The 115,216-nt window shown below is 42.4% G+C and overlaps 3 protein-coding genes and 3 pseudogenes across 3 annotated transcripts; all 6 read right to left on the reverse strand.

The window, feature by feature from the left end:
* Positions 1-17,911: 17,911 nt before the first annotated feature.
* Positions 17,912-26,390, reverse strand: LOC141411383 (ubiquitin carboxyl-terminal hydrolase 17-like protein 6; annotated as a pseudogene).
* A 61-nt stretch (positions 26,391-26,451) lies between these two features.
* Positions 26,452-34,932, reverse strand: LOC141411384 (ubiquitin carboxyl-terminal hydrolase 17-like protein 6). Its single transcript, XM_074042873.1, has 3 exons — positions 34,755-34,932; positions 28,377-29,756; positions 26,452-26,507 (listed from the first exon to the last, which is right to left on the reverse strand). Exons 1-3 carry the CDS (start codon positions 34,930-34,932, stop codon positions 26,452-26,454), a joined length of 1,614 nt encoding a protein of 537 aa, XP_073898974.1.
* Positions 34,933-34,993: 61 nt separating this feature from the next.
* On the reverse strand, positions 34,994-43,474 carry LOC141411385 (ubiquitin carboxyl-terminal hydrolase 17-like protein 6; annotated as a pseudogene).
* Positions 43,475-43,535: 61 nt separating this feature from the next.
* On the reverse strand, positions 43,536-60,565 carry LOC141411386 (ubiquitin carboxyl-terminal hydrolase 17-like protein 13). The gene is made up of 5 exons (XM_074042874.1): positions 60,388-60,565; positions 54,781-55,358; positions 54,375-54,570; positions 45,461-46,840; positions 43,536-43,591 (listed from the first exon to the last, which is right to left on the reverse strand). Exons 1-5 carry the CDS (start codon positions 60,563-60,565, stop codon positions 43,536-43,538), a joined length of 2,388 nt encoding a protein of 795 aa, XP_073898975.1.
* A 61-nt stretch (positions 60,566-60,626) lies between these two features.
* LOC141411387 (ubiquitin carboxyl-terminal hydrolase 17-like protein 6) lies at positions 60,627-69,125 on the reverse strand (annotated as a pseudogene).
* Positions 69,126-97,045: 27,920 nt separating this feature from the next.
* Positions 97,046-109,937, reverse strand: LOC141411388 (ubiquitin carboxyl-terminal hydrolase 17-like protein 13). The gene is made up of 4 exons (XM_074042875.1): positions 109,760-109,937; positions 105,307-106,686; positions 97,547-98,124; positions 97,046-97,144 (listed from the first exon to the last, which is right to left on the reverse strand). The coding sequence occupies exons 1-4, from the start codon at positions 109,935-109,937 to the stop codon at positions 97,046-97,048; spliced, it is 2,235 nt and encodes a 744-aa protein (XP_073898976.1).
* Between the last annotated feature and the right edge of the window lie 5,279 nt (positions 109,938-115,216).

Genomic DNA, 115,216 nt, shown 5'->3' on the forward strand with positions numbered 1-115,216 from the left:
GTCCCTTCTCTGTTCCCATGTTTGTCTTCCCTCATGTTCTCACTGTGGCAATAAATTAGAAGTGACTTTGCCTCTTTAACGTGTACTGGGTGTAGGCAGTAGATACGAGACAGTTACCATTTCCCATATGATCTTCTTTTTCTCCTTGACCCACAAAATATATACACTGTACTCAAAATCTTCTCTTTGGTGTTGTGTGCTGATTAATGTCCCTACAAATTCATAAAAGGCAGCCCTATGTTAAAAGGTAGACTGGAGTGTTAATATCAAAGGGTAGGAAAGCTTGAATGACTTCATAAAACTTGGACTCATCCATCACATCCATCAGTGTATGTCTTCCTAGGGGAAGGAGATTCACACACTAGGGCATAGAGTGCTCACTTTCATATTCATTCCTTCCTTCTTTTATTCCTCTCTAAATATACCTCTCTTGTCTACTCTCTCGTCTCCTCTTTTTCTCTTCTCATTTATCTCTCTTGCTCTCTTTCTCTCTCTGTCACTCTCTCTTTCTCTCTCTGTCACTCTCTCTTTCTCTCTCTGTCACTCTCTCTGTCTCTCTCTATCACCTTCCATGACAAACTCTCTCACTTTCAATCTCCGTGTTTCTTAGGACACAAAGGATTTGGAACAGTGACATGCCATCTCGGAACGTGTTCGCTGTTATGTATTGTGAGGAATGATTTTTTCCAACCACCACCAAACACAGTTTAGGACTGAATACTGCCACCAGGTCCTCTTCATGCAGATATGTGAACACCTCACCCATGTGGGTAGCCTTACCTCACACTGTGGCTGAGCTCCTTTGGCATCCTGTGTTAATGAACTTGTCATCCACATGCAAACTCTTGTCTTTGATGGTCAGGTTTGCCCTTTTTCTTCATTCCTCATGCACAAAAAACAGGGTGTAACACTTCCCATAAAGCAGGTCAGAAGAGAAACATGGAGATCAATACCCTTAACATTCTTGCTGGCCATGTATTTGCATGGGTTGTGAAAGGTTGTGGTGATAACGACCCCAGTTGGATGGAGCGCCCCTTCCCACCAACTCTGCGGTATCCCCACTATCTCTTCTAACCTCATCCTAGAGAAACTTCTGTTTTCTATCCCTGAATTTAGTGTAAATCTGTCCTGATCCCCTAAGATGCATGAGTCAAAGCTGTTCTCCCTTCCACTCATTATTCCCCCAAATCCATACACATAAAGGGATTCAACGAAATAATTTTTATAAATATTGTAGTAAGATATATACATTGTCCAGGAGGCGATTCCTACTAACGATTCCTATTAATTTCATACTGTGCACAATTTACACGACACCCATAATAGCTACTCATCAGGATTCTCCCCAGGACACTGGAAGCAATTGAAGGACTTTTTTTTACTTCTGCATCATATATAAATATGAAGCCCATGTACCATATATGGTCCCCTTAATCTCCTAGGATGCCTTCACACCTCCAACTAGCGAAGCAGCCCAAAACACCTGCTACCCAATTACTTTCCTCCTTGTATAAAATTAATATTCATGTTTATGTTCAAAGTGGTAACTCCCTGTATTCCCTCTGTGGGAGTGCCTTACTTTTGTCTGTTCATCCCTTTCCCTTATTATCCCTTCCCCCTGTACCTCCCACGACCCTCTTTTGAACAGCTGTCAGGACACATTCTACTTTCCTCCACCTTGCCATGTTATGGTACGCAACTTGGCTGATGGTCTATCATTGTCTTTTCTGTTCCCTCCCTCCCTGAGCTCCATACACTTGTTCCACTGGTTCCAAAGTGCTCTACATCTCACTGAGTATACAGTCATAACTCTTTTTGTTCATTAGCTGCTCTTTGCACTCATCTTCTTCTTATGAGACAAAAGATGCCCATCAATGCAGAAACCAAGATTCATTGGCAAAAACACATTTCCTGTGTACATCACTGCATGGATAAGCCAGAGCATTTCCCTCACACCCGTCAGTGCCTGTGATCCTTCATACATATGATTGCAGTCCACACAGGATCACTGCAGGCAGCACTGCATCCTGTGTGTCCCTGGCAAATGCTGACCACAGGGCACTTCTCTCAGCTCACCTGCAACTGCTCAGTGGATATCCAGATGTTGCTGTCAGCATCTCATGTTGGCAAAGCAGAGTGGGTGTGCACATGGGTCTCAGTATTTAGGCAAGTACACAGGAAGGATTATCTTTTTGTAATCTTTATTTGGTGAGACAAAAAGAAAAGGAAGAACTTAAAACTGCAATACAAAAAATGAAAACATCCTACAAATTAGTAAGTTTTCTGAACCCAAATACCTTTTATGTAAATCTGCTGCACTCCTATCAGCTTCTTAAACTTTAATCGATTTATGTTGAGTGAACTCATCCAATGCAAGGCTCTCACTGACCAGTATCTTTTGACAATTTTATAGCATTCAAAGACATATACTAAAAATGGGCCGTTTCTCAGGGCCTATTCTCTACAGAAAATTACACACCACGGGATATTGAAAAAGAAACCCGAGACATCAAACCAAAAGGTCTATTTTCTGAAACAATTGGTAATGTGTTTTCACATGATCTTTACATAAATGCTTCTCCTTTACAGAGATCATGCTCACAAATCCCACTTGCCCTCTCTGGAGCACTCTGACCCTGTTCAGTTGTCTCTTCCCCTGAAGGAGAGCAGTTCATGAAGTGAAATCATGAGAATACAAGGAGAGACTTCTTGCGCTGCTTGTTCTTCCTCTTGTTAGCTCTGGGGCACACACCCACACAAGGAAGGTGGCCAGTGTCCTTGGAACACTGGGCAGGCAGGTAAATTTGCTTTTCAGTGTGATTTTTTCTCATGCCCACCCTGTACTTTGACGGGTGAATCATGATTCCATTGGAAGGCAGGGTGCCTTCTATTTTCCGGATGTTGAATTCAGACTTTGGCCAGTTTTGTTGTTGGAGGATTTTCCACTGGTCTAAGGTGATTTCTTTTGTTGCTGAATCTTCCTTGTGCCCGCAGGATTCTCCAACTTGCATGTTGGACGGTCTGTGAAGCTCTCTTGGTTGCGCTCCCATGTCCTGGTCTGCCACCTCCAGGAGACTTTGTTCCTCACAATGAGAGAAACCAATACTGTGTCCATTGAGCTCACTCTTCTGAACATAAAAGAGAACATAAGCTTGCCTATTCCGCACAGATGTAATGCCACAGGGAGTTACCTTGGCATCATCCATTTCATATCAGTGTCCGTTGCCAGCTTTTATGTAACACAAGTAGTGCCCGCTGTGGCAGCTCAACCCAGCATGGACCAGTACAGCATACAGGACATACACAAGTGGTTCTGTGTTCTGGTGAGACATATACGGTTGCATATCAATACACTCTGGGTATTGCACGACCCTGCCGATTTTAACACCCGTGAAATCACAGAACCTTTTCAACACAAGGATAAGAACCTTGGGGACCGTTTTCAAAGTCAGTGTCTTGGTAGCAGGCACTCTACTTAAACAAGTAGCACAATCATAGGCCTCTTCCCCATCCAGATTTTCAGGCTTTACTAAACATTTTAATGCTTCCTGGACACTCTGAGCTGCCTTGATATCCAGACTTATATCCAGATAGGGGTCAAAGGTATCAGAAATGCCATGGCACCGGAGGCACTTGATTTGAGACCTCCAGTATCCTCCAAAGAGCTGACAGACTAGGCTGGTGTTCTCAGCCTGAGGATCCAAATCCTTGTGCCCAGGCAGGCATGAATTCTGCATTGCACCCAAAACGAACATCAGAAACTCATGGGCATCTTCCTGCTTATATTTATGGAAACCAGTCACCAGGGCCCTCAAAGGCTGGATCACCTTCCCAGAGTGCTGGAGAGCTCTTATCATGTGAGCTTGCAAAATACAAATCATGCAGGTGTTCAGTGGACAACAGGTCTGGGAGTGCTCCTGGGACAGCATATAGTTGGCAAGAGGGGCTGTGTATGTCAGACACTGCAGTGTGGCATTCATGTAGCAGGTGTTCCCCAGGTTCTGCAGCCCAGCACCAACCACATAAGGTTGCTTCCAAGTCACACAGAATTTCTCCTTGGGAGCTTTGTCTGTTGCCAACACACTCTCATGCTTATTAACATCTGCATCTTCCCAAGAGGGCACCCCCTGGGCTAAAGGTCAAAAACACACCAAAGGACTTTTAGCAACAGGACAATTGAAAGTAGAGAATCTGTTTTGGAAACACATAAGACTCAGACTTACCTCTCCAGTGGTGTTGAGCAGCCTCCATTTCTGCAGGAGCAAGAATCCCCAATTTTTCTAGCTGGAACTTCCAGTAACTGAGGAGTCCTTTTTCCCTCTGAGGAAGTCTCCAATGACTGACCTTTGGAGCGCTTGGCCTTTTTCTATCCCCATTTGCCACGCCCCATCAGTTCACACAAGTTCCACCAATCACCTTCCAGAACTCAATGTCATCTGCTTTAAAGGGCTTGGTCTTTCCTTATCCCTGAGACTTCAAGGTTGTCCCTTCCCCAATTTCTATATCAACAAACACGATCAAGGGGAGACACAATGGTTTACGGACCTCACGCCCAGATCACAATGAGAAAAACCAATCAGTTGCATTTCCTTCTACTGGAAAGAGTATGGGGCAAATTATGGAATTTACAAAGGAAGCCCATAGAGTTGGCAAACCCAATGCCACACAGTAAACAAAAATAGTACAATAAAGAAAGGAAAAAATGCAAAGACGAAATAAACCATTAAATAAGCTGGTGGAACTGTGACATTGCCATACTCATATAGGTTTGTGTTAATTATGGGAAATCTAAGTCTGGGAATATTGTGAAGCAGCTGCAGAAAAATGAAAAGGTCTTGATATAAAGCCCCAATACCATCAAAGAGAAAATGTACAATACTTTTTGACTATTGAATACACAAAAGAAAAAGTCTTATTGAAACACAGAAAGAGTTATTTTTCAAAAAGCAGTCAAAATTTGAAGCAGATTTTAGTTGGGTTGTGTAAAGTGAGACAGAGGAAGCAAAGTACATTATATGCATGTATGCAGATATCATAATGAAACCACTCATATTGTACAATTAATGGGCACTAGTAAAAAATACTATGAATGATATGAGAAAGAAAGAAATTCTAAGGCTGGGCACATGGCCAAGCCTCTGCATATTCAGCTCAAGGCCTTGACTTCAAACCCCAAACCATCAAACACATATAGACAAGCTTTTATGAGTTTCTGAGATATTTCTGAACCCATTGTTAAGGGGTTCTTTTCACTTAGTTGTTTCTCTATCTCCGTATTTAATGAACATAAATTCTTCAAGATGGGAAGTACTTTTAAATTGGTCCAAGTAAACCTGTGAAGAAACTTGTCACACAAACTTTCCATCTCAGAGATTATGAGATTCTATCTGATAGGATTAGGATGATTGCATTAAAGACTTCAGAGAAACTTGTAATGGCATAGGTAGACTGTCTCTAAAAGAAATAACCCCCCACAAAATCACTGGAAAAAACACCCACAAGACAGTACATGTAGATTAGTTAGAACGTTTTCCTTTCTTCTTGGACATCTGGAGTTCCACCATAGCATTGAAAAGAAAGCAACTCTTATTTGCATTTCCTTCCAGGATACTGGAGAAAATTCACGTGGGCAAAGTCATCTCCCCAGGGACTTTGAAGAGGCCCAGCAGTGTCACATGATCACCATTACGCATCCCACCTAAGGGAAACATCGTCAATCTCCTAATCTTTCAGCTGCAAATGGTAATGTGGTGTTGTGGCAGTTCTATCATTTCAAGGCTTGGGTGTCTACCTCCCTTCTCTACTCATATGGATTTAGTAAGACAAAACAAAAATAGAAAAAAAAAAGCACAAAATGAACAGTTCTGAATCTGAACAGGGAAAACACCAACGCAAAGAAATACCTGAATATTTGCTCTCTTTCGTGTTTTTGAGGCTACTGGACTGAGAACTTTTGCTTTCTTGGCAAGAGGACTACAAGATTCCCAACGGAAATATTCTAGACAGGAATCTTCAGCACGCATATGACGATTTCAATTTCCCCCCAAACCATTTATTTACTTACTTATTGATTGATTTATTTGTTTGTTGGTTTATGTTTAAATTAGGATACATTCCTTGGACACAGGGTATTCATTTTGACAGTTCCATGCATGTTTTCATTTTGCCTCTTACATTACCCCAGGTTTTGTCTAGCTCAACTCCTTCCTAGTCAACTTGGGGCAATTGCAGCATGTTTCCTTCTTATCGTTCCTAATGCTTTTTAATTCCACGGACCACATTCTCTTGCTTGAATCCCCTCCTTTACCATACCTTGTCCCACACTTACACCCTACCACATGCATTATCTATTTTACAGTTATGTAGTTTATACTGAATTTCTAAGTTGAAGTATCCTGCTGGGTTGTAGTTAACTTTTGTCAGTTCCACAGCATTTATTTCTCTTCCTTTAGCCATAACCCAAGCCCTATCCTTCAAGACCTTTGATACATGTTTCAGAAATGTCACGAGTACAGTTGAAAAGACATTTGACAATAATGTGCAATCCAAACCATAACTTCTACAACTGAGCAAAGAAAAGCAAAAAGCAAAGTATGTAAGGCTTAGTGTGAATTCTTTGTGGCCTGTGAAATGCTATCTTAGTTTCAATAAACCATTTCATTTCTTGTTTTACACATTGTGATGGAACTCAGGACTTTGTCTACTTTACAAAATGACTCCATAACTGAGTTACTTATGATAACTGGGGCTTTTAATGCTGTTGTAGTGGGTTTCTTACCAAAGGTCTAACTCTGTCCCCCAAGGTTTTCTTGCTGTCTCTTGGTAGCCCACGAAGGTCTCTACTTCCAATCGATCTGCCTCAAACTCCAAAGAGCTGGGGTTTCAGCCGTGCCCCACCATGCCTAGGTCAGACAAAATAATATTCCACTTAGAACCTACACAGACATATCCCCATACTCCTCCCACTCTACTCCAGTCTGAGCCATGTTTTTGAAAACAAACTGGAAAAAGTACTGAATATGAATTCATGTGGCTTCATTGTGTCTGCCAGCATGATTTCAACCTGACAAATTGTAGACACACAGTTTCACACAGGATGCAGATTCCTGGTTGCCTGTGGAAAGGTAAGTGAGAATGGTGACTCCCCAAAACTTTTATGTAGCTTCACCTGACTCCTGTGATTGGAGACATCACCCAATCCACTCATCTTCATCCATAAACCTCACGTAACATAATGTCTCACATCAAAACTTGTGTGACTTCTCTTTACCAACTCTAACCACTAGAAGAAACTTAAATCTATTTTCACTCTTACTAATATGTCTTTATTAAAAAAAAACCCAAACGAATCAATAAACAACCAATGGTTAAAGGACAGTCAATGAAATACACAAAGCTGTGCAGAATGAGTTGCACCTTTTTCAGTGGTACTGGGGACACAACTCAGGGTCTCATGGTCATGAGGATTTTATGCCATATACTTGAGACATATTTCCAGCCCTAGATTTCAACTACAGAAAATTAACCTAGGAGTTATGACCCCTTCACTCTGCCCAACTGTTTAAAACGTGTATGTGTTTGTATGTGGGTATACATTTGATTGTGTTTCTCTGTATTACAATGTGTATATGGTTTTGTTTTGTGCCTGTCGGGCTGTATGCTCATGTCCTTAAGTGCACTTCCTTCCTAGCAGATCACGACCATGGCTATGGTACAGCTGGAAGGAGAGATAGGGCTGAGCTCTCCAAAGAGCAGCCACCAGCCTCTTCCCAAAGGAGACAGGTAACAGGAAACAGTGCACTCCTTCCTGTGTACTCATATGCGGGGTACATCACCCCTTCAAATAGCCAAATACATCAGCAGAGAAGCTGCCCAAAAATTTCGGTTCCGACTCTTTTACACTTTGGGAATTTTCTGGGAGAGTTTCGACGGCATCCATAGGAACTTGACACACTTGAGTGTCCTTGTTTCCTGCTGCTGGCTTGTAAATATGAAAGCCTCAGGGATTCAGGCTCGATGACATGGGGAACATGCATGTGAACTCACTACTGACTGGGGCTCTCTGTCCCCAGAAGCCCTCTCTGAAGTGCAGATGTAGTTATCAGATCCTGGCCTGGTGAAGCCCTCCTACACCCTGTCCTTCTGTTGTGCATTCTCTGGGGACTCCGTCAAAAGTGCTAGATGATCTGCCATCAGTTGTATCTTCCATAATTCAGGGTAGGAGCTGCACTTTATAGGACATGCCTACAGAGGGGGAACTTTGAATACAACCCATCCCTGACGAGTTGATACTCCACGAGTTAGTCATCCACGCAACACATCTTCCCACAGCTGAGCTCTGTGACTACAGTGGAAAAACAGGTGTTTAGGTGTGTGAGGGACACAGTGAGGGCACTTCATTGATGCAGGGAACACGGGCCTGGACTCTAAGAGGCTCACAAGACTCACAGAGTCCTGAATATCAGACAAGAAGCAATGGAAGGATGGAAAACCTACACACTTCCTGTTTGACTTAATAGATTCTCTCTCCTCTCCTACATCGCAGCTGCACCAGTGATGTCCCTTCTCTGTTCCCATGTTTGTCTTCCCTCATGTTCTCACTGTGGCAATAAATTAGAAGTGACTTTGCCTCTTTAACGTGTACTGGGTGTAGGCAGTAGATACGAGACAGTTACCATTTCTCATATGATCTTCTTTTTCTCCTTGACCCCCAAAATATATACACTGTACTCAAAATCTTCTCTTTGGTGTTGTGTGCTGATTAATGTCCCTACAAATTCATAAAAGGCAGCCCTATGTTAAAAGGTAGACTAATTGGAGTGTTAATATCAAAGGGTAGGAAAGCTTGAATGACTTCATAAAACTTGGACTCATCCATCACATCCATCAGTGTATGTCTTCCTAGGGGAAGGAGATTCACACACTAGGGCATAGAGTGCTCACTTTCATATTCATTCCTTCATTCCTTCCTTCTTTTATTCCTCTCTAAATATACCTCTCTTGTCTACTCTCTCGTCTCCTCTTTTTCTCTTCTCATTCATCTCTCTTGCTCTCTTTCTCTCTCTCTTTCTCTCTCTGTCACTCTCTCTGTCTCTCTCTGTCTCTCTCTATCACCTTCCATGACAAACTCTCTCACTTTCAATCTCCGTGTTTCTTAGGACACAAATGATTTGGAACAGTGACATGCCATCTCGGAACGTGTTCGCTGTTATGTATTGTGAGGAATGATTTTTTCCAAGCACCACCAAACACAGTTTAGGACTGAATACTGCCACCAGGTCCTCTTCACGCAGATATGTGAACACCTCACCCATGTGGGTAGCCTTACCTCACACTGTGGCTGAGCTCCTTTGGCATCCTGTGTTAATGAACTTGTCATCCACATGCAAACTCTTGTCTTTGATGGTCAGGTTTGCCCTTTTTCTTCATTCCTCATGCACAAAAAACAGGGTGTAACACTTCCCATAAAGCAGGTCAGAAGAGAAACATGGAGATCAATACCCTTAACATTCTTGCTGGCCATGTATTTGCATGGGTTGTGAAAGGTTGTGGTGATAACGACCCCAGTTGGATGGAGCGCCCCTTCCCACCAACTCTGCGTTATCAACACTATCTCTTCTAACATCACCCTAGAGAAACTTCTGTTTTCTATCCCTGAATTTAGTGTAAATCTGTCCTGATCCCCTAAGATTCATGAGTCAAAGCTGTTCTCCCTTCCACTCATTATTCCCCCAAATCCATGCACATAAAGAGATTCAACGAAATAATTTTTATAAATATTGTAGTAAGATATATACATTGTCCAGGAGGCGATTCCTACTAACGATTCCTATTAATTTCATACTGGGCACAATTTACACGGCACCCATATTAGCTACTCATCAGGATTCTCCCCAGGACACTGGAAGCAATTGAAGGACTTTTTTTTACTTCTGCATCATATATAAATATGAAGCCCATGTACCATATATGGTCCCCTTAATCTCCTAGGATGCCTTCACACCTCCAACTAGCGAAGCAGCCCAAAACACCTGCTACCCAATTACTTTCCTATTGTATAAAATTAATATTCGTGTTTATGTTCAAAGTGGTAACTCCCGGTATTCCCTCTGTGGGAGTGCCTTACTTTTGTCTGTTCATCCCTTTCCCTTATTATCCCTTACCCCTGTACCTCCCACGACCCTCTTTTGAACAGCTGTCAGGACACATTCTACTTTCCTCCACCTTGCCATGTTATGCTACGCAACTTTGCTGATGGTCTTTCATTGTCTTTTCTGTTCCCTCCCTCCCTGAGTTCCATACACTTGTTCCACTGGTTCCAAAGTGCTCTACATCTCACTGAGTATATAGTCATAACTCTTTTTGTTCATTAGCTGCTCTTTGCACTCATCTTCTTCTTATGAGACAAAAGATGCCCATCAATGCAGAAACCAAGATTCATTGGCAAAAACACATTTCCTGTGTACATCACTGCATGGATAAGCCAGAGCATTTCCCTCACACCCGTCAGTGCCTGTGATCCTTCATACATATGATTGCAGTCCACACAGGATCACTGCAGGCAGCACTGCATCCTGTGTGTCCCTGGCAAATGCTGACCACAGGGCACTTCTCTCAGCTCACCTGCAACTGCTCAGTGGATATCCAGATGTTGCTGTCAGCATCTCATGTTGGCAAAGCAGAGTGGGTGTGCACATGGGTCTCAGTATTTAGGCAAGTAGACAGGAAGGATTATCTTTTTGTAATCTTTATTTGGTGAGACAAAAAGAAAAGGAAGAACTTAAAACTGCAATACAAAAAATGAAAGCATCCTACAAATTAGTAAGTTTTCTGAACCCAAATACCTTTTATGTAAATCTGCTGCACTCCTATCAGCTTCTTAAACTTTAATCGATTTATGTTGAGTGAACTCATCCAATGCAAGGCTCTCACTGACCATTATCTTTTGACAATTTTATAGCATTCAAAGACATATACTAAAAATGGGCCGTTTCTCAGGGCCTATTCTCTACAGAAAATTACACAGCACAGGATATTGAAAAAGAAACCCGAGACATCAAAACAAAAGGTCTATTTTCTGAAACAATTGGTAATGTGTTTTCACATGATCTTTACATAAATGCTTCTCATTTACAGAGATCATGCTCACAAATCCCACTTGCCCTCTCTGGAGCACTCTGACCCTGTTCAGTTGTCTCTTCCCCTGAAGGAGAGCAGTTCATGAAGTGAAATCATGAGAATACAAGGAGAGACTTCTTGCGCTGCTTGTTCTTCCTCTTGTTAGCTCTGGGGCACACACCCACACAAGGAAGGTGGCCAGTGTCCTTGGAACACTGGGCAGGCAGGTAAATTTCCTTTTCAGTGTGATTTTTTCTCATGCCCACCCTGTACTTTGATGGGTGAATCATGATTCCATTGGAAGGCAGGGTGCCTTCTATTTTCCGGATGTTGAATTCAGACTTTGGCCGGTTTTGTTGTTGGAGGATTTTCCACTGGTCTAAGGTGATTTCTTTTGTTGCTGAATCTTCCTTGTGCCCGCAGGATTCTCCAACTTGCATGTTGGACGGTCTGTGAAGCTCTCTTTGTTGCGCTCCCATGTCCTGGTCTGCCACCTCCAGGAGACTTTGTTCCTCACAATGAGAGAAACCAATACTGTGTCCATTGAGCTCACTCTTCTGAACATAAAAGAGGACATAAGCTTGCCTATTCAGCACAGATGTAATGCCACAGGGAGTTACCTTGGCATCATCCATTTCATACCAGTGTCCGTTGCCAGCTTTTATGTAACACAAGTAGTGCCCACTGTGGCAGCTCAACCCAGCATGGACCAGTACAGCATACAGGACATACACAAGTGGTTCTGTGTTCTGGTGAGACATATACGGTTGCATATCAATACACTCTGGGTATTGCACGACCCTGCCGATTTTAACACCCGTGAAATCACAGAACCTTTTCAACACAAGGATAAGAACCTTGGGGACCGTTTTCAAAGTCAGTGTCTTGGTAGCAGGCACTCTACTTAAACAAGTAGCACAATCATAGGCCTCTTCCCCATCCAGATTTTCAGGCTTTACTAAACATTTTAATGCTTCCTGGACACTCTGAGCTGCCTTGATATCCAGACTTATATCCAGATAGGGGTCAAAGGTATCAGAAATGCCATGGCACCGGAGGCACTTGATTTGAGACCTCCAGTATCCTCCAAAGAGCTGACAGACTAGGCTGGTGTTCTCAGCCTGAGGATCCAAATCCTTGTGCCCAGGCAGGCATGAATTCTGCATTGCACCCAAAACGAACATCAGAAACTCATGGGCATCTTCCTGCTTATATTTATGGAAACCAGTCACCAGGGCCCTCAAAGGCTGGATCACCTTCCCAGAGTGCTGGAGAGCTCTTATCACGTGAGCTTGCAAAATACAAATCATGCAGGTGTTCAGTGGACAACAGGTCTGGGAGTGCTCCTGGGACAGCATATAGTTGGCAAGAGGGGCTGTGTATGTCAGACACTGCAGTGTGGCATTCATGTAGCAGGTGTTCCCCAGGTTCTGCAGCCCAGCACCAACCACATAAGGTTGCTTCCTAGTCACACAGAATTTCTCCTTGGGAGCTTTGTCTGTTGCCAACACACTCTCATGCTTATTAACATCTGCATCTTCCCAAGAGGGCACCACCTGGGCTAAAGGTCAAAAACACACAAAAGGACTTTTAGCAACAGGACAATTGAAAGTAGAGAATCTGTTTTGGAAACACATAAGACTCAGACTTACCTCTCCAGTGGTGTTGAGCAGCCTCCATTTCTGCAGGAGCAAGAATCCCCAATTTTTCTAGCTGGAACTTCCAGTAACTGAGGAGTCCTTTTTCCCTCTGAGGAAGTCTCCAATGACTGACCTTTGGAGCGCTTGGCCTTTTTCTATCCCCATTTGCCACGCCCCATCAGTTCACACAAGTTCCACCAATCACCTTCCAGAACTCAATGTCATCTGCTTTAAAGGGCTTGGTCTTTCCTTATCCCTGAGACTTCAAGGTTGTCCCTTCCCCAATTTCTATATCAACAAACACGATCAAGGGGAGACACAATGGTTTACGGACCTCACGCCCAGATCACAATGAGAAAAACCAATCAGTTGCATTTCCTTCTACTGGAAAGAGTATGGGGCAAATTATGGAATTTACAAAGGAAGCCCATACAGTTGGCAAACCCAATGCCACACAGTAAACAAAAATAGTACAATAAAGAAAGGAAAAAATGCAAAGACGAAATAAACCATTAAATAAGCTGGTGGAACTGTGACATTGCCATACTCATATAGGTTTGTGTTAATTATGGGAAATCTAAGTCTGGGAATATTGTGAAGCAGCTGCAGAAAAATGAAAAGGTCTTGATATAAAGCCCCAATACCATCAAAGAGAAAATGTACAATACTTTTTGACTATTGAATACACAAAAGAAAAAGTCTTATTGAAACACAGAAAGAGTTATTTTTCAAAAAGCAGTCAAAATTTGAAGCAGATTTTAGTTGGGTTTTGTAAAGAGAGACAGAGGAAGCAAAGTACATTATATGCATGTATGCAGATATCATAATGAAACCACTCATATTGTACAATTAATGGGCACTAGTAAAAAATACTATGAATGATATGAGAAAGAAAGAAATTCTAAGGCTGGGCACATGGCCAAGCCTCTGCATATTCAGCTCAAGGCCTTGACTTCAAACCCCAAACCATCAAACACATATAGACAAGCTTTTATGAGTTTCTGAGATATTTCTGAACCCATTGTTAAGGGGTTCTTTTCACTTAGTTGTTTCTCTATCTCCGTATTTAATGAACATAAATTCTTCAAGATGGGAAGTACTTTTAAATTGGTCCAAGTAAACCTGTGAAGAAACTTGTCACACAAACTTTCCATCTCAGAGATTATGAGATTCTATCTGATAGGATTAGGATGATTGCATTAAAGACTTCAGAGAAACTTGTAATGGCATAGGTAGACTGTCTCTAAAAGAAATAACCCCCCACAAAATCACTGGAAAAAACACCCACAAAACAGTACATGTAGATTAGTTAGAACGTTTTCCTTTCTTCTTGGACATCTGGAGTTCCACCATAGCATTGAAAAGAAAGCAACTCTTATTTGCATTTCCTTCCAGGATACTGGAGAAAATTCACGTGGGCAAAGTCATCTCCCCAGGGACTTTGAAGAGGCCCAGCAGTGTCACATGATCACCATTACGCATCCCACCTAAGGGAAACATCGTCAATCTCCTAATCTTTCAGCTGCAAATGGTAATGTGGTGTTGTGGCAGTTCTATCATTTCAAGGCATGGGTGTCTACCTCCCTTCTCTACTCATATGGATTTAGTAAGACAAAACAAAAATAGAAAAAAAAAACACAAAATGAACAGTTCTGAATCTGAACAGGGAAAACACCAACGCAAAGAAATACCTGAATATTTGCTCTCTTTCGTGTTTTTGAGGCCACTGGACTGAGAACTTTTGCTTTCTTGGCAAGAGGACTACAAGATTCCCAACGGAAATATTCTAGACAGGAATCTTCAGCACGCATATGACGATTTCAATTTCCCCCCAAACCATTTATTTACTTACTTATTGATTGATTTATTTGTTTGTTGGTTTATGTTTAAATTAGGATACATTCCTTGGACACAGGGTATTCATTTTGACAGTTCCATGCATGTTTTCATTTTGACTCTTACATTACCCCAGGTTTTGTGTAGCTCATCTCCTTCCTAGTCAACTTGGGGCAATTGCAGCATGTTTCCTTCTTATCGTTCCTAATGCTTTTTAATTCCACGGACCACATTCTCTTGCTTGAATCCCCTCCTTTACCATACCTTGTCCCACACTTACACCCTACCACATGCATTATCTATTTTACAGTTATGTAGTTTATACTGAATTTCTAAGTTGAAGTATCCTGCTGGGTTGTAGTTAACTTTTGTCAGTTCCACAGCATTTATTTCTCTTCCTTTAGCCATAACCCAAGCCCTATCCTTCAAGACCTTTGATACATGTTTCAGAAATGTCACGAGTACAGTTGAAAAGACATTTGACAATAATGTGCAATCCAAACCATAACTTCTACAACTGAGCAAAGAAAAGCAAAAAGCAAAGTATGTAAGGCTTAGTGTGAATTCTTTGTGGCCTGTGAAATGCTATCTTAGTTTCAATAAACCATTTCATTTCTTGTTTTACACATTGTGATGGAACTCAAGACTTTGTCTACTTTACAAAATGACTCCATAACTGAGTTACTTATGATAACTGGGGCTTTTAATGCTGTTGTAGTGGGTTTCTTACCAAAGGTCTAACTCTGTCCCCCAAGGTTTTCTTGCTGTCTCTTGGTAGCCCACGAAGGTCTCTACTTCCAATCGATCTGCCTCAAACTCCAAAGAGCTGGGGTTTCAGCCGTGCCCCACCATGCCTAGGTCAGACAAAATAATATTCCACTTAGAACCTACACATACATATCCCCATACTCCTCCCACTCTACTCCAGTCTGAGCCATGTTTTTGAAAACAAACTGGAAAAAGTACTGAATATGAATTCATGTGGCTTCATTGTGTCTGCCAGCATGATTTCAACCTGACAAATTGTAGACACACAGTTTCACACAGGATGCAGATTCCTGGTTGCCTGTGGAAAGGTAAGTGAGAATGGTGACTCCCCAAAACTTTTATGTAGCTTCACCTGACTCCTGTGATTGCAGACATCACCCAAACCACTCATCTTCATCCATAAACCTCACGTAACATAGTGTCTCACATCAAAACTTGTGTGACTTCTCTTTACCAACTCTAACCACTAGAAGAAACTTAAATCTATTTTCACTCTTACTAATATGTCTTTATTAAAAAAAAACCCAAACGAATCAGTAAACAACTAATGGTTAAAGGACGGTCAATGAAATACACAAAGCTGTGCAGAATGAGTTGCACCTTTTTCAGTGGTACTGGGGACACAACTCAGGGTCTCATGGTCATGAGGATTTTATGCCATATACTTGAGACATATTTCCAGCCCTAGATTTCAACTACAGAAAATTAACCTACGAGTTATGACCCCTTCACTCTGCCCAACTGTTTAAAACGTGTATGTGTTTGTATGTGGGTATACATTTGATTGTGTTTCTCTGTATTACAATGTGTATATGGTTTTGTTTTGTGCCTGTCGGGCTGTATGCTCATGTCCTTAAGTGCACTTCCTTCCTAGCAGATCACGACCATGGCTATGGTACAGCTGGAAGGAGAGATAGGGCTGAGCTCTCCAAAGAGCAGCCACCAGCCTCTTCCCAAAGGAGACAGGTAACAGGAAACAGTGCACTCCTTCCTGTGTACTCATATGCGGGGTACATCACCCCTTCAAATAGCCAAATACATCAGCAGAGAAGCTGCCCAAAAATTTCGGTTCCGACTCTTTTACACTTTGGGAATTTTCTGGGAGAGTCTTGACGGCATCCATAGGAACTTGACACACTTGAGTGTCCTTGTTTCCTGCTGCTGGCTTGTAAATATGAAAGCCTCAGGGATTCAGGCTCGATGACATGGGGAACATGCATGTGAACTCACTACTGACTGGGGCTCTCTGTCCCCAGAAGCCCTCTCTGAAGTGCAGATGTAGTTATCAGATCCTGGCCTGGTGAAGCCTTCCTACACCCTGTCCTTCTGTTGTGCATTCTCTGGGAACTCCGTCAAAAGTGCTAGATGATCTGCCATCAGTTGTATCTTCCATAATTCAGGGTAGGAGCTGCACTTTATAGGACATGCCTATAGAGAGGGAACTTTGAATACAACCCATCCCTGACGAGTTGATACTCCACGAGAGTTAGTCATCCACGCAACACATCTTCCCACAGCTGAGCTCTGTGACTACAGTGGAAAAACGGGTGTTTAGGTGTGTGAGGGACACAGTTAGGGCACTTCATTGATGCAGGGAACACGGGCCTGGACTCTAAGAGGCTCACAAGACTCACAGAGTCCTGAATATCAGACAAGAAGCAATGGAAGGATGGAAAACCTACACACTTCCTGTTTGACTTAATAGATTCTCTCTCCTCTCCTACATCGCAGCTGCACCAGTGATGTCCCTTCTCTGTTCCCATGTTTGTCTTCCCTCATGTTCTCACTGTGGCAATAAATTAGAAGTGACTTTGCCTCTTTAATATGTACTGGGTGTAGGCAGTAGTTACGAGACAGTTACCATTTCCCATATGATCTTCTTTTTCTCCTTGACCCACAAAATATATACACTGTACTCAAAATCTTCTCTTTGGTGTTGTGTGCTGATTAATGTCCCTACAAATTCATAAAAGGCAGCCCTATGTTAAAAGGTAGACTAATTGGAGTGTTAATATCAAAGGGTAGGAAAGCTTGAATGACTTCATAAAACTTGGACTCATCCATCACATCAATCAGTGTATGTCTTCCTAGGGGAAGGAGATTCACACACTAGGGCATAGAGTGCTCACTTTCATATTCATTCCTTCATTCCTTCCTTCTTTTATTCCTCTCTAAATATACCTCTCTTGTCTACTCTCTCGTCTCCTCTTTTTCTCTTCTCATTCATCTCTCTTGCTCTCTTTCTCTCTCTCTTTCTCTCTCTGTCACTCTCTGTCTCTCTCTATCACCTTCCATGACAAACTCTCTCACTTTCAATCTCCGTGTTTCTTAGGACACAAATGATTTGGAACAGTGACATGCCATCTCGGAACGTGTTCGCTGTTATGTATTGTGAGGAATGATTTTTTCCAACCACCACCAAACACAGTTTAGGACTGAATACTGCCACCAGGTCCTCTTCACGCAGATATGTGAACACCTCACCCATGTGGGTAGCCTTACCTCACACTGTGGCTGAGCTCCTTTGGCATCCTGTGTTAATGAACTTGTCATCCACATGCAAACTCTTGTCTTTGATGGTCAGGTTTGCCCTTTTTCTTCATTCCTCATGCACAAAAAACAGGGTGTAACACTTCCCATAAAGCAGGTCAGAAGAGAAACATGGAGATCAATACCCTTAACATTCTTGCTGGCCATGTATTTGCATGGGTTGTGAATGGTTGTGGTGATAACGAACCCAGTAGGATGGAGCGCCCCTTCCCACCAACTCTGCGGTATCCCCACTATCTCTTCTAACATCACCCTAGAGAAACTTCTGTTTTCTATCCCTGAATTTAGTGTAAATCTGTCCTGATCCCCTAAGATGCATGCGTCAAAGCTGTTCTCCCTTCCACTCATTATTCCCCCAAATCCATGCACATAAAGAGATTCAACGAAATAATTTTTATAAATATTGTAGTAAGATATATACATTGTCCAGGAGGCGATTCCTACTAATGATTCCTATTAATTTCATACTGTGCACAATTTACACGGCACCCATATTAGCTACTCATCAGGATTCTCCCCAGGACACTGGAAGCAATTGAAGGACTTTTTTTTACTTCTGCATCATATATAAATATGAAGCCCATGTACCATATATGGTCCCCTTAATCTCCTAGGATGCCTTCACACCTCCAACTAGCGAAGCAGCCCAAAACACCTGCTACCCAATTACTTTCCTCCTTGTATAAAATTAATATTCATGTTTATGTTCAAAGTGGTAACTCCCTGTATTCCCTCTGTGGGAGTGCCTTACTTTTGTCTGTTCATCCCTTTCCCTTATTATCCCTTCCCCCTGTACCTCCCACGACCCTCTTTTGAACAGCTGTCAGGACACATTCTACTTTCCTCCACCTTGCCATGTTATGGTACGCAACTTGGCTGATGGTCTATCATTGTCTTTTCTGTTCCCTCTCTCCCTGAGTTCCATACACTTGTTCCACTGGTTCCAAAGTGCTCTACATCTCACTGAGTATATAGTCATAACTCTTTTTGTTCATTAGCTGCTCTTTGCACTCATCTTCTTCTTATGAGACAAAAGATGCCCATCAATGCAGAAACCAAGATTCATTGGCAAAAACACATTTCCTGTGTACATCACTGCATGGATAAGCCAGAGCATTTCCCTCACACCCGTCAGTGCCTGTGATCCTTCATACATATGATTGCAGTCCACACAGGATCACTGCAGGCAGCACTGCATCCTGTGTGTCCCTGGCAAATGCTGACCACAGGGCACTTCTCTCAGCTCACCTGCAACTGCTCAGTGGATATCCAGATGTTGCTGTCAGCATCTCATGTTGGCAAAGCAGAGTGGGTGTGCACATGGGTCTCAGTATTTAGGCAAGTACACAGGAAGGATTATCTTTTTGTAATCTTTATTTGGTGAGACAAAAAGAAAAGGAAGAACTTAAAACTGCAATACAAAAAATGAAAACATCCTACAAATTAGTAAGTTTTCTGAACCCAAATACCTTTTATGTAAATCTGCTGCACTCCTATCAGCTTCTTAAACTTTAATCGATTTATGTTGAGTGAACTCATCCAATGCAACGCTCTCACTGACCATTATCTTTTGACAATTTTATAGCATTCAAAGACATATACTAAAAATGGGCCGTTTCTCAGGGCCTATTCTCTACAGAAAATTACACAGCACAGGATATTGAAAAAGAAACCCGAGACATCAAAACAAAAGGTCTATTTTCTGAAACAATTGGTAATGTGTTTTCACATGATCTTTACATAAATGCTTCTCATTTACAGAGATCATGCTCACAAATCCCACTTGCCCTCTCTGGAGCACTCTGACCCTGTTCAGTTGTCTCTTCCCCTGAAGGAGAGCAGTTCATGAAGTGAAATCATGAGAATACAAGGAGAGACTTCTTGCGCTGCTTGTTCTTCCTCTTGTTAGCTCTGGGGCACACACCCACACAAGGAAGGTGGCCAGTGTCCTTGGAACACTGGGCAGGCAGGTAAATTTCCTTTTCAGTGTGATTTTTTCTCATGCCCACCCTGTACTTTGATGGGTGAATCATGATTCCATTGGAAGGCAGGGTGCCTTCTATTTTCCGGATGTTGAATTCAGACTTTGGCCGGTTTTGTTGTTGGAGGATTTTCCACTGGTCTAAGGTGATTTCTTTTGTTGCTGAATCTTCCTTGTGCCCGCAGGGTTCTTCAACTTACATGTTGGACGGTCTGTGAAGCTCTCTTTGTTGCGCTCCCATGTCCTGGTCTGCCACCTCCAGGAGACTTTGTTCCTCACAATGAGAGAAACCAATACTGTGTCCATTGAGCTCACTCTTCTGAACATAAAAGAGGACATAAGCTTGCCTATTCAGCACAGATGTAATGCCACAGGGAGTTACCTTGGCATCATCCATTTCATACCAGTGTCCGTTGCCAGCTTTTATGTAACACAAGTAGTGCCCGCTGTGGCAGCTCAACCCAGCATGGACCAGTACAGCATACAGGACATACACAAGTGGTTCTGTGTTCTGGTGAGACATATACGGTTGCATATCAATACACTCTGGGTATTGCACGACCCTGCCGATTTTAACACCCGTGAAATCACAGAACCTTTTCAACACAAGGATAAGAACCTTGGGGACCGTTTTCAAAGTCAGTGTCTTGGTAGCAGGCACTCTACTTAAACAAGTAGCACAATCATAGGCCTCTTCCCCATCCAGATTTTCAGGCTTTACTAAACATTTTAATGCTTCCTGGACACTCTGAGCTGCCTTGATATCCAGACTTATATCCAGATAGGGGTCAAAGGTATCAGAAATGCCATGGCACCGGAGGCACTTGATTTGAGACCTCCAGTATCCTCCAAAGAGCTGACAGACTAGGCTGGTGTTCTCAGCCTGAGGATCCAAATCCTTGTGCCCAGGCAGGCATGAATTCTGCATTGCACCCAAAACGAACATCAGAAACTCATGGGCATCTTCCTGCTTATATTTATGGAAACCAGTCACCAGGGCCCTCAAAGGCTGGATCACCTTCCCAGAGTGCTGGAGAGCTCTTATCACGTGAGCTTGCAAAATACAAATCATGCAGGTGTTCAGTGGACAACAGGTCTGGGAGTGCTCCTGGGACAGCATATAGTTGGCAAGAGGGGCTGTGTATGTCAGACACTGCAGTGTGGCATTCATGTAGCAGGTGTTCCCCAGGTTCTGCAGCCCAGCACCAACCACATAAGGTTGCTTCCTAGTCACACAGAATTTCTCCTTGGGAGCTTTGTCTGTTGCCAACACACTCTCATGCTTATTAACATCTGCATCTTCCCAAGAGGGCACCACCTGGGCTAAAGGTCAAAAACACACAAAAGGACTTTTAGCAACAGGACAATTGAAAGTAGAGAATCTGTTTTGGAAACACATAAGACTCAGACTTACCTCTCCAGTGGTGTTGAGCAGCCTCCATTTCTGCAGGAGCAAGAATCCCCAATTTTTCTAGCTGGAACTTCCAGTAACTGAGGAGTCCTTTTTCCCTCTGAGGAAGTCTCCAATGACTGACCTTTGGAGCGCTTGGCCTTTTTCTATCCCCATTTGCCACGCCCCATCAGTTCACACAAGTTCCACCAATCACCTTCCAGAACTCAATGTCATCTGCTTTAAAGGGCTTGGTCTTTCCTTATCCCTGAGACTTCAAGGTTGTCCCTTCCCCAATTTCTATATCAACAAACACGATCAAGGGGAGACACAATGGTTTACGGACCTCACGCCCAGATCACAATGAGAAAAACCAATCAGTTGCATTTCCTTCTACTGGAAAGAGTATGGGGCAAATTATGGAATTTACAAAGGAAGCCCATACAGTTGGCAAACCCAATGCCACACAGTAAACAAAAATAGTACAATAAAGAAAGGAAAAAATGCAAAGACGAAATAAACCATTAAATAAGCTGGTGGAACTGTGACATTGCCATACTCATATAGGTTTGTGTTAATTATGGGAAATCTAAGTCTGGGAATATTGTGAAGCAGCTGCAGAAAAATGAAAAGGTCTTGATATAAAGCCCCAATACCATCAAAGAGAAAATGTACAATACTTTTTGACTATTGAATACACAAAAGAAAAAGTCTTATTGAAACACAGAAAGAGTTATTTTTCAAAAAGCAGTCAAAATTTGAAGCAGATTTTAGTTGGGTTGTGTAAAGAGAGACAGAGGAAGCAAAGTACATTATATGCATGTATGCAGATATCATAATGAAACCACTCATATTGTACAATTAATGGGCACTAGTAAAAAATACTATGAATGATATGAGAAAGAAAGAAATTCTAAGGCTGGGCACATGGCCAAGCCTCTGCATATTCAGCTCAAGGCCTTGACTTCAAACCCCAAACCATCAAACACATATAGACAAGCTTTTATGAGTTTCTGAGATATTTCTGAACCCATTGTTAAGGGGTTCTTTTCACTTAGTTGTTTCTCTATCTCCGTATTTAATGAACATAAATTCTTCAAGATGGGAAGTACTTTTAAATTGGTCCAAGTAAACCTGTGAAGAAACTTGTCACACAAACTTTCCATCTCAGAGATTATGAGATTCTATCTGATAGGATTAGGATGATTGCATTAAAGACTTCAGAGAAACTTGTAATGGCATAGGTAGACTGTCTCTAAAAGAAATAACCCCCCACAAAATCACTGGAAAAAACACCCACAAAACAGTACATGTAGATTAGTTAGAACGTTTTCCTTTCTTCTTGGACATCTGGAGTTCCACCATAGCATTGAAAAGAAAGCAACTCTTATTTGCATTTCCTTCCAGGATACTGGAGAAAATTCACGTGGGCAAAGTCATCTCCCCAGGGACTTTGAAGAGGCCCAGCAGTGTCACATGATCACCATTACGCATCCCACCTAAGGGAAACATCGTCAATCTCCTAATCTTTCAGCTGCAAATGGTAATGTGGTGTTGTGGCAGTTCTATCATTTAAAGGCATGGGTGTCTACCTCCCTTCTCTACTCATATGGATTTAGTAAGACAAAACAAAAATAGAAAAAAAAAAGCACAAAATGAACAGTTCTGAATCTGTACAGGGAAAACACCAACGCAAAGAAATACCTGAATATTTGCTCTCTTTCGTGTTTTTGAGGCTACTGGACTGAGAACTTTTGCTTTCTTGGCAAGAGGACTACAAGATTCCCAACGGAAATATTCTAGACAGGAATCTTCAGCACGCATATGACGATTTCAATTTCCCCCCAAACCATTTATTTACTTACTTATTGATTGATTTATTTGTTTGTTGGTTTATGTTTAAATTAGGATACATTCCTTGGACACAGGGTATTCATTTTGACAGTTCCATGCATGTTTTCATTTTGCCTCTTACATTACCCCAGGTTTTGTGTAGCTCATCTCCTTCCTAGTCAACTTGCGGCAATTGCAGCATGTTTCCTTCTTATCGTTCCTAATGCTTTTTAATTCCACGGACCACATTCTCTTGCTTGAATCCCCTCCTTTACCATACCTTGTCCCACACTTACACCCTACCACATGCATTATCTATTTTACAGTTATGTAGTTTATACTGAATTTCTAAGTTGAAGTATCCTGCTGGGTTGTAGTTAACTTTTGTCAGTTCCACAGCATTTATTTCTCTTCCTTTAGCCATAACCCAAGCCCTATCCTTCAAGACCTTTGATACATGTTTCAGAAATGTCACGAGTACACTTGAAAAGACATTTGACAATAATGTGCAATCCAAACCATAACTTCTACAACTGAGCAAAGAAAAGCAAAAAGCAAAGTATGTAAGGCTTAGTGTGAATTCTTTGTGGCCTGTGAAATGCTATCTTAGTTTCAATAAACCATTTCATTTCTTGTTTTACACATTGTGATGGAACTCAGGAGTTTGTCTACTTTACAAAATGACTCCATAACTGAGTTACTTATGATAACTGGGGCTTTTAATGCTGTTGTAGTGGGTTTCTTACCAAAGGTCTAACTCTGTCCCCCAAGGTTTTCTTGCTGTCTCTTGGTAGCCCATGAAGGTCTCTACTTCCAATCGATCTGCCTCAAACTCCAAAGAGCTGGGGTTTCAGCCGTGCCCCACCATGCCTAGGTCAGACAAAATAATATTCCACTTAGAACCTACACATACATATCCCCATACTCCTCCCACTCTACTCCAGTCTGAGCCATGTTTTTGAAAACAAACTGGAAAAAGTACTGAATATGAATTCATGTGGCTTCATTGTGTCTGCCAGCATGATTTCAACCTGACAAATTGTAGACACACAGTTTCACACAGGATGCAGATTCCTGGTTGCCTGTGGAAAGGTAAGTGAGAATGGTGACTCCCCAAAACTTTTATGTAGCTTCACCTGACTCCTGTGATTGCAGACATCACCCAATCCACTCATCTTCATCCATAAACCTCACGTAACATAATGTCTCACATCAAAACTTGTGTGACTTCTCTTTACCAACTCTAACCACTAGAAGAAACTTAAATCTATTTTCACTCTTACTAATATGTCTTTATTAAAAAAAAACCCAAACGAATCAATAAACAACTAATGGTTAAAGGACGGTCAATGAAATACACAAAGCTGTGCAGAATGAGTTGCACCTTTTTCAGTGGTACTGGGGACACAACTCAGGGTCTCATGGTCATGAGGATTTTATGCCATATACTTGAGACATATTTCCAGGCCTAGATTTCAACTACAGAAAATTAACCTAGGAGTTATGACCCCTTCACTCTGCCCAACTGTTTAAAACGTGTATGTGTTTGTATGTGGGTATACATTTGATTGTGTTTCTCTGTATTACAATGTGTATATGGTTTTGTTTTGTGCCTGTCGGGCTGTATGCTCATGTCCTTAAGTGCACTTCCTTCCTAGCAGATCACGACCATGGCTATGGTACAGCTGGAAGGAGAGATAGGGCTGAGCTCTCCAAAGAGTAGCCACCAGCCTCTTCCCAAAGGAGACAGGTAACAGATAACAGTGCACTCCTTCCTGTGTACTCATATGCGGGGTACATCACCCCTTCAAATAGCCAAATACATCAGCAGAGAAGCTGCCCAAAAATTTCGGTTCCGACTCTTTTACACTTTGGGAATTTTCTGGGAGAGTCTTGACGGCATCCATAGGAACTTGATACACTTGAGTGTCCTTGTTTCCTGCTGCTGGCTTGTAAATATGAAAGCCTCAGGGATTCAGGCTCGATGACATGGGGAACATGCATGTGAACTCACTACTGACTGGGGCTCTCTGTCCCCAGAAGCCCTCTCTGAAGTGCAGATGTAGTTATCAGATCCTGGCCTGGTGAAGCCTTCCTACACCCTGTCCTTCTGTTGTGCATTCTCTGGGGACTCCGTCAAAAGTGCTAGATGATCTGTCATCAGTTGTATCTTCCATAATTCAGGGTAGGAGCTGCACTTTATAGGAAATGCCTATAGAGGGGGAACTTTGAATACAACCCATCCCTGACGAGTTGATACTCCACGAGAGTTAGTCATCCACGCAACACATCTTCCCACAGCTGAGCTCTGTGACTACAGTGGAAAAACGGGTGTTTAGGTGTGTGAGGGACACAGTGAGGGCACTTCATTGATGCAGGGAACACGGGCCTGGACTCTAAGAGGCTCACAAGACTCACAGAGTCCTGAATATCAGACAAGAAGCAATGGAAGGATGGAAAACCTACACACTTCCTGTTTGACTTAATAGATTCTCTCTCCTCTCCTACATCGCAGCTGCACCAGTGATGTCCCTTCTCTGTTCCCATGTTTGTCTTCCCTCATGTTCTCACTGTGGCAATAAATTAGAAGTGACTTTGCCTCTTTAACGTGTACTGGGTGTAGGCAGTAGATATGAGACAGTTACCATTTCCCATATGATCTTCTTTTTCTCCTTGACCCACAAAATATATACACTGTACTCAAAATCTTCTCTTTGGTGTTGTGTGCTGATTAATGTCCCTACAAATTCATAAAAGGCAGCCCTATGTTAAAAGGTAGACTAATTGGAGTGTTAATATCAAAGGGTAGGAAAGCTTGAATGACTTCATAAAACTTGGACTCATCCATCACATCCATCAGTGTATGTCTTCCTAGGGGAAGGAGATTCACACACTAGGGCATAGAGTGCTCACTTTCATATTCATTCCTTCATTCCTTCCTTCTTTTATTCCTCTCTAAATATACCTCTCTTGTCTACTCTCTCGTCTCCTCTTTTTCTCTTCTCATTCATCTCTCTTGCTCTCTTTCTCTCTCTCTTTCTCTCTCTGTCACTCTCTCTGTCTCTCTCTATCACCTTCCATGACAAACTCTCTCACTTTCAATCTCCGTGTTTCTTAGGACACAAATGATTTGGAACAGTGACATGCCATCTCGGAACGTGTTCGCTGTTATGTATTGTGAGGAATGATTTTTTCCAACCACCACCAAACACAGTTTAGGACTGAATACTGCCACCAGGTCCTCTTCACGCAGATATGTGAACACCTCACCCATGTGGGTAGCCTTACCTCACACTGTGGCTGAGCTCCTTTGGCATCCTGTGTTAATGAACTTGTCATCCACATGCAAACTCTTGTCTTTGATGGTCAGGTTTGCCCTTTTTCTTCATTCCTCATGCACAAAAAACAGGGTGTAACACTTCCCATAAAGCAGGTCAGAAGAGAAACATGGAGATCAATACCCTTAACATTCTTGCTGGCCATGTATTTGCATGGGTTGTAAAACGTTGTGGTGATAACGACCCCAGTAGGATGGAGCGCCCCTTCCCACGAACTCTGCGGTATCCCCACTATCTCTTCTAACATCACCCTAGAGAAACTTCTGTTTTCTATCCCTGAATTTAGTGTAAATCTGTCCTGATCCCCTAAGATGCATGAGTCAAAGCTGTTCTCCCTTCCACTCATTATTCCCCCAAATCCATGCACATAAAGAGATTCAACGAAATAATTTTTATAAATATTGTAGTAAGATATATACATTGTCCAGGAGGCGATTCCTACTAATGATTCCTATTAATTTCATACTGTGCACAATTTACACGGCACCCATATTAGCTACTCATCAGGATTCTCCCCAGGACACTGGAAGCAATTGAAGGACTTTTTTTTACTTCTGCATCATATATAAATATGAAGCCCATGTACCATATATGGTCCCCTTAATCTCCTAGGATGCCTTCACACCTCCAACTAGCGAAGCAGCCCAAAACACCTGCTACCCAATTACTTTCCTCCTTGTATAAAATTAATATTCATGTTTATGTTCAAAGTGGTAACTCCCTGTATTCCCTCTGTGGGAGTGCCTTACTTTTGTCTGTTCATCCCTTTCCCTTATTATCCCTTCCCCCTGTACCTCCCACGACCCTATTTTGAACAGCTGTCAGGACACATTCTACTTTCCTCCACCTTGCCATGTTATGGTACGCAACTTGGCTGATGGTCTATCATTGTCTTTTCTGTTCCCTCTCTCCCTGAGTTCCATACACTTGTTCCACTGGTTCCAAAGTGCTCTACATCTCACTGAGTATATAGTCATAACTCTTTTTGTTCATTAGCTGCTCTTTGCACTCATCTTCTTCTTATGAGACAAAAGATGCCCATCAATGCAGAAACCAAGATTCATTGGCAAAAACACATTTCCTGTGTACATCACTGCATGGATAAGCCAGAGCATTTCCCTCACACCCGTCAGTGCCTGTGATCCTTCATACATATGATTGCAGTCCACACAGGATCACTGCTGGCAGCACTGCATCCTGTGTGTCCCTGGCAAATGCTGACCACAGGGCACTTCTCTCAGCTCACCTGCAACTGCTCAGTGGATATCCAGATGTTGCTGTCAGCATCTCATGTTGGCAAAGCAGAGTGGGTGTGCACATGGGTCTCAGTATTTAGGCAAGTACACAGGAAGGATTATCTTTTTGTAATCTTTATTTGGTGAGACAAAAAGAAAAGGAAGAACTTAAAACTGCAATACCAAAAATGAAAACATCCTACAAATTAGTAAGTTTTCTGAACCCAAATACCTTTTATGTAAATCTGCTGCACTCCTATCAGCTTCTTAAACTTTAATCGATTTATGTTGAGTGAACTCATCCAATGCAACGCTCTCACTGACCATTATCTTTTGACAATTTTATAGCATTCAAAGACATATACTAAAAATGGGCCGTTTCTCAGGGCCTATTCTCTACAGAAAATTACACAGCACAGGATATTGAAAAAGAAACCCGAGACATCAAAACAAAAGGTCTATTTTCTGAAACAATTGGTAATGTGTTTTCACATGATCTTTACATAAATGCTTCTCATTTACAGAGATCATGCTCACAAATCCCACTTGCCCTCTCTGGAGCACTCTGACCCTGTTCAGTTGTCTCTTCCCCTGAAGGAGAGCAGTTCATGAAGTGAAATCATGAGAATACAAGGAGAGACTTCTTGCGCTGCTTGTTCTTCCTCTTGTTAGCTCTGGGGCACACACCCACACAAGGAAGGTGGCCAGTGTCCTTGGAACACTGGGCAGGCAGGTAAATTTCCTTTTCAGTGTGATTTTTTCTCATGCCCACCCTGTACTTTGATGGGTGAATCATGATTCCATTGGAAGGCAGGGTGCCTTCTATTTTCCGGATGTTGAATTCAGACTTTGGCCGGTTTTGTTGTTGGAGGATTTTCCACTGGTCTAAGGTGATTTCTTTTGTTGCTGAATCTTCCTTGTGCCCGCAGGGTTCTCCAACTTGCATGTTGGACGGTCTGTGAAGCTCTCTTTGTTGCGCTCCCATGTCCTGGTCTGCCACCTCCAGGAGACTTTGTTCCTCACAATGAGAGAAACCAATACTGTGTCCATTGAGCTCACTCTTCTGAACATAAAAGAGGACATAAGCTTGCCTATTCAGCACAGATGTAATGCCACAGGGAGTTACCTTGGCATCATCCATTTCATACCAGTGTCCGTTGCCAGCTTTTATGTAACACAAGTAGTGCCCGCTGTGGCAGCTCAACCCAGCATGGACCAGTACAGCATACAGGACATACACAAGTGGTTCTGTGTTCTGGTGAGACATATACGGTTGCATATCAATACACTCTGGGTATTGCACGACCCTGCCGATTTTAACACCCGTGAAATCACAGAACCTTTTCAACACAAGGATAAGAACCTTGGGGACCGTTTTCAAAGTCAGTGTCTTGGTAGCAGGCACTCTACTTAAACAAGTAGCACAATCATAGGCCTCTTCCCCATCCAGATTTTCAGGCTTTACTAAACATTTTAATGCTTCCTGGACACTCTGAGCTGCCTTGATATCCAGACTTATATCCAGATAGGGGTCAAAGGTATCAGAAATGCCATGGCACCGGAGGCACTTGATTTGAGACCTCCAGTATCCTCCAAAGAGCTGACAGACTAGGCTGGTGTTCTCAGCCTGAGGATCCAAATCCTTGTGCCCAGGCAGGCATGAATTCTGCATTGCACCCAAAACGAACATCAGAAACTCATGGGCATCTTCCTGCTTATATTTATGGAAACCAGTCACCAGGGCCCTCAAAGGCTGGATCACCTTCCCAGAGTGCTGGAGAGCTCTTATCATGTGAGCTTGCAAAATACAAATCATGCAGGTGTTCAGTGGACAACAGGTCTGGGAGTGCTCCTGGGACAGCATATAGTTGGCAAGAGGGGCTGTGTATGTCAGACACTGCAGTGTGGCATTCATGTAGCAGGTGTTCCCCAGGTTCTGCAGCCCAGCACCAACCACATAAGGTTGCTTCCTAGTCACACAGAATTTCTCCTTGGGAGCTTTGTCTGTTGCCAACACACTCTCATGCTTATTAACATCTGCATCTTCCCAAGAGGGCACCCCCTGGGCTAAAGGTCAAAAACACACAAAAGGACTTTCAGCAACAGGACAATTGAAAGTAGAGAATCTGTTTTGGAAACACATAAGACTCAGACTTACCTCTCCAGTGGTGTTGAGCAACCTCCATTTCTGCAGGAGCAAGAATCCCCAATTTTTCTAGCTGGAACTTCCAGTAACTGAGGAGTCCTTTTTCCCTCTGAGGAAGTCTCCAATGACTGACCTTTGGAGCGCATGGCCTTTTTCTATCCCCATTTGCCACGCCCCATCAGTTCACACAAGTTCCACCAATCACCTTCCAGAACTCAATGTCATCTGCTTTAAAGGGCTTGGTCTTTCCTTATCCCTGAGACTTCAAGGTTGTCCCTTCCCCAATTTCTATATCAACAAACACGATCAAGGGGAGACACAATGGTTTACGGACCTCACGCCCAGATCACAATGAGAAAAACCAATCAGTTGCATTTCGTTCTACTGGAAAGAGTATGGGGCAAATTATGGAATTTACAAAGGAAGCCCATACAGTTGGCAAACCCAATGCCACACAGTAAACAAAAATAGTACAATAAAGAAAGGAAAAAATGCAAAGACGAAATAAACCATTAAATAAGCTGGTGGAACTGTGACATTGCCATACTCATATAGGTTTGTGTTAATTATGGGAAATCTAAGTCTGGGAATATTGTGAAGCAGCTGCAGAAAAATGAAAAGGTCTTGATATAAAGCCCCAATACCATCAAAGAGAAAATGTACAATACTTTTTGACTATTGAATACACAAAAGAAAAAGTCTTATTGAAACACAGAAAGAGTTATTTTTCAAAAAGCAGTCAAAATTTGAAGCAGAATTTAGTTGGGTTGTGTAAAGAGAGACAGAGGAAGCAAAGTACATTATATGCATGTATGCAGATATCATAATGAAACCACTCATATTGTACAATTAATGGGCACTAGTAAAAAATACTATGAATGATATGAGAAAGAAAGAAATTCTAAGGCTGGGCACATGGCCAAGCCTCTGCATATTCAGCTCAAGGCCTTGACTTCAAACCCCAAACCATCAAACACATATAGACAAGCTTTTATGAGTTTCTGAGATATTTCTGAACCCATTGTTAAGGGGTTCTTTTCACTTAGTTCTTTCTCTATCTCCGTTTTTAATGAACATAAATTCTTCAAGTTGGGAAGTACTTTTACATTGGTCCAAGTAAACCTGTGAAGAAACTTGTCACACAAACTTTCCATCTCAGAGATTATGAGATTCTATCTGATAGGATTAGGATGATTGCATTAAAGACTTCAGGGAAACTTGTAATGGCATAGGTAGACTGTCTCTAAAAGAAATAACCCCCCACAAAATCACTGGAAAAAACACCCACAAGACAGTACATGTAGATTAGTTAGAACGTTTTCCTTTCTTCTTGGACATCTGGAGTTCCACCATAGCATTGAAAAGAAAGCAACTCTTATTTGCATTTCCTTCCAGGATACTGGAGAAAATTCACGTGGGCAAAGTCATCTCCCCAGGGACTTTGAAGAGGCCCAGCAGTGTCACATGATCACCATTATGCATCCCACCTAAGGGAAACATCGTCAATCTCCTAATCTTTCAGCTGAAAATGGTAATGTGGTGTTGTGGCAGTTCTATCATTTCAAGGCATGGGTGTCTACCTCCCTTCTCTACTCATATGGATTTAGTAAGACAAAACAAAAATAGAAAAATAAAAGCACAAAATGAACAGTTCTGAATCTGAACAGGGAAAACACCAACGCAAAGAAATACCTGAATATTTGCTCTCTTTCGTGTTTTTGAGGCTACTGGACTGAGAACTTTTGCTTTCTTGGCAAGAGGACTACAAGATTCCCAACGGAAATATTCTAGACAGGAATCTTCAGCACGCATATGACGATTTCAATTTTCCCCCAAACCATTTATTTACTTACTTATTGATTGATTTATTTGTTTGTTGGTTTATGTTTAAATTAGGATACATTCCTTGGACACAGGGTATTCATTTTGACAGTTCCATGCATGTTTTCATTTTGCCTCTTACATTACCCCAGGTTTTGTCTAGCTCAACTCCTTCCTAGTCAACTTGGTGCAATTGCAGCATGTTTCCTTCTTATCGTTCCTAATGCTTTTTAATTCCACGGACCACATTCTCTTGCCTGAATCCCCTCCTTTACCATAACTTGTCCCACACTTACACCCTACCACATGCATTATCTATTTTACAGTTATGTAGTTTATACTGAATTTCTAAGTTGAAGTATCCTGCTGGGTTGTAGTTAACTTTTGTCAGTTCCACAGCATTTATTTCTCTTCCTTTAGCCATAACCCAAGCCCTATCCTTCAAGACCTTTGATACATGTTTCAGAAATGTCACGAGTACACTTGAAAAGACATTTGACAATAATGTGCAATCCAAACCATAACTTCTACAACTGAGCAAAGAAAAGCAAAAAGCAAAGTATGTAAGGCTTAGTGTGAATTCTTTGTGGCCTGTGAAATGCTATCTTAGTTTCAATAAACCATTTCATTTCTTGTTTTACACATTGTGATGGAACTCAGGACTTTGTCTACTTTACAAAATGACTCCATAACTGAGTTACTTATGATAACTGGGGCTTTTAATGCTGTTGTAGTGGGTTTCTTACCAAAGGTCTAACTCTGTCCCCCAAGGTTTTCTTGCTGTCTCTTGGTAGCCCACGAAGGTCTCTACTTCCAATCGATCTGCCTCAAACTCCAAAGAGCTGGGGTTTCAGCCGTGCCCCACCATGCCTAGGTCAGACAAAATAATATTCCACTTAGAACCTACACATACATATCCCCATACTCCTCCCACTCTACTCCAGTCTGAGCCATGTTTTTGAAAACAAACTGGAAAAAGTACTGAATATGAATTCATGTGGCTTCATTGTGTCTGCCAGCATGATTTCAACCTGACAGATTGTAGACACACAGTTTCACACAGGATGCAGATTCCTGGTTGCCTGTGGAAAGGTAAGTGAGAATGGTCACTCCCCAAAACTTTTATGTAGCTTCCCCTGACTCCTGTGATTGCAGACATCACCCAATCCACTCATCTTCATCCATAAGCCTCACGTAACATAATGTCTCACATCAAAACTTGTGTGACTTCTCTTTACCAACTCTAACCACTAGAAGAAACTTAAATCTATTTTCACTCTTACTAATATGTCTTTATTAAAAAAAAAAACCCAAACGAATCAATAAACAACTAATGGTTAAAGGACGGTCAATGAAATACACAAAGCTGTGCAGAATGAGTTGCACCCTTTTCAGTGGTACTGGGGACACAACTCAGGGTCTCATGGTCATGAGGATTTTATGCCATATACTTGAGACATATTTCCAGCCCTAGATTTCAACTACAGAAAATTAACCTAGGAGTTATGACCCCTTCACTCTGCCCAACTGTTTAAAACGTGTATGTGTTTGTATGTGGGTATACATTTGATTGTGTTTCTCTGTATTACAATGTGTATATGGTTTTGTTTTGTGCCTGTCGGGCTGTATGCTCATGTCCTTAAGTGCACTTCCTTCCTAGCAGATCACGACCATGGCTATGGTACAGCTGGAAGGAGAGATAGGGCTGAGCTCTCCAAAGAGTAGCCACCAGCCTCTTCCCAAAGGAGACAGGTAACAGGAAACAGTGCACTCCTTCCTGTGTACTCATATGCGGGGTACATCACCCCTTCAAATAGCCAAATACATCAGCAGAGAAGCTGCCCAAAAATTTCGGTTCCGACTCTTTTACACTTTGGGAATTTTCTGGGAGAGTCTCGACGGCATCCATAGTAACATGACACACTTGAGTGTCCTTGTTTCCTGCTGCTGGCTTGTAAATATGAAAGCCTCAGGTTTTCAGGCTCGATGACATGGGGAACATGCATGTGAACTCACTACTGACTGGGGCTCTCTGTCCCCAGAAGCCCTCTCTGAAGTGCAGATGTAGTTATCAGATCCTGGCCTGGTGAAGCCTTCCTACACCCTGTCCTTCTGTTGTGCATTCTCTGGGGACTCCGTCAAAAGTGCTAGATGATCTGCCATCAGTTGTATCTTCCATAATTCAGGGTAGGAGCTGCACTTTATAGGACATGCCTATAGAGGGGGAACTTTGAATACAACCCATCCCTGAGGAGTTGATACTCCACGAGAGTTAGTCATCCACGCAACACATCTTCCCACAACTGAGCTCTGTGACTACAGTGGAAAAACGGGTGTTTAGGTGTGTGAGGGACACAGTGAGGGCACTTCATTGATGCAGGGAACACGGGCCTGGACTCTAAGAGGCTCACAAGACTCACAGAGTCCTGAATATCAGACAAGAAGCAATGGAAGGATGGAAAACCTACACACTTCCTGTTTGACTTAATAGATTCTCTCTCCTCTCCTACATCGCAGCTGCACCAGTGATGTCCCTTCTCTGTTCCCATGTTTGTCTTCCCTCATGTTCTCACTGTGGCAATAAATTAGAAGTGACTTTGCCTCTTTAACGTGTACTGGGTGTAGGCAGTAGATATGAGACAGTTACCATTTCCCATATGATCTTCTTTTTCTCCTTGACCCACAAAATATATACACTGTACTCAAAATCTTCTCTTTGGTGTTGTGTGCTGATTAATGTCCCTACAAATTCATAAAAGGCAGCCCTATGTTAAAAGGTAGACTAATTGGAGTGTTAATATCAAAGGGTAGGAAAGCTTGAATGACTTCATAAAACTTGGACTCATCCATCACATCCATCAGTGTATGTCTTCCTAGGGGAAGGAGATTCACACACTAGGGCATAGAGTGCTCACTTTCATATTCATTCCTTCATTCCTTCCTTCTTTTATTCCTCTCTAAATATACCTCTCTTGTCTACTCTCTCGTCTCCTCTTTTTCTCTTCTCATTCATCTCTCTTGCTCTCTTTCTCTCTCTCTTTCTCTCTCTGTCACTCTCTCTGTCTCTCTCTATCACCTTCCATGACAAACTCTCTCACTTTCAATCTCCGTGTTTCTTAGGACACAAATGATTTGGAACAGTGACATGCCATCTCGAAACGTGTTCGCTGTTATGTATTGTGAGGAATGATTTTTTCCAACCACCACCAAACACAGTTTAGGACTGAATACTGCCACCAGGTCCTCTTCACGCAGATATGTGAACACCTCACCCATGTGGGTAGCCTTACCTCACACTGTGGCTGAGCTCCTTTGGCATCCTGTGTTAATGAACTTGTCATCCACATGCAAACTCTTGTCTTTGATGGTCAGGTTTGCCCTTTTTCTTCATTCCTCATGCACAAAAAACAGGGTGTAACACTTCCCATAAAGCAGGTCAGAAGAGAAACATGGAGATCAATACCCTTAACATTCTTGCTGGCCATGTATTTGCATGGGTTGTGAAAGGTTGTGGTGATAACGACCCCAGTAGGATGGAGCGCCCCTTCCCACCAACTCTGCGGTATCCCCACTATCTCTTCTAACATCACCCTAGAGAAACTTCTGTTTTCTATCCCTGAATTTAGTGTAAATCTGTCCTGATCCCCTAAGATGCATGAGTCAAAGCTGTTCTCCCTTCCACTCATTATTCCCCCAAATCCATGCACATAAAGAGATTCAACGAAATAATTTTTATAAATATTGTAGTAAGATATATACATTGTCCAGGAGGCGATTCCTACTAATGATTCCTATTAATTTCATACTGTGCACAATTTACACGGCACCCATATTAGCTACTCATCAGGGTTCTCCCCAGGACACTGGAAGCAATTGAAGGACTTTTTTTTACTTCTGCATCATATATAAATATGAAGCCCATGTACCATATATGGTCCCCTTAATCTCCTAGGATGCCTTCACACCTCCAACTAGCGAAGCAGCCCAAAACACCTGCTACCCAATTACTTTCCTCCTTGTATAAAATTAATATTCATGTTTATGTTCAAAGTGGTAACTCCCTGTATTCCCTCTGTGGGAGTGCCTTACTTTTGTCTGTTCATCCCTTTCCCTTATTATCCCTTCCCCCTGTACCTCCCACGACCCTATTTTGAACAGCTGTCAGGACACATTCTACTTTCCTCCACCTTGCCATGTTGTGGTACGCAACTTGCCTGATGGTCTATCATTGTCTTTTCTGTTCCCTCTCTCCCTGAGTTCCATACACTTGTTCCACTGGTTCCAAAGTGCTCTACATCTCACTGAGTATATAGTCATAACTCTTTTTGTTCATTAGCTGCTCTTTGCACTCATCTTCTTCTTATGAGACAAAAGATGCCCATCAATGCAGAAACCAAGATTCATTGGCAAAAACACATTTCCTGTGTACATCACTGCATGGATAAGCCAGAGCATTTCCCTCACACCCGTCAGTGCCTGTGATCCTTCATACATATGATTGCAGTCCACACAGGATCACTGCAGGCAGCACTGCATCCTGTGTGTCCCTGGCAAATGCTGACCACAGGGCACTTCTCTCAGCTCACCTGCAACTGCTCAGTGGATATCCAGATGTTGCTGTCAGCATCTCATGTTGGCAAAGCAGAGTGGGTGTGCACATGGGTCTCAGTATTTAGGCAAGTACACAGGAAGGATTATCTTTTTGTAATCTTTATTTGGTGAGACAAAAAGAAAAGGAAGAACTTAAAACTGCAATACCAAAAATGAAAACATCCTACAAATTAGTAAGTTTTCTGAACCCAAATACCTTTTATGTAAATCTGCTGCACTCCTATCAGCTTCTTAAACTTTAATCGATTTATGTTGAGTGAACTCATCCAATGCAACGCTCTCACTGACCATTATCTTTTGACAATTTTATAGCATTCAAAGACATATACTAAAAATGGGCCGTTTCTCAGGGCCTATTCTCTACAGAAAATTACACAGCACAGGATATTGAAAAAGAAACCCGAGACATCAAAACAAAAGGTCTATTTTCTGAAACAATTGGTAATGTGTTTTCACATGATCTTTACATAAATGCTTCTCATTTACAGAGATCATGCTCACAAATCCCACTTGCCCTCTCTGGAGCACTCTGACCCTGTTCAGTTGTCTCTTCCCCTGAAGGAGAGCAGTTCATGAAGTGAAATCATGAGAATACAAGGAGAGACTTCTTGCGCTGCTTGTTCTTCCTCTTGTTAGCTCTGGGGCACACACCCACACAAGGAAGGTGGCCAGTGTCCTTGGAACACTGGGCAGGCAGGTAAATTTCCTTTTCAGTGTGATTTTTTCTCATGCCCACCCTGTACTTTGATGGGTGAATCATGATTCCATTGGAAGGCAGGGTGCCTTCTATTTTCCGGATGTTGAATTCAGACTTTGGCCGGTTTTGTTGTTGGAGGATTTTCCACTGGTCTAAGGTGATTTCTTTTGTTGCTGAATCTTCCTTGTGCCCGCAGGGTTCTCCAACTTGCATGTTGGACGGTCTGTGAAGCTCTCTTTGTTGCGCTCCCATGTCCTGGTCTGCCACCTCCAGGAGACTTTGTTCCTCACAATGAGAGAAACCAATACTGTGTCCATTGAGCTCACTCTTCTGAACATAAAAGAGGACATAAGCTTGCCTATTCAGCACAGATGTAATGCCACAGGGAGTTACCTTGGCATCATCCATTTCATATCAGTGTCCGTTGCCAGCTTTTATGTAACACAAGTAGTGCCCGCTGTGGCAGCTCAACCCAGCATGGACCAGTACAGCATACAGGACATACACAAGTGGTTCTGTGTTCTGGTGAGACATATACGGTTGCATATCAATACACTCTGGGTATTGCACGACCCTGCTGATTTTAACACCCGTGAAATCAGAGAACCTTTTCAACACAAGGATAAGAACCTTGGGGACGGTTTTCAAAGTCAGTGTCTTGGTAGCAGGCACTCTACTTAAACAAGTAGCACAATCATAGGCCTCTTCCCCATCCAGATTTTCAGGCTTTACTAAACATTTTAATGCTTCCTGGACACTCTGAGCTGCCTTGATATCCAGACTTATATCCAGATAGGGGTCAAAGGTATCAGAAATGCCATGGCACCGGAGGCACTTGATTTGAGACCTCCAGTATCCTCCAAAGAGCTGACAGACTAGGCTGGTGTTCTCAGCCTGAGGATCCAAATCCTTGTGCCCAGGCAGGCATGAATTCTGCATTGCACCCAAAACGAACATCAGAAACTCATGGGCATCTTCCTGCTTATATTTATGGAAACCAGTCACCAGGGCCCTCAAAGGCTGGATCACCTTCCCAGAGTGCTGGAGAGCTCTTATCACGTGAGCTTGCAAAATACAAATCATGCAGGTGTTCAGTGGACAACAGGTCTGGGAGTGCTCCTGGGACAGCATATAGTTGGCAAGAGGGGCTGTGTATGTCAGACACTGCAGTGTGGCATTCATGTAGCAGGTGTTCCCCAGGTTCTGCAGCCCAGCACCAACCACATAAGGTTGCTTCCTAGTCACACAGAATTTCTCCTTGGGAGCTTTGTCTGTTGCCAACACACTCTCATGCTTATTAACATCTGCATCTTCCCAAGAGGGCACCCCCTGGGCTAAAGGTCAAAAACACACAAAAGGACTTTTAGCAACAGGACAATTGAAAGTAGAGAATCTGTTTTGGAAACACATAAGACTCAGACTTACCTCTCCAGTGGTGTTGAGCAGCCTCCATTTCTGCAGGAGCAAGAATCCCCAATTTTTCTAGCTGGAACTTCCAGTAACTGAGGAGTCCTTTTTCCCTCTTAGGAAGTCTCCAATGACTGACCTTTGGAGCGCTTGGCCTTTTTCTATCCCCATTTGCCACGCCCCATCAGTTCACACAAGTTCCACCAATCACCTTCCAGAACTCAATGTCATCTGCTTTAAAGGGCTTGGTCTTTCCTTATCCCTGAGACTTCAAGGTTGTCCCTTCCCCAATTTCTATATCAACAAACACGATCAAGGGGAGACACAATGGTTTACGGACCTCACGCCCAGATCACAATGAGAAAAACCAATCAGTTGCATTTCCTTCTACTGGAAAGAGTATGGGGCAAATTATGGAATTTACAAAGGAAGCCCATAGAGTTGGCAAACCCAATGCCACACAGTAAACAAAAATAGTACAATAAAGAAAGGAAAAAATGCAAAGACGAAATAAACCATTAAATAAGCTGGTGGAACTGTGACATTGCCATACTCATATAGGTTTGTGTTAATTATGGGAAATCTAAGTCTGGGAATATTGTGAAGCAGCTGCAGAAAAATGAAAAGGTCTTGATATAAAGCCCCAATACCATCAAAGAGAAAATGTACAATACTTTTTGACTATTGAATACACAAAAGAAAAAGTCTTATTGAAACACAGAAAGAGTTATTTTTCAAAAAGCAGTCAAAATTTGAAGCAGAATTTAGTTGGGTTGTGTAAAGAGAGACAGAGGAAGCAAAGTACATTATATGCATGTATGCAGATATCATAATGAAACCACTCATATTGTACAATTAATGGGCACTAGTAAAAAATACTATGAATGATATGAGAAAGAAAGAAATTCTAAGGCTGGGCACATGGCCAAGCCTCTGCATATTCAGCTCAAGGCCTTGACTTCAAACCCCAAACCATCAAACACATATAGACAAGCTTTTATGAGTTTCTGAGATATTTCTGAACCCATTGTTAAGGGGTTCTTTTCACTTAGTTCTTTCTCTATCTCCGTTTTTAATGAACATAAATTCTTCAAGTTGGGAAGTACTTTTACATTGGTCCAAGTAAACCTGTGAAGAAACTTGTCACACAAACTTTCCATCTCAGAGATTATGAGATTCTATCTGATAGGATTAGGATGATTGCATTAAAGACTTCAGGGAAACTTGTAATGGCATAGGTAGACTGTCTCTAAAAGAAATAACCCCCCACAAAATCACTGGAAAAAACACCCACAAGACAGTACATGTAGATTAGTTAGAACGTTTTCCTTTCTTCTTGGACATCTGGAGTTCCACCATAGCATTGAAAAGAAAGCAACTCTTATTTGCATTTCCTTCCAGGATACTGGAGAAAATTCACGTGGGCAAAGTCATCTCCCCAGGGACTTTGAAGAGGCCCAGCAGTGTCACATGATCACCATTATGCATCCCACCTAAGGGAAACATCGTCAATCTCCTAATCTTTCAGCTGAAAATGGTAATGTGGTGTTGTGGCAGTTCTATCATTTCAAGGCATGGGTGTCTACCTCCCTTCTCTACTCATATGGATTTAGTAAGACAAAACAAAAATAGAAAAATAAAAGCACAAAATGAACAGTTCTGAATCTGAACAGGGAAAACACCAACGCAAAGAAATACCTGAATATTTGCTCTCTTTCGTGTTTTTGAGGCTACTGGACTGAGAACTTTTGCTTTCTTGGCAAGAGGACTACAAGATTCCCAACGGAAATATTCTAGACAGGAATCTTCAGCACGCATATGACGATTTCAATTTTCCCCCAAACCATTTATTTACTTACTTATTGATTGATTTATTTGTTTGTTGGTTTATGTTTAAATTAGGATACATTCCTTGGACACAGGGTATTCATTTTGACAGTTCCATGCATGTTTTCATTTTGCCTCTTACATTACCCCAGGTTTTGTCTAGCTCAACTCCTTCCTAGTCAACTTGGTGCAATTGCAGCATGTTTCCTTCTTATCGTTCCTAATGCTTTTTAATTCCACGGACCACATTCTCTTGCCTGAATCCCCTCCTTTACCATAACTTGTCCCACACTTACACCCTACCACATGCATTATCTATTTTACAGTTATGTAGTTTATACTGAATTTCTAAGTTGAAGTATCCTGCTGGGTTGTAGTTAACTTTTGTCAGTTCCACAGCATTTATTTCTCTTCCTTTAGCCATAATCCAAGCCCTATCCTTCAAGACCTTTGATACATGTTTCAGAAATGTCACGAGTACACTTGAAAAGACATTTGACAATAATGTGCAATCCAAACCATAACTTCTACAACTGAGCAAAGAAAAGCAAAAAGCAAAGTATGTAAGGCTTAGTGTGAATTCTTTGTGGCCTGTGAAATGCTATCTTAGTTTCAATAAACCATTTCATTTCTTGTTTTACACATTGTGATGGAACTCAGGACTTTGTCTACTTTACAAAATGACTCCATAACTGAGTTACTTATGATAACTGGGGCTTTTAATGCTGTTGTAGTGGGTTTCTTACCAAAGGTCTAACTCTGTCCCCCAAGGTTTTCTTGCTGTCTCTTGGTAGCCCACGAAGGTCTCTACTTCCAATCGATCTGCCTCAAACTCCAAAGAGCTGGGGTTTCAGCCGTGCCCCACCATGCCTAGGTCAGACAAAATAATATTCCACTTAGAACCTACACATACATATCCCCATACTCCTCCCACTCTACTCCAGTCTGAGCCATGTTTTTGAAAACAAACTGGAAAAAGTACTGAATATGAATTCATGTGGCTTCATTGTGTCTGCCAGCATGATTTCAACCTGACAGATTGTAGACACACAGTTTCACACAGGATGCAGATTCCTGGTTGCCTGTGGAAAGGTAAGTGAGAATGGTCACTCCCCAAAACTTTTATGTAGCTTCCCCTGACTCCTGTGATTGCAGACATCACCCAATCCACTCATCTTCATCCATAAGCCTCACGTAACATAATGTCTCACATCAAAACTTGTGTGACTTCTCTTTACCAACTCTAACCACTAGAAGAAACTTAAATCTATTTTCACTCTTACTAATATGTCTTTATTAAAAAAAAAAACCCAAACGAATCAATAAACAACTAATGGTTAAAGGACGGTCAATGAAATACACAAAGCTGTGCAGAATGAGTTGCACCCTTTTCAGTGGTACTGGGGACACAACTCAGGGTCTCATGGTCATGAGGATTTTATGCCATATACTTGAGACATATTTCCAGCCCTAGATTTCAACTACAGAAAATTAACCTAGGAGTTATGACCCCTTCACTCTGCCCAACTGTTTAAAACGTGTATGTGTTTGTATGTGGGTATACATTTGATTGTGTTTCTCTGTATTACAATGTGTATATGGTTTTGTTTTGTGCCTGTCGGGCTGTATGCTCATGTCCTTAAGTGCACTTCCTTCCTAGCAGATCACGACCATGGCTATGGTACAGCTGGAAGGAGAGATAGGGCTGAGCTCTCCAAAGAGTAGCCACCAGCCTCTTCCCAAAGGAGACAGGTAACAGGAAACAGTGCACTCCTTCCTGTGTACTCATATGCGGGGTACATCACCCCTTCAAATAGCCAAATACATCAGCAGAGAAGCTGCCCAAAAATTTCGGTTCCGACTCTTTTACACTTTGGGAATTTTCTGGGAGAGTCTCGACGGCATCCATAGTAACATGACACACTTGAGTGTCCTTGTTTCCTGCTGCTGGCTTGTAAATATGAAAGCCTCAGGTTTTCAGGCTCGATGACATGGGGAACATGCATGTGAACTCACTACTGACTGGGGCTCTCTGTCCCCAGAAGCCCTCTCTGAAGTGCAGATGTAGTTATCAGATCCTGGCCTGGTGAAGCCTTCCTACACCCTGTCCTTCTGTTGTGCATTCTCTGGGGACTCCGTCAAAAGTGCTAGATGATCTGCCATCAGTTGTATCTTCCATAATTCAGGGTAGGAGCTGCACTTTATAGGACATGCCTATAGAGGGGGAACTTTGAATACAACCCATCCCTGAGGAGTTGATACTCCACGAGAGTTAGTCATCCACGCAACACATCTTCCCACAGCTGAGCTCTGTGACTACAGTGGAAAAACGGGTGTTTAGGTGTGTGAGGGACACAGTGAGGGCACTTCATTGATGCAGGGAACACGGGCCTGGACTCTAAGAGGCTCACAAGACTCACAGAGTCCTGAATATCAGACAAGAAGCAATGGAAGGATGGAAAACCTACACACTTCCTGTTTGACTTAATAGATTCTCTCTCCTCTCCTACATCGCAGCTGCACCAGTGATGTCCCTTCTCTGTTCCCATGTTTGTCTTCCCTCATGTTCTCACTGTGGCAATAAATTAGAAGTGACTTTGCCTCTTTAACGTGTACTGGGTGTAGGCAGTAGATATGAGACAGTTACCATTTCCCATATGATCTTCTTTTTCTCCTTGACCCACAAAATATATACACTGTACTCAAAATCTTCTCTTTGGTGTTGTGTGCTGATTAATGTCCCTACAAATTCATAAAAGGCAGCCCTATGTTAAAAGGTAGACTAATTGGAGTGTTAATATCAAAGGGTAGGAAAGCTTGAATGACTTCATAAAACTTGGACTCATCCATCACATCCATCAGTGTATGTCTTCCTAGGGGAAGGAGATTCACACACTAGGGCATAGAGTGCTCACTTTCATATTCATTCCTTCATTCCTTCCTTCTTTTATTCCTCTCTAAATATACCTCTCTTGTCTACTCTCTCGTCTCCTCTTTTTCTCTTCTCATTCATCTCTCTTGCTCTCTTTCTCTCTCTCTTTCTCTCTCTGTCACTCTCTCTGTCTCTCTCTATCACCTTCCATGACAAACTCTCTCACTTTCAATCTCCGTGTTTCTTAGGACACAAATGATTTGGAACAGTGACATGCCATCTCGAAACGTGTTCGCTGTTATGTATTGTGAGGAATGATTTTTTCCAACCACCACCAAACACAGTTTAGGACTGAATACTGCCACCAGGTCCTCTTCACGCAGATATGTGAACACCTCACCCATGTGGGTAGCCTTACCTCACACTGTGGCTGAGCTCCTTTGGCATCCTGTGTTAATGAACTTGTCATCCACATGCAAACTCTTGTCTTTGATGGTCAGGTTTGCCCTTTTTCTTCATTCCTCATGCACAAAAAACAGGGTGTAACACTTCCCATAAAGCAGGTCAGAAGAGAAACATGGAGATCAATACCCTTAACATTCTTGCTGGCCATGTATTTGCATGGGTTGTGAAAGGTTGTGGTGATAACGACCCCAGTAGGATGGAGCGCCCCTTCCCACCAACTCTGCGGTATCCCCACTATCTCTTCTAACATCACCCTAGAGAAACTTCTGTTTTCTATCCCTGAATTTAGTGTAAATCTGTCCTGATCCCCTAAGATGCATGAGTCAAAGCTGTTCTCCCTTCCACTCATTATTCCCCCAAATCCATGCACATAAAGAGATTCAACGAAATAATTTTTATAAATATTGTAGTAAGATATATACATTGTCCAGGAGGCGATTCCTACTAATGATTCCTATTAATTTCATACTGTGCACAATTTACACGGCACCCATATTAGCTACTCATCAGGGTTCTCCCCAGGACACTGGAAGCAATTGAAGGACTTTTTTTTACTTCTGCATCATATATAAATATGAAGCCCATGTACCATATATGGTCCCCTTAATCTCCTAGGATGCCTTCACACCTCCAACTAGCGAAGCAGCCCAAAACACCTGCTACCCAATTACTTTCCTCCTTGTATAAAATTAATATTCATGTTTATGTTCAAAGTGGTAACTCCCTGTATTCCCTCTGTGGGAGTGCCTTACTTTTGTCTGTTCATCCCTTTCCCTTATTATCCCTTCCCCCTGTACCTCCCACGACCCTATTTTGAACAGCTGTCAGGACACATTCTACTTTCCTCCACCTTGCCATGTTGTGGTACGCAACTTGCCTGATGGTCTATCATTGTCTTTTCTGTTCCCTCTCTCCCTGAGTTCCATACACTTGTTCCACTGGTTCCAAAGTGCTCTACATCTCACTGAGTATATAGTCATAACTCTTTTTGTTCATTAGCTGCTCTTTGCACTCATCTTCTTCTTATGAGACAAAAGATGCCCATCAATGCAGAAACCAAGATTCATTGGCAAAAACACATTTCCTGTGTACATCACTGCATGGATAAGCCAGAGCATTTCCCTCACACCCGTCAGTGCCTGTGATCCTTCATACATATGATTGCAGTCCACACAGGATCACTGCAGGCAGCACTGCATCCTGTGTGTCCCTGGCAAATGCTGACCACAGGGCACTTCTCTCAGCTCACCTGCAACTGCTCAGTGGATATCCAGATGTTGCTGTCAGCATCTCATGTTGGCAAAGCAGAGTGGGTGTGCACATGGGTCTCAGTATTTAGGCAAGTACACAGGAAGGATTATCTTTTTGTAATCTTTATTTGGTGAGACAAAAAGAAAAGGAAGAACTTAAAACTGCAATACCAAAAATGAAAACATCCTACAAATTAGTAAGTTTTCTGAACCCAAATACCTTTTATGTAAATCTGCTGCACTCCTATCAGCTTCTTAAACTTTAATCGATTTATGTTGAGTGAACTCATCCAATGCAAGGCTCTCACTGACCATTATCTTTTGACAATTTTATAGCATTCAAAGACATATACTAAAAATGGGCCGTTTCTCAGGGCCTATTCTCTACAGAAAATTACACAGCACAGGATATTGAAAAAGAAACCCGAGACATCAAAACAAAAGGTCTATTTTCTGAAACAATTGGTAATGTGTTTTCACATGATCTTTACATAAATGCTTCTCATTTACAGAGATCATGCTCACAAATCCCACTTGCCCTCTCTGGAGCACTCTGACCCTGTTCAGTTGTCTCTTCCCCTGAAGGAGAGCAGTTCATGAAGTGAAATCATGAGAATACAAGGAGAGACTTCTTGCGCTGCTTGTTCTTCCTCTTGTTAGCTCTGGGGCACACACCCACACAAGGAAGGTGGCCAGTGTCCTTGGAACACTGGGCAGGCAGGTAAATTTCCTTTTCAGTGTGATTTTTTCTCATGCCCACCCTGTACTTTGATGGGTGAATCATGATTCCATTGGAAGGCAGGGTGCCTTCTATTTTCCGGATGTTGAATTCAGACTTTGGCCGGTTTTGTTGTTGGAGGATTTTCCACTGGTCTAAGGTGATTTCTTTTGTTGCTGAATCTTCCTTGTGCCCGCAGGGTTCTCCAACTTGCATGTTGGACGGTCTGTGAAGCTCTCTTTGTTGCGCTCCCATGTCCTGGTCTGCCACCTCCAGGAGACTTTGTTCCTCACAATGAGAGAAACCAATACTGTGTCCATTGAGCTCACTCTTCTGAACATAAAAGAGGACATAAGCTTGCCTATTCAGCACAGATGTAATGCCACAGGGAGTTACCTTGGCATCATCCATTTCATACCAGTGTCCGTTGCCAGCTTTTATGTAACACAAGTAGTGCCCGCTGTGGCAGCTCAACCCAGCATGGACCAGTACAGCATACAGGACATACACAAGTGGTTCTGTGTTCTGGTGAGACATATACGGTTGCATATCAATACACTCTGGGTATTGCACGACCCTGCCGATTTTAACACCCGTGAAATCACAGAACCTTTTCAACACAAGGATAAGAACCTTGGGGACCGTTTTCAAAGTCAGTGTCTTGGTAGCAGGCACTCTACTTAAACAAGTAGCACAATCATAGGCCTCTTCCCCATCCAGATTTTCAGGCTTTACTAAACATTTTAATGCTTCCTGGACACTCTGAGCTGCCTTGATATCCAGACTTATATCCAGATAGGGGTCAAAGGTATCAGAAATGCCATGGCACCGGAGGCACTTGATTTGAGACCTCCAGTATCCTCCAAAGAGCTGACAGACTAGGCTGGTGTTCTCAGCCTGAGGATCCAAATCCTTGTGCCCAAGCAGGCATGAATTCTGCATTGCACCCAAAACAAACATCAGAAACTCATGGGCATCTTCCTGCTTATATTTATGGAAACCAGTCACCAGGGCCCTCAAAGGCTGGATCACCTTCCCAGAGTGCTGGAGAGCTCTTATCACGTGAGCTTGCAAAATACAAATCATGCAGGTGTTCAGTGGACAACAGGTCTGGGAGTGCTCCTGGGACAGCATATAGTTGGCAAGAGGGGCTGTGTATGTCAGACACTGCAGTGTGGCATTCATGTAGCAGGTGTTCCCCAGGTTCTGCAGCCCAGCACCAACCACATAAGGTTGCTTCCTAGTCACACAGAATTTCTCCTTGGGAGCTTTGTCTGTTGCCAACACACTCTCATGCTTATTAACATCTGCATCTTCCCAAGAGGGCACCCCCTGGGCTAAAGGTCAAAAACACACAAAAGGACTTTTAGCAACAGGACAATTGAAAGTAGAGAATCTGTTTTGGAAACACATAAGACTCAGACTTACCTCTCCAGTGGTGTTGAGCAGCCTCCATTTCTGCAGGAGCAAGAATCCCCAATTTTTCTAGCTGGAACTTCCAGTAACTGAGGAGTCCTTTTTCCCTCTGAGGAAGTCTCCAATGACTGACCTTTGGAGCGCTTGGCCTTTTTCTATCCCCATTTGCCACGCCCCATCAGTTCACACAAGTTCCACCAATCACCTTCCAGAACTCAATGTCATCTGCTTTAAAGGGCTTGGTCTTTCCTTATCCCTGAGACTTCAAGGTTGTCCCTTCCCCAATTTCTATATCAACAAACACGATCAAGGGGAGACACAATGGTTTACGGACCTCACGCCCAGATCACAATGAGAAAAACCAATCAGTTGCATTTCCTTCTACTGGAAAGAGTATGGGGCAAATTATGGAATTTACAAAGGAAGCCCATAGAGTTGGCAAACCCAATGCCACACAGTAAACAAAAATAGTACAATAAAGAAAGGAAAAAAATGCAAAGACGAAATAAACCATTAAATAAGCTGGTGGAACTGTGACATTGCCATACTCATATAGGTTTGTGTTAATTATGGGAAATCTAAGTCTGGGAATATTGTGAAGCAGCTGCAGAAAAATGAAAAGGTCTTGATATAAAGCCCCAATACCATCAAAGAGAAAATGTACAATACTTTTTGACTATTGAATACACAAAAGAAAAAGTCTTATTGAAACACAGAAAGAGTTATTTTTCAAAAAGCAGTCAAAATTTGAAGCAGATTTTAGTTGGGTTGTGTAAAGAGAGACAGAGGAAGCAAAGTACATTATATGCATGTATGCAGATATCATAATGAAACCACTCATATTGTACAATTAATGGGCACTAGTAAAAAATACTATGAATGATATGAGAAAGAAAGAAATTCTAAGGCTGGGCACATGGCCAAGCCTCTGCATATTCAGCTCAAGGCCTTGACTTCAAACCCCAAACCATCAAACACATATAGACAAGCTTTTATGAGTTTCTGAGATATTTCTGAACCCATTGTTAAGGGGTTCTTTTCACTTAGTTGTTTCTCTATCTCCGTATTTAATGAACATAAATTCTTCAAGATGGGAAGTACTTTTAAATTGGTCCAAGTAAACCTGTGAAGAAACTTGTCACACAAACTTTCCATCTCAGAGATTATGAGATTCTATCTGATAGGATTAGGATGATTGCATTAAAGACTTCAGAGAAACTTGTAATGGCATAGGTAGACTGTCTCTAAAAGAAATAACCCCCCACAAAATCACTGGAAAAAACACCCACAAGACAGTACATGTAGATTAGTTAGAACGTTTTCCTTTCTTCTTGGACATCTGGAGTTCCACCATAGCATTGAAAAGAAAGCAACTCTTATTTGCATTTCCTTCCAGGATACTGGAGAAAATTCACGTGGGCAAAGTCATCTCCCCAGGGACTTTGAAGAGTCCCAGCAGTGTCACATGATCACCATTACGCATCCCACCTAAGGGAAACATCGTCAATCTCCTAATCTTTCAGCTGCAAATGGTAATGTGGTGTTGTGGCAGTTCTATCATTTCAAGGCATGGGTGTCTACCTCCCTTCTCTACTCATATGGATTTAGTAAGACAAAACAAAAATAGAAAAAAAAAAAGCACAAAATGAACAGTTCTGAATCTGAACAGGGAAAACACCAACGCAAAGAAATACCTGAATATTTGCTCTCTTTCGTGTTTTTGAGGCTACTGGACTGAGAACTTTTGCTTTCTTGGCAAGAGGACTACAAGATTCCCAACGGAAATATTCTAGACAGGAATCTTCAGCACGCATATGACGATTTCAATTTCCCCCCTAACCATTTATTTACTTACTTATTGATTGATTTATTTGTTTGTTGGTTTATGTTTAAATTAGGATACATTCCTTGGACACAGGGTATTCATTTTGACAGTTCCATGCATGTTTTCATTTTGCCTCTTACATTACCCCAGGTTTTGTGTAGCTCATCTCCTTCCTAGTCAACTTGGGGCAATTGCAGCATGTTTCCTTCTTATCGTTCCTAATGCTTTTTAATTCCACGGACCACATTCTCTTGCTTGAATCCCCTCCTTTACCATACCTTGTCCCACACTTACACCCTACCACATGCATTATCTATTTTACAGTTATGTAGTTTATACTGAATTTCTAAGTTGAAGTATCCTGCTGGGTTGTAGTTAACTTTTGTCAGTTCCACAGCATTTATTTCTCTTCCTTTAGCCATAACCCAAGCCCTATCCTTCAAGACCTTTGATACATGTTTCAGAAATGTCACGAGTACAGTTGAAAAGACATTTGACAATAATGTGCAATCCAAACCATAACTTCTACAACTGAGCAAAGAAAAGCAAAAAGCAAAGTATGTAAGGCTTAGTGTGAATTCTTTGTGGCCTGTGAAATGCTATCTTAGTTTCAATAAACCATTTCATTTCTTGTTTTACACATTGTGATGGAACTCAGGACTTTGTCTACTTTACAAAATGACTCCATAACTGAGTTACTTATGATAACTGGGGCTTTTAATGCTGTTGTAGTGGGTTTCTTACCAAAGGTCTAACTCTGTCCCCCAAGGTTTTCTTGCTGTCTCTTGGTAGCCCACGAAGGTCTCTACTTCCAATCGATCTGCCTCAAACTCCAAAGAGCTGGGGTTTCAGCCGTGCCCCACCATGCCTAGGTCAGACAAAATAATATTCCACTTAGAACCTACACATACATATCCCCATACTCCTCCCACTCTACTCCAGTCTGAGCCATGTTTTTGAAAACAAACTGGAAAAAGTACTGAATATGAATTCATGTGGCTTCATTGTGTCTGCCAGCATGATTTCAACCTGACAAATTGTAGACACACAGTTTCACACAGGATGCAGATTCCTGGTTGCCTGTGGAAAGGTAAGTGAGAATGGTGACTCCCCAAAACTTTTATGTAGCTTCACCTGACTCCTGTGATTGCAGACATCACCCAATCCACTCATCTTCATCCATAAACCTCACGTAACATAATGTCTCACATCAAAACTTGTGTGACTTCTCTTTACCAACTCTAACCACTAGAAGAAACTTAAATCTATTTTCACTCTTACTAATATGTCTTTATTAAAAAAAAACCCAAACGAATCAATAAACAACTAATGGTTAAAGGACGGTCAATGATATACACAAAGCTGTGCAGAATGAGTTGCACCTTTTTCAGTGGTACTGGGGACACAACTCAGGGTCTCATGGTCATGAGGATTTTATGCCATATACTTGAGACATATTTCCAGGCCTAGATTTCAACTACAGAAAATTAACCTAGGAGTTATGACCCCTTCACTCTGCCCAACTGTTTAAAACGTGTATGTGTTTGTATGTGGGTATACTTTTGATTGTGTTTCTCTGTATTACAATGTGTATATGGTTTTGTTTTGTGCCTGTCGGGCTGTATGCTCATGTCCTTAAGTGCACTTCCTTCCTAGCAGATCACGACCATGGCTATGGTACAGCTGGAAGGAGAGATAGGGCTGAGCTCTCCAAAGAGCAGCCACCAGCCTCTTCCCAAAGGAGACAGGTAACAGGAAACAGTGCACTCCTTCCTGTGTACTCATATGCGGGGTACATCACCCCTTCAAATAGCCAAATACATCAGCAGAGAAGCTGCCCAAAAATTTCGGTTCCGACTCTTTTACACTTTGGGAATTTTCTGGGAGAGTCTTGACGGCATCCATAGGAACTTGATACACTTGAGTGTCCTTGTTTCCTGCTGCTGGCTTGTAAATATGAAAGCCTCAGGGATTCAGGCTCGATGACATGGGGAACATGCATGTGAACTCACTACTGACTGGGGCTCTCTGTCCCCAGAAGCCCTCTCTGAAGTGCAGATGTAGTTATCAGATCCTGGCCTGGTGAAGCCTTCCTACACCCTGTCCTTCTGTTGTGCATTCTCTGGGGACTCCGTCAAAAGTGCTAGATGATCTGCCATCAGTTGTATCTTCCATAATTCAGGGTAGGAGCTGCACTTTATAGGACATGCCTATAGAGGGGGAACTTTGAATACAACCCATCCCTGAGGAGTTGATACTCCACGAGAGTTAGTCATCCACGCAACACATCTTCCCACAGCTGAGCTCTGTGACTACAGTGGAAAAACGGGTGTTTAGGTGTGTGAGGGACACAGTGAGGGCACTTCATTGATGCAGGGAACACGGGCCTGGACTCTAAGAGGCTCACAAGACTCACAGAGTCCTGAATATCAGACAAGAAGCAATGGAAGGATGGAAAACCTACACACTTCCTGTTTGACTTAATAGATTCTCTCTCCTCTCCTACATCGCAGCTGCACCAGTGATGTCCCTTCTCTGTTCCCATGTTTGTCTTCCCTCATGTTCTCACTGTGGCAATAAATTAGAAGTGACTTTGCCTCTTTAACGTGTACTGGGTGTAGGCAGTAGATATGAGACAGTTACCATTTCCCATATGATCTTCTTTTTCTCCTTGACCCACAAAATATATACACTGTACTCAAAATCTTCTCTTTGGTGTTGTGTGCTGATTAATGTCCCTACAAATTCATAAAAGGCAGCCCTATGTTAAAAGGTAGACTAATTGGAGTGTTAATATCAAAGGGTAGGAAAGCTTGAATGACTTCATAAAACTTGGACTCATCCATCACATCCATCAGTGTATGTCTTCCTAGGGGAAGGAGATTCACACACTAGGGCATAGAGTGCTCACTTTCATATTCATTCCTTCATTCCTTCCTTCTTTTATTCCTCTCTAAATATACCTCTCTTGTCTACTCTCTCGTCTCCTCTTTTTCTCTTCTCATTCATCTCTCTTGCTCTCTTTCTCTCTCTCTTTCTCTCTCTGTCACTCTCTCTGTCTCTCTCTATCACCTTCCATGACAAACTCTCTCACTTTCAATCTCCGTGTTTCTTAGGACACAAATGATTTGGAACAGTGACATGCCATCTCGGAACGTGTTCGCTGTTATGTATTGTGAGGAATGATTTTTTCCAACCACCACCAAACACAGTTTAGGACTGAATACTGCCACCAGGTCCTCTTCACGCAGATATGTGAACACCTCACCCATGTGGGTAGCCTTACCTCACACTGTGGCTGAGCTCCTTTGGCATCCTGTGTTAATGAACTTGTCATCCACATGCAAACTCTTGTCTTTGATGGTCAGGTTTGCCCTTTTTCTTCATTCCTCATGCACAAAAAACAGGGTGTAACACTTCCCATAAAGCAGGTCAGAAGAGAAACATGGAGATCAATACCCTTAACATTCTTGCTGGCCATGTATTTGCATGGGTTGTGAAAGGTTGTGGTGATAACGACCCCAGTTGGATGGAGCGCCCCTTCCCACCAACTCTGCGGTATCCCCACTATCTCTTCTAACATCACCCTAGAGAAACTTCTGTTTTCTATCCCTGAATTTAGTGTAAATCTGTCCTGATCCCCTAAGGTGCATGAGTCAAAGCTGTTCTCCCTTCCACTCATTATTCCCCCAAATCCATGCACATAAAGAGATTCAACGAAATAATTTTTATAAATATTGTAGTAAGATATATACGTTGTCCAGGAGGCGATTCCTACTAATGATTCCTATTAATTTCATACTGTGCACAATTTACACGGCACCCATATTAGCTACTCATCAGGATTCTCCCCAGGACACTGGAAGCAATTGAAGGACTTTTTTTTACTTCTGCATCATATATAAATATGAAGCCCTTGTACCATATATGGTCTCCTTAATCTCCTAGGTTGACTTCACACCTCCAACTAGCGAAGCAGCCCAAAACACCTGCTACCCAATTACTTTCCTCCTTGTATAAAATTAATATTCATGTTTATGTTCAAAGTGGTAACTCCCTGTATTCCCTCTGTGGGAGTGCCTTACTTTTGTCTGTTCATCCCTTTCCCTTATTATCCCTTCCCCCTGTACCTCCCACGACCCTCTTTTGAACAGCTGTGAGGACACATTCTACTTTCCTCCACCTTGCCATGTTATGGTACGCAACTTTGCTGATGGTCTATCATTGTCTTTTCTGTTCCCTCCCTCCCTGAGTTCCATACACTTGTTCCACTGGTTCCAAAGTGCTCTACATCTCACTGAGTATATAGTCATAACTCTTTTTGTTCATTAGCTGCTCTTTGCACTCATCTTCTTCTTATGAGACAAAAGATGCCCATCAATGCAGAAACCAAGATTCATTGGCAAAAACACATTTCCTGTGTACATCACTGCATGGATAAGCCAGAGCATTTCCCTCACACCCGTCAGTGCCTGTGATCCTTCATACATATGATTGCAGTCCACACAGGATCACTGCAGGCAGCACTGCATCCTGTGTGTCCCTGGCAAATGCTGACCACAGGGCACTTCTCTCAGCTCACCTGCAACTGCTCAGTGGATATCCAGATGTTGCTGTCAGCATCTCATGTTGGCAAAGCAGAGTGGGTGTGCACATGGGTCTCAGTATTTAGGCAAGTACACAGGAAGGATTATCTTTTTGTAATCTTTATTTGGTGAGACAAAAAGAAAAGGAAGAACTTAAAACTGCAATACAAAAAATGAAAACATCCTACAAATTAGTAAGTTTTCTGAACCCAAATACCTTTTATGTAAATCTGCTGCACTCCTATCAGCTTCTTAAACTTTAATCGATTTATGTTGAGTGAACTCATCCAATGCAAGGCTCTCACTGACCATTATCTTTTGACAATTTTATAGCATTCAAAGACATATACTAAAAATGGGCCGTTTCTCAGGGCCTATTCTCTACAGAAAATTACACAGCACAGGATATTGAAAAAGAAACCCGAGACATCAAAACAAAAGGTCTATTTTCTGAAACAATTGGTAATGTGTTTTCACATGATCTTTACATAAATGCTTCTCCTTTACAGAGATCATGCTCACAAATCCCACTTGCCCTCTCTGGAGCACTCTGACCCTGTTCAGTTGTCTCTTCCCCTGAAGGAGAGCAGTTCATGAAGTGAAATCATGAGAATACAAGGAGAGACTTCTTGCGCTGCTTGTTCTTCCTCTTGTTAGCTCTGGGGCACACACCCACACAAGGAAGGTGGCCAGTGTCCTTGGAACACTGGGCAGGGAGGTAAATTTCCTTTTCAGTGTGATTTTTTCTCATGCCCACCCTGTACTTTGACGGGTGAATCATGATTCCATTGGAAGGCAGGGTGCCTTCTATTTTCCGGATGTTGAATTCAGACTTTGGCCGGTTTTGTTGTTGGAGGATTTTCCACTGGTCTAAGGTGATTTCTTTTGTTGCTGAATCTTCCTTGTGCCCGCAGGATTCTCCAACTTGCATGTTGGACGGTCTGTGAAGCTCTCTTTGTTGCGCTCCCATGTCCTGGTCTGCCACCTCCAGGAGACTTTGTTCCTCACAATGAGAGAAACCAATACTGTGTCCATTGAGCTCACTCTTCTGAACATAAAAGAGGACATAAGCTTGCCTATTCAGCACAGATGTAATGCCACAGGGAGTTACCTTGGCATCATCCATTCCATACCAGTGTCTGTTGCCAGCTTTTATGTAACACAAGTAGTGCCCGCTGTGGCAGCTCAACCCAGCATGGACCAGTACAGCATACAGGACATACACAAGTGGTTCTGTGTTCTGGTGAGACATATACGGTTGCATATCAATACACTCTGGGTATTGCACGACCCTGCCGATTTTAACACCCGTGAAATCACAGAACCTTTTCAACACAAGGATAAGAACCTTGGGGACCGTTTTCAAAGTCAGTGTCTTGGTAGCAGGCACTCTACTTAAACAAGTAGCACAATCATAGGCCTCTTCCCCATCCAGATTTTCAGGCTTTACTAAACATTTTAATGCTTCCTGGACACTCTGAGCTGCCTTGATATCCAGACTTATATCCAGATAGGGGTCAAAGGTATCAGAAATGCCATGGCACCGGAGGCACTTGATTTGAGACCTCCAGTATCCTCCAAAGAGCTGACAGACTAGGCTGGTGTTCTCAGCCTGAGGATCCAAATCCTTGTGCCCAGGCAGGCATGAATTCTGCATTGCACCCAAAACGAACATCAGAAACTCATGGGCATCTTCCTGCTTATATTTATGGAAACCAGTCACCAGGGCCCTCAAAGGCTGGATCACCTTCCCAGAGTGCTGGAGAGCTCTTATCATGTGAGCTTGCAAAATACAAATCATGCAGGTGTTCAGTGGACAACAGGTCTGGGAGTGCTCCTGGGACAGCATATAGTTGGCAAGAGGGGCTGTGTATGTCAGACACTGCAGTGTGGCATTCATGTAGCAGGTCTTCCCCAGGTTCTGCAGCCCAGCACCAACCACATAAGGTTGCTTCCAAGTCACACAGAATTTCTCCTTGGGAGCTTTGTCTGTTTCCAACACACTCTCATGCTTATTAACATCTGCATCTTCCCAAGAGGGCACCCCCTGGGCTAAAGGTCAAAAACACACAAAAGGACTTTTAGCAACAGGACAATTGAAAGTAGAGAATCTGTTTTGGAAACACATAAGACTCAGACTTACCTCTCCAGTGGTGTTGAGCAGCCTCCATTTCTGCAGGAGCAAGAATCCCCAATTTTTCTAGCTGGAACTTCCAGTAACTGAGGAGTCCTTTTTCCCTCTGAGGAAGTCTCCAATGACTGACCTTTGGAGCGCTTGGCCTTTTTCTATCCCCATTTGCCACGCCCCATCAGTTCACACAAGTTCCACCAATCACCTTCCAGAACTTAATGTCATCTGCTTTAAAGGGCTTGGTCTTTCCTTATCCCTGAGACTTCAAGGTTGTCCCTTCCCCAATTTCTATATCAACAAACACGATCAAGGGGAGACACAATGGTTTACGGACCTCACGCCCAGATCACAATGAGAAAAACCAATCAGTTGCATTTCCTTCTACTGGAAAGAGTATGGGGCAAATTATGGAATTTACAAAGGAAGCCCATACAGTTGGCAAACCCAATGCCACACAGTAAACAAAAATAGTACAATAAAGAAAGGAAAAAATGCAAAGACGAAATAAACCATTAAATAAGCTGGTGGAACTGTGACATTGCCATACTCATATAGGTTTGTGTTAATTATGGGAAATCTAAGTCTGGGAATATTGTGAAGCAGCTGCAGAAAAATGAAAAGGTCTTGATATAAAGCCCCAATACCATCAAAGAGAAAATGTACAATACTTTTTGACTATTGAATACACAAAAGAAATTGTCTTATTGAAACACAGAAAGAGTTATTTTTCAAAAAGCAGTCAAAATTTGAAGCAGATTTTAGTTGGGTTGTGTAAAGAGAGACAGAGGAAGCAAAGTACATTATATGCATGTATGCAGATATCATAATGAAACCACTCATATTGTACAATTAATGGGCACTAGTAAAAAATACTATGAATGATATGAGAAAGAAAGAAATTCTAAGGCTGGGCACATGGCCAAGCCTCTGCATATTCAGCTCAAGGCCTTGACTTCAAACCCCAAACCATCAAACACATATAGACAAGCTTTTATGAGTTTCTGAGATATTTCTGAACCCATTGTTAAGGGGTTCTTTTCACTTAGTTGTTTCTCTATCTCCATATTTAATGAACATAAATTCTTCAAGTTGGGAAGTACTTTTAAATTGGTCCAAGTAAACCTGTGAAGAAACTTGTCACACAAACTTTCCATCTCAGAGATTATGAGATTCTATCTGATAGGATTAGGATGATTGCATTAAAGACTTCAGAGAAACTTGTAATGGCATAGGTAGACTGTCTCTCAAAGAAATAACCCCCCACAAAATCACTGGAAAAAACACCCACAAGACAGTACATGTAGATTAGTTAGAACGTTTTCCTTTCTTCTTGGACATCTGGAGTTCCACCATAGCATTGAAAAGAAAGCAACTCTTATTTGCATTTCCTCCAGGATACTGGAGAAAATTCACGTGGGCAAAGTCATCTCCCCAGGGACTTTGAAGAGGCCCAGCAGTGTCACATGATCACCATTATGCATCCCACCTAAGGGAAACATTGTCAATCTCCTAATCTTTCAGCTGCAAATGGTAATGTGGTGTTGTGGCAGTTCTATCATTTCAAGGCATGGGTGTCTACCTCCCTTCTCTACTCATATATATTTAGTAAGACAAAACAAAAATAGAAAAAAAAAAGCACAAAATGAACAGTTCTGAATCTGAGCAGGGAAAACACCAACGCAAAGAAATACCTGAATATTTGCTCTCTTTCGTGTTTTTGAGGCTACTGGACTGAGAACTTTTGCTTTCTTGGAAAGAGGACTACAAGATTCCCAACGGAAATATTCTAGACAGGAATCTTCAGCACGCATATGACGATTTCAATTTCCCCCAAAATCATTTATTTACTTACTTATTGACTGATTTATTTGTTTGTTGGTTTATGTTTAAATTAGGATACATTCCTTGGACACAGGGTATTCATTTTGACAGTTCCATGCATGTTTTCATTTTGCCTCTTACATTACCCCAGGTTTTGTCTAGCTCAACTCCTTCCTAGTCAACTTGGGGCAATTGCAGCGTGTTTCCTTCTTATCGTTCCTAATGCTTTTTAATTCCACGGACCACATTCTCTTGCCTGAATCCCCTCCTTTACCATACCTTGTCCCACACTTACACCCTACCACATGCATTATCTATTTTACAGTTATGTAGTTTATACTGAATTTCTAAGTTGAAGTATCCTGCTGGGTTGTAGTTAACTTTTGTCAGTTCCACAGCATTTATTTCTCTTCCTTTAGCCATAACCCAAGCCCTATCCTTCAAGACCTTTGATACATGTTTCAGAAATGTCACGAGTACAGTTGAAAAGACATTTGACAATAATGTGCAATCCAAACCATAACTTCTACAACTGAGCAAAGAAAAGCAAAAAGCAAATTATGTAAGGCTTAGTGTGAATTCTTTGTGGCCTGTGAAATGCTATCTTAGTTTCAATAAACCATTTCATTTCTTGTTTTACACATTGTGATGGAACTCAGGACTTTGTCTACTTTACAAAATGACTGCATAACTGAGTTACTTATGATAACTGGGGCTTTTAATGCTGTTGTAGTGGGTTTCTTACCAAAGGTCTAACTCTGTCCCCCAAGGTTTTCTTGCTGTCTCTTGGTAGCCCACGAAGGTCTCTACTTCCAATCGATCTGCCTCAAACTCCAAAGAGCTGGGGTTTCAGCCGTGCCCCACCATGCCTAGGTCAGACAAAATAATATTCCACTCAGAACCTACACATACATATCCCCATACTCCTCCCACTCTACTCCAATCTGAGCCATGTTTTTGAAAACAAACTGGAAAAAGTACTGAATATGAATTCATGTGGCTTCATTGTGTCTGCCAGCATGATTTCAACCTGACAAATTGTAGACACACAGTTTCACACAGGATGCAGATTCCTGGTTGCCTGAGGAAAGGTAAGTGAGAATGGTGACTCCCCAAAACTTTTATGTAGCTTCACCTGACTCCTGTGATTGCAGACATCACCCAATCCACTCATCTTCATCCATAAACCTCACGTAACATAATGTCTCACATCAAAACTTGTGTGACTTCTCTTTACCAACTCTAACCACTAGAAGAAACTTAAATCTATTTTCACTCTTACTAATATGTCTTTATTAAAAAAAAACCCAAACGAATCAATAAACAACTAACTGTTAAAGGACGGTCAATGAAATACACAAAGCTGTGCAGAATGAGTTGCACCTTTTTCAGTGGTACTGGGGACACAACTCAGGGTCTCATGGTCATGAGGATTTTATGCCATATACTTGAGACATATTTCCAGCCCTAGATTTCAACTGCAGAAAATTAACCTACGAGTTATGACCCCTTCACTCTGCCCAACTGTTTAAAACGTGTATGTGTTTTTATGTGGGTATACATTTGATTGTGTTTCTCTGTATTACAATGTGTATATGGTTTTGTTTTGTGCCTGTCGGGCTGTATGCTCATGTCCTTAAGTGCACTTCCTTCCTAGCAGATCACGACCATGGCTATGGTACAGCTGGAAGGAGAGATAGGTCTGAGCTCTCCAAAGAGCAGCCACCAGCCTCTTCCCAAAGGAGACAGGTAACAGGAAACAGTGCACTCCTTCCTGTGTACTCATATGCGGGGTACATCACCCCTTCAAATAGCCAAATACATCAGCAGAGAAGCTGCCCAAAAATTTCGGTTCCGACTCTTTTACACTTTGGGAATTTTCTGGGAGAGTCTCAACGGCATCCATAGGAACTTCACACACTTGAGTGTCCTTGTTTCCTGCTGCTGGCTTGTAAATATGAAAGCCTCAGGGATTCAGGCTCGATGACATGGGGAACATGCATGTGAACTCACTACTGACTGGGGCTCTCTGTCCCCAGAAGCCCTCTCTGAAGTGCAGATGTAGTTATCAGATCCTGGCCTGGTGAAGCCCTCCTACACCCTGTCCTTCTGTTGTGCATTCTCTGGGGACTCCGTCAAAAGTGCTAGATGATCTGCCATCAGTTGTATCTTCCATAATTCAGGGTAGGAGCTGCACTTTATATGACATGCCTATAGAGGGGGAACTTTGAATACAACCCATCCCTGACGAGTTGATACTCCACGAGAGTTAGTCATCCACGCAACACATCTTCCCACAGCTGAGCTCTGTGACTACAGTGGAAAAACGGGTGTTTGGGTGTGTGAGGGACACAGTGAGGGCACTTCATTGATGCAGGGAACACGGGCCTGGACTCTAAGAGGCTCACAAGACTCACAGAGTCCTGAATATCAGACAAGAAGCAATGGAAGGATGGAAAACCTACACACTTCCTGTTTGACTTAATAGATTCTCTCTCCTCTCCTACATCGCAGCTGCACCAGTGATGTCCCTTCTCTGTTCCCATGTTTGTCTTCCCTCATGTTCTCACTGTGGCAATAAATTAGAAGTGACTTTGCCTCTTTAACGTGTACTGGGTGTAGGCAGTAGATACGAGACAGTTACCATTTCCCATATGATCTTCTTTTTCTCCTTGACCCACAAAATATATACAGTGTACTCAAAATCTTCTCTTTGGTGTTGTGTGCTGATTAATGTCCCTACAAATTCATAAAAGGCAGCCCTATGTTAAAAGGTAGACTAATTGGAGTGTTAATATCAAAGGGTAGGAAAGCTTGAATGACTTCATAAAACTTGGACTCATCCATCACATCCATCAGTGTATGTCTTCCTAGGGGAAGGAGATTCACACACTAGGGCATAGAGTGCTCACTTTCATATTCATTCCTTCATTCCTTCCTTCTTTTATTCCTTGCTAAATATACCTCTCTTGTCTACTCTCTCGTCTCCTCTTTTTCTCTTCTCATTCATCTCTCTTGCTCTCTTTCTCTCTCTCTTTCTCTCTCTGTCACTCTCTCTGTCTCTCTCTGTCTCTCTCTATCACCTTCCATGACAAACTCTCTCACTTTCAATCTCCGTGTTTCTTAGGACACAAATGATTTGGAACAGTGACATGCCATCTCGGAACGTGTTCGCTGTTATGTATTGTGAGGAATGATTTTTTCCAACCACCACCAAACACAGTTTAGGACTGAATACTGCCACCAGGTCCTCTTCACGCAGATATGTGAACACCTCACCCATGTGGGTAGCCTTACCTCACACTGTGGCTGAGCTCCTTTGGCATCCTGTGTTAATGAACTTGTCATCCACATGCAAACTCTTGTCTTTGATGGTCAGGTTTGCCCTTTTTCTTCATTCCTCATGCACAAAAAACAGGGTGTAACACTTCCCATAAAGCAGGTCAGAAGAGAAACATGGAGATCAATACCCTTAACATTCTTGCTGGCCATGTATTTGCATGGGTTGTGAAAGGTTGTGGTGATAACGACCCCAGTTGGATGGAGCGCCCCTTCCCACCAACTCTGCGGTATCCCCACTATCTCTTCTAACCTCACCCTAGAGAAACTTCTGTTTTCTATCCCTGAATTTAGTGTAAATCTGTCCTGATCCCCTAAGATGCATGAGTCAAAGCTGTTCTCCCTTCCACTCATTATTCCCCCAAATCCATGCACATAAAGAGATTCAACGAAATAATTGTTATAAATATTGTAGTAAGATATATACGTTGTCCAGGAGGCGATTCCTACTAATGATTCCTATTAATTTCATACTGTGCACAATTTACACGGCACCCATATTAGCTACTCATCAGGATTCTCCCCAGGACACTGGAAGCAATTGAAGGACTTTTTTTTACTTCTGCATCATATATAAATATGAAGCCCATGTACCATATATGGTCTCCTTAATCTCCTAGGTTGACTTCACACCTCCAACTAGCGAAGCAGCCCAAAACACCTGCTACCCAATTACTTTCCTCCTTGTATAAAATTAATATTCATGTTTATGTTCAAAGTGGTAACTCCCTGTATTCCCTCTGTGGGAGTGCCTTACTTTTGTCTGTTCATCCCTTTCCCTTATTATCCCTTCCCCCTGTACCTCCCACGACCCTCTTTTGAACAGCTGTCAGGACACATTCTACTTTCCTCCACCTTGCCATGTTATGGTACGCAACTTTGCTGATGGTCTATCATTGTCTTTTCTGTTCCCTCCCTCCCTGAGTTCCATACACTTGTTCCACTGGTTCCAAAGTGCTCTACATCTCACTGAGTATATAGTCATAACTCTTTTTGTTCATTAGCTGCTCTTTGCACTCATCTTCTTCTTATGAGACAAAAGATGCCCATCAAGGCAGAAACCAAGATTCATTGGCAAAAACACATTTCCTGTGTACATCACTGCATGGATAAGCCAGAGCATTTCCCTCACACCCGTCAGTGCCTGTGATCCTTCATACATATGATTGCAGTCCACACAGGATCACTGCAGGCAGCACTGCATCCTGTGTGTCCCTGGCAAACGCTGACCACAGGGCACTTCTCTCAGCTCACCTGCAACTGCTCAGTGGATATCCAGATGTTGCTGTCAGCATCTCATGTTGGCAAAGCAGAGTGGGTGTGCACATGGGTCTCAGTATTTAGGCAAGTACACAGGAAGGATTATCTTTTTGTAATCTTTATTTGGTGAGACAAAAAGAAAAGGAAGAACTTAAAACTGCAATACAAAAAATGAAAACATCCTACAAATTAGTAAGTTTTCTGAACCCAAATACCTTTTATGTAAATCTGCTGCACTCCTATCAGCTTCTTAAACTTTAATCGATTTATGTTGAGTGAACTCATCCAATGCAACGCTCTCACTGACCATTATCTTTTGACAATTTTATAGCATTCAAAGACATATACTAAAAATGGGCCGTTTCTCAGGGCCTATTCTCTACAGAAAATTACACACCACAGGATATTGAAAAAGAAACCCGAGACATCAAACCAAAAGGTCGATTTTCTGAAACAATTGGTAATGTGTTTTCACATGATCTTTACATAAATGCTTCTCCTTTACAGAGATCATGCTCACAAATCCCACTTGCCCTCTCTGGAGCACTCTGACCCTGTTCAGTTGTCTCTTCCCCTGAAGGAGAGCAGTTCATGAAGTGAAATCATGAGAAAACAAGGAGAGACTTCTTGCGCTGCTTGTTCTTCCTCTTGTTAGCTCTGGGGCACACACCCACACAAGGAAGGTGGCCAGTGTCCTTGGAACACTGGGCAGGCAGGTAAATTTCCTTTTCAGTGTGATTTTTTCTCATGCCCACCCTGTACTTTGACGGGTGAATCATGATTCCATTGGAAGGCAGGGTGCCTTCTATTTTCCGGATGTTGAATTCAGACTTTGGCCGGTTTTGTTGTTGGAGGATTTTCCACTGGTCTAAGGTGATTTCTTTTGTTGCTGAATCTTCCTTGTGCCCGCAGGATTCTCCAACTTGCATGTTGGACGGTCTGTGAAGCTCTCTTTGCTGCGCTCCCATGTCCTGGTCTGCCACCTCCAGGAGACTTTGTTCCTCACAATGAGAGAAACCAATACTGTGTCCATTGAGCTCACTCTTCTGAACATAAAAGAGGACATAAGCTTGCCTATTCAGCACAGATGTAATGCCACATTGAGTTACCTTGGCATCATCCATTTCATATCAGTGTCCGTTGCCAGCTTTTATGTAACACAAGTAGTGCCCGCTGTGGCAGCTCAACCCAGCATGGACCAGTACAGCATACAGGACATACACAAGTGGTTCTGTGTTCTGGTGAGACATATACGGTTGCATATCAATACACTCTGGGTATTGCACGACCCTGCCGATTTTAACACCCGTGAAATCACAGAACCTTTTCAACACAAGGATAAGAACCTTGGGGACCGTTTTCAAAGTCAGTGTCTTGGTAGCAGGCACTCTACTTAAACAAGTAGCACAATCATAGGCCTCTTCCCCATCCAGATTTTCAGGCTTTACTAAACATTTTAATGCTTCCTGGACACTCTGAGCTGCCTTGATATCCAGACTTATATCCAGATAGGGGTCAAAGGTATCAGAAATGCCATGGCACCGGAGGCACTTGATTTGAGACCTCCAGTATCCTCCAAAGAGCTGACAGACTAGGCTGGTGTTCTCAGCCTGAGGATCCAAATCCTTGTGCCCAGGCAGGCATGAATTCTGCATTGCACCCAAAACGAACATCAGAAACTCATGGGCATCTTCCTGCTTATATTTATGGAAACCAGTCACCAGGGCCCTCAAAGGCTGGATCACCTTCCCAGAGTGCTGGAGAGCTCTTATCATGTGAGCTTGCAAAATACAAATCATGCAGGTGTTCAGTGGACAACAGGTCTGGGAGTGCTCCTGGGACAGCATATAGTTGGCAAGAGGGGCTGTGTATGTCAGACACTGCAGTGTGGCATTCATGTAGCAGGTGTTCCCCAGGTTCTGCAGCCCAGCACCAACCACATAAGGTTGCTTCCAAGTCACACAGAATTTCTCCTTGGGAGCTTTGTCTGTTGCCAACACACTCTCATGCTTATTAACATCTGCATCTTCCCAAGAGGGCACCCCCTGGGCTAAAGGTCAAAAACACACAAAAGGACTTTTAGCAACAGGACAATTGAAAGTAGAGAATCTGTTTTGGAAACACATAAGACTCAGACTTACCTCTCCAGTGGTGTTGAGCAGCCTCCATTTCTGCAGGAGCAAGAATCCCCAATTTTTCTAGCTGGAACTTCCAGTAACTGAGGAGTCCTTTTTCCCTCTGAGGAAGTCTCCAATGACTGACCTTTGGAGCGCTTGGCCTTTTTCTATCCCCATTTGCCACGCCCCATCAGTTCACACAAGTTCCACCAATCACCTTCCAGAACTCAATGTTATCTGCTTCAAAGGGCTTGGTCTTTCCTTATCCCTGAGACTTCAAGGTTGTCCCTTCCCCAATTTCTATATCAACAAACACGATCAAGGGGAGACACAATGGTTTACGGACCTCACGCCCAGATCACAATGAGAAAAACCAATCAGTTGCATTTCCTTCTACTGGAAAGAGTATGGGGCAAATTATGGAATTTACAAAGGAAGCCCATACAGTTGGCAAACCCAATGCCACACAGTAAACAAAAATAGTACAATAAAGAAAGGAAAAAATGCAAAGATGAAATAAACCATTAAATAAGCTGGTGGAACTGTGACATTGCCATACTCATATAGGTTTGTGTTAATTATGGGAAATCTAAGTCTGGGAATATTGTGAAGCAGCTGCAGAAAAATGAAAAGGTCTTGATGTAAAGCCCCAATACCATCAAAGAGAAAATGTACAATAGTTTTTGACTATTGAATACACAAAAGAAAAAGTCTTATTGAAACACAGAAAGAGTTATTTTTCAAAAAGCAGTCAAAATTTGAAGCAGATTTTAGTTGAGTTGTGTAAAGAGAGACAGAGGAAGCAAAGTACATTATATGCATGTATGCAGATATCATAGTGAAACCACTCATATTGTACAATTAATGGGCACTAGTAAAAAATACTATGAATGATATGAGAAAGAGAGAAATTCTAAGGCTGGGCACATGGCCAAGCCTCTGCATATTCAGCTCAGGGCCCTGACTTCAAACCCCAAACCATCAAACACATATAGACAAGCTTTTATGAGTTTCTGAGATATTTCTGAACCCATTGTTAAGGGGTTCTTTTCACTTAGTTGTTTCTCTATCTCTGTATTTAATGAACATAAATTCTTCAAGTTGGTAAGTACTTTTAAATTGGTCCAAGTAAACCTGTGAAGAAACTTGTCACACAAACTTTCCATCTCAGAGATTATGAGATTCTATCTGATAGGATTAGGATGATTGCATTAAAGACTTCAGAGAAACTTGTAATGGCATAGGTAGACTGTCTCTCAAAGAAATAACCCCCCACAAAATCACTGGAAAAAACACCCACAAGACAGTACATGTAGATTAGTTAGAACGTTTTCCTTTCTTCTTGGACATCTGGAGTTCCACCATAGCATTGAAAAGAAAGCAACTCTTATTTGCATTTCCTCCAGGATACTGGAGAAAATTCACGTGGGCAAAGTCATCTCCCCAGGGACTTTGAAGAGGCCCAGCAGTGTCACATGATCACCATTATGCATCCCACCTAAGGGAAACATCGTCAATCTCCTAATCTTTCAGCTTCAAATGGTAATGTGGTGTTGTGGCAGTTCTATCATTTCAAGGCATGGGTGTCTACCTCCCTTCTCTACTCATATGGATTTAGTAAGACAAAACAAAAATAGAAAAAAAAAGCACAAAATGAACAGTTCTGAATCTGAACAGGGAAAACACCAACGCAAAGAAATACCTGAATATTTGCTCTCTTTCGTGTTTTTGAGCCTACTGGACTGAGAACTTTTGCTTTCTTGGCAAGAGGACTACAAGATTCCCAACGGAAATATTCTGGACATTAATCTTCAGCACGCATATGCCGATTTCAATTTCCCCCCAAACCATTTATTTAGTTACTTATTGATTGATTTATTTGTTTGTTGGTTTATGTTTAAATTAGGATACATTCCTTGGACACAGGGTATTCATTTTGACAGTTCCATGCATGTTTTCATTTTGCCTCTTACATTACCCCAGGTTTTGTCTAGCTCAACTCCTTCCTAGTCAACTTGGAGCAATTGCAGCATGTTTCCTTCTTATCGTTCCTAATGCTTTTTAATTCCACGGACCACATTCTCTTGCCTGAATCCCCTCCTTTACCATACCTTGTCCCACACTTACACCCTACCACATGCATTATCTATTTTACAGTTATGTAGTTTATACTGAATTTCGAAGTTGAAGTATCCTGCTGGGTTGTAGTTAACTTTGGTCAGTTCCACAGCATTTATTTCTCTTCCTTTAGCCATAACCCAAGCCCTATCCTTCAAGACCTTTGATACATGTTTCAGAAATGTCACGAGTACAGTTGAAAAGACATTTGACAATAATGTGCAATCCAAACCATAACTTCTACAACTGAGCAAAGAAAAGCAAAAGGCAAAGTATGTAAGGCTTAGTGTGAATTCTTTGTGGCCTGTGAAATGCTATCTTAGTTTCAATAAACCATTTCATTTCTTGTTTTACACATTGTGATGGAACTCACGAGTTTCTCTACTTTACAAAATGACTCCATAACTGAGTTACTTAGGATAACTGGGGCTTTTAATGCTGTTGTAGTGGGTTTCTTACCAAAGGTCTAACTCTGTCCCCCAAGGTTTTCTTGCTGTCTCTTGGTAGCCCACGAAGGTCTCTACTTCCAATCGATCTGCCTCAAACTCCAAAGAGCTGGGGTTTCAGCCGTGCCCCACCATGCCTAGGTCAGACAAAATAATATTCCACTTAGAACCTACACATACATATCCCCATACTCCTCCCGCTCTACTCCAGTCTGAGCCATGTTTTTGAAAACAAACTGGAAAAAGTACTGAATATGAATTCATGTGGCTTCATTGTGTCTGCCAGCATGATTTCAACCTGACAAATTGTAGACACACAGTTTCACACAGGATGCAGATTCCTGGTTGCCTGAGGAAAGGTAAGTGAGAATGGTGACTCCCCAAAACTTTTATGTAGCTTCACCTGACTCCTGTGATTGCAGACATCACCCAATCCACTCATCTTTATCCATAAACCTCACGTAACATAATGTCTCACATCAAAACTTGTGTGACTTCTCTTTACCAACTCTAACCACTAGAAGAAACTTAAATCTATTTTCACTCTTACTAATATGTCTTTATTAAAAAAAAAACCCAAACGAATCAATAAACAACTAATGGTTAAAGGACGGTCAATGAAATACACAAAGCTGTGCAGAATGAGTTGCACCTTTTTCAGTGGTACTGGGGACACAACTAAGGGTCTCATGGTCATGAGGATTTTATGCCATATACTTGAGACATATTTCCAGGCCTAGATTTCAACTACAGAAAATTAACCTAGGAGTTATGACCCCTTCACTCTGCCCAACTGTTTAAAACGTGTATGTGTTTGTATGTGGGTATACATTTGATTGTGTTTCTCTGTATTACAATGTGTATATGGTTTTGTTTTGTGCCTGTCGGGCTGTATGCTCATGTCCTTAAGTGCACTTCCTTCCTAGCAGATCACGACCATGGCTATGGTACAGCTGGAAGGAGAGATAGGGCTGAGCTCTCCAAAGAGCAGCCACCAGCCTCTTCCCAAAGGAGACAGGTAACAGGAAACAGTGCACTCCTTCCTGTGTACTCATATGCGGGGTACATCACCCCTTCAAATAGCCAAATACATCAGCAGAGAAGCTGCCCAAAAATTTCGGTTCCGACTCTTTTACACTTTGGGAATTTTCTGGGAGAGTCTCGACGGCATCCATAGGAACTTGACACACTTGAGTGTCCTTGTTTCCTGCTGCTGGCTTGTAAATATGAAAGCCTCAGGGATTCAGGCTCGATGACATGGGGAACATGCATGTGAACTCACTACTGACTGGGGCTCTCTGTCCCCAGAAGCCCTCTCTGAAGTGCAGATGTAGTTATCAGATCCTGGCCTGGTGAAGCCCTCCTACACCCTGTCCTTCTGTTGTGCATTCTCTGGGGACTCCGTCAAAAGTGCTAGATGATCTGCCATCAGTTGTATCTTCCATAATTCAGGGTAGGAGCTGCACTTTACAGGACATGCCTATAGAGGGGGAACTTTGAATACAACCCATCCCTGACGAGTTGATACTCCACGAGAGTTAGTCATCCACGCAACACATCTTCCCACAGCTGAGCTCTGTGACTACAGTGGAAAAACGGGTGTTTAGGTGTGTGAGGGACAACAGTGAGGGCACTTCATTGATGCAGGGAACACGGGCCTGGACTCTAAGAGGCTCACGAGACTCACAGAGTCCTGAATATCAGACAAGAAGCAATGGAAGGATGGAAAACCTACACACTTCCTTTTTGACTTAATAGATTCTCTCTGCTCTCCTACATCGCAGCTGCACCAGTGATGTCCCTTCTCTGTTCCCATGTTTGTCTTCCCTCATGTTCTCACTGTGGCAATAAATTAGAAGTGACTTTGCCTCTTTAACGTGTACTGGGTGTAGGCAGTAGATACGAGACAGTTACCATTTCCCATATGATCTTCTTTTTCTCCTTGACCCACAAAATATATACACTGTACTCAAAATCTTCTCTTTGGTGTTGTGTGCTGATTAATGTCCCTACAAATTCATAAAAGGCAGCCCTATGTTAAAAGGTAGACTGGAGTGTTAATATCAAAGGGTAGGAAAGCTTGAATGACTTCATAAAACTTGGACTCATCCATCACATCCATCAGTGTATGTCTTCCTAGGGGAAGGAGATTCACACACTAGGGCATAGAGTGCTCACTTTCATATTCATTCCTTCCTTCTTTTATTCCTCTCTAAATATACCTCTCTTGTCTACTCTCTCGTCTCCTCTTTTTCTCTTCTCATTTATCTCTCTTGCTCTCTTTCTCTCTCTGTCACTCTCTCTTTCTCTCTCTGTCACTCTCTCTTTCTCTCTCTGTCACTCTCTCTGTCTCTCTCTATCACCTTCCATGACAAACTCTCTCACTTTCAATCTCCGTGTTTCTTAGGACACAAATGATTTGGAACAGTGACATGCCATCTCGGAACGTGTTCGCTGTTATGTATTGTGAGGAATGATTTTTTCCAACCACCACCAAACACAGTTTAGGACTGAATACTGCCACCAGGTCCTCTTCATGCAGATATGTGAACACCTCACCCATGTGGGTAGCCTTACCTCACACTGTGGCTGAGCTCCTTTGGCATCCTGTGTTAATGAACTTGTCATCCACATGCAAACTCTTGTCTTTGATGGTCAGGTTTGCCCTTTTTCTTCATTCCTCATGCACAAAAAACAGGGTGTAACACTTCCCATAAAGCAGGTCAGAAGAGAAACATGGAGATCAATACCCTTAACATTCTTGCTGGCCATGTATTTGCATGGGTTGTGAAAGGTTGTGGTGATAACGACCCCAGTTGGATGGAGCGCCCCTTCCCACCAACTCTGCGGTATCCCCACTATCTCTTCTAACCTCATCCTAGAGAAACTTCTGTTTTCTATCCCTGAATTTAGTGTAAATCTGTCCTGATCCCCTAAGATGCATGAGTCAAAGCTGTTCTCCCTTCCACTCATTATTCCCCCAAATCCATGCACATAAAGGGATTCAACGAAATAATTTTTATAAATATTGTAGTAAGATATATACATTGTCCAGGAGGCGATTCCTACTAACGATTCCTATTAATTTCATACTGTGCACAATTTACACGACACCCATAATAGCTACTCATCAGGATTCTCCCCAGGACACTGGAAGCAATTGAAGGACTTTTTTTTACTTCTGCATCATATATAAATATGAAGCCCATGTACCATATATGGTCCCCTTAATCTCCTAGGATGCCTTCACACCTCCAACTAGCGAAGCAGCCCAAAACACCTGCTACCCAATTACTTTCCTCCTTGTATAAAATTAATATTCATGTTTATGTTCAAAGTGGTAACTCCCTGTATTCCCTCTGTGGGAGTGCCTTACTTTTGTCTGTTCATCCCTTTCCCTTATTATCCCTTCCCCCTGTACCTCCCACGACCCTCTTTTGAACAGCTGTCAGGACACATTCTACTTTCCTCCACCTTGCCATGTTATGGTACGCAACTTGGCTGATGGTCTATCATTGTCTTTTCTGTTCCCTCCCTCCCTGAGCTCCATACACTTGTTCCACTGGTTCCAAAGTGCTCTACATCTCACTGAGTATACAGTCATAACTCTTTTTGTTCATTAGCTGCTCTTTGCACTCATCTTCTTCTTATGAGACAAAAGATGCCCATCAATGCAGAAACCAAGATTCATTGGCAAAAACACATTTCCTGTGTACATCACTGCATGGATAAGCCAGAGCATTTCCCTCACACCCGTCAGTGCCTGTGATCCTTCATACATATGATTGCAGTCCACACAGGATCACTGCAGGCAGCACTGCATCCTGTGTGTCCCTGGCAAATGCTGACCACAGGGCACTTCTCTCAGCTCACCTGCAACTGCTCAGTGGATATCCAGATGTTGCTGTCAGCATCTCATGTTGGCAAAGCAGAGTGGGTGTGCACATGGGTCTCAGTATTTAGGCAAGTACACAGGAAGGATTATCTTTTTGTAATCTTTATTTGGTGAGACAAAAAGAAAAGGAAGAACTTAAAACTGCAATACAAAAAATGAAAACATCCTACAAATTAGTAAGTTTTCTGAACCCAAATACCTTTTATGTAAATCTGCTGCACTCCTATCGGCTTCTTAAACTTTAATCGATTTATGTTGAGTGAACTCATCCAATGCAAGGCTCTCACTGACCAGTATCTTTTGACAATTTTATAGCATTCAAAGACATATACTAAAAATGGGCCGTTTCTCAGGGCCTATTCTCTACAGAAAATTACACACCACGGGATATTGAAAAAGAAACCCGAGACATCAAACCAAAAGGTCTATTTTCTGAAACAATTGGTAATGTGTTTTCACATGATCTTTACATAAATGCTTCTCATTTACAGAGATCATGCTCACAAATCCCACTTGCCCTCTCTGGAGCACTCTGACCCTGTTCAGTTGTCTCTTCCCCTGAAGGAGAGCAGTTCATGAAGTGAAATCATGAGAATACAAGGAGAGACTTCTTGCGCTGCTTGTTCTTCCTCTTGTTAGCTCTGGGGCACACACCCACACAAGGAAGGTGGCCAGTGTCCTTGGAACACTGGGCAGGCAGGTAAATTTCCTTTTCAGTGTGATTTTTTCTCATGCCCACCCTGTACTTTGACGGGTGAATCATGATTCCATTGGAAGGCAGGGTGCCTTCTATTTTCCGGATGTTGAATTCAGACTTTGGCCGGTTTTGTTGTTGGAGGATTTTCCACTGGTCTAAGGTGATTTCTTTTGTTGCTGAATCTTCCTTGTGCCCGCAGGATTCTCCAACTTGCATGTTGGACGGTCTGTGAAGCTCTCTTTGTTGCGCTCCCATGTCCTGGTCTGCCACCTCCAGGAGACTTTGTTCCTCACAATGAGAGAAACCAATACTGTGTCCATTGAGCTCACTCTTCTGAACATAAAAGAGAACATAAGCTTGCCTATTCCGCACAGATGTAATGCCACAGGGAGTTACCTTGGCATCATCCATTTCATATCAGTGTCCGTTGCCAGCTTTTATGTAACACAAGTAGTGCCTGCTGTGGCAGCTCAACCCAGCATGGACCAGTACAGCATACAGGACATACACAAGTGGTTCTGTGTTCTGGTGAGACATATACGGTTGCATATCAATACACTCTGGGTATTGCACGACCCTGCCGATTTTAACACCCGTGAAATCACAGAACCTTTTCAACACAAGGATAAGAACCTTGGGGACCGTTTTCAAAGTCAGTGTCTTGGTAGCAGGCACTCTACTTAAACAAGTAGCACAATCATAGGCCTCTTCCCCATCCAGATTTTCAGGCTTTACTAAACATTTTAATGCTTCCTGGACACTCTGAGCTGCCTTGATATCCAGACTTATATCCAGATAGGGGTCAAAGGTATCAGAAATGCCATGGCACCGGAGGCACTTGATTTGAGACCTCCAGTATCCTCCAAAGAGCTGACAGACTAGGCTGGTGTTCTCAGCCTGAGGATCCAAATCCTTGTGCCCAGGCAGGCATGAATTCTGCATTGCACCCAAAACGAACATCAGAAACTCATGGGCATCTTCCTGCTTATATTTATGGAAACCAGTCACCAGGGCCCTCAAAGGCTGGATCACCTTCCCAGAGTGCTGGAGAGCTCTTATCATGTGAGCTTGCAAAATACAAATCATGCAGGTGTTCAGTGGACAACAGGTCTGGGAGTGCTCCTGGGACAGCATATAGTTGGCAAGAGGGGCTGTGTATGTCAGACACTGCAGTGTGGCATTCATGTAGCAGGTGTTCCCCAGGTTCTGCAGCCCAGCACCAACCACATAAGGTTGCTTCCAAGTCACACAGAATTTCTCCTTGGGAGCTTTGTCTGTTGCCAACACACTCTCATGCTTATTAACATCTGCATCTTCCCAAGAGGGCACCCCCTGGGCTAAAGGTCAAAAACACACAAAAGGACTTTTAGCAACAGGACAATTGAAAGTAGAGAATCTGTTTTGGAAACACATAAGACTCAGACTTACCTCTCCAGTGGTGTTGAGCAGCCTCCATTTCTGCAGGAGCAAGAATCCCCAATTTTTCTAGCTGGAACTTCCAGTAACTGAGGAGTCCTTTTTCCCTCTGAGGAAGTCTCCAATGACTGACCTTTGGAGCGCTTGGCCTTTTTCTATCCCCATTTGCCACGCCCCATCAGTTCACACAAGTTCCACCAATCACCTTCCAGAACTCAATGTCATCTGCTTCAAAGGGCTTGGTCTTTCCTTATCCCTGAGACTTCAAGGTTGTCCCTTCCCCAATTTCTATATCAACAAACACGATCAAGGGGAGACACAATGGTTTACGGACCTCACGCCCAGATCACAATGAGAAAAACCAATCAGTTGCATTTCCTTCTACTGGAAAGAGTATGGGGCAAATTATGGAATTTACAAAGGAAGCCCATACAGTTGGCAAACCCAATGCCACACAGTAAACAAAAATAGTACAATAAAGAAAGGAAAAAATGCAAAGATGAAATAAACCATTAAATAAGCTGGTGGAACTGTGACATTGCCATACTCATATAGGTTTGTGTTAATTATGGGAAATCTAAGTCTGGGAATATTGTGAAGCAGCTGCAGAAAAATGAAAAGGTCTTGATGTAAAGCCCCAATACCATCAAAGAGAAAATGTACAATAGTTTTTGACTATTGAATACACAAAAGAAAAAGTCTTATTGAAACACAGAAAGAGTTATTTTTCAAAAAGCAGTCAAAATTTGAAGCAGATTTTAGTTGAGTTGTGTAAAGAGAGACATAGGAAGCAAAGTACATTATATGCATGTATGCAGATATCATAGTGAAACCACTCATATTGTACAATTAATGGGCACTAGTAAAAAATACTATGAATGATATGAGAAAGAAAGAAATTCTAAGGCTGGGCACATGGCCAAGCCTCTGCATATTCAGCTCAGGACCCTGACTTCAAACCCCAAACCATCAAACACATATACACAAGCTTTTATGAGTTTCTGAGATATTTCTGAACCCATTGTTAAGGGGTTCTTTTCACTTAGTTGTTTCTCTATCTCTGTATTTAATGAACATAAATTCTTCAAGTTGGTAAGTACTTTTAAATTGGTCCAAGTAAACCTGTGAAGAAACTTGTCACACAAACTTTCCATCTCAGAGATTATGAGATTCTATCTGATAGGATTAGGATGATTGCATTAAAGACTTCAGAGAAACTTGTAATGGCATAGGTAGACTGTCTCTCAAAGAAATAACCCCCCACAAAATCACTGGAAAAAACACCCACAAGACAGTACATGTAGATTAGTTAGAACGTTTTCCTTTCTTCTTGGACATCTGGAGTTCCACCATAGCATTGAAAAGAAAGCAACTCTTATTTGCATTTCCTCCAGGATACTGGAGAAAATTCACGTGGGCAAAGTCATCTCCCCAGGGACTTTGAAGAGGCCCAGCAGTGTCACATGATCACCATTATGCATCCCACCTAAGGGAAACATCGTCAATCTCCTAATCTTTCAGCTGCAAATGGTAATGTGGTGTTGTGGCAGTTCTATCATTTCAAGGCATGGGTGTCTACCTCCCTTCTCTACTCATATGGATTTAGTAAGACAAAACAAAAATAGAAAAAAAAAGCACAAAATGAACAGTTCTGAATCTGAACAGGGAAAACACCAACGCAAAGAAATACCTGAATATTTGCTCTCTTTCGTGTTTTTGAGGCTACTGGACTGAGAACTTTTGCTTTCTTGGCAAGAGGACTACAAGATTCCCAACAGAAATATTCTGGACATTAATCTTCAGCACGCATATGACGATTTCAATTTCCCCCCAAACCATTTATTTACTTACTTATTGATTGATTTATTTGTTTGTTGGTTTATGTTTAAATTAGGATACATTCCTTGGACACAGGGTATTCATTTTGACAGTTCCATGCATGTTTTCATTTTGCCTCTTACATTACCCCAGGTTTTGTCTAGCTCAACTCCTTCCTAGTCAACTTGGAGCAATTGCAGCATGTTTCCTTCTTATCGTTCCTAATGCTTTTTAATTCCACGGACCACATTCTCTTGCCTGAATCCCCTCCTTTACCATACCTTGTCCCACACTTACACCCTACCACATGCATTATCTATTTTACAGTTATGTAGTTTATACTGAATTTCGAAGTTGAAGTATCCTGCTGGGTTGTAGTTAACTTTGGTCAGTTCCACAGCATTTATTTCTCTTCCTTTAGCCATAACCCAAGCCCTATCCTTCAAGACCTTTGATACATGTTTCAGAAATGTCACGAGTACAGTTGAAAAGACATTTGACAATAATGTGCAATCCAAACCATAACTTCTACAACTGAGCAAAGAAAAGCAAAAGGCAAAGTATGTAAGGCTTAGTGTGAATTCTTTGTGGCCTGTGAAATGCTATCTTAGTTTCAATAAACCATTTCATTTCTTGTTTTACACATTGTGATGGAACTCACGAGTTTCTCTACTTTACAAAATGACTCCATAACTGAGTTACTTAGGATAACTGGGGCTTTTAATGCTGTTGTAGTGGGTTTCTTACCAAAGGTCTAACTCTGTCCCCCAAGGGTTTCTTGCTGTCTCTTGGTAGCCCACGAAGGTCTCTACTTCCAATCGATCTGCCTCAAACTCCAAAGAGCTGGGGTTTCAGCCGTGCCCCACCATGCCTAGGTCAGACAAAATAATATTCCACTTAGAACCTACACATACATATCCCCATACTCCTCCCGCTCTACTCCAGTCTGAGCCATGTTTTTGAAAACAAACTGGAAAAAGTACTGAATATGAATTCATGTGGCTTCATTGTGTCTGCCAGCATGATTTCAACCTGACAAATTGTAGACACACAGTTTCACACAGGATGCAGATTCCTGGTTGCCTGAGGAAAGGTAAGTGAGAATGGTGACTCCCCAAAACTTTTATGTAGCTTCACCTGACTCCTGTGATTGCAGACATCACCCAATCCACTCATCTTTATCCATAAACCTCACGTAACATAATGTCTCACATCAAAACTTGTGTGACTTCTCTTTACCAACTCTAACCACTAGAAGAAACTTAAATCTATTTTCACTCTTACTAATATGTCTTTATTTAAAAAAAACCCAAACGAATCAATAAACAACTAATGGTTAAAGGACGGTCAATGAAATACACAAAGCTGTGCAGAATGAGTTGCACCTTTTTCAGTGGTACTGGGGACACAACTAAGGGTCTCATGGTCATGAGGATTTTATGCCATATACTTGAGACATATTTCCAGGCCTAGATTTCAACTACAGAAAATTAACCTAGGAGTTATGACCCCTTCACTCTGCCCAACTGTTTAAAACGTGTATGTGTTTGTATGTGGGTATACATTTGATTGTGTTTCTCTGTATTACAATGTGTATATGGTTTTGTTTTGTGCCTGTCGGGCTGTATGCTCATGTCCTTAAGTGCACTTCCTTCCTAGCAGATCACGACCATGGCTATGGTACAGCTGGAAGGAGAGATAGGGCTGAGCTCTCCAAAGAGCAGCCACCAGCCTCTTCCCAAAGGAGACAGGTAACAGGAAACAGTGCACTCCTTCCTGTGTACTCATATGCGGGGTACATCACCCCTTCAAATAGCCAAATACATCAGCAGAGAAGCTGCCCAAAAATTTCGGTTCCGACTCTTTTACACTTTGGGAATTTTCTGGGAGAGTCTCGACGGCATCCATAGGAACTTGACACACTTGAGTGTCCTTGTTTCCTGCTGCTGGCTTGTAAATATGAAAGCCTCAGGGATTCAGGCTCGATGACATGGGGAACATGCATGTGAACTCACTACTGACTGGGGCTCTCTGTCCCCAGAAGCCCTCTCTGAAGTGCAGATGTAGTTATCAGATCCTGGCCTGGTGAAGCCCTCCTACACCCTGTCCTTCTGTTGTGCATTCTCTGGGGACTCCGTCAAAAGTGCTAGATGATCTGCCATCAGTTGTATCTTCCATAATTCAGGGTAGGAGCTGCACTTTACAGGACATGCCTATAGAGGGGGAACTTTGAATACAACCCATCCCTGACGAGTTGATACTCCACGAGAGTTAGTCATCCACGCAACACATCTTCCCACAGCTGAGCTCTGTGACTACAGTGGAAAAACGGGTGTTTAGGTGTGTGAGGGACAACAGTGAGGGCACTTCATTGATGCAGGGAACACGGGCCTGGACTCTAAGAGGCTCACGAGACTCACAGAGTCCTGAATATCAGACAAGAAGCAATGGAAGGATGGAAAACCTACACACTTCCTTTTTGACTTAATAGATTCTCTCTGCTCTCCTACATCGCAGCTGCACCAGTGATGTCCCTTCTCTGTTCCCATGTTTGTCTTCCCTCATGTTCTCACTGTGGCAATAAATTAGAAGTGACTTTGCCTCTTTAACGTGTACTGGGTGTAGGCAGTAGATACGAGACAGTTACCATTTCCCATATGATCTTCTTTTTCTCCTTGACCCACAAAATATATACACTGTACTCAAAATCTTCTCTTTGGTGTTGTGTGCTGATTAATGTCCCTACAAATTCATAAAAGGCAGCCCTATGTTAAAAGGTAGACTGGAGTGTTAATATCAAAGGGTAGGAAAGCTTGAATGACTTCATAAAACTTGGACTCATCCATCACATCCATCAGTGTATGTCTTCCTAGGGGAAGGAGATTCACACACTAGGGCATAGAGTGCTCACTTTCATATTCATTCCTTCCTTCTTTTATTCCTCTCTAAATATACCTCTCTTGTCTACTCTCTCGTCTCCTCTTTTTCTCTTCTCATTTATCTCTCTTGCTCTCTTTCTCTCTCTGTCACTCTCTCTTTCTCTCTCTGTCACTCTCTCTTTCTCTCTCTGTCACTCTCTCTGTCTCTCTCTATCACCTTCCATGACAAACTCTCTCACTTTCAATCTCCGTGTTTCTTAGGACACAAATGATTTGGAACAGTGACATGCCATCTCGGAACGTGTTCGCTGTTATGTATTGTGAGGAATGATTTTTTCCAACCACCACCAAACACAGTTTAGGACTGAATACTGCCACCAGGTCCTCTTCATGCAGATATGTGAACACCTCACCCATTTGGGTAGCCTTACCTCACACTGTGGCTGAGCTCCTTTGGCATCCTGTGTTAATGAACTTGTCATCCACATGCAAACTCTTGTCTTTGATGGTCAGGTTTGCCCTTTTTCTTCATTCCTCATGCACAAAAAACAGGGTGTAACACTTCCCATAAAGCAGGTCAGAAGAGAAACATGGAGATCAATACCCTTAACATTCTTGCTGGCCATGTATTTGCATGGGTTGTGAAAGGTTGTGGTGATAACGACCCCAGTTGGATGGAGCGCCCCTTCCCACCAACTCTGCGGTATCCCCACTATCTCTTCTAACCTCATCCTAGAGAAACTTCTGTTTTCTATCCCTGAATTTAGTGTAAATCTGTCCTGATCCCCTAAGATGCATGAGTCAAAGCTGTTCTCCCTTCCACTCATTATTCCCCCAAATCCATGCACATAAAGGGATTCAACGAAATAATTTTTATAAATATTGTAGTAAGATATATACATTGTCCAGGAGGCGATTCCTACTAACGATTCCTATTAATTTCATACTGTGCACAATTTACACGACACCCATAATAGCTACTCATCAGGATTCTCCCCAGGACACTGGAAGCAATTGAAGGACTTTTTTTTACTTCTGCATCATATATAAATATGAAGCCCATGTACCATATATGGTCCCCTTAATCTCCTAGGATGCCTTCACACCTCCAACTAGCGAAGCAGCCCAAAACACCTGCTACCCAATTACTTTCCTCCTTGTATAAAATTAATATTCATGTTTATGTTCAAAGTGGTAACTCCCTGTATTCCCTCTGTGGGAGTGCCTTACTTTTGTCTGTTCATCCCTTTCCCTTATTATCCCTTCCCCCTGTACCTCCCACGACCCTCTTTTGAACAGCTGTCAGGACACATTCTACTTTCCTCCACCTTGCCATGTTATGGTACGCAACTTGGCTGATGGTCTATCATTGTCTTTTCTGTTCCCTCCCTCCCTGAGCTCCATACACTTGTTCCACTGGTTCCAAAGTGCTCTACATCTCACTGAGTATACAGTCATAACTCTTTTTGTTCATTAGCTGCTCTTTGCACTCATCTTCTTCTTATGAGACAAAAGATGCCCATCAATGCAGAAACCAAGATTCATTGGCAAAAACACATTTCCTGTGTACATCACTGCATGGATAAGCCAGAGCATTTCCCTCACACCCGTCAGTGCCTGTGATCCTTCATACATATGATTGCAGTCCACACAGGATCACTGCAGGCAGCACTGCATCCTGTGTGTCCCTGGCAAATGCTGACCACAGGGCACTTCTCTCAGCTCACCTGCAACTGCTCAGTGGATATCCAGATGTTGCTGTCAGCATCTCATGTTGGCAAAGCAGAGTGGGTGTGCACATGGGTCTCAGTATTTAGGCAAGTACACAGGAAGGATTATCTTTTTGTAATCTTTATTTGGTGAGACAAAAAGAAAAGGAAGAACTTAAAACTGCAATACAAAAAATGAAAACATCCTACAAATTAGTAAGTTTTCTGAACCCAAATACCTTTTATGTAAATCTGCTGCACTCCTATCGGCTTCTTAAACTTTAATCGATTTATGTTGAGTGAACTCATCCAATGCAAGGCTCTCACTGACCAGTATCTTTTGACAATTTTATAGCATTCAAAGACATATACTAAAAATGGGCCGTTTCTCAGGGCCTATTCTCTACAGAAAATTACACACCACGGGATATTGAAAAAGAAACCCGAGACATCAAACCAAAAGGTCTATTTTCTGAAACAATTGGTAATGTGTTTTCACATGATCTTTACATAAATGCTTCTCATTTACAGAGATCATGCTCACAAATCCCACTTGCCCTCTCTGGAGCACTCTGACCCTGTTCAGTTGTCTCTTCCCCTGAAGGAGAGCAGTTCATGAAGTGAAATCATGAGAATACAAGGAGAGACTTCTTGCGCTGCTTGTTCTTCCTCTTGTTAGCTCTGGGGCACACACCCACACAAGGAAGGTGGCCAGTGTCCTTGGAACACTGGGCAGGCAGGTAAATTTCCTTTTCAGTGTGATTTTTTCTCATGCCCACCCTGTACTTTGACGGGTGAATCATGATTCCATTGGAAGGCAGGGTGCCTTCTATTTTCCGGATGTTGAATTCAGACTTTGGCCGGTTTTGTTGTTGGAGGATTTTCCACTGGTCTAAGGTGATTTCTTTTGTTGCTGAATCTTCCTTGTGCCCGCAGGATTCTCCAACTTGCATGTTGGACGGTCTGTGAAGCTCTCTTTGTTGCGCTCCCATGTCCTGGTCTGCCACCTCCAGGAGACTTTGTTCCTCACAATGAGAGAAACCAATACTGTGTCCATTGAGCTCACTCTTCTGAACATAAAAGAGAACATAAGCTTGCCTATTCCGCACAGATGTAATGCCACAGGGAGTTACCTTGGCATCATCCATTTCATATCAGTGTCCGTTGCCAGCTTTTATGTAACACAAGTAGTGCCTGCTGTGGCAGCTCAACCCAGCATGGACCAGTACAGCATACAGGACATACACAAGTGGTTCTGTGTTCTGGTGAGACATATACGGTTGCATATCAATACACTCTGGGTATTGCACGACCCTGCCGATTTTAACACCCGTGAAATCACAGAACCTTTTCAACACAAGGATAAGAACCTTGGGGACCGTTTTCAAAGTCAGTGTCTTGGTAGCAGGCACTCTACTTAAACAAGTAGCACAATCATAGGCCTCTTCCCCATCCAGATTTTCAGGCTTTACTAAACATTTTAATGCTTCCTGGACACTCTGAGCTGCCTTGATATCCAGACTTATATCCAGATAGGGGTCAAAGGTATCAGAAATGCCATGGCACCGGAGGCACTTGATTTGAGACCTCCAGTATCCTCCAAAGAGCTGACAGACTAGGCTGGTGTTCTCAGCCTGAGGATCCAAATCCTTGTGCCCAGGCAGGCATGAATTCTGCATTGCACCCAAAACGAACATCAGAAACTCATGGGCATCTTCCTGCTTATATTTATGGAAACCAGTCACCAGGGCCCTCAAAGGCTGGATCACCTTCCCAGAGTGCTGGAGAGCTCTTATCATGTGAGCTTGCAAAATACAAATCATGCAGGTGTTCAGTGGACAACAGGTCTGGGAGTGCTCCTGGGACAGCATATAGTTGGCAAGAGGGGCTGTGTATGTCAGACACTGCAGTGTGGCATTCATGTAGCAGGTGTTCCCCAGGTTCTGCAGCCCAGCACCAACCACATAAGGTTGCTTCCAAGTCACACAGAATTTCTCCTTGGGAGCTTTGTCTGTTGCCAACACACTCTCATGCTTATTAACATCTGCATCTTCCCAAGAGGGCACCCCCTGGGCTAAAGGTCAAAAACACACAAAAGGACTTTTAGCAACAGGACAATTGAAAGTAGAGAATCTGTTTTGGAAACACATAAGACTCAGACTTACCTCTCCAGTGGTGTTGAGCAGCCTCCATTTCTGCAGGAGCAAGAATCCCCAATTTTTCTAGCTGGAACTTCCAGTAACTGAGGAGTCCTTTTTCCCTCTGAGGAAGTCTCCAATGACTGACCTTTGGAGCGCTTGGCCTTTTTCTATCCCCATTTGCCACGCCCCATCAGTTCACACAAGTTCCACCAATCACCTTCCAGAACTCAATGTCATCTGCTTCAAAGGGCTTGGTCTTTCCTTATCCCTGAGACTTCAAGGTTGTCCCTTCCCCAATTTCTATATCAACAAACACGATCAAGGGGAGACACAATGGTTTACGGACCTCACGCCCAGATCACAATGAGAAAAACCAATCAGTTGCATTTCCTTCTACTGGAAAGAGTATGGGGCAAATTATGGAATTTACAAAGGAAGCCCATACAGTTGGCAAACCCAATGCCACACAGTAAACAAAAATAGTACAATAAAGAAAGGAAAAAATGCAAAGATGAAATAAACCATTAAATAAGCTGGTGGAACTGTGACATTGCCATACTCATATAGGTTTGTGTTAATTATGGGAAATCTAAGTCTGGGAATATTGTGAAGCAGCTGCAGAAAAATGAAAAGGTCTTGATGTAAAGCCCCAATACCATCAAAGAGAAAATGTACAATAGTTTTTGACTATTGAATACACAAAAGAAAAAGTCTTATTGAAACACAGAAAGAGTTATTTTTCAAAAAGCAGTCAAAATTTGAAGCAGATTTTAGTTGAGTTGTGTAAAGAGAGACATAGGAAGCAAAGTACATTATATGCATGTATGCAGATATCATAGTGAAACCACTCATATTGTACAATTAATGGGCACTAGTAAAAAATACTATGAATGATATGAGAAAGAAAGAAATTCTAAGGCTGGGCACATGGCCAAGCCTCTGCATATTCAGCTCAGGACCCTGACTTCAAACCCCAAACCATCAAACACATATACACAAGCTTTTATGAGTTTCTGAGATATTTCTGAACCCATTGTTAAGGGGTTCTTTTCACTTAGTTGTTTCTCTATCTCTGTATTTAATGAACATAAATTCTTCAAGTTGGTAAGTACTTTTAAATTGGTCCAAGTAAACCTGTGAAGAAACTTGTCACACAAACTTTCCATCTCAGAGATTATGAGATTCTATCTGATAGGATTAGGATGATTGCATTAAAGACTTCAGAGAAACTTGTAATGGCATAGGTAGACTGTCTCTCAAAGAAATAACCCCCCACAAAATCACTGGAAAAAACACCCACAAGACAGTACATGTAGATTAGTTAGAACGTTTTCCTTTCTTCTTGGACATCTGGAGTTCCACCATAGCATTGAAAAGAAAGCAACTCTTATTTGCATTTCCTCCAGGATACTGGAGAAAATTCACGTGGGCAAAGTCATCTCCCCAGGGACTTTGAAGAGGCCCAGCAGTGTCACATGATCACCATTATGCATCCCACCTAAGGGAAACATCGTCAATCTCCTAATCTTTCAGCTGCAAATGGTAATGTGGTGTTGTGGCAGTTCTATCATTTCAAGGCATGGGTGTCTACCTCCCTTCTCTACTCATATGGATTTAGTAAGACAAAACAAAAATAGAAAAAAAAAGCACAAAATGAACAGTTCTGAATCTGAACAGGGAAAACACCAACGCAAAGAAATACCTGAATATTTGCTCTCTTTCGTGTTTTTGAGGCTACTGGACTGAGAACTTTTGCTTTCTTGGCAAGAGGACTACAAGATTCCCAACAGAAATATTCTGGACATTAATCTTCAGCACGCATATGACGATTTCAATTTCCCCCCAAACCATTTATTTACTTACTTATTGATTGATTTATTTGTTTGTTGGTTTATGTTTAAATTAGGATACATTCCTTGGACACAGGGTATTCATTTTGACAGTTCCATGCATGTTTTCATTTTGCCTCTTACATTACCCCAGGTTTTGTCTAGCTCAACTCCTTCCTAGTCAACTTGGAGCAATTGCAGCATGTTTCCTTCTTATCGTTCCTAATGCTTTTTAATTCCACGGACCACATTCTCTTGCCTGAATCCCCTCCTTTACCATACCTTGTCCCACACTTACACCCTACCACATGCATTATCTATTTTACAGTTATGTAGTTTATACTGAATTTCGAAGTTGAAGTATCCTGCTGGGTTGTAGTTAACTTTGGTCAGTTCCACAGCATTTATTTCTCTTCCTTTAGCCATAACCCAAGCCCTATCCTTCAAGACCTTTGATACATGTTTCAGAAATGTCACGAGTACAGTTGAAAAGACATTTGACAATAATGTGCAATCCAAACCATAACTTCTACAACTGAGCAAAGAAAAGCAAAAGGCAAAGTATGTAAGGCTTAGTGTGAATTCTTTGTGGCCTGTGAAATGCTATCTTAGTTTCAATAAACCATTTCATTTCTTGTTTTACACATTGTGATGGAACTCACGAGTTTCTCTACTTTACAAAATGACTCCATAACTGAGTTACTTAGGATAACTGGGGCTTTTAATGCTGTTGTAGTGGGTTTCTTACCAAAGGTCTAACTCTGTCCCCCAAGGGTTTCTTGCTGTCTCTTGGTAGCCCACGAAGGTCTCTACTTCCAATCGATCTGCCTCAAACTCCAAAGAGCTGGGGTTTCAGCCGTGCCCCACCATGCCTAGGTCAGACAAAATAATATTCCACTTAGAACCTACACATACATATCCCCATACTCCTCCCGCTCTACTCCAGTCTGAGCCATGTTTTTGAAAACAAACTGGAAAAAGTACTGAATATGAATTCATGTGGCTTCATTGTGTCTGCCAGCATGATTTCAACCTGACAAATTGTAGACACACAGTTTCACACAGGATGCAGATTCCTGGTTGCCTGAGGAAAGGTAAGTGAGAATGGTGACTCCCCAAAACTTTTATGTAGCTTCACCTGACTCCTGTGATTGCAGACATCACCCAATCCACTCATCTTTATCCATAAACCTCACGTAACATAATGTCTCACATCAAAACTTGTGTGACTTCTCTTTACCAACTCTAACCACTAGAAGAAACTTAAATCTATTTTCACTCTTACTAATATGTCTTTATTTAAAAAAAACCCAAACGAATCAATAAACAACTAATGGTTAAAGGACGGTCAATGAAATACACAAAGCTGTGCAGAATGAGTTGCACCTTTTTCAGTGGTACTGGGGACACAACTAAGGGTCTCATGGTCATGAGGATTTTATGCCATATACTTGAGACATATTTCCAGGCCTAGATTTCAACTACAGAAAATTAACCTAGGAGTTATGACCCCTTCACTCTGCCCAACTGTTTAAAACGTGTATGTGTTTGTATGTGGGTATACATTTGATTGTGTTTCTCTGTATTACAATGTGTATATGGTTTTGTTTTGTGCCTGTCGGGCTGTATGCTCATGTCCTTAAGTGCACTTCCTTCCTAGCAGATCACGACCATGGCTATGGTACAGCTGGAAGGAGAGATAGGGCTGAGCTCTCCAAAGAGCAGCCACCAGCCTCTTCCCAAAGGAGACAGGTAACAGGAAACAGTGCACTCCTTCCTGTGTACTCATATGCGGGGTACATCACCCCTTCAAATAGCCAAATACATCAGCAGAGAAGCTGCCCAAAAATTTCGGTTCCGACTCTTTTACACTTTGGGAATTTTCTGGGAGAGTCTCGACGGCATCCATAGGAACTTGACACACTTGAGTGTCCTTGTTTCCTGCTGCTGGCTTGTAAATATGAAAGCCTCAGGGATTCAGGCTCGATGACATGGGGAACATGCATGTGAACTCACTACTGACTGGGGCTCTCTGTCCCCAGAAGCCCTCTCTGAAGTGCAGATGTAGTTATCAGATCCTGGCCTGGTGAAGCCCTCCTACACCCTGTCCTTCTGTTGTGCATTCTCTGGGGACTCCGTCAAAAGTGCTAGATGATCTGCCATCAGTTGTATCTTCCATAATTCAGGGTAGGAGCTGCACTTTACAGGACATGCCTATAGAGGGGGAACTTTGAATACAACCCATCCCTGACGAGTTGATACTCCACGAGAGTTAGTCATCCACGCAACACATCTTCCCACAGCTGAGCTCTGTGACTACAGTGGAAAAACGGGTGTTTAGGTGTGTGAGGGACAACAGTGAGGGCACTTCATTGATGCAGGGAACACGGGCCTGGACTCTAAGAGGCTCACGAGACTCACAGAGTCCTGAATATCAGACAAGAAGCAATGGAAGGATGGAAAACCTACACACTTCCTTTTTGACTTAATAGATTCTCTCTGCTCTCCTACATCGCAGCTGCACCAGTGATGTCCCTTCTCTGTTCCCATGTTTGTCTTCCCTCATGTTCTCACTGTGGCAATAAATTAGAAGTGACTTTGCCTCTTTAACGTGTACTGGGTGTAGGCAGTAGATACGAGACAGTTACCATTTCCCATATGATCTTCTTTTTCTCCTTGACCCACAAAATATATACACTGTACTCAAAATCTTCTCTTTGGTGTTGTGTGCTGATTAATGTCCCTACAAATTCATAAAAGGCAGCCCTATGTTAAAAGGTAGACTGGAGTGTTAATATCAAAGGGTAGGAAAGCTTGAATGACTTCATAAAACTTGGACTCATCCATCACATCCATCAGTGTATGTCTTCCTAGGGGAAGGAGATTCACACACTAGGGCATAGAGTGCTCACTTTCATATTCATTCCTTCCTTCTTTTATTCCTCTCTAAATATACCTCTCTTGTCTACTCTCTCGTCTCCTCTTTTTCTCTTCTCATTTATCTCTCTTGCTCTCTTTCTCTCTCTGTCACTCTCTCTTTCTCTCTCTGTCACTCTCTCTTTCTCTCTCTGTCACTCTCTCTGTCTCTCTCTATCACCTTCCATGACAAACTCTCTCACTTTCAATCTCCGTGTTTCTTAGGACACAAATGATTTGGAACAGTGACATGCCATCTCGGAACGTGTTCGCTGTTATGTATTGTGAGGAATGATTTTTTCCAACCACCACCAAACACAGTTTAGGACTGAATACTGCCACCAGGTCCTCTTCATGCAGATATGTGAACACCTCACCCATGTGGGTAGCCTTACCTCACACTGTGGCTGAGCTCCTTTGGCATCCTGTGTTAATGAACTTGTCATCCACATGCAAACTCTTGTCTTTGATGGTCAGGTTTGCCCTTTTTCTTCATTCCTCATGCACAAAAAACAGGGTGTAACACTTCCCATAAAGCAGGTCAGAAGAGAAACATGGAGATCAATACCCTTAACATTCTTGCTGGCCATGTATTTGCATGGGTTGTGAAAGGTTGTGGTGATAACGACCCCAGTTGGATGGAGCGCCCCTTCCCACCAACTCTGCGGTATCCCCACTATCTCTTCTAACCTCATCCTAGAGAAACTTCTGTTTTCTATCCCTGAATTTAGTGTAAATCTGTCCTGATCCCCTAAGATGCATGAGTCAAAGCTGTTCTCCCTTCCACTCATTATTCCCCCAAATCCATACACATAAAGGGATTCAACGAAATAATTTTTATAAATATTGTAGTAAGATATATACATTGTCCAGGAGGCGATTCCTACTAACGATTCCTATTAATTTCATACTGTGCACAATTTACACGACACCCATAATAGCTACTCATCAGGATTCTCCCCAGGACACTGGAAGCAATTGAAGGACTTTTTTTTTACTTCTGCATCATATATAAATATGAAGCCCATGTACCATATATGGTCCCCTTAATCTCCTAGGATGCCTTCACACCTCCAACTAGCGAAGCAGCCCAAAACACCTGCTACCCAATTACTTTCCTCCTTGTATAAAATTAATATTCATGTTTATGTTCAAAGTGGTAACTCCCTGTATTCCCTCTGTGGGAGTGCCTTACTTTTGTCTGTTCATCCCTTTCCCTTATTATCCCTTCCCCCTGTACCTCCCACGACCCTCTTTTGAACAGCTGTCAGGACACATTCTACTTTCCTCCACCTTGCCATGTTATGGTACGCAACTTGGCTGATGGTCTATCATTGTCTTTTCTGTTCCCTCCCTCCCTGAGCTCCATACACTTGTTCCACTGGTTCCAAAGTGCTCTACATCTCACTGAGTATACAGTCATAACTCTTTTTGTTCATTAGCTGCTCTTTGCACTCATCTTCTTCTTATGAGACAAAAGATGCCCATCAATGCAGAAACCAAGATTCATTGGCAAAAACACATTTCCTGTGTACATCACTGCATGGATAAGCCAGAGCATTTCCCTCACACCCGTCAGTGCCTGTGATCCTTCATACATATGATTGCAGTCCACACAGGATCACTGCAGGCAGCACTGCATCCTGTGTGTCCCTGGCAAATGCTGACCACAGGGCACTTCTCTCAGCTCACCTGCAACTGCTCAGTGGATATCCAGATGTTGCTGTCAGCATCTCATGTTGGCAAAGCAGAGTGGGTGTGCACATGGGTCTCAGTATTTAGGCAAGTAGACAGGAAGGATTATCTTTTTGTAATCTTTATTTGGTGAGACAAAAAGAAAAGGAAGAACTTAAAACTGCAATACAAAAAATGAAAACATCCTACAAATTAGTAAGTTTTCTGAACCCAAATACCTTTTATGTAAATCTGCTGCACTCCTATCAGCTTCTTAAACTTTAATCGATTTATGTTGAGTGAACTCATCCAATGCAAGGCTCTCACTGACCAGTATCTTTTGACAATTTTATAGCATTCAAAGACATATACTAAAAATGGGCCGTTTCTCAGGGCCTATTCTCTACAGAAAATTACACACCACGGGATATTGAAAAAGAAACCCGAGACATCAAACCAAAAGGTCTATTTTCTGAAACAATTGGTAATGTGTTTTCACATGATCTTTACATAAATGCTTCTCATTTACAGAGATCATGCTCACAAATCCCACTTGCCCTCTCTGGAGCACTCTGACCCTGTTCAGTTGTCTCTTCCCCTGAAGGAGAGCAGTTCATGAAGTGAAATCATGAGAATACAAGGAGAGACTTCTTGCGCTGCTTGTTCTTCCTCTTGTTAGCTCTGGGGCACACACCCACACAAGGAAGGTGGCCAGTGTCCTTGGAACACTGGGCAGGCAGGTAAATTTCCTTTTCAGTGTGATTTTTTCTCATGCCCACCCTGTACTTTGACGGGTGAATCATGATTCCATTGGAAGGCAGGGTGCCTTCTATTTTCCGGATGTTGAATTCAGACTTTGGCCGGTTTTGTTGTTGGAGGATTTTCCACTGGTCTAAGGTGATTTCTTTTGTTGCTGAATCTTCCTTGTGCCCGCAGGATTCTCCAACTTGCATGTTGGACGGTCTGTGAAGCTATCTTTGTTGCGCTCCCATGTCCTGGTCTGCCACCTCCAGGAGACTTTGTTCCTCACAATGAGAGAAACCAATACTGTGTCCATTGAGCTCACTCTTCTGAACATAAAAGAGAACATAAGCTTGCCTATTCAGCACAGATGTAATGCCACAGGGAGTTACCTTGGCATCATCCATTTCATATCAGTGTCCGTTGCCAGCTTTTATGTAACACAAGTAGTGCCCGCTGTGGCAGCTCAACCCAGCATGGACCAGTACAGCATACAGGACATACACAAGTGGTTCTGTGTTCTGGTGAGACATATACGGTTGCATATCAATACACTCTGGGTATTGCACGACCCTGCCGATTTTAACACCCGTGAAATCACAGAACCTTTTCAACACAAGGATAAGAACCTTGGGGACCGTTTTCAAAGTCAGTGTCTTGGTAGCAGGCACTCTACTTAAACAAGTAGCACAATCATAGGCCTCTTCCCCATCCAGATTTTCAGGCTTTACTAAACATTTTAATGCTTCCTGGACACTCTGAGCTGCCTTGATATCCAGACTTATATCCAGATAGGGGTCAAAGGTATCAGAAATGCCATGGCACCGGAGGCACTTGATTTGAGACCTCCAGTATCCTCCAAAGAGCTGACAGACTAGGCTGGTGTTCTCAGCCTGAGGATCCAAATCCTTGTGCCCAGGCAGGCATGAATTCTGCATTGCACCCAAAACGAACATCAGAAACTCATGGGCATCTTCCTGCTTATATTTATGGAAACCAGTCACCAGGGCCCTCAAAGGCTGGATCACCTTCCCAGAGTGCTGGAGAGCTCTTATCATGTGAGCTTGCAAAATACAAATCATGCAGGTGTTCAGTGGACAACAGGTCTGGGAGTGCTCCTGGGACAGCATATAGTTGGCAAGAGGGGCTGTGTATGTCAGACACTGCAGTGTGGCATTCATGTAGCAGGTGTTCCCCAGGTTCTGCAGCCCAGCACCAACCACATAAGGTTGCTTCCAAGTCACACAGAATTTCTCCTTGGGAGCTTTGTCTGTTGCCAACACACTCTCATGCTTATTAACATCTGCATCTTCCCAAGAGGGCACCCCCTGGGCTAAAGGTCAAAAACACACAAAAGGACTTTTAGCAACAGGACAATTGAAAGTAGAGAATCTGTTTTGGAAACACATAAGACTCAGACTTACCTCTCCAGTGGTGTTGAGCAGCCTCCATTTCTGCAGGAGCAAGAATCCCCAATTTTTCTAGCTGGAACTTCCAGTAACTGAGGAGTCCTTTTTCCCTCTGAGGAAGTCTCCAATGACTGACCTTTGGAGCGCTTGGCCTTTTTCTATCCCCATTTGCCACGCCCCATCAGTTCACACAAGTTCCACCAATCACCTTCCAGAACTCAATGTCATCTGCTTCAAAGGGCTTGGTCTTTCCTTATCCCTGAGACTTCAAGGTTGTCCCTTCCCCAATTTCTATATCAACAAACACGATCAAGGGGAGACACAATGGTTTACGGACCTCACGCCCAGATCACAATGAGAAAAACCAATCAGTTGCATTTCCTTCTACTGGAAAGAGTATGGGGCAAATTATGGAATTTACAAAGGAAGCCCATACAGTTGGCAAACCCAATGCCACACAGTAAACAAAAATAGTACAATAAAGAAAGGAAAAAATGCAAAGATGAAATAAACCATTAAATAAGCTGGTGGAACTGTGACATTGCCATACTCATATAGGTTTGTGTTAATTATGGGAAATCTAAGTCTGGGAATATTGTGAAGCAGCTGCAGAAAAATGAAAAGGTCTTGATGTAAAGCCCCAATACCATCAAAGAGAAAATGTACAATAGTTTTTGACTATTGAATACACAAAAGAAAAAGTCTTATTGAAACACAGAAAGAGTTATTTTTCAAAAAGCAGTCAAAATTTGAAGCAGATTTTAGTTGAGTTGTGTAAAGAGAGACATAGGAAGCAAAGTACATTATATGCATGTATGCAGATATCATAGTGAAACCACTCATATTGTACAATTAATGGGCACTAGTAAAAAATACTATGAATGATATGAGAAAGAAAGAAATTCTAAGGCTGGGCACATGGCCAAGCCTCTGCATATTCAGCTCAGGGCCCTGACTTCAAACCCCAAACCATCAAACACATATAGACAAGCTTTTATGAGTTTCTGAGATATTTCTGAACCCATTGTTAAGGGGTTCTTTTCACTTAGTTGTTTCTCTATCTCTGTATTTAATGAACATAAATTCTTCAAGTTGGTAAGTACTTTTAAATTGGTCCAAGTAAACCTGTGAAGAAACTTGTCACACAAACTTTCCATCTCAGAGATTATGAGATTCTATCTGATAGGATTAGGATGATTGCATTAAAGACTTCAGAGAAACTTGTAATGGCATAGGTAGACTGTCTCTCAAAGAAATAACCCCCCACAAAATCACTGGAAAAAACACCCACAAGACAGTACATGTAGATTAGTTAGAACGTTTTCCTTTCTTCTTGGACATCTGGAGTTCCACCATAGCATTGAAAAGAAAGCAACTCTTATTTGCATTTCCTCCAGGATACTGGAGAAAATTCACGTGGGCAAAGTCATCTCCCCAGGGACTTTGAAGAGGCCCAGCAGTGTCACATGATCACCATTATGCATCCCACCTAAGGGAAACATCGTCAATCTCCTAATCTTTCAGCTGCAAATGGTAATGTGGTGTTGTGGCAGTTCTATCATTTCAAGGCATGGGTGTCTACCTCCCTTCTCTACTCATATGGATTTAGTAAGACAAAACAAAAATAGAAAAAAAAAGCACAAAATGAACAGTTCTGAATCTGAACAGGGAAAACACCAATGCAAAGAAATACCTGAATATTTGCTCTCTTTCGTGTTTTTGAGCCTACTGGACTGAGAACTTTTGCTTTCTTGGCAAGAGGACTACAAGATTCCCAACGGAAATATTCTGGACATTAATCTTCAGCACGCATATGCCGATTTCAATTTCCCCCCAAACCATTTATTTACTTACTTATTGATTGATTTATTTGTTTGTTGGTTTATGTTTAAATTAGGATACATTCCTTGGACACAGGGTATTCATTTTGACAGTTCCATGCATGTTTTCATTTTGCCTCTTACATTACCCCAGGTTTTGTCTAGCTCAACTCCTTCCTAGTCAACTTGGAGCAATTGCAGCATGTTTCCTTCTTATCGTTCCTAATGCTTTTTAATTCCACGGACCACATTCTCTTGCCTGAATCCCCTCCTTTACCATACCTTGTCCCACACTTACACCCTACCACATGCATTATCTATTTTACAGTTATGTAGTTTATACTGAATTTCGAAGTTGAAGTATCCTGCTGGGTTGTAGTTAACTTTGGTCAGTTCCACAGCATTTATTTCTCTTCCTTTAGCCATAACCCAAGCCCTATCCTTCAAGACCTTTGATACATGTTTCAGAAATGTCACGAGTACAGTTGAAAAGACATTTGACAATAATGTGCAATCCAAACCATAACTTCTACAACTGAGCAAAGAAAAGCAAAAGGCAAAGTATGTAAGGCTTAGTGTGAATCCTTTGTGGCCTGTGAAATGCTATCTTAGTTTCAATAAACCATTTCATTTCTTGTTTTACACATTGTGATGGAACTCACGAGTTTCTCTACTTTACAAAATGACTCCATAACTGAGTTACTTAGGATAACTGGGGCTTTTAATGCTGTTGTAGTGGGTTTCTTACCAAAGGTCTAACTCTGTCCCCCAAGGTTTTCTTGCTGTCTCTTGGTAGCCCACGAAGGTCTCTACTTCCAATCGATCTGCCTCAAACTCCAAAGACCTGGGGTTTCAGCCGTGCCCCACCATGCCTAGGTCAGACAAAATAATATTCCACTTAGAACCTACACATACATATCCCCATACTCCTCCCGCTCTACTCCAGTCTGAGCCATGTTTTTGAAAACAAACTGGAAAAAGTACTGAATATGAATTCATGTGGCTTCATTGTGTCTGCCAGCATGATTTCAACCTGACAAATTGTAGACACACAGTTTCACACAGGATGCAGATTCCTGGTTGCCTGAGGAAAGGTAAGTGAGAATGGTGACTCCCCAAAACTTTTATGTAGCTTCACCTGACTCCTGTGATTGCAGACATCACCCAATCCACTCATCTTTATCCATAAACCTCACGTAACATAATGTCTCACATCAAAACTTGTGTGACTTCTCTTTACCAACTCTAACCACTAGAAGAAACTTAAATCTATTTTCACTCTTACTAATATGTCTTTATTAAAAAAAAAACCCAAACGAATCAATAAACAACTAATGGTTAAAGGACGGTCAATGAAATACACAAAGCTGTGCAGAATGAGTTGCACCTTTTTCAGTGGTACTGGGGACACAACTAAGGGTCTCATGGTCATGAGGATTTTATGCCATATACTTGAGACATATTTCCAGGCCTAGATTTCAACTACAGAAAATTAACCTAGGAGTTATGACCCCTTCACTCTGCCCAACTGTTTAAAACGTGTATGTGTTTGTATGTGGGTATACATTTGATTGTGTTTCTCTGTATTACAATGTGTATATGGTTTTGTTTTGTGCCTGTCGGGCTGTATGCTCATGTCCTTAAGTGCACTTCCTTCCTAGCAGATCACGACCATGGCTATGGTACAGCTGGAAGGAGAGATAGGGCTGAGCTCTCCAAAGAGCAGCCACCAGCCTCTTCCCAAAGGAGACAGGTAACAGGAAACAGTGCACTCCTTCCTGTGTACTCATATGCGGGGTACATCACCCCTTCAAATAGCCAAATACATCAGCAGAGAAGCTGCCCAAAAATTTCGGTTCCGACTCTTTTACACTTTGGGAATTTTCTGGGAGAGTCTCGACGGCATCCATAGGAACTTGACACACTTGAGTGTCCTTGTTTCCTGCTGCTGGCTTGTAAATATGAAAGCCTCAGGGATTCAGGCTCGATGACATGGGGAACATGCATGTGAACTCACTACTGACTGGGGCTCTCTGTCCCCAGAAGCCCTCTCTGAAGTGCAGATGTAGTTATCAGATCCTGGCCTGGTGAAGCCCTCCTACACCCTGTCCTTCTGTTGTGCATTCTCTGGGGACTCCGTCAAAAGTGCTAGATGATCTGCCATCAGTTGTATCTTCCATAATTCAGGGTAGGAGCTGCACTTTACAGGACATGCCTATAGAGGGGGAACTTTGAATACAACCCATCCCTGACGAGTTGATACTCCACGAGAGTTAGTCATCCACGCAACACATCTTCCCACAGCTGAGCTCTGTGACTACAGTGGAAAAACGGGTGTTTAGGTGTGTGAGGGACAACAGTGAGGGCACTTCATTGATGCAGGGAACACGGGCCTGGACTCTAAGAGGCTCACGAGACTCACAGAGTCCTGAATATCAGACAAGAAGCAATGGAAGGATGGAAAACCTACACACTTCCTTTTTGACTTAATAGATTCTCTCTCCTCTCCTACATGGCAGCTGCACCAATGATGTCCCTTCTCTGTTCCCATGTTTGTCTTCCCTCATGTTCTCACTGTGGCAATAAATTAGAAGTGACTTTGCCTCTTTAACGTGTACTGGGTGTAGGCAGTAGATACGAGACAGTTACCATTTCCCATATGATCTTCTTTTTCTCCTTGACCCACAAAATATATACACTGTACTCAAAATCTTCTCTTTGGTGTTGTGTGCTGATTAATGTCCCTACAAATTCATAAAAGGCAGCCCTATGTTAAAAGGTAGACTGGAGTGTTAATATCAAAGGGTAGGAAAGCTTGAATGACTTCATAAAACTTGGACTCATCCATCACATCCATCAGTGTATGTCTTCCTAGGGGAAGGAGATTCACACACTAGGGCATAGAGTGCTCACTTTCATATTCATTCCTTCCTTCTTTTATTCCTCTCTAAATATACCTCTCTTGTCTACTCTCTCGTCTCCTCTTTTTCTCTTCTCATTCATCTCTCTTGCTCTCTTTCTCTCTCTGTCACTCTCTCTTTCTCTCTCTGTCACTCTCTCTGTCTCTCTCTATCACCTTCCATGACAAACTCTCTCACTTTCAATCTCCGTGTTTCTTAGGACACAAATGATTTGGAACAGTGACATGCCATCTCGGAACGTGTTCGCTGTTATGTATTGTGAGGAATGATTTTTTCCAACCACCACCAAACACAGTTTAGGACTGAATACTGCCACCAGGTCCGCTTCATGCAGATATGTGAACACCTCACCCATGTGGGTAGCCTTACCTCACACTGTGGCTGAGCTCCTTTGGCATCCTGTGTTAATGAACTTGTCATCCACATGCAAACTCTTGTCTTTGATGGTCAGGTTTGCCCTTTTTCTTCATTCCTCATGCACAAAAAACAGGGTGTAACACTTCCCATAAAGCAGGTCAGAAGAGAAACATGGAGATCAATACCCTTAACATTCTTGCTGGCCATGTATTTGCATGGGTTGTGAAAGGTTGTGGTGATAACGACCCCAGTTGGATGGAGCGCCCCTTCCCACCAACTCTGCGGTATCCCCACTATCTCTTCTAACCTCATCCTAGAGAAACTTCTGTTTTCTATCCCTGAATTTAGTGTAAATCTGTCCTGATCCCCTAAGATGCATGAGTCAAAGCTGTTCTCCCTTCCACTCATTATTCCCCCAAATCCATGCCCATAAAGGGATTCAACGAAATAATTTTTATAAATATTGTAGTAAGATATATACATTGTCCAGGAGGCGATTCCTACTAACGATTCCTATTAATTTCATACTGTGCACAATTTACACGACACCCATAATAGCTACTCATCAGGATTCTCCCCAGGACACTGGAAGCAATTGAAGGACTTTTTTTTACTTCTGCATCATATATAAATATGAAGCCCATGTACCATATATGGTCCCCTTAATCTCCTAGGATGCCTTCACACCTCCAACTAGCGAAGCAGCCCAAAACACCTGCTACCCAATTACTTTCCTCCTTGTATAAAATTAATATTCATGTTTATGTTCAAAGTGGTAACTCCCTGTATTCCCTCTGTGGGAGTGCCTTACTTTTGTCTGTTCATCCCTTTCCCTTATTATCCCTTCCCCCTGTACCTCCCACGACCCTCTTTTGAACAGCTGTCAGGACACATTCTACTTTCCTCCACCTTGCCATGTTATGGTACGCAACTTGGCTGATGGTCTATCATTGTCTTTTCTGTTCCCTCCCTCCCTGAGCTCCATACACTTGTTCCACTGGTTCCAAAGTGCTCTACATCTCACTGAGTATATAGTCATAACTCTTTTTGTTCATTAGCTGCTCTTTGCACTCATCTTCTTCTTATGAGACAAAAGATGCCCATCAATGCAGAAACCAAGATTCATTGGCAAAAACACATTTCCTGTGTACATCACTGCATGGATAAGCCAGAGCATTTCCCTCACACCCGTCAGTGCCTGTGATCCTTCATACATATGATTGCAGTCCACACAGGATCACTGCAGGCAGCACTGCATCCTGTGTGTCCCTGGCAAATGCTGACCACAGGGCACTTCTCTCAGCTCACCTGCAACTGCTCAGTGGATATCCAGATGTTGCTGTCAGCATCTCATGTTGGCAAAGCAGAGTGCGTGTGCACATGGGTCTCAGTATTTAGGCAAGTAGACAGGAAGGATTATCTTTTTGTAATCTTTATTTGGTGAGACAAAAAGAAAAGGAAGAACTTAAAACTGCAATACAGAAAATGAAAACATCCTACAAATTAGTAAGTTTTCTGAACCCAAATACCTTTTATGTAAATCTGCTGCACTCCTATCAGCTTCTTAAACTTTAATCGATTTATGTTGAGTGAACTCATCCAATGCAAGGCTCTCACTGACCAGTATCTTTTGACAATTTTATAGCATTCAAAGACATATACTAAAAATGGGCCGTTTCTCAGGGCCTATTCTCTACAGAAAATTACACACCACAGGATATTGAAAAAGAAACCCGAGACATCAAACCAAAAGGTCTATTTTCTGAAACAATTGGTAATGTGTTTTCACATGATCTTTACATAAATGCTTCTCATTTACAGAGATCATGCTCACAAATCCCACTTGCCCTCTCTGGAGCACTCTGACCCTGTTCAGTTGTCTCTTTCCCTGAAGGAGAGCAGTTCATGAAGTGAAATCATGAGAATACAAGGAGAGACTTCTTGCGCTGCTTGTTCTTCCTCTTGTTAGCTCTGGGGCACACACCCACACAAGGAAGGTGGCCAGTGTCCTTGGAACACTGGGCAGGCAGGTAAATTTGCTTTTCAGTGTGATTTTTTCTCATGCCCACCCTGTACTTTGACGGGTGAATCATGATTCCATTGGAAGGCAGGGTGCCTTCTATTTTCCGGATGTTGAATTCAGACTTTGGCCGGTTTTGTTGTTGGAGGATTTTCCACTGGTCTAAGGTGATTTCTTTTGTTGCTGAATCTTCCTTGTGCCCGCAGGATTCTCCAACTTGCATGTTGGACGGTCTGTGAAGCTATCTTTGTTGCGCTCCCATGTCCTGGTCTGCCACCTCCAGGAGACTTTGTTCCTCACAATGAGAGAAACCAATACTGTGTCCATTGAGCTCACTCTTCTGAACATAAAAGAGAACATAAGCTTGCCTATTCAGCACAGATGTAATGCCACAGGGAGTTACCTTGGCATCATCCATTTCATATCAGTGTCCGTTGCCAGCTTTTATGTAACACAAGTAGTGCCCGCTGTGGCAGCTCAACCCAGCATGGACCAGTACAGCATACAGGACATACACAAGTGGTTCTGTGTTCTGGTGAGACATATACGGTTGCATATCAATACACTCTGGGTATTGCACGACCCTGCCGATTTTAACACCCGTGAAATCACAGAACCTTTTCAACACAAGGATAAGAACCTTGGGGACCGTTTTCAAAGTCAGTGTCTTGGTAGCAGGCACTCTACTTAAACAAGTAGCACAATCATAGGCCTCTTCCCCATCCAGATTTTCAGGCTTTACTAAACATTTTAATGCTTCCTGGACACTCTGAGCTGCCTTGATATCCAGACTTATATCCAGATAGGGGTCAAAGGTATCAGAAATGCCATGGCACCGGAGGCACTTGATTTGAGACCTCCAGTATCCTCCAAAGAGCTGACAGACTAGGCTGGTGTTCTCAGCCTGAGGATCCAAATCCTTGTGCCCAGGCAGGCATGAATTCTGCATTGCACCCAAAACGAACATCAGAAACTCATGGGCATCTTCCTGCTTATATTTATGGAAACCAGTCACCAGGGCCCTCAAAGGCTGGATCACCTTCCCAGAGTGCTGGAGAGCTCTTATCATGTGAGCTTGCAAAATACAAATCATGCAGGTGTTCAGTGGACAACAGGTCTGGGAGTGCTCCTGGGACAGCATATAGTTGGCAAGAGGGGCTGTGTATGTCAGACACTGCAGTGTGGCATTCGTGTAGCAGGTGTTCCCCAGGTTCTGCAGCCCAGCACCAACCACATAAGGTTGCTTCCAAGTCACACAGAATTTCTCCTTGGGAGCTTTGTCTGTTGCCAACACACTCTCATGCTTATTAACATCTGCATCTTCCCAAGAGGGCACCCCCTGGGCTAAAGGTCAAAAACACACAAAAGGACTTTTAGCAACAGGACAATTGAAAGTAGAGAATCTGTTTTGGAAACACATAAGACTCAGACTTACCTCTCCAGTGGTGTTGAGCAGCCTCCATTTCTGCAGGAGCAAGAATCCCCAATTTTTCTAGCTGGAACTTCCAGTAAGTGAGGAGTCCTTTTGCCCTCTGAGGAAGTCTCCAATGACTGACCTTTGGAGCGCTTGGCCTTTTTCTATCCCCATTTGCCACGCCCCATCAGTTCACACAAGTTCCACCAATCACCTTCCAGAACTCAATGTTATCTGCTTCAAAGGGCTTGGTCTTTCCTTATCCCTGAGACTTCAAGGTTGTCCCTTCCCCAATTTCTATATCAACAAACACGATCAAGGGGAGACACAATGGTTTACGGACCTCACGCCCAGATCACAATGAGAAAAACCAATCAGTTGCATTTCCTTCTACTGGAAAGAGTATGGGGCAAATTATGGAATTTACAAAGGAAGCCCATACAGTTGGCAAACCCAATGCCACACAGTAAACAAAAATAGTACAATAAAGAAAGGAAAAAATGCAAAGATGAAATAAACCATTAAATAAGCTGGTGGAACTGTGACATTGCCATACTCATATAGGTTTGTGTTAATTATGGGAAATCTAAGTCTGGGAATATTGTGAAGCAGCTGCAGAAAAATGAAAAGGTCTTGATGTAAAGCCCCAATACCATCAAAGAGAAAATGTACAATAGTTTTTGACTATTGAATACACAAAAGAAAAAGTCTTATTGAAACACAGAAAGAGTTATTTTTCAAAAAGCAGTCAAAATTTGAAGCAGATTTTAGTTGAGTTGTGTAAAGAGAGACAGAGGAAGCAAAGTACATTATATGCATGTATGCAGATATCATAGTGAAACCACTCATATTGATCAATTAATGGGCACTAGTAAAAAATACTATGAATGATATGAGAAAGAAAGAAATTCTAAGGCTGGGCACATGGCCAAGCCTCTGCATATTCAGCTCAGGGCCCTGACTTCAAACCCCAAACCATCAAACACATATAGACAAGCTTTTATGAGTTTCTGAGATATTTCTGAACCCATTGTTAAGGGGTTCTTTTCACTTAGTTGTTTCTCTATCTCCGTATTTAATGAACATAAATTCTTCAAGTTGGGAAGTACTTTTAAATTGGTCCAAGTAAACCTGTGAAGAAACTTGTCACACAAACTTTCCATCTCAGAGATTATGAGATTCTATCTGATAGGATTAGGATGATTGCATTAAAGACTTCAGAGAAACTTGTAATGGCATAGGTAGACTGTCTCTCAAAGAAATAACCCCCCACAAAATCACTGGAAAAAACACCCACAAGACAGTACATGTAGATTAGTTAGAACGTTTTCCTTTCTTCTTGGACATCTGGAGTTCCACCATAGCATTGAAAAGAAAGCAACTCTTATTTGCATTTCCTCCAGGATACTGGAGAAAATTCACGTGGGCAAAGTCATCTCCCCAGGGACTTTGAAGAGGCCCAGCAGTGTCACATGATCACCATTATGCATCCCACCTAAGGGAAACATCGTCAATCTCCTAATCTTTCAGCTGCAAATGGTAATGTGGTGTTGTGGCAGTTCTATCATTTCAAGGCATGGGTGTCTACCTCCCTTCTCTACTCATATGGATTTAGTAAGACAAAACAAAAATAGAAAAAAAAAAGCACAAAATGAACAGTTCTGAATCTGAACAGGGAAAACACCAACGCAAAGAAATACCTGAATATTTGCTCTCTTTCGTGTTTTTGAGGCTACTGGACTGAGAACTTTTGCTTTCTTGGCAAGAGGACTACAAGATTCCCAACGGAAATATTCTGGACATTAATCTTCAGCACGCATATGCCGATTTCAATTTCCCCCCAAACCATTTATTTACTTACTTATTGATTGATTTATTTGTTTGTTGGTTTATGTTTAAATTAGGATACATTCCTTGGACACAGGGTATTCATTTTGACAGTTCCATGCATGTTTTCATTTTGCCTCTTACATTACCCCAGGTTTTGTCTAGCTCAACTCCTTCCTAGTCAACTTGGAGCAATTGCAGCATGTTTCCTTCTTATCGTTCCTAATGCTTTTTAATTCCACGGACCACATTCTCTTGCCTGAATCCCCTCCTTTACCATACCTTGTCCCACACTTACACCCTACCACATGCATTATCTATTTTACAGTTATGTAGTTTATACTGAATTTCTAAGTTGAAGTATCCTGCTGGGTTGTAGTTAACTTTGGTCAGTTCCACAGCATTTATTTCTCTTCCTTTAGCCATAACCCAAGCCCTATCCTTCAAGACCTTTGATACATGTTTCAGAAATGTCACGAGTACAGTTGAAAAGACATTTGACAATAATGTGCAATCCAAACCATAACTTCTACAACTGAGCAAAGAAAAGCAAAAAGCAAAGTATGTAAGGCTTAGTGTGAATTCTTTGTGGCCTGTGAAATGCTATCTTAGTTTCAATAAACCATTTCATTTCTTGTTTTACACATTGTGATGGAACTCAGGACTTTGTCTACTTTACAAAATGACTCCATAACTGAGTTACTCAGGATAACTGGGGCTTTTAATGCTGTTGTAGTGGGTTTCTTACCAAAGGTCTAACTCTGTCCCCCAAGGTTTTCTTGCTGTCTCTTGGTAGCCCACGAAGGTCTCTACTTCCAATCGATCTGCCTCAAACTATAAAGAGCTGGGGTTTCAGCTGTGCCCCACCATGCCTAGGTCAGACAAAATAATATTCCACTTAGACCCTACACATACATATCCCCATACTCCTCCCACTCTACTCCAGTCTGAGCCATGTTTTTGAAAACAAACTGGAAAAAGTACTGAATATGAATTCATGTGGCTTCATTGTGTCTGCCAGCATGATTTCAACCTGACAAATTGTAGACACACAGTTTCACACAGGATGCAGATTCCTGGTTGCCTGAGGAAAGGTAAGTGAGAATGGTGACTCCCCAAAACTTTTATGTAGCTTCACCTGACTCCTGTGATTGCAGACATCACCCAATCCACTCATCTTCATCCATAAACCTCACGTAACATAATGTCTCACATCAAAACTTGTGTGACTTCTCTTTACCAACTCTAACCACTAGAAGAAACTTAAATCTATTTTCACTCTTACTAATATGTCTTTATTAAAAAAAAAACCCAAACGAATCAATAAACAACTAATGGTTAAAGGACGGTCAATGAAATACACAAAGCTGTGCAGAATGAGTTGCACCTTTTTCAGTGGTACTGGGGACACAACTCAGGGTCTCATGGTCATGAGGATTTTATGCCATATACTTGAGACATATTTCCAGCCCTAGATTTCAACTACAGAAAATTAACCTAGGAGTTATGACCCCTTCACTCTGCCCAACTGTTTAAAACGTGTATGTGTTTGTATGTGGGTATACATTTGATTGTGTTTCTCTGTATTACAATGTGTATATGGTTTTGTTTTGTGCCTGTCGGGCTGTATGCTCATGTCCTTAAGTGCACTTCCTTCCTAGCAGATCACGACCATGGCTATGGTACAGCTGGAAGGAGAGATAGGGCTGAGCTCTCCAAAGAGCAGCCACCAGCCTCTTCCCAAAGGAGACAGGTAACAGGAAACAGTGCACTCCTTCCTGTGTACTCATATGCGGGGTACATCACCCCTTCAAATAGCCAAATACATCAGCAGAGAAGCTGCCCAAAAATTTCGGTTCCGACTCTTTTACACTTTGGGAATTTTCTGGGAGAGTCTCGACGGCATCCATAGGAACTTGACACACTTGAGTGTCCTTGTTTCCTGCTGCTGGCTTGTAAATATGAAAGCCTCAGGGATTCAGGCTCGATGACATGGGGAACATGCATGTGAACTCACTACTGACTGGGGCTCTCTGTCCCCAGAAGCCCTCTCTGAAGTGCAGATGTAGTTATCAGATCCTGGCCTGGTGAAGCCCTCCTACACCCTGTCCTTCTGTTGTGCATTCTCTGGGGACTCCGTCAAAAGTGCTACATGATCTGCCATCAGTTGTATCTTCCATAATTCAGGGTAGGAGCTGCACTTTACAGGACATGCCTATAGAGGGGGAACTTTGAATACAACCCATCCCTGACGAGTTGATACTCCACGAGAGTTAGTCATCCACGCAACACATCTTCCCACAGCTGAGCTCTGTGACTACAGTGGAAAAACGGGTGTTTAGGTGTGTGAGGGACACAGTGAGGGCACTTCATTGATGCAGGGAACACGGGCCTGGACTCTAAGAGGCTCACAAGACTCACAGAGTCCTGAATATCAGACAAGAAGCAATGGAAGGATGGAAAACCTACACAATTCCTTTTTGACTTAATAGATTCTCTCTCCTCTCCTACATCGCAGCTGCACCAGTGATGGCCCTTCTCTGTTCCCATGTTTGTCTTCCCTCATGTTCTCACTGTGGCAATAAATTAGAAGTGACTTTGCCTCTTTAACGGGTACTGGGTGTAGGCAGTAGATACGAGACAGTTACCATTTCCCATATGATCTTCTTTTTCTCCTTGACCCACAAAATATATACACTGTACTCAAAATCTTCTCTTTGGTGTTTTGTGCTGATTAATGTCCCTACAAATTCATAAAAGGCAGCCCTATGTTAAAAGGTAGACTAATTGGAGTGTTAATATCAAAGGGTAGGAAAGCTTGAATGACTTCATAAAACTTGGACTCATCCATCACATCCATCAGTGTATGTCTTCCTAGGGGAAGGAGATTCACACACTAGGGCATAGAGTGCTCACTTTCATATTCATTCCTTCATTCCTTCCTTCTTTTATTCCTCTCTAAATATACCTCTCTTGTCTACTCTCTCGTCTCCTCTTTTTCTCTTCTCATTTATCTCTCTTGCTCTCTTTCTCTCTCTGTCACTCTCTCTGTTTCTCTCTGTCTCTCTCTATCACCTTCCATGACAAACTCTCTCACTTTCAATCTCCGTGTTTCTTAGGACACAAATGATTTGGAACAGTGACATGCCATCTCGGAACGTGTTCGCTGTTATGTATTGTGAGGAATGATTTTTTCCAACCATCACCAAACACAGTTTAGGACTGAATACTGCCACCAGGTCCTCTTCACGCAGATATGTGAACACCTCACCCATGTGGGTAGCCTTACCTCACACTGTGGCTGAGCTCCTTTGGCATCCTGTGTTAATGAACTTGTCATCCACATGCAAACTCTTGTCTTTGATGGTCAGGTTTGCCCTTTTTCTTCATTCCTCATGCACAAAAAACAGGGTGTAACACTTCCCATAAAGCAGGTCAGAAGAGAAACATGGAGATCAATACCCTTAACATTCTTGCTGGCCATGTATTTGCATGGGTTGTGAAAGGTTGTGGTGATAACGACCCCAGTTGGATGGAGCGCCCCTTCCCACCAACTCTGCGGTATCCCCACTATCTCTTCTAACCTCATCCTAGAGAAACTTCTGTTTTCTATCCCTGAATTTAGTGTAAATCTGTCCTGATCCCCTAAGATGCATGAGTCAAAGCGGTTCTCCCTTCCACTCATTATTCCCCCAAATCCATGCACATAAAGGGATTCAACGAAATAATTTTTATAAATATTGTAGTAAGATATATACATTGTCCAGGAGGCGATTCCTACTAACGATTCCTATTAATTTCATACTGTGCACAATTTACACGACACCCATAATAGCTACTCATCAGGATTCTCCCCAGGACACTGGAAGCAATTGAAGGACTTTTTTTTACTTCTGCATCATATATAAATATGAAGCCCATGTACCATATATGGTCCCCTTAATCTCCTAGGATGCCTTCACACCTCCAACTAGCGAAGCAGCCCAAAACACCTGCTACCCAATTACTTTCCTCCTTGTATAAAATTAATATTCATGTTTATGTTCAAAGTGGTAACTCCCTGTATTCCCTCTGTGGGAGTGCCTTACTTTTGTCTGTTCATCCCTTTCCCTTATTATCCCTTCCCCCTGTACCTCCCACGACCCTCTTTTGAACAGCTGTCAGGACACATTCTACTTTCCTCCACCTTGCCATGTTATGGTACGCAACTTGGCTGATGGTCTATCATTGTCTTTTCTGTTCCCTCCCTCCCTGAGCTCCATACACTTGTTCCACTGGTTCCAAAGTGCTCTACATCTCACTGAGTATACAGTCATAACTCTTTTTGTTCATTAGCTGCTCTTTGCACTCATCTTCTTCTTATGAGACAAAAGATGCCCATCAATGCAGAAACCAAGATTCATTGGCAAAAACACATTTCCTGTGTACATCACTGCATGGATAAGCCAGAGCATTTCCCTCACACCCGTCAGTGCCTGTGATCCTTCATACATATGATTGCAATCCACACAGGATCACTGCAGGCAGCACTGCATCCTGTGTGTCCCTGGCAAATGCTGACCACAGGGCACTTCTCTCAGCTCACCTGCAACTGCTCAGTGGATATCCAGATGTTGCTGTCAGCATCTCATGTTGGCAAAGCAGAGTGGGTGTGCACATGGGTCTCAGTATTTAGGCAAGTAGACAGGAAGGATTATCTTTTTGTAATCTTTATTTGGTGAGACAAAAAGAAAAGGAAGAACTTAAAACTGCAATACAAAAAATGAAAACATCCTACAAATTAGTAAGTTTTCTGAACCCAAATACCTTTTATGTAAATCTGCTGCACTCCTATCAGCTTCTTAAACTTTAATCGATTTATGTTGAGTGAACTCATCCAATGCAAGGCTCTCACTGACCAGTATCTTTTGACAATTTTATAGCATTCAAAGACATATACTAAAAATGGGCCGTTTCTCAGGGCCTATTCTCTACAGAAAATTACACACCACAGGATATTGAAAAAGAAACCCGAGACATCAAACCAAAAGGTCTATTTTCTGAAACAATTTGTAATGTGTTTTCACATGATCTTTACATAAATGCTTCTCCTTTACAGAGATCATGCTCACAAATCCCACTTGCCCTCTCTGGAGCACTCTGACCCTGTTCAGTTGTCTCTTCCCCTGAAGGAGAGCAGTTCATGAAGTGAAATCATGAGAATACAAGGAGAGACTTCTTGCGCTGCTTGTTCTTCCTCTTGTTAGCTCTGGGGCACACACCCACACAAGGAAGGTGGCCAGTGTCCTTGGAACACTGGGCAGGCAGGTAAATTTCCTTTTCAGTGTGATTTTTTCTCATGCCCACCCTGTACTTTGACGGGTGAATCATGATTCCATTGGAAGGCAGGGTGCCTTCTATTTTCCGGATGTTGAATTCAGACTTTGGCCGGTTTTGTTGTTGGAGGATTTTCCACTGGTCTAAGGTGATTTCTTTTGTTGCTGAATCTTCCTTGTGCCCGCAGGATTCTCCAACTTGCATGTTGGATGGTCTGTGAAGCTCTCTTTGTTGCGCTCCCATGTCCTGGTCTGCCACCTCCAGGAGACTTTGTTCCTCACAATGAGAGAAACCAATACTGTGTCCATTGAGCTCACTCTTCTGAACATAAAAGAGGACATAAGCTTGCCTATTCAGCACAGATGTAATGCCACAGGGAGTTACCTTGGCATCATCCATTTCATACCAGTGTCCGTTGCCAGCTTTTATGTAACACAAGTAGTGCCTGCTGTGGCAGCTCAACCCAGCATGGACCAGTACAGCATACAGGACATACACAAGTGGTTCTGTGTTCTGGTGAGACATATACGGTTGCATATCAATACACTCTGGGTATTGCACGACCCTGCCGATTTTAACACCCGTGAAATCACAGAACCTTTTCAACACAAGGATAAGAACCTTGGCGACCGTTTTCAAAGTCAGTGTCTTGGTAGCAGGCACTCTACTTAAACAAGTAGCACAATCATAGGCCTCTTCCCCATCCAGATTTTCAGGCTTTACTAAACATTTTAATGCTTCCTGGACACTCTGAGCTGCCTTGATATCCAGACTTATATCCAGATAGGGGTCAAAGGTATCAGAAATGCCATGGCACCGGAGGCACTTGATTTGAGACCTCCAGTATCCTCCAAAGAGCTGACAGACTAGGCTGGTGTTCTCAGCCTGAGGATCCAAATCCTTGTGCCCAGGCAGGCATGAATTCTGCATTGCACCCAAAACGAACATCAGAAACTCATGGGCATCTTCCTGCTTATATTTATGGAAACCAGTCACCAGGGCCCTCAAAGGCTGGATCACCTTCCCAGAGTGCTGGAGAGCTCTTATCATGTGAGCTTGCAAAATACAAATCATGCAGGTGTTCAGTGGACAACAGGTCTGGGAGTGCTCCTGGGACAGCATATAGTTGGCAAGAGGGGCTGTGTATGTCAGACACTGCAGTGTGGCATTCATGTAGCAGGTGTTCCCCAGGTTCTGCAGCCCAGCACCAACCACATAAGGTTGCTTCCAAGTCACACAGAATTTCTCCTTGGGAGCTTTGTCTGTTGCCAACACACTCTCATGCTTATTAACATCTGCATCTTCCCAAGAGGGCACCCCCTGGGCTAAAGGTCAAAAACACACAAAAGGACTTTTAGCAACAGGACAATTGAAAGTAGAGAATCTGTTTTGGAAACACATAAGACTCAGACTTACCTCTCCAGTGGTGTTGAGCAGCCTCCATTTCTGCAGGAGCAAGAATCCCCAATTTTTCTAGCTGGAACTTCCAGTAACTGAGGAGTCCTTTTTCCCTCTGAGGAAGTCTCCAATGACTGACCTTTGGAGCGCTTGGCCTTTTTCTATCCCCATTTGCCACGCCCCATCAGTTCACACAAGTTCCACCAATCACCTTCCAGAACTCAATGTCATCTGCTTTAAAGGGCTTGGTCTTTCCTTATCCCTGAAACTTCAAGGTTGTCCCTTCCCTAATTTCTATATCAACAAACACGATCAAGGGGAGACACAATAACCCAAGCCCTATCCTTCAAGACCTTTGATACATGTTTCAGAAATGTCACGAGTACAGTTGAAAAGACATTTGACAATAATGTGCAATCCAAACCATAACTTCTACAACTGAGCAAAGAAAAGCAAAAAGCAAAGTATGTAAGGCTTAGTGTGAATTCTTTGTGGCCTGTGAAATGCTATCTTAGTTTCAATAAACCATTTCATTTCTTGTTTTACACATTGTGATGGAACTCAGGACTTTGTCTACTTTACAAAATGACTCCATAACTGAGTTACTCAGGATAACTGGGGCTTTTAATGCTGTTGTAGTGGGTTTCTTACCAAAGGTCTAACTCTGTCCCCCAAGGTTTTCTTGCTGTCTCTTGGTAGCCCACGAAGGTCTCTACTTCCAATCGATCTGCCTCAAACTATAAAGAGCTGGGGTTTCAGCTGTGCCCCACCATGCCTAGGTCAGACAAAATAATATTCCACTTAGACCCTACACATACATATCCCCATACTCCTCCCACTCTACTCCAGTCTGAGCCATGTTTTTGAAAACAAACTGGAAAAAGTACTGAATATGAATTCATGTGGCTTCATTGTGTCTTCCAGCATGATTTCAACCTGACAAATTGTAGACACACAGTTTCACACAGGATGCAGATTCCTGGTTGCCTGAGGAAAGGTAAGTGAGAATGGTGACTCCCCAAAACTTTTATGTAGCTTCACCTGACTCCTGTGATTGCAGACATCACCCAATCCACTCATCTTCATCCATAAACCTCACGTAACATAATGTCTCACATCAAAACTTGTGTGACTTCTCTTTACCAACTCTAACCACTAGAAGAAACTTAAATCTATTTTCACTCTTACTAATATGTCTTTATTAAAAAAAAAACCCAAACGAATCAATAAACAACTAATGGTTAAAGGACGGTCAATGAAATACACAAAGCTGTGCAGAATGAGTTGCACCTTTTTCAGTGGTACTGGGGACACAACTCAGGGTCTCATGGTCATGAGGATTTTATGCCATATACTTGAGACATATTTCCAGCCCTAGATTTCAACTACAGAAAATTAACCTAGGAGTTATGACCCCTTCACTCTGCCCAACTGTTTAAAACGTGTATGTGTTTGTATGTGGGTATACATTTGATTGTGTTTCTCTGTATTACAATGTGTATATGGTTTTGTTTTGTGCCTGTCGGGCTGTATGCTCATGTCCTTAAGTGCACTTCCTTCCTAGCACATCACGACCATGGCTATGGTACAGCTGGAAGGAGAGATAGGGCTGAGCTCTCCAAAGAGCAGCCACCAGCCTCTTCCCAAAGGAGACAGGTAACAGGAAACAGTGCACTCCTTCCTGTGTACTCATATGCGGGGTACATCACCCCTTCAAATAGCCAAATACATCAGCAGAGAAGCTGCCCAAAAATTTCGGTTCCGACTCTTTTACACTTTGGGAATTTTCTGGGAGAGTCTCGACGGCATCCATAGGAACTTGACACACTTGAGTGTCCTTGTTTCCTGCTGCTGGCTTGTAAATATGAAAGCCTCAGGGATTCAGGCTCGATGACATGGGGAAAATGCATGTGAACTCACTACTGACTGGGGCTCTCTGTCCCCAGAAGCCCTCTCTGAAGTGCAGATGTAGTTATCAGATCCTGGCCTGGTGAAGCCCTCCTACACCCTGTCCTTCTGTTGTGCATTCTCTGGGGACTCCGTCAAAAGTGCTAGATGATCTGCCATCAGTTGTATCTTCCAAAATTCAGGGTAGGAGCTGCACTTTATAGGACATGCCTATAGAGGGGGAACTTTGAATAAAACCCATCCCTGACGAGTTGATACTCCACGAGAGTTAGTCATCCACGCAACACATCTTCCCACAGCTGAGCTCTGTGACTACAGTGGAAAAACGGGTGTTTAGGTGTGTGAGGGACACAGTGAGGGCACTTCATTGATGCAGGGAACACGGGCCTGGACTCTAAGAGGCTCACAAGACTCACAGAGTCCTGAATATCAGACAAGAAGCAATGGAAGAATGGAAAACCTACACACTTCCTGTTTGACTTAATAGATTCTCTCTCCTCTCCTACATCGCAGCTGCACCAGTGATGTCCCTTCTCTGTTCCCATGTTTGTCTTCCCTCATGTTCTCACTGTGGCAATAAATTAGAATTGACTTTGCCTCTTTAACGTGTACTGGGTGTAGGCAGTAGATACGAGACAGTTACCATTTCCCATATGATCTTCTTTTTCTCCTTGACCCACAAAATATATACACTGTACTCAAAATCTTCTCTTTGGTGTTGTGTGCTGATTAATGTCCCTACAAATTCATAAAAGGCAGCCCTATGTTAAAAGGTAGACTAATTGGAGTGTTAATATCAAAGGGTAGGAAAGCTTGAATGACTTCATAAAACTTGGACTCATCCATCACATCCATCAGTGTATGTCTTCCTAGGGGAAGGAGATTCACACACTAGGGCATAGAGTGCTCACTTTCATATTCATTCCTTCATTCCTTCCTTCTTTTATTCCTCTCTAAATATACCTCTCTTGTCTACTCTCTAGTCTCCTCTTTTTCTCTTCTCATTTATCTCTCTTGCTCTCTTTCTCTCTCTGTCACTCTCTCTGTTTCTCTCTGTCTCTCTCTATCACCTTGCATGACAAACTCTCTCACTTTCAATCTCCGTGTTTCTTAGGACACAAATGATTTGGAACAGTGACATGCCATCTCGGAACGTGTTCGCTGTTATGTATTGTGAGGAATGATTTTTTCCAACCACCACCAAACACAGTTTAGGACTGAATACTGCTACCAGGTCCTCTTCACGCAGATATGTGAACACCTCACCCATGTGGGTAGCCTTACCTCACACTGTGGCTGAGCTCCTTTGGCATCCTGTGTTAATGAACTTGTCATCCACATGCAAACTCTTGTCTTTGATGGTCAGGTTTGCCCTTTTTCCTCATTCCTCATGCACAAGAAACAGGGTGTAACACTTCCCATAAAGCAGGTCAGAAGAGAAACATGGAGATCAATACCCTTAACATTCTTGCTGGCCATGTATTTGCATGGGTTGTGAAAGGTTGTGGTGATAACGACCCCAGTTGGATGGAGCGCCCCTTCCCACCAACTCTGCGGTATCCCCACTATCTCTTCTAACCTCACCCTAGAGAAACGTCTGTTTTCTATCCCTGAATTTAGTGTAAATCTGTCCTGATCCCCTAAGATGCATGAGTCAAAGCTGTTCTCCCTTCCACTCATTATTCCCCCAAATCCATGCACATAAAGAGATTCAACGAAATAATTTTTATAAATATTGTAGTAAGATATATACATTGTCCAGGAGGCGATTCCTACTAACGATTCCTATTAATTTCATACTCTGCACAATTTACACGGCACCCATATTAGCTACTCCTCAGGATTCTCCCCAGGACACTGGAAACAATTGAAGGACTTTTTTTTACTTCTGCATCATGTATAAATATGAAGCCCATGTACCATCTATGGTCCCCTTAATCTCCTAGGATGCCTTCACACCTCCTACTAGTGAAGCAGCCCAAAACACCTGCTACCCAATTACTTTCCTCCTTGTATAAAATTAATATTCATGTTTATGTTCAAAGTGGTAACTCCTTGTATTCCCTCTGTGGGAGTGCCTTGCTTTTGTCTGTTCATCCCTTTCCCTTATTATCCCTTCCGACTGTACCTCCCACGACCCTCTTTTGAACAGCTGTCAGGACACATTCTACTTTCCTCCACCTTGCCATGTTATGGTACGCAACTTTGCTGATGGTCTATCATTGTCTTTTCTGTTCCCTCCCTCCCTGAGCTCCATACACTTGTTCCACTGGTTCCAAAGTGCTCTACATCTCACTGAGTATACAGTCATAACTCTTTTTGTTCATTAGCTGCTCTTTGCACTCATCTTCTTCTTATGAGACAAAAGATGCCCATCAATGCAGAAACCAAGATTCATTGGCAAAAACACATTTCCTGTGTACATCACTGCATGGATAAGCCAGAGCATTTCCCTCACACCCGTCAGTGCCTGTGATCCTTCATACATATGATTGCAGTCCACACAGGATCACTGCAGGCAGCACTGCATCCTGTGTGTCCCTGGCAAATGCTGACCACAGGGCACTTCTCTTAGCTCACCTGCAACTGCTCAGTGGATATCCAGATGCTGCTGTCAGCATCTCATGTTGGCAAATCTGAGTGGGTGTGCACATGGGTCTCAGTATTTAGGCAAGTAGACAGGAAGGATTATCTTTTTGTAATCTTTATTTGGTGAGACAAAAAGAAAAGGAAGAACTTAAAACTGCAATACAAAAAATGAAAACATCCTACAAATTAGTAAGTTTTCTGAACCCAAATACCTTTTATGTAAATCTGCTGCACTCCTATCAGCTTCTTAAACTTTAACCGATTTATATTGAGTGAACTCATCCAATGCAAGGCTCTCACTGACCATTATCTTTTGACAATTTTATAGCATTCAAAGACATATACTAAAAATGGGCCGTTTCTCAGGGCCTATTCTCTACAGAAAATTACACACCACAGGATATTGAAAAAGAAACCCGAGACATCAAACCAAAAGGTCTATTTTCTGAAACAATTGGTAATGTGTTTTCACATGATCTTTACATAAATGCTTCTCATTTACAGAGATCATGCTCACAAATCCCACTTGCCCTCTCTGGAGCACTCTGACCCTGTTCAGTTGTCTCTTCCCCTGAAGGAGAGCAGTTCATGAAGTGAAATCATGAGAATACAAGGAGAGACTTCTTGCGCTGCTTGTTCTTCCTCTTGTTAGCTCTGGGGCACACACCCACACAAGGAAGGTGGCCAGTGTCCTTGGAACACTGGGCAGGCAGGTAAATTTCCTTTTCAGTGTGATTTTTTTCTCATGCCCACCCTGTACTTTGATGGGTGAATCATGATTCCATTGGAAGGCAGGGTGCCTTCTATTTTCCGGATGTTGAATTCAGACTTTGGCCGGTTTTGTTGTTGGAGGATTTTCCACTGGTCTAAGGTGATTTCTTTTGTTGCTGAATCTTCCTTGTGCCCGCAGGTTTCTCCAACTTGCATGTTGGACGGTCTGTGAAGCTCTCTTTGTTGCGCTCCCATGTCCTGGTCTGCCACCTCCAGGAGACTTTGTTCCTCACAATGAGAGAAACCAATACTGTGTCCATTGAGCTCACTCTTCTGAACATAAAAGAGGACATAAGCTTGCCTATTCAGCACAGATGTAATGCCACAGGGAGTTACCTTGGCATCATCCATTTCATACCAGTGTCCGTTGCCAGCTTTTATGTAACACAAGTAGTGCCCGCTGTGGCAGCTCAACCCAGCATGGACCAGTACAGCATACAGGACATACACAAGTGGTTCTGTGTTCTGGTGAGACATATACGGTTGCATATCAATACACTCTGGGTATTGCACGACCCTGCCGATTTTAACACCCGTGAAATCACAGAACCTTTTCAACACAAGGATAAGAACCTTGGGGACCGTTTTCAAAGTCAGTGTCTTGGTAGCAGGCACTCTACTTAAACAAGTACCACAATCATAGTCCTCTTCCCCATCCAGATTTTCAGGCTTTACTAAACATTTTAATGCTTCCTGGACACTCTGAGCTGCCTTGATATCCAGACTTATATCCAGATAGGGGTCAAAGGTATCAGAATTGCCATGGCAATGGAGGCACTTGATTTGAGACCTCCAGTATCCTCCAAAGAGCTGACAGACTAGGCTGGTGTTCTCAGCCTGAGGATCCAAATCCTTGTGCCCAGGCAGGCATGAATTCTGCATTGCACCCAAAACGAACATCAGAAACTCATGGGCATCTTAATGCTTATATTTATGGAAACCAGTCACCAGGGCCCTCAAAGGCTGGATCACCTTCCCAGAGTGCTGGAGAGCTCTTATCATGTGAGCTTGCAAAATACAAATCATGCAGGTGTTCAGTGGACAACAGGTCTGGGAGTGCTCCTGGGACAGCATATAGTTGGCAAGAGGGGCTGTGTATGTCAGACACTGCAGTGTGGCATTCATGTATCAGGTGTTCCCCAGGTTCTGCAGCCCAGCACCAACCACATAAGGTTGCTTCCAAGTCACACAGAATTTCTCCTTGGGAGCTTTGTCTGTTGCCAACACACTCTCATGCTTATTAACATCTGCATCTTCCCAAGAGGGCACCCCCTGGGCTAAAGGTCAAAAACACACAAAAGGACTTTTAGCAACAGGACAATTGAAAGTAGAGAATCTGTTTTGGAAACACATAAGACTCAGACTTACCTCTCCAGTGGTGTTGAGCAGCCTCCATTTCTGCAGGAGCAAGAATCCCCAATTTTTCTAGCTGGAACTTCCAGTAACTGAGGAGTCCTTTTTCCCTCTGAGGAAGTCTCCAATGACTGACCTTTGGAGCGCTTGGCCTTTTTCTATCCCCATTTGCCACGCCCCATCAGTTCACACAAGTTCCACCAATCACCTTCCAGAACTCAATGTCATCTGCTTTAAAGGGCTTGGTCTTTCCTTATCCCTGAAACTTCAAGGTTGTCCCTTCCCTAATTTCTATATCAACAAACACGATCAAGGGGAGACACAATGGTTTAGGGACCTCACGCCCAGATCACAATGAGAAAAACCAATCAGTTGCATTTCCTTCTACTGGAAAGAGTATGGGGCAAATTATGGAATTTACAAAGGAAGCCCATACAGTTGGCAAACCTAATGCCACACAGTAAACAAAAATAGTACAATAAAGAAAGGAAAAAATGCAAAGATGAAATAAACCATTAAATAAGCTGGTGAAACTGTGACATTGCCATACTCCTATAGGTTTGTGTTAATTATGGGAAATCTAAGTCTGGGAATATTGTGAAGCAGCTGCAGAAAAATGAAAAGGTCTTGATATAAAGCCCCAATACCATCAAAGAGAAAATGTACAATACTTTTTGACTATTGAATACACAAAAGAAAAAGTCTTATTGAAACACAGAAAGAGTTATTTTTCAAAAAGCAGTCAAAATTTGAAGCAGATTTTAGTTGGGTTGTGTAAAGAGAGACAGAGGAAGCAAAGTACATTATATGCATGTATGCAGATGTCATAATGAAACCACTCATATTGTACAATTAATGGGCACTAGTAAAAAATACTATGAATGATATGAGAAAGAAAGAAATTCTAAGGCTGGGCACATGGCCAAGCCTCTGCATATTCAGCTCAGGGCCTTGACTTCAAACCCCAAACCATCAAACACATATAGACAAGCTTTTATGAGTTTCTGAGATATTTCTGAAGCCATTGTTAAGGGGTTCTTTTCACTTAGTTGTTTCTCTATCTCCGTATTTAATGAACATAAATTCTTCAAGTTGGGAAGTACTTTTAAATTGGTCCAAGTAAACCTGTGAAGAAACTTGTCACACAAACTTTCCATCTCAGAGATTATGAGATTCTATCTGATAGGATTAGGATGATTGCATTAAAGACTTCAGAGAAACTTGTAATGGCATAGGTAGACTGTCTCTCAAAGAAATAACCCCCCACAAAATCACTGGAAAAAACACCCACAAGACAGTACATGTAGATTAGTTAGAACGTTTTCCTTTCTTCTTGGACATCTGGAGTTCCACCATAGCATTGAAAAGAAAGCAACTCTTATTTGCATTTCCTCCAGGATACTGGAGAAAATTCACGTGGGCAAAGTCATCTCCCCAGGCACTTTGAAGAGGCCCAGCAGTGTCACATGATCACCATTATGCATCCCACCTAAGGGAAACATCGTCAATCTCCTAATCTTTCAGCTGCAAATGGTAATGTGGTGTTGTGGCAGTTCTATCATTTCAAGGCATGGGTGTCTACCTCCCTTCTCTACTCATATGGATTTAGTAAGACAAAACAAATATACAAAAAAAAAAGCACAAAATGAACAGTTCTGAATCTGAACAGGGAAAACACCAACGCAAAGAAATACCTGAATATTTGCTCTCTTTCGTGTTTTTGAGGCTACTGGACTGAGAACTTTTGCTTTCTTGGCAAGAGGACTACAAGATTCCCAACGGAAATATTCTGGACATTAATCTTCAGCACGCATATGACGATTTCAATTTCCCCCC

Source organism: Castor canadensis, chromosome 10 (genome assembly GCF_047511655.1).
Source record: "Castor canadensis chromosome 10, mCasCan1.hap1v2, whole genome shotgun sequence".
Taxonomy (NCBI): domain Eukaryota; kingdom Metazoa; phylum Chordata; class Mammalia; order Rodentia; family Castoridae; genus Castor; species Castor canadensis.

Bases quoted from the DNA above. Each gene is read 5' to 3' on its own strand.
- LOC141411384 (XM_074042873.1), bottom strand. From the start codon at position 34,932: ATGGGTGAGGTGTTCACATATCTGCGTGAAGAGGACCTGGTGGCAGTA. The intron at 29,757-34,754 runs GTGAGAGAGTTT...TTTGACCTTTAG, and splicing joins AAGAAACACGGAGATTGAAA to CCCAGGGGGTGCCCTCTTGG. The intron at 26,508-28,376 runs GTGTGTGCCCCA...TTTGTGCATGAG, and splicing joins TGGCCACCTTCCTTGTGTGG to GAATGAAGAAAAAGGGCAAA.
- LOC141411388 (XM_074042875.1), bottom strand. From the start codon at position 109,937: ATGGGTGAGGTGTTCACATATCTGCGTGAAGAGGACCTGGTAGCAGTA. The intron at 98,125-105,306 runs GTGTGTGCCCCA...CCTCTTGGGAAG, and splicing joins TGGCCACCTTCCTTGTGTGG to ATGCAGATGTTAATAAGCAT. The intron at 97,145-97,546 runs GTAAAGCCTGAA...TTTTATGTTCAG, and splicing joins AGGAAGCATTAAAATGTTTA to AAGAGTGAGCTCAATGGACA.
- LOC141411386 (XM_074042874.1), bottom strand. From the start codon at position 60,565: ATGGGTGAGGTGTTCACATATCTGCGTGAAGAGGACCTGGTGGCAGTA. The intron at 54,571-54,780 runs GTAAAGCCTGAA...ATGTCTCACCAG, and splicing joins AGGAAGCATTAAAATGTTTA to AACACAGAACCACTTGTGTA. The intron at 46,841-54,374 runs GTGAGCTCAATG...TTTGACCTTTAG, and splicing joins CCTCTTTTATGTTCAGAAGA to CCCAGGGGGTGCCCTCTTGG.